The sequence below is a fragment of the Eptesicus fuscus genome, chromosome 2 (genome assembly GCF_027574615.1).
Source record: "Eptesicus fuscus isolate TK198812 chromosome 2, DD_ASM_mEF_20220401, whole genome shotgun sequence".
Taxonomy (NCBI): domain Eukaryota; kingdom Metazoa; phylum Chordata; class Mammalia; order Chiroptera; family Vespertilionidae; genus Eptesicus; species Eptesicus fuscus.
This window is the reverse complement of record NC_072474.1, coordinates 94,772,540-94,897,060: the sequence shown is the minus strand read 5'-3', so window position 1 is coordinate 94,897,060 and position 124,521 is coordinate 94,772,540. Positions and strand designations below refer to the sequence as shown.

Genomic DNA, 124,521 nt, shown 5'->3' with positions numbered 1-124,521 from the left:
TCCACCAGAGGATGTCAGAGCAAGTCGAGATCTTTAGGTTGGAAAAACATTGCAGACTTAGCTTGTGAAGGTGTGTGTTTTTTCTGGTTCTGAGGAGGAATGTAATAAAGAATTTAACAGTTATAGTCAAGAACTTGTCTGTAAGATCTCTGAGACTACTACTATCAATGATGATAGTTGAGTTTTTACAATGATCATGGGACCATGGATTTCTTACCTACAGAGCATGAGGTGGGCCCAGGGGCCATACATGTTCACCGCGTGAACAGACAGTAGGACATAGCTTGAGATTCCTTTCCTGGGTCTTGGCACCTGTAAAGCAGAAGTGATGGCTATGCCTCCCTCCGGGCTGTAATGAGACCTATGAGATACAGAGTATAAAGTGATTAGTACATACCCAGCACGAGGTAATTAATGAATGATTGGTGTCATTTTAATACCCAGTAAAAATAATTTGACATCGGACCCCTTTTTATGAGTAGCAATCATCACTTTTTAAAAAATTGTATATTCCTTTCTAACATTTTTTATTGATTGATTGATTTTTAAAGAGAGAGAGAGGGAGAGACATCAACTTGTTGTTCACTTATTGATGCATTCATTGGTTGATTCTTGTATGTGCCCTGACTGGAGATTAAACCCACAACCCTGGCATATTGGGACAACGCTCTGACCAACTGAGCTACCCGGCCAGGGCCTAACACTTCCTTTAATAACTAAATTTTTAGTGCTGTGACCACCAAAGCTCTCTGAACCACTTCTAATAACATTAATTCCTAAACTAGATAAGTGCTTTTCTGCCTACATTATTAATAATCATCTCAAGACAAAAATCTTGGGGGCACCTCAAATTTCATACATTTGAAAATTCTCGTTATTTCTTTTCATTATTTTTATGACGTAACCGTTATAGGACACAGTCATTTATGTTACAGTTTTAAGTCATACTGTGTTTGAAATGAATATTTGCGCAATCTACTTCATTTATCCTTCCTGGCCCCAGATAAGCTTTTATAAAACAAAATGCATTTCTAATGCAAGACAGAACTTTGGACTTGGCAGGGCTGGCTCGTTTCAGAGGGGTAGTTTTGTTTGATGTTTGTGTTGGTCAACATTAAGATATTCACCCATAATAAGCAAACCCATAAGTTTTGCCATTGGGTATCATGTTACAATTCCAAGAGCATTTTATCCTAGTTTCTGAGCTAGATTAATTTGCAGATAAAAAGTAATCAAGTTCCTTTAAACCCACTGAGATGGCTATACCAAGTTCACGTCTTATCGTGAGAGTGATAAGATAAACGACAGCCAGAACAAACAGAAACCTGCCCCTTACCTGGTCGATCTGGGTCCATTCCACATCCGGACAATGAGATCATTCTCTCACTTAAGGTATGTGACCCAGTAGATTACAGTCCCCATTTCTACCTGCTTCCTCCTACATTCGTCGGGGCCCATACCCCTGCCCCAGGTCCATCCTCAAACGTTAAGCAATGTGAACGTGGCAGAAACATCAAGCACCGACTCTCAAATGGCCAAACTCCCATCATTCTGTCATTTCTTTTGCTAAAGAGGGTCTGAACTTGGCCGCTCCGAGGCAGCTCACTGAATGGGCGCTGACTGTCCCCAGCCCTGGGCTTAAGTACATTACTCGCCCAAGCTCATACTCGTCACAGCCACTCTAAAAGGTACATATCACCTTCACCCTATAGTTAGAAGATTAAGATCCAAAGAATTTAGGGTCACGGGTGGCCAGCAGCATCTGAATGTCCAAAGCTGTGCACGTACAGGAGCTAGAATCACGAGCCCCATGGCAAACCAAGGAAAGACTGAGAGCGATGGAGGGAAAGACGGGTTTGCACGAGCATTTCAGAGCAGAAACCACACACGGCCAGGCGCCTGGCTGCATACAGGTCCAGGGCAGCTCTGAGCCACCTCAGCTGTGGGGCCGGCTGCCAGGGCTGCACTCCCCAGGTGGCCCTGCGATGCCTTCTGAGTCACTGCATTCGTCATGGGTTTTTGTTGTTGTTGTTGCAAGTGATAGAAACTCAACGCAAACCAGTTAAAGCAAAAGAGGAATGTCCCTGGGACACAGGGCACTCCGAAGGGCCGCTGAGCCTGAGGCCTGAAAGCAGGCAGACCGCCTCACTGCCTCTGCATGCCCCTCCTTTCTTCAGACCCGCTGCCGACCACATGGCAGGAGCCTTGGCCTCCACCAGCCTCTGAGCCTGTAGCTCTCGCCACCGGAGAAAGAAAACACTTTTTCCAGCTCCAGTTGGCAAACATCTCAAGGAGGGGCTCCACCAGGCAGGTCACCGGCGGGTCATGTGCCAGGTCACAGGCCGGTCATGTGCCCACGTCGGCCCCGTCGGCTGCAGTCGGGAAGAAAGGCCCATGGCTGGGTTCTAGAGGGAGGGAGGGTTCTCCAAAGGACGTAGGCGGCATTTGCAGAAAGGAGAGGTGCTGGGCTGGTGGCCTGTCAGCTGCCCGCTGCACGCACTGCCTCTTCATCCTTAGATATATTTCTTTTTTTACTTTTTTATTTTTTTCAATTACAGTTTACAGTCAATGTTATTTTGTATTAGTTTCAGGTGTACAGCATAGTGGTTAGACCAGTGGTCGGCAAACTGCGGCTCTTTGGCCCCTTGAGTGTGGCTCTTCCACAAAATACCACGGCCTGGGCGAGTCTATTTTGAAGAAGTGGCGTTAGAAGTTTAAGTTTAAAAAATTTGGCTCTCAAAAGAAATTTCAGCCCTAACCGGTTTGGCTCAGTGGATAGAGCATCTGCCTGTGAACTCACGGGCCCCAGGTTCGATTCCAGTCAAGGGCATGTACCTTGGTTGCGGGTACATCCCCAGTAGGGGGTGTGCAAGAGGCAGCTGATCGATGTTTCTCTCTCATTGATGTTTCTAACTCTCTATCCCTCTCTCTTCCTCTCTGTAAAAAATCAATAAAATATATTTTTTTAAAAAAAGAAAAAAAAATTTCAATCGTTGTACCTTTGATATTTGGCTCTGTTGACTAATGATTTTGCCGACCACTGGGTTAGACAATCCAATGCTTTACAAAGTGTTCCCGCTGATATTTCCAGAGATATCTGGCGCCATCCATAGGGATGGCAGTATTATTCACTATATTCCTATGCTGTGCTTTACAAGGTATTTTTTTCACCCCTCACAACATGGAGCCTCCCCTACGCCATGGACCTTCTGTGAACCTCAGGGCTCAGCTTCAGAGCAAGAAGCTGCGGACCCAGCTCCACTCCTGGATAAAGCTGTGTGTGCTGGGCCACTTCCCAGGCCGCCCGGCTCCCCGCGGTGGGGCAGATGCACACAGACCTTCTCTGAGTGCCACGCATGGCTGAGCCGGGTGGCCGTGCCGATCACCGCAGGCACCATCGCTGTGCACGCCTTTTTCTGATCTTTAAAAACCCTGTGATGGGTTTCTAACCCTTACAGATGAGGAAAGTGCGGCTCCAATAGGTAATTTTCCCAATATCACACAGCAGTGAGTGACAGAGCCACTTTCAAACCCAAAAGCAAAGGCCGGGCTACTTCTTGAAGATCATCCTGCTGCCCACGGCCACAGCACTTCTCTTGCAGGCTTCGGGGCATGGGTTTCCTCCAAAACGGAGCTCAATCATTTCCACCGGCGTCCCCAGGAACACCTGCAGGGACACAACTCCCAGGGGAGAAACGGGCTTCTTATGAAAAAGACTGAGACAAACTGCCGGGGTCAGAAAATGGGTGAGGAAAAACTCAACCTTGAATTTTTACTTCCATAAAATAGTTAAGGATAGTCTTTCATTTTTAAAGGTAGACTTTCATTTATTTACTCAGCCAATAACCATGAGTGCTTTCTGAGCTGCAGTTCAAGACACAGCAAATGGCCAAGAAGCCATGCAGTTCTTGCATTTGGCCAGCAGAGGGCGCGCCAACTCTGCAAGGCCGACGACCTCCCCGCTGACACCATCAGAATCGGGTGGAGTGGACAGCGTCCCCAGCTGGGCCGCCACAGAGTGCAGGACACAAAGAAGTCCCAGGTGTCCTTACAACTGTTTGGAGCTACAGGGAGGGAACACCCAGGGGGATCTGAGAACAGTCCTGGGAAGGTGAGGAATGAACAAAGGAAGCCCTGGGTAGAACCAGCCTGCCCCACAGGCAAAAGGGTGAAGAGGATCCAGGAACTGGCAATGACCTCGGGTCCAAAACACAGACTAACCCCTTTGACCACAGCTGAGCCCTCGGCAACGAGAGCTGGATCGTGGGACCCCACTTCCTGGCCCCGACATTCCTGCCCTCCACGTTAGGGCTGTGTTAGGGTGGAGGAAGCCTACACATCACCATGGACTGGAGAAGGAAGTGCAGGCGCATCCCCGCCGTGGGCAGTCGCCCTGGCGAATCCACCCAGGACCTGCCGGTGTTGGGCGAGCTGCATGCACTCAGGGTTCAGGCGGGCATTGCAGGGCTGGTGATCTGTCTCCACGTGGAATGAACGGCCACAGGCGCTCCGGGACCACTGCTCACTGCTCCCTCACAAGCTGAGGAAGACAGAAGAGCAGAACAGAGACCATCCCCCGCCCCCTGCAGTACACCTGTGCTGGAGATGTCAAAAGGCTGATTGAGAGTGACACCTGTCACCCCAAGTGACCCCTTTTGCTTCCTCCTCACCTGAGGACATTTTTCCATTCCTTCTCAGAGAGATTGGAAAAGAGGAAGGGAGAGGAAGAGAGGAGAGAGAGAGGAACATCGATGTGAGACAGACACATCGATTGGTTGCCTCCAGCACATGCCCCATCTGGGGCCTGGGATCGAACCTGCATCCCAGGTACGTGCCCTTGACCAGGAATTGAACCCGCTGCCCTTCAGTGAGCCGGCCAACGCTTTAGCCACTGCTCACCGGCCAGGGCTATCTCCAAATTTAGAAAATCATTATGGCGGGGGTGAGGAATGGTGTTCCCATGGAGGGGTAAATCCAATGAGGACAGCCAGCCAAATGAGACGTAAGAAATTAGGCACTGTCATATTAAGCTCCATACAGTACACGCCCGCATTGTACTCAAGGCAACAACAATCGGATCACTCAAAAACAGCACACTGTATCTAACATTTTTATTTTTAACTCTGCTTTGGTAGTACAAAAGTCGTAAAAGTACAAACCAGACAGTTAAAAATACACGTGACACTCAAAAGGGTGAAAATTTTCCTTTACAAATTTTTACATCGAGGTGGCAGCCAGCCCACTCACTCACCGGCAGTCAGCCAGCCCATCGTTAGTGTTGTGCGTGGTCAGTCTGTGCGGACCACGTCCCTCACGGGCGGAGGACAGCACAGGCCTGTAAACATCGGTCGCTTTGGGAACACTTACGAGTTCTTATGAGATCATAGAAACCAGTAAAAAGCTTATGTGTTGAAAATATTGAATGCTTAACTTTTGGCATATTTTGCAGACAGACAAAAACTGCTCAAGTATCAGAAAATATTTAAAATGTACTGTTGGTATAAATACAATCATCTTAAATATTTTTGAGTATTCTCTTGCCTGTTGTATTGCTATTACAAAAAGTGCTCTGACCTGAATAAAGTTAAAAAATAATTAAAGCTGAAGAATATCTTACATATTATCCCTCCCCATTCTGACAGCGTATTCTTTAAACAAACAAAAAATGATGCTTTTTTTTTTTCTAAAGCTAAAACTATTGGTCTAGATCGCACATTTATCATTTACACTAATTCACATCCCCCAAATTCCTATATTGCTACTTTTTGGACCTCAGTGAAATTTACTCCACACTGGCTTCCTCTCGTCCACTGTGTCGATGTATGTACACACGTATGCCTTTTAATTAGTTGTCAGTAAAAAGTCACATGGAATTCATTTAACAGGTTAGAAACTTTAGTCTGATGCCAGAAGCAGAATGGAATGAGTATATTTACAGTAAATACTTTAAATACATTTTAATGGAAATCACCTCCTGGGGGTCAAGTGAGAAATGTGCTTCTCCCTCTGAAACAGAGCAAGCAGCAAGGGCTCTGGGAACGCTCCCTGTACGTGGACCCGCCCAGCCTTTGGCCCAGACCCACCGAAAATTTACTATCACTGCCTCTGAGCTCTTCCAGGTGTTTCATAAACCCTAAGGCAAAGGAAAAAGCAGGGTTTCCAAGCCCAAGGGGGGAAAACCACCAAGACTCTGAAATAACAGGCATTAGCTACAAGATGGAAAACAGCGATGCACTAAAGAAATCGGGCCGGGGAAGGCGGCCCGTCTGGCATGAGAAGCGGAGATTTTTCGTTTTATTTTGACTTGGGTTGTCAAAACAAGAATTTTTTTGTTTTTGTGACTTTAAACCACTTTCCCCTTTATTGAATAAACTAAATAAGAACTGTTTAGCTCAAGTTAAAATAAAAACAAACACACAACTTCCCAATATTTTATAAGTGACCTAAGAGTGGCATGATGCAGCAGGAGTCAACGCTGAATTGTCGGTCTCAGCATCCAGAGTCCGCCGTCCAGTTCCCATCCGACTCCAGGGCCTCTTGGGGATCCGTTTCTCAGGGCCAAACTAGATTATCTTCTTTCACTACCAGAGTCATCTTTATCTGCTGTAACAGTTACACTGTGAGAGAATCTTCTTACAACCAGTAGTAAAACAGGAAGTAAGGGTTGGGCAAACAGAAGTACATGTGTGCACACGCGCACACACACACACACACAATGAGCGCACACACACACAGAGCATCAGCTCAGACTGTACACGCATTCTTCCACGTACAGAGTGATGATCCTGGAAAAAACTGTGGTGTGTACACTGCGGGGTGGTGGCTGGAGGCAGTTGGGGAGATAAAAAATGAGCTCTTTTCTTCCCTGGAAATGTGATAATTTTCTCATGAGACTTGTTTCAAAGCCAACTGAATCCCGTCTTCAGCAGAGCAACAATATTCCCTTTTTGGCTTTCTTCCATATGCCTGCAGACTCCACGATAGAAATCGTACAAAAGATAAAAAAACATTCCTTGGGCACAACTTCATATCGCGTAAGTTTTCAGTCTCTTAGAACTCTTCAAATAAAGTCATTCCTAAAAGAGAAATCAAGAAAGGTAAGGCTTTGTAGAAGGTAAGCGTAGTCTCACAGACTAACCTGCCTGAAGATTTAAACACACAGAGAAAGTGTAAGCCACCCTCGCCCCTTCCCACGGCATTCCTCCCGACTACACATTTCTTCTAGAATTCCGTCTGCAGAAAGGTAAGCACCGCCAGTTCAAAGGGACCTCACTATACGGGTTTCTAAATGAAGAGAGAGCGGAACTTGAGAGCCACAGTGGACGAAGGGTATCGGTCTGGTCTAGCGTGAGTTCGAAGGTGAGCCTTCTCCCTGAGCCAGGTGCCACTTCCTGGGACCCGGCTCTGTAACTCCTGGGCCACGTCTGTCACGTGATCGTGCTCAGCGCAGGGAGCCTTGGATGTCAGGCGAGGTGTCTTTCCCAGGCCTCACCACAGTTACCTGAGTCCCTCTTGAGCACCCAGGCAGCTTGGCTGGGATGGCTGGCATGAAAGAACACAATGATGAACCGCTCAACCCGACACCTCGAGGGCTCTGTATTGTATTAAGTCCTTCTAACAACTGGTCCCTGTGTGTCTACATTTACATTACAAATGCAGTCCCTAGTAAACTGGTAAAACAGTTTTCTATTTTCCAAAGTTGTTTCGTTTTTCTTACAAGTGTCTCATCTAACAGACATCTGTGCACCTTTTACTTTCCTGTGTTGAAGACAGGATAACCCGGGACAAGACTAATTCTAGAGCTACCTGTGTGCGTTGGAACACACACACCCTCAGGCCAACCTGCACCAGGTTAAGGAACAAAACATTCTCTTGCGGCCAAAAGTGTGTCTGCCTCTAAATGTCAAACAAAAACAGAGATGAAACCAACTTATAAAAGTATGGAAAAAAAACAAAAAGTTGATAGAGATGTCTTAAGTATTACTGTATACTTATTTTCTAATTTACCCTTCAAAATATAGTCTATTATTATCCATATTATCCCTTTCTGTCACTCTGCAATTTATAATATTCATAGTGGTTATGAAAGAGGGGGGAGAGGGAAAAGGAGGGAGGAAAGGAGAGAGAGAAAGAGACAAAGATACTGAGTTTAAGCTAAATAGTTTGGATAAAGGACCCTTTATCCCCTTAGCTAAAAAGGAAATAGACATTGTCCCTTTCAGCATGAGCTGAGTTATTAATTATAAATGAAATAAGTCGTTCCCTGCCCTGCACTGCTGCAACCTAGCACAGCTACACTACAGATCTGAACCTTAAAACTGAACCAAGTCAGGTCTGGGAATACTTTCAATGGAGAGTTGATTAATGTGGAAGAGGCTAGCAAGGAAAAAGGTAGAATGGCCAGAGGTGGAAAATACAAAATTGGTCCTAAAAGAAAAAAAAGAGAGAATTTCCCCAGTCAAACTTCAAACTAGGCCATTGGTAGTCAACTATTTTTATGTCTCCTTTTATCATCTGCTCTCTTAGACCTAGACTTTTTTGCATCAAGGAAAACAAGGTCAAGGGTGAGGGATGTCAGGCCTAGAATGTAATGTTTCATCACAGTAAGAGTTTTCATTCCAAAGTAGGAGAACTTCCCATTTCTAGTTCTTTGCACAGATTTGACCAACTTTAAGGGGGTGGGTGAGCAAGACGGAGGGCTGGGCTAGGAACATGGGTCTAAAGCCAGACCCCATGACTACCTGTGGAACTGGAGCAATGGGATCTGACACAGATGATAGATGTATAGTGCTTAACACAGAGCCAAGCGTCCGCACATGCCCAAGGGAGAGTTCTCGGGATCATGGCCATCATCACACTGCCTTCTGTGACGGGTTGCACTTGCACTCTGCACAGTGCCTTTGAGAGAAGGGAAAAATACGAATTGCTGCTCAACATCCTCACTACTCATACCAGGAACTGAGCAAAAAACGAGGGAGGGGGCAGTTAACCGTTTTAAAAGCTCTATTACAAGCTGCTCAGCACTGAGCTCTCTGCAAACACACACGTGTTGTCAGGCAGCACGTGACCAGCACAGCAGCTCTCAATTTCCAGCTAAATCCCTGTCTGACCGGGATGACACCCCAGGGGAAGGGGACACCGCGTGCTCTGCGGCTTATAAAGTTCCCGCTGCGGCCTCACTCCGGGGCTGTGTCACATGCAGGTCCACGTTGTGAAATTCCTTCTTGTTTCACCCTACAGTTGTGAATATATCCATATTAATAAACAAACACGGGCTTTAAGACGCTATTTCGTTACCTCAGCACATCCATGTGCAAAGGAGCCTTCCACAGGGTCCCAGAGCCGTCAGGAGCCATGGCGAGGCTGACGTAGAGGCGGGGGAGGCCGGCAGCCATGTACAGGAGGGAGGACAATCGCTCCACCCACCATGATACACATTTCCCATCACCAGGGGACTCCCCCATATTTAACAAGCCCGACCTCTCTTTCTTTTGGTGATAACAGTCTCATATGAGTGAATGCTCAAGCTGGAAGCAATTAAGCACAACTTCCTTATATTGAAACGACAATGCACAAATCCCAAGTGTGGCCATTTCCCCCATGAAGACTGATGGGCAGAAACGTAGAAGCTCAAAGAATGATCTGGCCCAGAAGGTGTGGCTCAGTGGTTGAGTGTCAACTTATGAACCAGGTCAGGATTGATTCCAGTCAGGGCCCATGCCCGGGCTGCAGGCTCCATCCCCAGTAGGGGGCGTGCAGGAGGCAGCCACTCGATGATTCTCTCTCATCATTGCTGTTTCTATCTTTCTCTCCCTCTCTCTCTCTCTCTCTGAAATCAATAAAAAATATGTATACATATATATATTTTTTTTTTCTTTAAAAAAATTTAAAGACTGATCTGGAAAGAATAAAGAGGTCACTTTTTTTCTTTAAAGCTGATTGCTTGCTGCACAAGTCTAATGATAAAGATAAAGCCATGAGCAATACGGTCCAGGACCCTCCGTGGGTGCCTGAAACCACAGAGTCCTGAGCCCTATGTACATCTACTGTTTTTCCCCCTATGCGCATCCCCATGATAGAGTTTCATCTGGAAATGGGGCACAGTAAGAGTGTAAGGTTTACCTGAACTCAAGCTCTGCGATACCGTGACAGTCCCTCTGGTAGCGGAGGTGACTGCCGAGTGACTAACGGGCGGGTGCGGTACACGCTGGGCAGAGGGATGATTCACGTCCGGGGCAGAACAGAGCAGGTCGGCATGAGATTTCATCATGCTAATGAGACAGACTCTCACTTTAAAAATAAAACTTCAGATAATGGGGAGGGAACTTCTGTATCTTTGTGATTAAGACATATATTTCCCTTGCTAAAAAGGATTCTCTAGAAAAAAGGATCTGGTCCCTTTAAAAACGACAAACATAAGGACTGAGCCCTCGAAGGGCAGGTGGAAGGAAAGGAAGGACCACCTGGTCAGTAAGCACAGGAGCTGGCATTCGCAGCTGCTCTCTGCGCTAAGCCTCCGGGGACTCAGGGACAATCTGCCCAGTGATTGCCAGTCAACGACGCTGCCATTCTCCTAGGAGGAAACTGAGGCTCACGGTTCACAGCACGCCTGAGGCCACACAACACTAATGTTACAGTCACCCCGCACCGGGCGGCCACACCGGGCACCACCGACACCCTGAGATCTGCTGGTGCCCTCACCTCTCCACTCCGGCCTGTGGGGCAACAGGAAGGAAACGCGGGACCTGGAACCGCCAGCAGGGCCCTCCCTGGGGAGCCATCGCGGCTCCACAGCAACAGGTAAATGATGCTAGAAAGCTGCACCCTACCAGGCACCCTGTTTCTGTACAGAGTGAAGAGTTACAAGCCTACAGAACCACTCAGCTGGCTGAAGAATTTTCTAGAACACTTTTAAATAAAATAAATGGGGAAGTTATTTATAGAAACAGCTAAAATTGCAGCAATATTCACGCTCAAGTCCTAGAGCTACAGGTATGTGATCTCCCACCGGTAACCTGTAACCTTCGAGATCAAACTCAGTGCCAGGCTCTGGCCAGCACTCCGGTTACGTGCTGGCCGCCGCGCGTGGAAAGCACTAACCACATGACGGGGGATCTCCCAGCAGTGCTGCCTGCACGGGCTGTCACTCTGCCGGGTGTAGGTCAACAGGAGACACCAGAAGGCACCGAGTGGGTGTCTACAGTCCTTTCAATCTTGCTCTGCTCTAAACTCTGTGGTAAATTTTATAAATTTATATTCATTCCTGTGTAGTTTGACCTCCTGGTTCATAGGTTGTTGCTCAACCACTGAACCACACCGGCCAGGCTCCATGTTTATTTAGAAAGCACAACAGATCCATGCTAACCTCAGCTAATCCGCACAGACTCTTTAAGTCAGCACTCTCAGAGTGATCAGTAGCACATACTTTAGAACTGACTCAAACATTAAAAACTGCAGATTCTGCAGGTGGCAGAATCGGTTATATCACAATGCTAGTGTTAACGTTCATCTTCCCCAACAGAAAAGCAAATGGTGGTCTCATTTCAGTTTGTATTTATTTGATTATTAATAAGGTTGGGCATTTTTCATGGTTAATGAACATTGCGTCTTCTGTGTATTGTAAGGGTTCTGCACTTAATTCCAACGTGAGTGTGTGCGCGCGCACGTGTGTGTGTGTGTGTGTGTGTGTGTGTGTGTGTGACTGGAGGTGGAGGGGGGACACACGGGAAAATTCCAACCCTCCAGTCACATGGTTACCTAGGGGCTTTACAGAGTGACCTCAGTAACACAACAAAAGACTGCTTTGGCCTTCACCACTTAGAAATGTCAAGGTTTTCCTTAGCTCTGTGCCAGAACTGGGTATGAAGACCAAATACATATTCTTATTATAAATCACATCACAGCCCCACTTCAGTTTAACAATTAAAACTTGAGTTTTTTTAAGAATCAATAGTTAGCACCTTTTTATATATGTGGGTCAATCCAGGAAAAATTAAAATGTTTATAGGTATTCCTTTCCATCCTTCCTGGAAACAGCTTTTTAAAGTAGTACAGGGCTGCCCGGCCGTGTGGCTCCGTGTGTTGGAGTATCGTCCCGTGCGCTGAAAGGTCGCAGGTTCCATTCCCAGTCAGGGCACATAGCCAGGCTGCGGATTCTATCCCCGGTTGGGGTGCATATGGGAGTCAACGGGTCAATGTTCCCCTCTCCCTCTCCCTTCCTCTCTAAAATCAATAAAAATGCATCTTTGGGAGAGGATTAAGGATAAAAAAGGAAAGTAGCATAGGGATAAAATGTATATTCCTGCAAATTATATTGCCTTCTTCACTGAGTAATGCCCGTGAGATGCTGCCCTCGTGTAGCTTTGAGTCTCCGACGTTAGATTTGGATCTCACTAGGAAGCCTGAAGGTTGATCTTTACTGAGTCAGATCCTCACAGCAACTTAAATGTGTTCATATATTTAGCAAAAATGGGTTGCCCAAGTGACAGTAAGTGAACACTGTGATTTACCAGCCCTGCGACAGTGAGAGTCAGAGCACTTTATTCCAAGTAAAACGTAATTCACATGAAAAATGGTGCTGTATCTGGAAAAACAAGGGTTTGCCTAGGAAATATTCAAATGCAGTTCTGCAGTATTAGTCTCAACACAACTATGATTTAATGCCCTTCATTCATGGTCAAGGACACATACCTGGGTTGCAGGTTCAATCCCAGGCCCCAGGCGGGGGGAGCATGCGGGAGGCAATCAATCGATGTGTCTCTCTCTACGTAGATACAGCTAGAAAAACTTATTATTCTGAATAGTACCAGGTCTTGCTAATGAGGAATGCAAACAAGTTAGACATTGGCTTGTGAGCTTGAGTTCCGCTGACCGGCTATCAGAGCCTCTATGTGAGCATCAAATGAATAGCCTACACCTTATAGGTTATGTCCAACCTGGCCTCTCTGAGTCGCAGAAAAATTAAGAAATATTTTTTTAAATTTTTATACGGTTATTTGCTAAGTATAAGTAGGGCTTGATATAATGCAGTACACTGAGTGCCAAGGCACAGCACCCCTAAGAGGTGGGCAATATTATCATCATCCCACTTTTCAGATGGAGAAGCTGAGGCACGAGAGGCTAAGTTATTGTCCGAGATTACACAGCTAAAAAGTGACAGGCCGGGACTGGGGCACAGAGAGCCTGTCCCATGGAGGCACTACAGCAAGCATGGCAAACTGGAGAAAGCAGGAGCTGCTCTTTAGTTAAACTACTTCATGTGAGTAAAGACCAAAGCCTCAAGTTACAAATTAATAAAAATAAAGATATTTCTAGTAGCACAGGATCTCACTCATCTAGGGGAAATGATGAACAACATAGACAGATGAACAAGAACAGACCCAGAAACAAGGAGGCATGGATCAGACTGTCGGGCCTCAGAGGGAGGGTAGGGGAGGGTGGGGATATAGGGGAGAGATCAACCAAAGGACTTGTGTGCATGCATATGAGCCTAACTAACCAGCGGTTAAGGACAACAGGGGGGTGGGGCATGCGTGGGGAGAGGTGTGGGATGGGAATGGGGGGATGAGGACAAATATGTGATACCTTAATCAATAAAGAAATTTTTTAAAAAAAGAGTTTGTAGAAACCTTAAAAAAATAAAAATAAAATAAAAAAATAAAGACCCTGTTTATAGCTATTAATTCCCTCTTCTTTCTCGTCCTGGGCAAAACTGTCCCCGAGAGCACTTCATTCTCTGCCTCCCCGGAGCCCCTCAGGTCCGCCTCTCGGTCCCGCAAAGTCTCCGTGAGCGTCCAGCTCTGCAGCTCCTACGGTGGAAAGGGCAGAGGCCACGGCCCCTCTTTCTTACGTTCTGGTCAGATGACAGGGCCCCTGAGGGAGGAGAGGAAAGCTCCCTTTTCCCTCAGGAATCAGGGGGTCAATCTCTGGTCAACAACAGGGAGGGCCTGCAGCCGCCGCGGGGAGGGGTGTGGAGAAGATGGCTGGCTTTGGTGGCAACTCAAACACAACAAAAGGCTCTGGTTCCCCTGCTGTCTCCGTGCTGGGATGCTGACAAATACGTTTTAGTCTCTTCTGTGCACAGAACAAGGCTGTGGGAGAATAAATGAGAATATCCGAGCGATGACAGCAAAGCATGTTTTTAGGTCCACCCAAAACTGCATTAAGTGTTTTGGAGCTATTCCCAACAACAAGGAACCAACAGGCCACAGAACTTTCCAAATGCATCCAGCATTCCCTCTTCATAACTCAAGCAATGGGGGAGAGTACAAACTCAACGGCCATCAGCTCCAACCAAAGGGGAAGTGCATCCACACAGACATGCTGTACAAGCATGTGTGTGTGCTCAGAGTAACCCCGGAAGGTACCGAGGACGCCGGCATCCGCAGGCCCCTCTTGGAAAGGGGCCGGGAGTGATGTGTGCTGAGGGAACGGGGTGGAGAATGGGTGAAGACTTACATTTTTTAAGACTTTTAATTACTGTGTGCATGTTCAACATCCAACACTTTGGAGGCAGTGAAGGGACTAACCCATCAGGAAGGCCCCGTCCAGGCTCTGGAATTAATGATCAGCATGACCTTGAACAACATACATAAACCTCCTAGGGCCTCCCTACTCTAAAACGAGGGAGTCAAGGAATAGGGAGAAAATTCTACTATTAATACCAGGACAGAAACTCCATGAGAACATGGCCCCTGTCTGTCTATCTTCCACAATGCCGCATCCCTAAGGCCAGGCACAGTGCCTGGCACATAGTAGGGACTCAATAAATACTTTTAAATATATATATATTTTATTGATCTTTTTACAGGGAGGAAGGGAGAGGGATAGAGAGTTAGAAACATCGATGAGAGAGAAACATTGATCAGCTGCCTCTTGCACACTCCCTACTGGGGATGTGCCCGCAACCACGGTACATGCCCTTGACCGGAATCAAACCTGGGACCCTTCAGTCCGCAGGCCGACGCTCGGGCCACTGAGCCAAACCGGTTAGGGCTCAATAAATACTTTTAATAGGTATAATTATGCCTGAATTGCCCTGAACCAGCAATCGTAGCTCCTTTGAGATCTCATGTCTATGATCTTAGTCTACCTGTAAGAAAAGAGAACCGTGCACAAACTGGACCTGGTCCAGGCACAGCTTGAACAGCCACACACCATCAGGAGGTCCCCACAGGAACCCAAAGGAGGCCCTGCCCGGTGACGGGTGATACCGCCAAAATGGTCACTAACGTAACCAACCGGGCTAAGCTGAGCAAGGAGCTTCCCCACTTGTTGGAGAAAACAAAGTTCCCCTGAACTTCAAAGTCCCTGAGCATGTTGGCTCCAAAGTATGGATTTCTCCCCATCCAAGCCCTCTCACTGCCTAGCCTAGGGATCTGGGAAAAGTGAATCCCTCTGAGCGCGTTCCTCATGTGTAATGTGGAGACATTATCACCCATCACTCATAAGGGTGCAGCTTCTTTTTATAAATTTATATATCATTGTCCCCTTGAAGACCACTGAATTGAATGAAGCGGCTTCCATTAAACCTGAGATCCTTTTGCTTTTTAAAAAAAATATGTATTTTACCATGAAAAAGTTATATGCGATGGAGAAGAATATTAACATATTAGCGGTATCTGAGATTTCTCACCATCCTCTCCTTCCATGGGAAGTTAACCAAAGAAGCCCGACAGCAAATAAAGCAACACAGCTTTGGGGAGGCTCCACGGGTCCCTCCACCACTCTCCCAAAGGGAGAAAGCTTGCCTTTCCCTCCCTGTTAGAGGAGAAAGTAAAGGCACCAAAGGTCAGGAGAGCTGACCTTGTGATTGGCCAGCATGCTCATGCGCGGAGGGAGCCGCAGCAGAGCGGCCCAGGTGCAGAGCCGCCCAGGTGCAGCCCAGGTGCAGAGCCGCCCAGGTGCAGAGCCGCCCAGGTGCACAGCCGCCCAGGTGCAGCCCAGGTGCAGAGCCGCCCAGGTGCAGAGCCGCCCAGGTGCAGAGCGGCCCAGGTGCAGAGCCGCCCAGGTGCAGAGCCGCCCAGGTGCAGAGCCGCCCAGGTGCAGCCCAGGTGCAGAGCGGCCCAGGTGCAGAGCCGCCCAGGTGCAGAGCGGCCCAGGTGCAGAGCCGCCCAGGTGCAGCCCAGGTGCAGAGCCGCCCAGGTGCAGAGAAGCCCAGGTGCAGAGCCGCCCAGGTGCAGCCCAGGTGCAGAGCCGCCCAGGTGCAGAGCCGCCCAGGTGCAGAGCCGCCCAGGTGCAGCCCAGGTGCAGAGCGGCCCAGGTGCAGAGCGGCCCAGGTGCAGAGCCGCCCAGGTGCAGAGAAGCCCAGGTGCAGAGCCGCCCAGGTGCAGCCCAGGTGCAGAGCCGCCCAGGTGCAGAGAAGCCCAGGTGCAGAGCGGCCCAGGTGCAGAGCCGCCCAGGTGCAGAGAAGCCCAGGTGCAGAGCCGCCCAGGTGCAGCCCAGGTGCAGAGCCGCCCAGGTGCAGAGCTGCCCAGGTGCAGAGCGGCCCAGGTGCAGGGCCGCCCAGGTGCAGGGCGGCCCAGGTGCAGAGCGGCCCAGGTGCAGAGCCGCCCAGGTGCAGAGCCGCCCAGGTGCAGCCCAGGTGCAGAGCCGCCCAGGTGCAGAGTCCTCAGGACCACCCTCTGATCTTTAAGATGGCAGAAACGTAAGTCAGCCAAACTTTTCCATTGCCTTGTAACTAATTCTCATTCCACCTCCAGGAAGAGAGGGATGGTTATTTCTAAGGCCCTCTTAACACAAGCAAGACAGTGGCCCAAATCCTAACGGACTTGCCAAATTTCTATTCTGAGATGTCGTAAGAGTCCAGTTGCTCTAATGTTTATAAGAAAAAAAAAAAGAGATTCCCAGAACCTACTGCTGATGCTTAAGGAAGTGGTTAATAACTCAGGCACCAAGAATGGGATGAAAAGTACTGATAATAGTGAATATTTAGTAAATACTAATGCTAAGGACTGATTTAAGAACTCTCCACATACATTATGACATTTAAGTCCAACAACAAACCCATTTTAAAAATGAAGAACCTGAGGCTTGGAGAGGTTAATTTGTTTAAAACCATTGGTAGTTAGTAGCAGTTAAAATTAAATCTAAGCATGGATAAAGAAGTGCAAATTGGTTGTTGCAAAATAATTATGGGAATGTAAAGTACAACATAAGGAATATAGTCAATAATGTAATAACTAGGCAGGGTGCGGGATTTATTGGGGTGATCACTAAGTTATATGATATCTGATCATGGGGTGTACCTGAAACTAAAATAATAATGTATGTCAACAGTAATTAAAAATTAAAAAATGATTTAAAATAATAACAACAAAAATGTCTAAACCTAAGAAGCTTAAAACTCAGCTTTTAATCATTAAAATAATTTAAATTAGAAAAATTTCAATATGATTTTAAATAAAGAGATGTCTACTATTATAACTTTTTGATAAAAAAAATACTATCTAAATTTTCAAAATCAATGTCTGCAATAAGATCCTACCATAAAATGGGAAAAAGAGTATACACTTCAGAAATGTGCAATACAGAATGCTTACAATAGTATCATTTTTTTCTATAAAGTCAATTTCAGCACATGCTTATATGTCTAAATGTTGTTGTTTTTAAATCCTCACCCAAGGATATGTTTTTATTTTTATCATTTTAAGAAAGGAAGGAAGAAAAAGAGAGAGGGAAACATCAATTGGTTGCCTACTGTACTCGCCCTGACAGGGGTTCGAACAGGCAACTTAGGTATGTGCCCTGACGGAGAATCGAACCTGCGACGATTCGATGCCATGGGACAACACTCAACCATCGGAGCCACCCAGCCAGGGCACGACAGTGTCACCGTTAAGAAGTGGAGACCAGTGATAATGAAGGCAAGGCAGTGGCGTCTGCAGCCTGAAAGCAATTTGATTTATGCAACTTTGAAGAACAAAAGTGTATTCTTCTAAGAAGAAATCAAAACACATTTTCTGTGGAAAAAAGAAACCACTCTAACCGCATTGCCAAAATAAACCAGGCAGGAGCAAGTCAGATCTCTGCTGCACAGGCCAAGGAGACCGGGCGGAAAGAATCAACTGATTTTGTTTTTTTAAAAGAGAAGGAAAGAGAGAGAAATCCTGCCCCAGTCTTGATAACGTTCTGTTTAGAATAATAAGTCTGGTTTCTAGTACCAGCCACCTAATTTAAAAAAATAAAGAAAGAAAGAAACCTAACCAATGAATAGACATATTTTGAATATCTGAATCAATTCTACACTAAAACAGGCACAATAGTAAAATGATTTGGCCAAAAATCCAAATTTAAACAAAAACATTTTTCAGGGAAAAGAAAAACTCTAAACACTGTATTAGACTGCACAAAAAACACGTAATACTCCTGCCCTACTGTAGTCACAGTTCAGGGCAAACCTTTCAATTCAGTCCAGAGCCAGAGATTCGGGCCCAGGAGGAAAAGTTTCAGGATGTGGCCTCTTGGAAAATGAAGTCGTTAAATATGCTAAACACTCTTTCTGGGGATGAGAAATATAAAAACCAGCAAGAAAACTTTGAATGAACACATGCATTTTTTTTTAAAGGTCAGTGAATATTCCCCTCCCTCCTTGTTCAGAGTCCACTCTCTGCTGGGTCCTCAGACACGGTCACTCACCAGGTCCCAGCCCCAGCTGAGCCGGGAAGTGTAGGGGTCCAGGCCAGGCTGCCTGGGTTGGACTCTAAACTCCCCACATGCTTGCTGGGAACTCTGATTCCATGAATCATGAGCATTCATAGTATTCTCTCTACTTTTGAGTTTGTGTGAAAACTTCCGTAACAAAATTTTTAATGTTAATTTCAAAATGAATTATCAGTTCAGGGCTAGGAAAACGCATCACATTCCCTTCTTGAATCATCCCTGTGCTGATGTGGACGGTGCAACACAATATGACTAAGGTCTACTGAGAGCCAACTGCAGGCCAGACACTCTCCTGGCACTTGCCTTAATCAGTAAATGTTGTATCCTATTCACATCAAGGGAGCAGGGAACGGGGCAGTCAAGTACAGTTTCCTAGTGGGGAAGCGAGGACGTGAGCATCTGTCTTCTGATCAGATTCAGTGCTCTCTCACAAAATCCTGGTGGATGGTTATGTGCTTTGCAGGGAACGTCACACATTTAAACCAGTTAAATGTGGCCAGGATGTCAGATGATTAGATCAAATTCCTATAGTCAGGTACAGTCAAATTCCTATAGCTGGACTAAGAAAACCAGCTGAGCAATCCTAATTCTTTTTTTTTTAAATATATTTTATTGATTTTTTACAGAGAGGAAAGGAGAAGAATAGAGAGTTAGAAACATCGATGAGAGAGAAACATCGATCAGCTACCTCCTGCACACCCCCTACTGGGGATGTGCCCGCAACCAAGGTACATGCCCTTGACCGGAATCGAACCTGGGACCTTTCAGTCCACAGGCTGATGCTCTATCCATTGAGCCAAACCGGTTTTGGCCAATCCTAATTCTTTTAATCTCCCTAAAGCTCCAGGTCCTCTCTCCAGGCAGCAGGCCAGGGCACACTGACAAGGCTCTCATCAGGCTGAGCCTCGCACTTCCTGCCTGAAGGCGAGCAGTGCCTTCTTCCGCATGGTCTGCTCCGTCTCTCCACACAATGTCATTTGCAGACGCACTAAAGCCAAGCTCACTTCACAGCTAAGCTGGCTGGGCCTTCCGCACCTAGACTTGCATGGCCAGACGCTTCTCTTCCCGGCCAGATGGGCCCCACGACTAATCAGAATGCTTCTCTACTTTACCGGAGTCACTCAGATTCCAATCCCAACATCTTAGGTGCCAGCTACCGTCCGCTGTCTGTCCAACAAAACTGTCTGCAACGATGGGCATGTTCTGCCTGCACTGCCCAATATGGCACACCCTAATTTTGTTCCAAATATGTTTTTATTGATTTTAGAGGGAAAAGAAGGTAGAGGGAGAGAAACATCGATGTGAGAGTGAAACTTTTAATTTCTAGCACTAGAAAGCCTATGCCTACAGAACTCAGGAGTGCATTCTTCCAGAGTACTCCCAGGCCATGCCCAACCCCTCGAACCTGGGAGATTATCAAAAGCCACTTCTTCCCCCAACTCAGGCACACCGACCAGAAGTGCAGGAACAAATACTAACCAGCAGCACTGACTGAGATTTAATGCGCCGGGCGCTGGGCCTCAAGTTATTTCACGGAACTCTCACTGCCACTCTCGGAGCAGGTAACACCATTTCCCTTTTCCAGTGAAGAAAGTGAGGCACGAAAAGCCAAAGAACCAAACCCTGGCAGGGTAGCTCAGCAGGTTAGAACGTCGCCCCAGTATGCCAAGGTCACGGGTTCGACACCCGCTCAGGACATATACAAGAGACAACCAGTGACTACATGAACAAGTGGAACAATAAATCGATGCCTCTCTTTCTCTCTCTCTAAAATCAATCAATCAATAAACTAATTAATTATTCTTTAAAAGCCAAAGCACCTTGCCCAGGTCCCGGTGCTGGTGAGTGGCAAACTGGGATTTGAGCCTGGCCGCCTGACCCGGGGCTCAGGTCCCACCTTGCTATTTCCCAGGGCCTTCAGAGACCCCAGCAGTCCACTGCCCCACGCCCGCCCTCCCCTCCCTTTGCCTTCATGTCCAGGCTCACATCAGAGCTCTGGGCCACGATCACTCCAGAGTCCCTTTTACGTATAAGAAACATGAAAAGGATGAATGCTATTCAAGCCAGAACAGAAAGAAAGGGGTACGATAAAAGCTAAGCCAATATCAAATTATCATGGGCTTCTTTTTTTTAAAAGTAATACTGTATCTTCCAAAATTAAAATGGCCAAACAAGGAGCTTTTACTTTTGCTTTGAAATATTTGGTAGAAAGAGTAATATTCCCACTGGGAGTATTTTAGAATGGCGGCACATTGAAGAAAACGGGGTTCCAATTCGATTAATGGAAGAAGCTTGCTCTAGCCTTTTACAAATCATGGTTTACCTGGACATGATGACAAGGTTACATTTCATTTAGCCTGCATGGTTTTTTAAAAGAAATTTTAATATGCTGCTAATGTTTAAAAACTTGTGGTGATTTCACAATTAAAAAGCCTATACTTCACTTTTTTTTTTTTTTTTTTTTGCATAAGATCTAGCAACATTAAGTGACTTCTGGTAATGCAAACCGATAAATGGCTTATGTGATTTCTGGTTTGCCACAATCCCCACCACTCCACATTGCCTCTTTATCATGTAGGCCAAGCTCCAGGAGGCACCCAAGTTTGTGGCCTCATTATAGGAAGCTCAGGCCACACGAGTAATCACATTCAGTCCTCTCCAGTCCGACCAGTTGCAGGAAAGCATTCTCATTTCCCTGCCAAGTCATTCCTATTCTCCCCCAGAGAGGCTCCCAGTACCCCATCCCCACCAAGCACCGCCCACCCCCAATGCCACCAAAACTACACTCACCTACAGGTGGACACACCAGTATCTCCCACGGGAGGATAGGGACAGGGAGGCGTGGACTCTGGCCATTGGGCTGCAGCTCCACCGCCTCCTCACCCAGCTTCCCAAAGACGGCCCCAGCGCCCAGCTCTACAGAGGACCTCAGCCCCTCCATGGACCAGCCACTCAGGGACTGCCCGGTCACCATGGAGCCTCCGGCACAAAAGACCGATGACATCCCAACATTCTAGCCAGAACCAGTCAGCAATGGCAACCCTGATTGGCCATCAGTGAGATGGTTGAGATGGGGGGAGATTTGTAAATAAAATGTCCTCATCTCCATGACTACCAAATGATCATTCTCCATCTCTACCCATATGTTTTGTATCAGTATAAATGAAAATATAGTGAAAATAGCACATAAAATAATAAAGTTAATATTTTTCCCTTTCCCTGCTCCATTTTCAGGAAGCATATCACTGAACCTAGCCCATCCCCTAGGGAATTACGCTTCACCTTCTATAGAGAGGAGTATCTAAATATACTATTGGAATTCTGTAAGGAAAATTTGTCTCTTCTATTTACTTATTTATTACACTAGAGGCCCGGTGCACAAAATTCGTGCATGAGAGGGGGGGTGTCCCTCAGCCCAGCCTGCACCCTCTCCAATCTGGGATCCCTCTCACAATCCAGGACTGCTGGCTCCCGACCGCTCGCCTGCCTGCCTGACTGGTCACCCCCAACTGCCCTCCCCTGCAGGCCTGGTTGCCCCCAACTGCCCTCCCCTGCTGGCCCAGTCACCCCTAACTTCCCTCCCTTGCCAGCCTGGTTGCCCCTAACTGCCCTCCACTGCTGGCCCAATTGCCCCTAAGTGCCCTCCCCTGCCAGACTGGTCCCCCCAACTGTCCTCCCATGCAGGCCTGGTCCCCCCCCCCCGCCAACTGCCCTCCCCTGCAGGCCTGGTCCCCCCAACTGCCTTCCCCTGCAGGCCTGGTCGCCCCCAACTACCCTCCCCTGCAGGCCTTGTCCCTCCCAACTACCCTCCCCTGCTGGCCTGGTCACCCCTAACTGCCCTCCCTTGCCAGCCTAGTCGCCCCCAACTTCCCTCCTCTGCCGGCCATCTTGTGTCCACATGGGGGCTGTCATCTTTGACCACATGGTGCCGGCCATCTTGTGTGTTGGAGTGATGGTCAATTTGCATATTACTCTTTTATTAGATAGGATTATTTATATCAGTAAAAACACAAACACACACACACAACTACAACTCACCTGCTACTCTGTGCCTCTCCGTTCTCTCTTCTGAGGGGTCACAGGCACCTCCCCATTGACACTCTCAGCCCCACTGACCGACATCAAACTTCTCCGCTCCTTCTGATTGGATTTGTGTTCCACCTTCGTAACTCTAAACCTGAGGGGCAAAGAGGATATGTTTGCTCTTCCAGGAAACAAGAATGACGAGTGAATCAAAAACCACCCACCTAGAGGATCCCAAATGAACTCAGCCAAAAGTTAGGACAGCAACAGAAGACACCTTAGTCAACAGTAAATCCCCCTGTCGCTACCCAACTTCCCGGTTCATTTTCACTCAGCACATCACAGACGATGCTGGGTACTTCACAGAGCATGGAAAATGCATTACAGATGCGGTACCCAAATACTACACAGCCTCTGAGTTGCTGTTTCTAACGACGACATGGGCTTTAACATCTGGCTGGAGAAAAACATAACCGGTTTGCAAATTAGACTAATGTAATGACATAACCAAAATGTTCACTCAGAAACTGCCTTAGTCAAAGACACATTTGTCAGACGGTCAGCTCTCTCTCTACACACACACACACACACACACACACACACACACACACACACACACAGCCATAGAAGCCCCAACTATGTATTTTATCAGTATCAGTTGGTAGTAGGGTTTTTGTGCCTAGTTTTTGTCTTTTTTTTTTTTTTAAAGCAAATTTGGATTAATTTTCACTAAGGATTATGGAAAAATTTAAGAAAATTAAAGAAGAGATTTTTCATTAAGATTAAGAGAGAAGTTAAAAGTAATTTGCTCAATTTGACTGTTTTTCCATTTCTAGCCTATCATCATGAAATCCCTATGGTCTTTCTTATAATAACTTCTATTTCTGGCCTTAAGTTCCCTTAAAAGTATCTCAAATAAATTCTTCTTTGTCCAAAATGAGATCACCCACCATCAGGAGGAGGAGGCTGAGGCAGTGACGGAGGACCAGGGGTGGGGGTGGATGGCGGGGGGTGTCACCAGAACTCTGTTCTCTCGCACTGTAACACGCTAAGTAACCCACGCTGACAGTCCTAGCATTCTGCAGCCCAGAAGGAGAGTCGCACTGGGGGCATTTAATTGAATCGGAGTTGAAATTTTCAGCAGATTTTCCTTTAAAGCAAACAACATTCACTTTGTCCAAACAAGCTACAGGTGCTCGTCGCGTCCCACATTCATAAATTCCCATGACTCTGCTTCTTAATAAGCAGCGTGGTCATGGGCTGCACTGTTTTGCTGGAAGCGGCAGACAGCCCGGCAGTCTGCCCCTCATTGCTGGTGCAACACATGATGAAACTGAATCAAATTAAACAAACAGTAATAACAGCCAACATTTCTTGAGTGCATTGTAAGTGCCAAAAACTGGCCTAAAACTTTTACATGAATCATCCTATTTAGTCTCACAGCAACCCAATGAGGTGAGTGTTACTGTCATTCCCAGTTTATTAAGGGGGAAATGAGGCACAGAGAGAAGCAAGAGTTTTTAAGTTGTGGTGCCAAGACTCAAACGAGGGAGACAGAATGCGCCCAGGCCTCTCTTCCCAGTCTGTCGGTAGGGAAAGAAGGATCCTGTAAGCCCTACTGACAGCTTTGCTCGGTGCCTTCCGGGCCTGGTCCAGCACGCACGCTCTTAACCGATGTGGCAGCAGCGCAGTTCCCGCATGAGACTCAAAACCGTAACAGCAGACACAGTGAAAATGCTCTACACATAGTCAAACTGATTCATTGCTTGAACTGCAAGATCTCCACATCACATATGAGTCACAGTAAATGGTACTTTAGGGTTCGGGTGAGGTGAGCTCAAAGAAAACAGTCTCAGGAATGCACATGGAGCTGACGTGTGGACTCCTGGCCTGGCCGTGAGGTGTGGCCGAGTGACTGAGCTCTAGACAGTGGAATGCGAGTGGAAGGAAATGTGCCATCTCCAGGCCCATCTCACCGACACCTCTTAGGAGCGGTCCTCCGGTACTTCCTCCTTCTGCTAGCAAGCCTGGCAGAGCGCCGATGGAGAAGCGGGGGGCTCTGGGTGACTGCTTGAAGAGCCACCCACTGACCTTTCCATCTCCACACAGGAAATATAAACTTCTATTTTGCAAGTAGTTCGGATTGGGCTTTTTTCCCCCATCACCATTTATCGCCTCTCACCCTCTTCCCCCTCCACCTTCCCACCTCCACCCTGCAATCACCACACTGTTTTCCATGCCCATGGGTTCTCTCTTTTTTACTACAGCAAGTGTGTGTCAACTTTATGTGACAACTTGACCGAGTAAAACCGTTATTTCGGGTGTGTCTGGGAGGGTGTTTCCGAACAGATTAGCAGTTGCATCTGCCGTCCGAGGAAGGATCACCCTCCCCAGTGTGGGTGGGCATCGACCGATCCCTTGAGGGGCTTGAATACAACACGAAGGCAGCGGAAGGCTGAATTTGCTTTTTGCTGGAGCTGGGCCAGGTGTCTCTCCTGCCCTCGACATCAGCCTACTGGTCCCCAGGCCTTCAGGCTGGGGTCGGGCCTTACTCCATCGGCTGCCCTGGTCCTCGGGCCTTTGGACTTGGACTGAACTACACCACCAGCTTTCCTGGGTCTCCAGGTCCCAGCCAGCAGATCAAGGGACTTCTCGGCCTCTATAATCACGTGAGCCAATTCCTATAATAAATCTCCACTTATTTCTATTTATATCTATCTTATTGGTTTTGCTTCTCTGAAGAACCCTAATACAGCAAGTAATTAATTTTTTACCTCAATTAATACAGCTGACATCTGATCTAGCAATAGCCGCCTCTTAGGATTCCTCTGCTGTTGGAAAAATATAGAACTCAGACCTGAAAACTCCTAAAAAGTCCAGAGATGTGACTTGATCCAGGCTAAGGAGAACAGTTCAGTAGAGATCCGCACAGCACAGCAACCATGTTACACACACATAATGAATCCACAGGAATCTTACCTGCCCACCGAGAGGACGGTGACCTCCCCTTGGCGCCTCGGGCGGCCTTCTTTGGACTTGCTGGTCGGTTTTATGAAGTGCCACCTCTTGTGTCGACACCGATTGCACACATCTCTCTCGACAGCACCGCCCACTGTGTGCAGGTGGTGACCACAGATGTGCTTCCCTGGCGTGCCTCCTGGTGACAAGGGCCCGGGGCTCACGGGCGGGCTCCCCGGGGTGCTGGGGGTCACGGGGCTAAGATGGGAAGGGAAAAAAAAAAAAGGTAGAAACGGTTACTTAAAAGAAACACCAGCTAAGGCAATCTCTCCCCCTGCTACGTAAGAAGCAGGTTTGAATCAAAAGAAAACAATGCCTCTTCCTATTAAACAAATGAGCTTTGTGTACTAGTCTCAGGCAGCAAATTCCTCTTAGGACTATGCAATGACAGCTCATTTTAAATAGCAATAATGTGATTTATCACTTCAAGAATGGAATTAAACACTGCTTCCAACGATGATGCACTGTTTGTCTTTGAAGTATTAGATTTCATTCTAAACAACTGATCTCCATTCTCATGTGATCATACTAATTTCTCACACAGAGCAAAGTGCCTGCCTAGATTTCTAAGCAAAGAGATGCCCTGGAGGATTAATAAACTTAAAATTCCAATCAAGTTACCTAATGACTTAAGATAGAATATTTGACCCAATTAACTATTGCATCAAAAAAAGAAACTTTTATCCCTGGCTAGTGTGGTTTAGTTGATGGAAGCATCGTCCCATACACCGAAGGGTCGCAGGTTCAATTCCCAGTTGGGACATATAACTAGGTTGTGGCTTCGGTCCCTGGTTGGGACACACAGGAGAGAGGCAATTGATTTTTCTCTCACATAGATGTTTCTCTCTTTCTCTCCCTCCCTTACTCTCTCTCTAAGAAAAAAATTAGAATCCTTGGGAGAAGAAAAAGAAAGCTTTTAGGTTGAGATATCCAAAGTGATGATCCAAAGAAATGCTGGAGTTGATAATAGTAATAAAAATAGCTAACATAGTAACCTAAGCATTTGATATATATTCATTTAACTCATCTTTACAGACCTTATGAAGTAGGTATCAATTTCCTCATTAAAAAATTTTGAGGCTCAGGGAAGCTTAATAAATTACCCAAGGTCACACAGCTATAAGTAATGGATCTGAGGTCCAAATCTAGGAAGTCTAATTCTAGAAACCATGATCTTAATCACCCCATAGTGCTTCAGAAACAGGGAGATCACCCAAAATATTAAAAAGCAGAGGTATTGCCCTAGCTGGTTTGGCTCAGTGGATAGAGCATAGGCCTGTAGACTGAAGGGTCCCGGTTTCGATTCCAGTCAAGGGCAAATGCCTGGGTTGCGATTAATGATTCTCTCTCATCATTGATGTTTCTCTCTCTCTCTCCCTCTCCCTTCCTCTCTAAAATTAAAAAAAAAAAGCAGAAGTATGCAGGCCGGGGATTGGCTCCTTTCAAAAGGCACATGGCAGGGCTCTGGTCCACTAGAAAAGGAGGAATTAAAACAGGACAGGCCAGCCTGACAGGGAATCAGCCCTCTGACCTGGTGTAAGTGGATACAGGTGAGGCGATCCGTCACCACAGAGCCTGACACCTCAGGCTGTGTCAGGGCCCCAAGGCACCTGGAAGTCTGCGACTGCACAAGCCAGCCTTCATGCTGCTGAAACAGCCAGCTTGCACATTTAGAACAAGTGTGGCCCTTGGTTGAAAAGATACTCTCAAATATCACAGACGACCAGTAGCTTCCTGGTGCTCTTCAGGGATGCTCTTTATGTGGTTAAAAAAATACCCACAAAAACACACAGCAGCAGCTTTCTGGGGCAAAACAATGTTAAATCAATAACATCCATTCAACAAACATTTATCAAGTACCCGCTGTGTATAAAGCCCGTGTGATGCGCACAGATAACAGAGGCAAAGATCCCATGTGCTAACCGGGTCCTACCACCAGCACAGTACCCAGCACACAGCAGGCACTCGATGAATGCTCCTTATTGGAGAATGACAAATTATATAGAAATTACACAGAAATACAGTCCTGTGACTAATTAGGAAGGACTCAGGGAAGTCTTTCAGTGCCTGAGGTATTTCGTATTCCTTATAATAACCCAATGAAGTGGGTGCAGTGGTCATCTCCATCTAATAGGAGATGGAACTTGACCTCGGAGTGGTCAGGTAACTTCCCAAGAAGATGCTCAGTAAGTCCTAGAGGTGAGACCCTACCCAGGCCCCCACCCCCACCCAAGGCTGCCACTTCCCCCCACCACCATTCTCTACCACAGCAGTTCTCCCTGGGTGCCTCTGCCTCCAGGGGACACAGACAATGTGCCCAGACATTCTGGAGGGAGGGGGACACTGGCATCCAGTGAGCGGAGGCCAAGAATGCTGTCCAACACCCCAAGGCACAGGACCTTCCTCACAGCAAATAGCTCTCTGGCCCAGTGTCAACAGTACTGAGGCTGGGAGACCTGCTCCGGCACACACTGGAGAAAACGACCCAGACCTGGGAGGAGCACTCACCTCTCAGGGTCACAGATGGTGTTATCTGCTACCATGGCCTTCAACACATCAGCATTTGCTAAGGGGAATAAATGTACAGAATTAGGATAGCAGAAGAAAGAGAGTAATCACAGAATTATCACACCAGAAAAGCTGCTGGAATAACACCTGACTGAGCTCATTCAGTTCACAGATGAGGCCCTGGGGCCCCGGAGAAGGGAGGGACTTTCCCAAGGAACCCCAGGACAGGGCACCGCCTGCCAATAGCTCTCACCAGGCGGGAACTTAGGATGAGTGATGGAGAATCGACACGGAGGAAGCAGCTCCAACAGAGAGCTGTTCCCTACACATCACCACAGAGAGACACAGAAGACACTGCCTCCTCCTCTCAAACCGGAGGGAACACGGGCATGCTCCACCGCATCCAGCTCACTGCGGAGTATGTAAGAACATGTATGTCGTAGGAGGCCTGTGTGCTAATGACTTCTATGTGCCCAAATAATAACCTCTCAACCCTGGATGCCATGTCGTTTCAAGTGTATCCCACGTAAAATCCCACACGTGATAGAATTTTCCAGGTGGGTCGTTTGGCTTGCCTCTGCATCCTTAACCACACAGGCCAGATCACTTAAAACTTCGTGTTGGTCACACATACAAGTTACCTAGCATGAATTAAGTTAAATTACACTCCTAATGTTATATTTTTCAATTACTTTTTCAGGGAGAGGGAGAGGGAGAAGGAGAGGGAGAGAAAGAGGGAGAGGGAGAGGGAGAGGGAGAGGGAGAGGGAGAGGGAGAGGGAGAGGGAGAGGGAGAAGGAGAGGGAGAGGGAGAGGTATATCATCCTCAGGTGAGGAGAAGGAAGGGAGGGAGGGAGGGAGGGAGGGAGGGAGGGAGGGAGGGAGGGAGGGAGGGAGCAAAATAGGTCATTTCCTCTCCCACCACTACTCTCTCCAGCTTTTTCCCTTACAATCAAGGCAAATTTCCTAAGTAAGAACTACTATTGCCATCAGCAAAATGAGAGTACCTGGTATGTGCCAGTCCCTGGTCAAAAGCTTTACAGACCTCACCATGTTTGACTCTCCCGACAACCCTAACAATAGATAGAATTATCACCCCATTTTACAAATACAGAGACTGAGGCCTAAAGCCTATAACTGGCTGGCCAGTCACACAGGCATAGCAACAGGCATGGACACACACTGGTCTACCTGACTCTGTTCCACCTGATGGTCTTCCTACTCGTCCAGGTCTCTACCCCAATGATTAGTAATAGTTCAATAGTTGACAGGTTTGCATAACCATTACAGCAAGTTTCAGAGACCTACAGGAGTTTGTAAAGGAATCCTTTTTGCCATAATATAAATTGCGGTAAGAATTTCACAAAGGGATCCCTCTGCCTCGTGTGAATGACCAGGGGCACCTGGAGAACAGTCACAGTACTCTTCATTGTTATTCTATCAGACCATGAAAGGGCCTGCAAGAGGAGCTCAGCTATGGAGTGGCAGGTACTTTGCAAACTCCCTAATGAAAAACACCCCCATGACCTCGCAAACACTCCTCCATTCAGCCTCACTTGAAAGAAAACTTAAAGGTAACACTCCAGCTAATCCAAGACTTGAGATTAGGAGGAAAATAAATCAGTGCTCAGGTCAGCTGAGAAATGCATCCTTCAAGAGATACTTATCTAGAGTAACCTGATTTGCAACATTCAAGCCATGATATGTGGAAGCCATAAACAAGACTGTCACCACGAGCACAGGGGAAATACTACCCCGTCAGCCAAATTAAAAATGCAAAGCAGAAGACTCATCATACATCATGATTGCAAATGGCTTAAAATGTGTAAATATAGGCAAAGTAAACCTAAATAAATGTGGGAAATGGTACTGGATGAATTGCACTTAATTGTACTCCCCTTTTTTTTTTTCAATGTTAAAGGTTAGGCTATGGTGTGCTTACAATGAAAAAGAATTATAAATGTAACACCAACAGAGAGGTGTAAACTGATAGTAAGTTCAGAATCTCTTAATGACAGAGACAAAGGAAAATAAAAATGAACTTGGTCTATAGAGGATTTAAGTCTCAAAGGCAAACTGAGAAAAGCTAGCTCATAACTGGTAAGAGACCAGAGTATGTAACTAACCACCCGGCTGTGGTTTGGGCACAGGCTGGAAGCTGGAGGGGCCACGGCAGGAGAGGGATGTCCTGGGAGCTCAGATGTCTCCTTGTGGCCAAGGAGGACCAGTGCTACACCAAGGACCAGCATCCCCACCCATTCTCACGGGTCACTGGCCACATCACAGACAGACAGAGGAAGGCATTGACAAGGGAGGAGGGTGAAGAATCAGATAGAGTCCGGCCAGTGTGGCTCAGCGGTTGAGTGTTGACCCAGGAACCAAGAGGTCGCCAGTTCGATTCCAAATCAGGGCACATGCCCGGGTTTCGGGCTTGATCCCCAGCAGGGGGTGTGCAGGAGGCAGCCGATGGATGATGTTCTATGTTTCCATCTCTCTATCCCTATCCCTTCCTCTCTCTCTTAAAAAAAAAATCAATAAAGACATATTTAAAAAAAAAGAATCAGACAGAAAACAGAGGCTTGGGTATTACCTGACATACCTACTGGGAATTAGCATAGCTGAAACAAAAAGGCTATTCTCCAAAGGACAGAACATAATTAAAAACCAAAAGGACAGACCAATTTGCCCTTGAGTGGGGAGGTAAGGAAATGATACAGAACGCCTGCTCCAGGGGCCCAGGTGCTCCTGGCTGCTGTACTCAAAAGAAGCGCCCCCTGCAGGCAAGCCTGCCACCCTGGTTGTGGGCCCTTGGGCAAGTTTCTTACCCTCTGACTCTCAGCTACCTCATCTGCAAAATGGGCCTACCTCATCGGGCAGTCCTGTGATTTCAATGCTTTAATGTTTCTAGAGTTTTACCAACTACCCCTGTGAAAGAAGGAAGTTTACCACCGCTATGTAAACCACTTGCTGTTACTGCAACCACGAAGGAGGCAGCAACAGCGAGTGGTTAAGTATAGACTCTGGAGTCAGAAGCTAGAGTTCCAACCCCAGTTCTGCCACTTCTCAGCAAGTTAGCTAAGCATTAGGAGCCTCAGTCACTCGCCTGTAAAATGGCAAGGAAGTACCTGAATCACAGAGTTACTAGTCCCTGGAAAGCCCTTAGAACAGGCCTGGCATGCAGCCAACATTCAGGGCACACTATGAAGTCACACACAAGAACTTCAGCCCCTGGCAGTTCCCACAGGTGACTGACTTCAACTGATTCAGTGCCTCATCCGGTCCTCACTGATTTAGGAGCTGCTTCCGCTCTCAGAAACCCAGGCCCAGAGGCCTCCAAGCTCCCAAAGCCACAGGCACGGGAGCAATGAAGGGCTGTCCACACCTCACCGGGCACTTCCGTGACAGCAGAAGCTTCGATGCCGAGAACATGTTTGTGTATTTCTTGTGCAAATTACAAACCACTTTTCTATGTGAAGGAAACATGCACCATTGAGTGTCAAGAATAGCATTGCCAAATACTGTTCCCTGAAGGAAGATCTCTGGAAGACAGCTCAAAATCCAAGTGTTCTGGTCTTTTTTGTTCTTGTAAAAGCCATTCTGCTAAGTCTGATTATCTGGTTTCACAGAAACTGAAAGCTACATTGAGAGAGACCCAGGTAGGACTAGGCTGCTCACTCACCACGTGAACTCAACTACCTGGAGCCTTCACTTCTTCATCTAGAAAATGGGTATGATGCTAACTTTAGAGATATTTTGAGGATTAAATGAAATTATACACATAAAGCACCTAGATCTATACCAAATACACGAAGCACACTCTGTAAAGAACAATGAAAATTATGCTGAATCCTACAGAACGGCTGTTTCTCTAAGTCAAAAGCATTGACCAACAGCCTGGGCCGGGCGGCAGCTCCTGCTGATAGAGAAGATGTGGAGGTGGAGGTTCCCCAGGGAAAGGCTGGGGCAGAAGAGCAGGCATTGACTGGGCCACACAGAGGCATTTCACTCCCGGACAAATGGCTCAGCTGCATCAGTGCACACCGTGTGAGTCAGCACTGAGGGGCAAAGACAGTGCTCACGGAGAATGTTTTCTTTTCAGTCCTCGTGAGGATCTAAAGGATGGGGATCTGCAGCTATTGGGAATGTGGGCAAGGAGTTGCACAAACCTCAAAAGTCGCCAAGGGCATGGAATCATCCTATGGTGATGGCCCCAAAGTATCTGATCCCGAATACATTAACCCTCCATGAAAGAAGATGGTGGTTTAGAATACATTTCAGAGGGGGGAAATGCTTAAATCCATAAAGGTTAAACATTTTAAAAGTTTGTACATTTAAGAATGGATCACAGAACAGACTGCATAGAGACAGAAAGCAGAGTAGCAGTGGCCAGCTTGGGGGGGGGCGGGGGAGGAGTAACTGTTTAATGGGCACAGAGCTTCAGTCTGAGGTGAAGAAGTTCTAGAACTAGAGAGTGGTGATGGTTGTACAACACTGTGAGTGTACCTAATGCCAATGAATTAGGCACTTTAACGTGGATATAATGGTAAATTTTTCGTTATGTGTATTACACATAAAGCACAAGAAGGAGTAGATAATATTTGAGTGCTTATTATACTACGTACTTAATGTGCGGTATGTCACAACAGTGCTACCAGGTAAGTGTTGTTATTGCAGAAGGGAACGGAGGTAATGAGGCTTTCCCCAAATTGAGAGGTGAGGCCAGGATGTGAAGGTAAGCCGCCACCTCCAGGCCTGACTCCGCAGCCCTCAGGCCAACTGGCTCTTAGAAAGCTCACTTATTTGAACCGTTCATGGTTGGACAATGCTGGAAGCTGAGCTCAGGTAAAAGGTGCTGCCGATAACTTCAGAAAATCGACAGGAGAGTCCATACAAATCCCGACTCTTCCAAGCAGGTTCTTAAAACATGGGAATACTGAATTGCTCCGGGACACTAAAACATACCTTCATTCTTCATGATGTAGTGGACAATTCGCCCCACGGTGTCACTATTTTCATTCATACTGTCATTCAACTCTGAAAGAGAAAGGGGAGGGAACGATGTTACCATTGGTCACCTGCATCAAGTGGATGAGACATTCCGTCTTAGAGCCCGAGACCTCACTGAACAGTCTTCAGAAGCTCAGCCGACCACCCACAGTGCCGAGAACCCAGGCTCCCTCCCTCCAGCCCCCGGCTGCCTGAGGCAGCGCGCGCAGCGACTCCCTGGTTCCATGGGACGTGAAGAGTGTCCCAGCTGTCCATCAGTCTCAAGTCCAAACACCCACTCACTTTCCAAGACAACCACTTCATGCGTTGATATCAGCCCATACCACTATTATTTCTCTCTCAACATTTTGTTAAACCCTTAGGGGAAATGGAAAAAAAGCTAATTGAAAGAAAAAAATTATTCTTGGGTTATTTTAATTGCAGTGGAACTGTAGGGTTTTAATTTGTTTTTTTTAATTGGGTAATAAAATATTCATCCATGTTTATAAGACTCTCCTTTCTTTTAAATACACTTCCAGATGATCTTAATATTGGCTATGGTTATTTGCCCACAAAAATCAGTTTACTCTGGGAGACTGTATATGTGATAGTCTTTGAAAAAAAAAAAAATCAAACCTCTACTCTGAAACTGGTCTGTATAATCTGTTTCAATAAACAAGAAGGAAGAGGAGGGTTGAAACACTCCATCGCAGTTCACAGAGCACGAATCTGGAGAAGTGCCTTCTCCAGCACAGAGGCTTCCTCCATGAGGACGCGTGTCTGCTTGGCCAGTGCAAATGCTGACTGCTAAGCCCACCTGCAGAGCGTCTAGGAAGGAGAAGTGTGGGAGGCGCCGCTGTCTGTTGACAAACACCCAGCTTTGATTTGCTCATAAGCTTGCTCATGACTCATCCTGCAGCCGTGTTCTTTCTCTGCCTCAAAGGTCAGTGGGGGTGGGAAAAACCAACAGGCCGGCAAGCTGGCAAGGAATGAGGAAGCTCCCCCCACTCCACCCTTGGGCTGGCTTGAAGGGTGACCTACTTACTGCAAATGTCACCTTCTGCAAAAACTGCCCTTTGAGAAGCTGACAGGGATATGGACAGTTATCTACAACTCCCCGAGACTCAAGTTAGGAAGCGTCCCTAACGGATGGCTAGAAAGAACATCCATGGAGTAAACACCTCTTAGGTGTTTCTAAATGCCACCCAACAACTCCTTGTTAAGAGGAAAAGGTGAGTTGCCCTAAAGTTAATGCTAAGGCACTAGTTTGCCATTCTTATACTGCACTATTCACACAATCATTAATTTAAACACCATAACCTCCAATCTCATAGATTTAACACAGAGCTCTCCTAGCCAAAGTAATACCCCCCAAATGATGAGATCTACTGAATTTTCCCATTATTTTAATTAGAATCTAATTCAATAATAGTAGAGAGAGTTAATATTAAGAGTGGCCATCTGTGTCACACATCACATCATCTTTCACAATAATCCTATGAGGTAGAGATTACTATACTCATATAAATGAAGTAAAATTTTAATTAAATTTCAGTTAAATTATACATAGCAGAGTTTCAAAGCATATGTAACTTGCCCAAGACCACAAGGCAAGTAAGAGTAATTACCTGGCAAGTATTTAATAAATGAAAGCCAGGTTTAAAACGGTAGGTATTATTATGGTGACATCTACACTGACACTTACTACACCACCTGTGGTTAGCATGCACCAGCTTGCCTCACAGGGATGGAATATATGTGTGTGTGTGTGTGTGTGTGTGTGTGTGTGTGTGTGTGTGAATCCAGAGCACTCACCTATCTTTTCAACCTTTTCCTCCTCCACATCTTGCTCAGCTTCCGTAGTACAACGATAGCCTTTCTTCTTAAGCAGGTGGCAGATGAGGACGCCAAAGAGCCCCATGATGAAGAACACGGGCACAAGCACATACGCAATGTATTCTGGGTGTCCGCTCCCAGCACTGTCAGTGGGCGACGGGGTCGTCTCTGCTTTGGAGTGCAGTGTGCGGCTGCCGCCACTGTCTGCAGGAAGAAACACGCAGGGCTGCGTTAGACGTCGGCAGGGAGCAAGGACAACCCCACGACCTTGGGAGATGTTCACATTAAATCCGAGTCTGTGCCCAAAGCCAGGGGCCATGCAGAGACTCTGGTGGGTCTGGCAGTTCAGGCGCACCGGCGAGGGCCCCGGTGTGGGCTAACGCAGTGCCATCCTGCCCCTGCTACGCATAAACTGGGTCCCACCATGGACAATGTTTCTAAAGCTTCCCCAAGCCGTCCTCTGCTTCTTCACCTATAAGAGCACCCACACAGCTGGGATAAGAGCCCAGTGAGGGGAGTGCCCAGCACAGAGCACACACACCATCACTGGGTGGTGTTACTGCCTCCGACTCAGGAGACGCGGGTTCACGTTCAGGCCCACCTCTCAGCAGCTGTGTGACCCTGATCGATGACAAAAACGATGTCTCGGCTTCACTGGGAAATGGGCACACTGATAGTCCCTACCACCCCTGTACGCCTGTTATGAAGACGAAGTAAATTAATACATGGGGGACATTTAGAACCACTTCTGCAACACAGGAAATGCTCACCACGTGCCACCATTCGAGGCACCTGGGACATATCACTGGGCAAGCAGAACAAAGAACCTTGTCTCAAGGAGCTTCCTAGGATTTACTCAACTGACAGATGTACTAGTACAGTATGAGAAGGGAGAGAACCCAGGATGGCATTAAGATGTTGGCCCAGGGGTCCAAGGATAAAAGTGAAAGCATATGCATTTGTTTATTCATTCACTGATCCAAATGAACATTTCCGGATGCCCTTTCTGTGACAAGCTCCCTGCTGGGAGCTGGATATAGAAAGTGATACACAACGTAGCTTAGCCAGTGCCACCTTGGAGCTTGCAGGGCAGCATCGGAAACGGCCATCAAACAAGTCAACACACGGGCAGATCAGGGCAGATTCGGAGAAATGCCATGGAAGACATGCCATTTTCAGAAGAAAAACATGACGGTGAGACCCTATTTTATGACTTCAACAATAGGGCGGCTGGGAAGGGAACATCTTTTGGAGAAAAGGAGAAATATGCTTTTATTTGTCAAAGTATAACATGGACTCACATCAGGGGCAGCCGGATGTCTGGGCAGGCTGGCGGGATGCCAGTTAAGCTCCTACATAGAAAAGTAAGTAACCTAAGAAATGGCCAATTAAAATAACAGAGGAAGAACAGACTATATAGAAAACCAGCCAAGTGCCAGTTCTCAGACACAAAATGCAAGAGCATTATCCAAGAAAGGGGTTCAGGTAGGATGGGGACTAAAGAAAAATGTGAGCTTTGACAGAAATGAAGTCTCACCATTTGGAATACTCCGAATATGAAGTGAAAAAGTGAGGTTTTCTACATCAAAAAGATCCATACATGTTGCTTAAGAAACCCAGAAATTGGAAAGCTGGATACATTTAATTTCAAGCTCTCTCAAGAGTATGTTGGTGAAAAAAGAACCTGTGTTGTAATGATTACACAGGGGACAGATACATTTCATCACTGCAGCAAACAGTACCAAAAGGAGCCTAATTTGCAAACCAGGGGGCAAAGAACAAAGCCACCTCTCTTTTCACATGGAAATATCCATTATCTTTGAACTTGAACATGAAAATTGCTGGTTTATTAAGTTAGTAAAAAGCTACACTCATTAGAGGCAACCTCTAGAATTTCGGGTAACCTGTATATTTTTTAACCTGTATTTTTCAACCTACTTTTTTCCCTGGTTTTTCTTCCAAGAATCAAAATAATTAATAAATGAATGAATGGGTGAATACACACACTAAACATACGCAAATATATCACCTAAATGAGGGTTTGGCCTCAAGCCTCAAATTCAGAAAAAAAACAAGAAACATTTCTTTAACTCCTTTTATAATTCTACATAAGTTTTATTTATTGATTCCTTTTTACTAATACATCCCATACACTAGGCGTGGGTGAAACAGGCAGCATGCTAAGACTGAGAGGGTGTGACTCAGAATCATACTGTTTCAGTCTGGAGGTGATACATTCTCTTTGGGGAGCAGTAGGAAACAGGGATGGAAGCAGAGGAGTTGAAAACTGGAGCCAAGCAGCGCCTTCTGAATGAGGTGGTTGAAAATGTGTCTTCATCGTTAATTTGACATCTAGCAAACCCTTGCAAATACTACATATTTACAGTGTCTGTGACTTATGAACATGTATCAGTCACAATCTGACAATTATTCTACCATGAAAAAATTGGAGAAGACATAGATCTAAATGAGTGAAACATGAATTACAGAGCGATGCAATATAGGCACTAAGGTTACAAAGTCAAGACTGCCTGGATTAAATAACAGCTTGGCCACTTACTAGGCTTGTTACGTTGGGTAAGTTATTTAAGTAACTGCAGTCAGTTTCCTTATCTGAAAAATTGAGTCAAAATGACTGTACCTTTCTATGATGATTTCAAAACTCGGCCCCAACATACTCTGTGCTTTGCCTAACCAATAGAGTATGTTGGAAGTGATCCTTTGTCAGCTTCCAAATCCTGTCTCTTGGGGCACTTGCTTCCACCATGCTGTTAGGAAGCCCAAGCTGCCCTGAGGAGAGAAACCAGTAATAGTCAGCAATTTACCAATCATGTAACTGAGTCATCTTAGAAGTAGATCCTATAGCCCCAGTTGCTGCTCTATGGAGAAAAGATGAGCTGTTTCTGATGAACTCTGCCCAAATTGTAGATTCCTAAGCAAAATAAATGATTGCTATTGTCTTAAATCACTAAGCTTGGGGATAATTCGTTCTACAGCACTAGTAACTGGAAGACTACCTCATGGAGTCATTGTGAGGATTAAATATATTAATAAGTAAAGCATGTATAAGTGTCTAAGAAGAGATAAAACACTATAGAAGTGTTTAGTCATTGTCTTGACAGGAACAGCAGTATCCAATATGGTTACCACAGCCACAAATAGCTATTTAAATTTAAGTCAATTAAAATTAGATAAAATTAAAAATTCAGTTCCTTGGTTGCCCTTACCACATTTCAAGTGTTCACATGTGGCTAATTGGCTAGCATATTGGATGGATCAGATAAAGAGAATATTTCCATCATTCCAAAAGTTCCATTCATTATAGACTATCAAGAATCACTAAAAAGGAAAATGTTGACTGGAGAATCTATTGTGACCTACCTTAGCAATTCAATGAAGAATAAATTTTAAATCCTAAGTAACTATTCACAGATAATGCCTAAATCATTTGTTAACATAGATAAGTTTAGCTTTCCTTCAATTTACACTAATAATTTGCTTAAAGACACTGTGTCTACCTTTCTCCTTCACCTCCAGCTGAAGCGTATCCGAATTATGAATAAATTATTTGAGTCCAAATTAATAGCAAAGGTGTTGCAGTATCTACATATATAAAAGCCTAAGAGACCGGAATGCTGGAACAACCGGAACGACCAGTCGCTATGACATGCACTGACCACCAGGGGCCAGACGCTCAATGCAGGAGCTGCCCCCTGGTGGGCAGTGCACTCCAACAGCCAACCTCCCTCGGTCCCTTCCTCCCTCCCCCCACTCCCACCCCGCTGTCTGGCAGGCTCCAGCCGGCAGCCGGCAGCTGACAGGAAGGAAGGCCCTGATCAGTCCTGATTGCCGGCCAGGCCTAGGGACCCCACCCATGCACGAATTCATGCACTGGGTCTATAGTTATTTATAAAAGTCAAAAATTGGCAGCATCTGTATGTTTGACAATGGGATAGTAAGAAAATATTGAAGTCAATCATAGTCTATCATTTAATGTAATGAAATGCATCATTTAAAACTATTTATGGGAAAACACTTATGATCCAATGTTGAATTTTATAAGTTAGATTCAAAAATCTTACATACAGTATGACCCAACTAGTAAAAAAAAAATGCATAAAGGCATAAAACATACAAAAAAATGATTCTGGGTAGGTGGATAATAGGATAATTTTAAATTTTATTTGTATGCTCTTCTGTAATTTTCCAAAATTTGTACATACATATTACTTTTGTACCAAGGTGGTCAATGCTTTTTAAAAAAAGATATAGAGCAGAGGTTGTCGGCCAGTTGGGAGTCACAGACCTCTTTGTAAACCTATTGGATGCTATAGTTCCTATTCCAAAATTTTGCCTCCAATTTTTGTGAGCTCTGAACCCTAGTTAATATACGAGCAAGTGACATGACACAGATGATGCCCACATTTCTGCTTAGCAACATGGTGGACACTGGTTTAATTCATTGAGATTAGAAATATCTGAAAAAAAGTTCACTTGGTGATATGGGTTGAATTTTGCCTCCCTCCCAATTCATAAGTTGAAGTCCTAACCCCAAGCATCTTGGAATGTGACCTCATTAGGAGATAAGATCTTTACAATGGTAAGTTCAAATGAGGTCATTACAGTGGACCCTAATCCCACATGACTGGAGAAATGTGTAGACAGACATTCACACAGGAAAAACACCATGTGAACAAAAAAGGCAGAAATTGGGGTGATGCTTCTACAAGCCAAAATATGCCAAAGATTGCCAGCAGACCACCAGAAGCCAGGAGAGAGGCATGAAACAGATCCCTCCTCACAGCCCTCAGAAGGAAGCGACTCTGCCAGCCTTGATCTTGGATTTCTAGCCTCCAGAACTGAGACAATACATTTCTCTATTTTAAGCCACCCACTTTGTGGTACTTTGTTACAGCTCTAGCAAACTAATATACTTGGCAAGGAGAGGACAGGATCACGAGCTCAGTTTTGAGCATGTAGAGATAGAGGCAAACAGGGGGACATTGAGATGGAAATATCTATTGAGCAATTAGATCTACTCCATGAGGAAGCAGAGGAAGAGAAGCCAGGGTGCCACCCTAGGGCACAAAGGAAGGAGTTTCCAGAAGGAATGGGAAGTCGGCGAGGTCAAATGCTGCAAGAGAGAACTAAAATAAGAAGGAAATATAAAATGGTGTAGCTGCTATGGAAAAAAAGTATGGAGGTTCCTCAAAAATTAAAAATAGAACTACCATATGATCTAACAGTCCCGTGTCTGGATATTTATCCAAAAGAACTGAAATCAGGATCTTGAAGAGATATTTGTACTTCATTGCAACATTATGCACAACAGCCACACTATGGAAACAACTTAAATGCCCATCGGTTAATAAATGGCTAAAGAAAATGGGGTGTACACCTACCATCGAATCCCAGTCAGCCTTCAAAAAGAACGAAGTCCTGTCACAGGTGACAACAGGATGAGCCTGGAGAACAGTATGCTGAGTGAAGTACACCAGTCACAGGACACAGACTGCCTGATTCCGCTTACACGAGATACTAAAATAGTTAACTTTTAGAAGCAGAGGATAGAACACTGGTTGCCAGGTCTGGGGGAGCGGGGAAGTGGGAAGTTTTTGTTCCTGTGGGTATAAAGTGTCAGTTATGCAAGCGGAGTATGTTCTAGAGACCTGCTGTCAACGTTGTCTGTAGTTAACAGCACTGTGTGTACGCTTCAACATCGGTGAAGAGGGTAAATCTCATGTTAATGTTCTCACCACACAAAAAGAAAAAGAACCTAAGAAGTATCTTTATAGACAGAGAATGTAGAACTAAGACAAATGAGGCCACATAGATGTTTCTAAGAACACGTGGGAAACCTTTAGTTTCTAATTTAGGAAGCAACTTAGAATTTATTTTTAAGTTTCTCCTTGCTATATTTTAGTCCCTGTTTGTCATTTCTTTGAAATAAACTTTAAAATCCTAACATAAATACATACATACATACATAAAATGAATAAATGCATTTTAAAAATAAAGTAGGAAGGAAAAACAATGCACGGGAGATCCTTGTGGCCTTGGAGGGAGCAGTTTTTCAATAGACTTAAGGTAAGGCGGGATTCCCTGGGTGGACAAATAGAGACTGGACTCAGTTCACTCTTTCTAGGAGCCAAGTATGAGCAAGAGGGGTAGAGGAGGAGAAGGCATTTTGATTTGGAGCTTTGTTGTTGTGGTTGTTTTTAAGTGGCTGAACCCAAGTATTTACACTGAGTGGCCAGATTATTATGATCTCTGAACGCTTAATAATCTGGCCACTCAGTGTATATGCTATATAATAAAAGGCTAATATGCAAATTGTCCTCTCGACCAGGAGTTCAACCAGCAGGCAGGCTGGCCAACCGCCCATGTCCCCTCCCCCTGGCCAGGCTGGCTGGACCCCACCCATGCATGAATTCATGCACCGGGCCTCTTATACACACACACACACACACACACACACACACACACACACACACACACTGAGTGGCCAGATTATTATGTGTTCAGAGATCATAATAATCTGGCCACTCAGTGTATATGCAGAAAGAGCAAATGGGAGAGTGAGAGGGAATAGAGAGTGATAACTAGAAGCCAGAAGGGATGATTTCCACATGAAGGAGATGGATTAAACATTTGAATAGGAAAAAAAAGACACTTGTTCCAGAAGCAGGGTGATGAGTTAGAGTCCTGTGTAGTGGGCATAAGGAAGTTGAGGGAGCAGGTGCCCAATACCCTCTATTTTCTCTTAACATATAATAAGAGATGGTGTCTGTTGCGAACTAGAGCAGTCAGGGCAGAAGAGGGCTTGTGGATTCAGTGAGGCTACCCAGAGAGATTGAAGGAATAGGAGAGGCCAGTGAAAAAAACTGTTCAAAGGCTCTGGGGCACAGCTGAACTGTGCACCCCAAATCTCCAACTGGGCTGACCCATGCAGGGAGAGCCATGGGGACTGGGAAGCCCAGGACAATAAAGGACTAAGCAGTCAGGAGCAGACAAAAGCAGGCTGAGGCAGAGTAAGGAAAGGAAGAGTTTGGTGGGGGAAGGTTCCAGAAGGGAGGGAAGTTTGGTGCAGAGTTTATTACTCTTGTTACTATTAACAACAACTACCACATGTATGGAGCATTCATGAGCCAGCACTATGCAAAGCACTGAATCTTCACATAAACCTATGACACAGTTAGTGCTATGATTCCCACGTTACCGACGGACTAGGAGGCACAGAAAGGTAAAGCAAGCTTCCCAAGGACACACTCGGGAGCAGTGCTTGGATTCAAACCAGGCAGCCTGGGTCCTGCCTGCCAGTACCCTGCTTCCTCTTCCTTCTCAAAGCCTGCGTGTCTGCATGGTGGCAAGAGAAAAATTCTGAGATGCCCTAAATTCAACTACAGCAGGAGGGTGGGAGGAAGTCAAGGGAAGCTCATCAATTAACAGAGCCATAGGCTCAAACCAACAAAAGACTGGTCACATTCCTGAATGCATGTTGAACCTCTGAATCAACCTTCAGGCAGCTATGTCAGCTCTTATCTAAAACACGCAGAGCACCAGATGCCATCACTCTTGCTTAGGCGTGAACTTTCCAGATGTTGCCCACAACCGATCCAGGAGCATCAAATACTTCTTCCTTAGGGACTTAGTCACCTATCCCAGAACTTTCTCTGCTTCTCCTCTCCCCCCTACCTCTCAGCCCCAATCTATAGCTACTCCCCTCTACCTCTCACCCCCAATCTATAGCTACTCCCCTCTACCTCTCACCCCCAATCTATAGCTACTCCCCTCTACCTCTCACCCCCAATCTATAGCTAATGTAAATTCTTCCAAAACAACCTGCATCTTTCTCCCCCCAAAGAGGCCCATCAACCCCAAGACGGTGGACATGTCTGTCCTCCATCTAGCCCGGCTGCTGGTGCTCTATGTCCCAGGACCTGGTCGTTTTTCTGGCTCAATAAACCTTTCTTTCAGAGTAACTTTCAGCCAGGAGGGTTTTTGTTTAACATTAGGTAAGGCAGGGCTTATAACAGAGCACCATCCAACTACAAATGTCTGTTTAAGGTATATTTCAAATTTTTTTCCCCAATAATATTTCAACATTTAGCTACTTTTCTGTTAAAATATTGAATACTCATTTGCTCTCATATTCTCCTTTCCCTTCAAAGCTTAAATGATCCCCAAACTTCAAAACAATGGGTTCCAATTAAGACAGTAAGAAGTAGAGTATGTTCTGAAAATGCCCAACACCAGACTCCAAAGCAGTTTATGAGATAAATTTCAAAACTTTACTCTTTGTCCGCCATCTCTGACCTCCCTTCCAACTCCCAAATCACAGCTCACCTGGGTCCCTTCAGCCTCTCCAAAAAGAAGCCCCACACCTCATCTCCAGTAGCCTCTGCATGTGATTCCCTTCCACAACACTGCAAGGACAAAAGTGTCCAACAAAGACAGCATTTATCAAAACCCATGGGGTTTTCCTTGGCCCAGACTGGCTTATTTAATTACCTACACTAGCTTTAGTGTGTTTTGAGGACTCACTATGTATGCGTCGCATGTTTTGCCAAGATCCCATGGAGAAGGTCAGAAAAAAAAAGACGTGAAATAAAAAAGACTGAAGACTGCAAGGAACTGAGGAAAAAGTATAAGGAATGGCTAAAAGTCATCCCCCCCAAACCAAAAGCCATTTTCTAGCTTGTTTCCAAGTAATATTTGTATTTACAACTGACTCCAATGGCACTGCAAGCATGTCAAACTCAAGGCCGGCGGGCCGCATGCCTTGTTTAAATAAATGAGTTTGACATGCTTGGCAGTGTAACGGGTGAAAAATGCTTAGTCTCTCTGATTCTGTCTTCCCAGTAATTCTAGTCTGCATTTTTCCTGTGGCTTTCAGGCAAGTGGCTCCTGCTATAGAAATGTTAACATTAGAGGAATTCTGCTTGAGGCTTGAGGTTTTGGAAATATAGCCAGCCCCTTGCCAGAAGGTACCACTCCTGAGGAGATAGGGGAAAATGGACAAAATAATGATTATTTATCAAACATTTTCAGGAGCCTCAAGACCAAACTCAGATCAACAGGGGTCAATGGGCCGGAAACAAAGAGATTTAGAGATTGTGCACTCTTCTTTGGATCCCACTGGTACCCACATGTCTGTGGTCCTCCAATCACCTCTTGCCCCTCCCATTTCCTTTCCCTTCACATGAAAGAAGCCTGACTTCTGCACTCCCAAAAGACAGATTTGAGGAACCTCTTAAAGCCCCCATCTTCTCAATCAATAAACCTTTTCTTACTCCAAATACTAATGTTTTTAATATTGACCTTTTGAAGCATTGGGCGCATGGACTTTGGGCCAGTAAAAAGAAGTGCTGAGATGAAATGGTGCAGAAATGGCATTCCTCAAAGCCAGTGGGCATCACTTGAGGGTTACTAAAATAATGGGGAAGACGATGGTAATACCAGAGACTCCAGATAAGGAGACCTTGTGACTTCTCCCAAGCAGCTCTGTTCCAATCAAGGTCAAGAGCATTTTGATGGTTCTGATAGCTATTCTTTCCCTTTTATCAGGAAAGGGGTTGCATTCCCAGAAGCTAGAGTTTCCCAGCAGAGTGACCAGGCAACTCTATGATGGGAAAGGGGCTTGGTTAGTAAGTTGATAACCCACACCAAGCTTATTTGGAAAAGAACTTTTAAACACACACACACACACACACACACACACACTTTTTTCCCCCACTTTTTTTCTTTAGTAAACATTCAAATCACAGTACCCAAGAGCAATCTATTTTTGGTCTAGATTACTGACTAACATCATTAGATATGCATTTCTCTAAATGTATTTTTTCCTTATCCAGCTTTGCCACCTGCTATCTCCATGAACAAGTTACTTTATCTCTCTGGGCCTTGATTTGGTTAGCTGAACAATTATGAGCTAGTACTGATGTCCTCTGTGGTTCTCAAAATTCCAAAATTTCCCCCACTGTCTACAGCCCCATCCACAATTCACTCTGGGTTGATGCTACTGGAGAGAAAAACATAAGCCCACCCTTCCATGTCCACAAGTCAAGATCCAAAACTATCTAAAAATAAACTCATTTCCTAATAAAACTGTAATAAAGTGAAATGCTCAGTCTCTCTGACTCCTTCTTGTGTGGGCTTGTGTTGTTCCCATGGACTTCAGGCTAACGGTTCCTGCTGTAAACATCTTAATCATTAGAGAAATTCTGCTTAGGGCTTCAGAGTCTTTATAAAACCAGCCCCTCCCATTTTCCCTTCCCTTGGCATAAAAGAAGCCTGAACTCTGTGCTTCCTTAAGGTGGATTAGAGGAACCACTAAGGTGCCCATCTTCTCCATTTGGCACCTTCTCTATCAATAAACCTTTTCTACTCCAGGCTCTGACATTTTCAGTTTTGGCATTTTCAAAGCATTGGGCATATATGGTCTTTGGACTGGTAACAAAACAAATCTGACAAACCCATTGGTAGCAAAGCCTATCATGATGTAATGTGAGACTATTTAGAACTTCTATTCCACTGAGTTTACTGCATAAACATTTAATATATTTGCTTAGATGCCTCAGGGTTTAGGCTATAGTCCCAATGGTTTCAGATGGTCCCAACTATGAGGTGGGTACTATTATTTTAGAGAACAGGAAACAGACGTTCAGGAGAGTAAATCATTTGCCCAAGGTCACACGGTTAACAGCTGGTAAGAACCTGGTTGAAAACTCAGGCAGATCATATTTCAGGACGGTGCTTACAACCAGATCAACTAGTTCCTGCAAAACAACCTCCTTTATTAAGTTAACTGGTTAAACACAGTTTAAATCAATTAGCTACACTAACAAAAGAAGAGAAATCAATTAGCTACACTAAAAAAGAAGAGAAAGCAAATTCTACAAAACAAAATTATCCCCAAATTATTCCTATTTTTGGCTGCAGAGATAACCAACGTCATAGAGCTTTTAAGATCATTCCCCACCGCACCAGTTATTAAGACACAGCATTTTCCCAGACAAATTCACAAAGCTAAAAATGTATGGAGAGCACAAATGGGAAAACAATGGAAGTCAGTATATAAATAAGTGCTAAATGTAGTGAAACAAAACTTCAGGCAGTGGCTGACTTCCAAACACCTCCCAGATAAGCAGCTGCCACAGCCCCACCCTCCCCCACTCCGCAGCTGTGACAAGGCAGGGAGGGGACATCCAGATGGGACCTGCCTGCTCAGAGTTTACCCACCCATGACACAAAACCCCTCCCAATGCACACAGCCAGTTACCTTTATTTTGTCAAAGTCCTTGAAATGCTACCACAATCCCGAACCACAGAACTCTGATTCTGGGTAGAAAGACCACTTTGGAAACAGATGGAGGCCTAGACAGTTTTCCCAGCAAAACAGGCGTACATCAATAATGCCTGGCCATGAACTCATGACTGACAGATGCATTTAGCTAAGACGCCCCTTGAAAAATGCAGCTGTTTGAGGTTTCTGCTAATACCTGTGTAAGCTCAGCTGCACCCTTAGGGGTGCCAAAATGGAGAGCTCGGGGCAGCAGGAGCACCCCAAGATTTCAAAATAATGCCTGTGCCCAAAACAGTTCCTTCCTCTCCCCGCCCCCCGCCCCCCACCGCCACCATACCTAGTAGCTAAATGTGCATTCAAATAGCTTTTGTTAGAACTAATGCAACCAAATGCAATCAAGTAAACCTTGATTGGAGCCTGATTGAAAATTTTAAACAATTATAAAAAATTTAAACAGCCACAAAGGATATTTTGAGAACAATTGAGGAGATTGGATTAGACAGTATTAAAGAGGTGTTTATTTTCTTAGGGATAATAATGGTATTGAGGTTGTGTACAGGAAGTCAATCCTATGAGATACACACTAGAGAGGGAAATGCAACTTGATTTCAACTAGTTCAGCAGAAAAAGTAGGTAGACAGACAGACAAGTAGGGTGAGAACTCAAATATGGCAAAATGTTGAATCTAAGTGGCTAGTATACAAGTACCCATTTTACTATTCTTTCAACTTTTCTGAAATAAATGTTCACAAAGTATTATTTTATCATTCTTTTTAAATACCCTTTGTGGGAGCCTAGTAATCATTTTTAATGGGAAAATGCATTTTAATTTCCAACCCAATTACTCAGTAAGGCATGTTTGAAGCACAAGCCATGCTTAAGCTGTGGTTTCTCTCTGTGTTCCGTGGGAGTTGAGAAGGGAAGTAAATAGTGTGATCCAGGAAAAAAAGGGACTTCAGATTAGGTTTCAAAAGAAAAACTGAATTTGGGTGGACAAAAAGGAAACAAACATTCTTGACAGGCAGGAAACTGGAGAACAACTGGAACCACTCCTGAACCCCGGAGAGCTACCGGAACAAAGGGCTGAAAGGAGGGTGATGTCAACATAAGGAAACAAAGCTACTTAAAAATAATGATGGAAACTACAAATAGTCACCATTACAGGTTTTTATTTAAACCAGAGCGGGGAAAACAGCTTGGCAGTCGGAGAAAGTTCCTAGCATTCTCTGCAACTGTCTCAGGTCCACCCTTTGAAATGACTGATTGATTGATTGATTATATTTTTTATTGGTTTCAGAGAGGAAGGGAGAGGAGTAGAGAGATAGAAACATCAATGAGAAAGAATCATTGATGGAATCAATGAAGGCCCGCCAATCGAGCCCGAAAGCCGGGCATGTGTCCTGACTGGGAATCTAACTGTGACCTCCTGCTTCATAGGTCGACACTCAACCATTGAGCCACACCGGCCAGACTGAAGTGATTTCTTAAGACCACAAAACTCCCTGACCAAACACAATTCCCCTAAGGGCACCAAAGGATTGCACATAGACAACTACTACAGCCCCACAGCTGCTCCTTGGGAGGAGACTGATTAACTTTAGGATCCCCGTGTGGTGAGAAGCCAAGGATCTCAACTTCTGGGCTCTTCCTGAACCTCCCAGAGCACCTCAAACAATGGTTTCCATTCAGAAGACAGCAGAAGGCTCATCTGACCTGGCCTCACCCCAAACCAGAGCATGGTCAGCTCACCAGTATCTGCCTGGGACACAGGCCAGGAAGCCACCAACCGGGCCTCTAAGGCAGAGAAGGCTGAGGAGCCCCTGGCAGACCCCACACAGGAAGACACATCAGAGAGGGGTGTCAGCCAGGGGCTGCAGGGACCAGGAGAGCTCGGGACCTCCCTGAATGCCCCCTATCCACTTTTCCTGTCCTCCTACCCCTTCCCTTCCCTTGCCTCTCCTCCTTCTCTTGTTATTTTTGTGATGTCTATTTGGAGAGTTTTAAAAAATCTTTACTTACTGATGGCACTGTGTATCCAGCGGAGGGCCTGGGTGGCTGGAGGACAGAGTGGAGAGAGACTTGGTGGACCTTTCTGCACCTTGCAGAGTGTAAGTGATGGCCATTCAAGAGGAAAAATGGGATTTTTTAAAAGTCATTTGGCCTGGCCGGCGTGGCTCAGTGGTTAAGCGTCAACCTAATTCCCAGTCAGGGCACATGCCTGGGTTTCAGGCTCAATCCTCAGTAGGGGGCGTGCAGGAGGCAGCTCATCAATGATTCTCTCTCATCATTGATATTTCTATCTCTTTTTCTCACTCTCTCCCTTCCTCTCTGAAATCAATAAAAATATATTTTTAAAATAAAATAAAGTCATTTGTTTGAAGTGACCATAAAGCAACAGAACTTCAGAAATCTAATGCTCACTTCAAATTCTTTTCAAAAGGTGGTGTGTTATTAGAATGAGTTGCTACATTAAAACAATTGTAAGGCAGCATTTACCGGGTATTTGCAATGTAGCAGGCACTGTTCTAGATGCTTCTTTACAGTCTCATTTCATTTCTACAACATCGGTAAGGTAGGTCTTCTCACTACCTAATGCCAGAAGTTGGGCGACATTTAACGCCCGTGGTCTTGATTTGGCATCTAGAAGGGTTCAGGAATCTGGAGAAGGGCTGTGTGTAGATTAAATAAGAGTCCAGAGACTAAAGATAATTTTGAAAGGCACTGGGGGTCAGAGGAGCCTGGCTGAAGAAAACCAAGTTCTCCTTGTCCCAGGACCCCTTGCTTTTTATTAACACAATTTGTCCTAAGGCAAGGTGGAGATACACACTTCAAAGGGTAGGGTTTCGTACAGAAGCGTTGTCAGAATGGGGAATTACCTCCGGCTGTTCAGGTGTTTCACCAACAGGAGGCAATAACATGTAGATTAAGATGCCCTGAGCTGTCTGGCAGCAAACAATCATCTTAAAGCATCCTTTTCAGGTTTGGAGAAATGGCTTTAGCCATTCCCAACAGGTAACAACATATGTGACTCAGCCCTTGTTGAGTCCCCAAGTTCTATCAACCTTTCGATGAAACTCTTACAATTATGACATGCTGGAATTGGCTTCCGGTAATTTCCCCCTTCCAAAGATGAGGAAAATGATGCACACAGGTTCAATAACAAGCCCCAATGTGCGAGGTGGGACAGGATCTAACCCAGGTAACATGACCCCAGGCCTCACATTCTCAGCCACAGTGTCTGTGACAGCAGAGGCAGCCTTCAATTCTACCTAGTGAGTGACACATGCCTCACAGTAAACAGGTGGGTTAAATCATCACCAACTAACCACCAGGCTGGGCTGGAGCCCAGGTCCACACCCACCCAGTCTAATGCCTTTAAACCCAAAAAACCTGCCTCTCTTCATCTGCCTCAATCATACACATGACCCTATTATGTATGATAAACATTGGAATGTGCATGCATTTTTAATGTAAAAATCATCTGCATGAAAAATTATAAAGTCAGCTAAAGCAAGATGAACTTTGTATTCACTTGATATTTAAAAAAAAAAAAATCTCAGCAGCATAAAATTTCCCATTATTAACTTAACTGCATAAAGCAAAAGCTCACTCTACAGAATAACTCTATTTTACCCTTCCAAAACTTTTTTGAAGGTAAAGGAAGATATTTTTCTATGAAAAAAGCATCCCGTCCATATATGTGTTTGCACTTTATTATTCACAAACTATTATACTTGGAAGCAATTCAATACTTGCCACAAACATAATTTGTTCTAAACATGTTAATTACTTGGTATCTGAAAATCTTTCAGAAGGAAGAAAAAGGAAAGGAAGAGAAAGAAGGAAGAAAATCTTCAATCACACTCAGTAGCTAGAGACACCATCTATATACATAAAAGCCTGATATGCTAATTGTCTCTCCAACTGTTTGACTGTTTGACCAGTCGCTATGACATGCTCTGAGCACCAGGGAGCAGACACCCTGACCGGTAGGTTAGTTTGCTGCTGGGGTCTGACAGATCAGGACTGGGCAAGATGGGCCAAACATGTCCTGGAGCGCCCCCCCACGGTCCCTTCCCAGCCCCTATCGTGCACCGGTGGGGTCCTTTAGCCTGGCCTGCACCCTCTCATAATCCGGGACCCCTTGGGGGATGTTGGAGAGCCAGTTTTGACCCCATACCTGCAGGCCAGGCCGAGGGACCCCACCAGTGCACAAATCTGTGCACCGGGCCTCTAGTAAAAGACATAAAGTTCCCACCCAAATGCCACTTGATATTTTGACAGTCATTGTTTTGTCTGAAACCTCTAGTCCCAAGGAAGTAGTCAAGAGGGTGGATGAGATATTATTTTGCAAATAAATCAGTGGCCTAACACGACATCGCTGAACACAGAAACAAGCCAGGCGGAACCAAAACTCAGAGCCGCTGACATCTTCCCCACCCATCTCACTACAACACACATCACTCCGGCATTCTGTGGGCAGCACTGATTTCGCAGGGAAATCCTCATTTATGTCCAGCTCGCCTGCTTCCCCAGGTAGAGGTGTCTTTGTATCTCTAATCCCTATCACAGTTCCTGGACACAGTGGGAGCACCTTAAACATCTGCTCATGGACCCTGTAGAAGCAGATCCCAACCTTCTGAAGGGCCCCTGGTAACTGATCAGGTGCCCACTCTCACTGTAACTTAGTAAGCAGTTTTAAGGTACTATTTGGTGGGACAGAATGTCCAATGTACTTAGACCCCCAAATGCCAACCGTTTTGAAAGCAGAACTGATGCATCCCATAGCTTTACAACCTTGTTGGGTAAAGCCCTTTCCGAAAGATCTACCTATACCAGGAAGCCCTGTGCTCATCGACATGAACAGAAGGTTCCAGTTAGCCAAGATTCATAAGACGACCACACATAGCAGCACATTCCTAAGACCAGCTTTGGGGACCGGCCCTCTGCTGGATTTTGGGGGAACACCATCACATTCCAAACTGCGGAGTGCTAAAGGAGCCAGGCTGACACACCCTCACCAAGCGCTCTGCCCTCCTTCCACGGGGTCGTGATCCCTAACTGACCTCCTCATGCACATTCCTCGAGCGAGGCCAAGCAGGGAGTCGGTTAGAAATTATTTAAACTATGGGAGGAAGCTAAGCGGCAAGTGCCAGAGTAAAACCACCAAATGGGAAGAGAACAGGCCCAGATGGCCTGTTTCAGGCAGAAACAACAAGACCAGATTTAGGGGGTTCCCTTAGTGACTCCCCTGGAGCATCACAGAGAGAAGCTGGCGCAGAGGACTCAGCCTCAGGGAGCTAGGTCCCTGGTTTCTGGGTACAACCTGCCCCTGCAGGGCCAGAGTGCAGCCAAGTAAATGTCCACAAGGCAGGAAGAAACACAAGCCAACCTCGTGGGACAACAACAGGGATAACAAGAGCTGGTTGGGGCTCAGCAAGGCCTTCAAAGAGGAAGATGGCCCAGCACTGGCCAGAAAGGGTTTGCCCTGCCTACACCCAAGGCCTCTGGGACATGAAACTATACCACCAACTGCTAAAGGCAGCGAATTTGCACTGAGTGCTTATTTACGTGCCTGGCACTTTTTACTGGAGACATTAAAGGACAGAGTATTGAAGCCAAGGTGGCTCATCTGGGGAACGGCCAGCATTTGAACCCAGGGCTGTTGCCATCAGGGCCCAAGCTCTGAGGCAAAGCTGTGCCCCAGGAAGGAGGCCAGAGCGGAAGCCAGCTTTCTCTTGGCTGCACTATGTTCATTCAACTTGGTTGCTAGCTGTGAGACCCCAGGCAAGTCAGTTAACTACCCTGTGCCGCAGTGTCCTCATCTCTAAAATGAAGATAAGAACGGAATTGTTCCTGAGTCTTAAGAGAGATGAACTTGGGTTTGCCTGAGTGCCTAGCACGGTCAGTGCTCAATAAAAGTTAGCTACCATTGCCATGATGATTGCTATCAGTGCTAACAACTGTAAACACGCTGTCCTCACCAAGCTTACAGCTCAGCTGATGCCCAACCAAGAGGCAGGGAAGGACGGTGAGGAGGCAGACTGGAGGAGGCAGACTGACTGGAGGAGGCAGCGGTAAATGTCGGGACAGATAACGACGTAAGCCCGGAGGTGAGGGGGCAGCCGTCACACATGCTCCTCGGCCGCCAGGCAGCAGCTCCCACACACTGTCACCAGCCCCGCAGTTTCTTTTTCTTCCAGGAACAGGAAGTGGAGACCGATTAAACAGAACACTTTAGGCAAAAGTCCTAAACACGAGGTTTTCCCGTTAGTCACAGGTGAAGTCAGGCATGTGGCCTGCCTTCTGGGAATATGGGGACAGAAAAACAAAGATGAGTAAATGTTCTGTCACGAGAAGTCCTCTGATGTGAAGTCTCCGCTAATGCTGTTAGATAAAGAGCAAAGCAAAAGAGGGACTAGGACAGAAAATACAGATCACTTCAGAAAAGGCAAGAAAAGGAAAGATTAAACAGAACTAGGAAAACCCTGGACATAGAAAATTTGATTTTAAGGGGAAGAAACAAACGTGAAAGTGACTAGCATTAAACTCAGTAAGAATTCTCGAAAACCAGTAGCAAGAAAAATACTATTAACAATCGTCACACATTGGTGAGCACATTGTACAGTTAGTTACTATCCAAAGTATTTTACAGGTATGAACTCATTTAATCCTTACAATAACCCTATGGGGTAGGCACTCTTATTTGCAGCCCCATTTTACAGATATGAAAACTAAAGCACAGAGAGATGAGTAACCTGTATCAGGCCACACAGTTAGCAAGTGGCAGAGGTGAGATTTTAATTCAGGCAGCCTGGCTGCAAAGCTCATACTCTGTGCTCTATTATCCCTAACTTGTGAGAATTAACAGTTTTGATATTCACTAAAGTTCCATGAAATGGATTTACCTGTAGCTCATCTCTAGTTGAGTTAGAGTCTTGAGTAGAAATTCAGTAAATAAATCTAGAATGACAGAATGGTTTATCCTAGTGAGTCAATTGTTGGGAAAGAAAGGTGTATTGAAGTTATATTCTCTCCAAGTCAATTTATCTTTTTTTTTTTTTTTTTTGCATCAACTACAAATTTCAAAAAATAAAATAAAATCCTGATTTTATAAAAAGCAAAATCAAAAGACCATCCTAATTTACATTTAACACTGTTGAAATTGTTCATTTCTTCTCGGAAACCCTAAACTTCCCTTTGACTTTTACAACAGAAATAATTTGTATGAAAGAATCAGATTTGCCATATATAGTTACCTTTGTCCGAAACAATCTCACTTGTTAATGAAAAATGTTAAGAGAACAAACAAATATGAAACAGTAGTTTGAGTTATTTTGTTGGAGGAAAAGATGCCAAAATGTCCACACTAGTTATCTCTGAGTGGTAAGATTATAAGTTACAGGTCAACCTAATAGTAAAATTAATGCTGTAGAGGTAAACCAGAATACCAGAAACCCCTCAGCAAGGAGACTACCTATAAGTGCAATCCATAATATTTACATACAAGGTATTTCCACTGACTAGAGGCAGAGACAATGCTATGAAACCTTTGGTCTACACCATAGAAGATAAGGGTCAAAGAAAACCACACAATAGTATAATTTCTACTTTATTACACTGTAAATACATAAACAACAAAGCACTGACTTGATAATTTTTCTTTCCCACTATATTTTTTTAATGCCTTTGAGTCTTTAAGTAGTAAACCAATGCATAATTTCCAATACCTTATTTCAGGCACATTTTAATGTTATGAGTTGTTTTTTTCCCAATAAAAATTGACTGTTCCATTTTTCCAACAACCAATTCTCCATCACCAACTGGGTGTCCTACAGTTCAGTTCAATTCTGACACTAACTACCTGTACAAACCCCACAGGTTGAAGCGCTCAGTGCCATAAGACTAGCCTACTTCAGACCCCAGCTGCAAACGGGGTCCCAGGCTAACCAACAGAAATTCAGAGCTTCCCACAATCTCCCTTAGGTTCCACACTTCGCTGTAATGACTCACAGAACTCAGCAAAGTGCTATACTTAGGACTGCTGCTTTATTATAAAAAAAAAAATACAATTAAGGAGAGGCCTTATAGGGCAAAGCCAAGCTTCCTTTCTCTCTCCAGACACACCACCCTCCCAGCACCCTCCTCACCAATCTAGAAACTCCTTTCACCTCGTTTCAGTTTTTATGAATGTGTCATTATTATAGGCATGACTGTCACTGGACATTGGTGATTAACCTCATCTCCAGCCCCTCTCCCTTTCCCAAATGCCAAGGGCTGCAAGTTCTAACCCTCTAATCCTGTAGTTGGTTCCTCCAGCAACCAGCTCCATCCTGAAGCTTCCTGAAGGTCCACCAAGAGTCAACCATTAGCATGAACTCAGCTATGGTCTAAAAGGGCTCATCCTATACAATAAAAGGCTAATATGCAAATCGACTGAACAACCAGTCGCTATGATGTGCACTGACCACCAGGGGACAGACACTCAATGCAGGAGCTGCCCCCTGGTGGTCAGTGTGCTCCCACAGGGGGAGTGCCGCTCAGCCAGAAGCCGGGCTGACAGCTGGCCAGCGCAGCAGCGGTGGCGGGAGCCTCTGCAGCAGCAGCAGCAGCAGCGCTAAGGATGTCTGACTGATGGCTTAATCATCCCCCCAGCGCTCCAGACTGCGAAAGGGTGCAGGCCGGGCTGAGGGACCCCACCCCCGACGAGTGCATGAATGTCGTGCACTGGGTCTCTAGTTATAAATAACATACACTCCTATCATTCGGGAAATTCCAAGGGTTTTAGGAGTTCTGCTCCAGGAAGCAAGGACAAAGATCGAATACATATATTTATTATACCAACACTGTCCTTATGGATGAGAAAGAGAGGGATTCTATGAAAAGTAACCTCTAGGGCAGTGATGGCGAACCTATGACACGCGTGTTAGCACTGACACGCGTAGCCATTTCTGATGACATGCGGCCGCATGCTGAGGATGAAACATTTGCTGCTCCTGAGGATGAAACATTTGCAACTAGAGTCTTGGAGTTAGTTTTTTCCTCAAAGTGACACACTACCCAAGTTATGCTCAGTTTTTTGGCGAAGTTTGACACACCAAGCTCAAAAGGTTGCCCATCACTGCTCTAGGGTGATCTGATCATAAATTCCTAACTGGGAAGGTCATGGTGAGTAGTCATGCTCCAGGTCTATAACTTTTTTACTGAAAGGTTTTAAGCCAGCCCTGTTCGTCATTTTTTTTTTTTAATCTTTTTCTTAAATATATTTTTATTGATTTCAGAGAGGAAGGGAGAAGGAGAAAGAGATAGAAACATCAATGATGAGAGAGAATCATTGATAGGCTGCCTCCTGCACGCCCCACACTGGGGATGGAGCCCGCAACCTGGGCATGTGCCCTGACTGGGAATCGAACTGTGGCCTCCTGGTTCATGGGTCCATGCTCAACCACTGAGCAACACCGACCAGACCTGTCCATCATTCTTGTGCATCTAGGTTAATGTGCCTTTGAAATACCAGAAGTACTACCCCTCGAAGGGGGTATTAACCTTCAAAAGAGTACATAATCTTATTAAACATCCTGTAATCCAATTCCCACATTGACATGTGTCCCCTCCTTGATTTCAAATGCATAAAAGGAACTGCAAAACTTATTCCACAAGAGCATTTGAGATCTTGTTCCCTGGCATAGTCCTCAGTTTGGCTCAAATAAACTCATAAAAATTCTCTATGCTTCTTACACTGACATCCTCCTCGCCAGGAGAGAAAAGAACTTAAACAGCAATAAGGCTAAGATGGAAATGCACAGCAGCCTTCTAAAAACAAATGTTTAGCACGGAATTCAGGCATCAAGGTGATTTGTACAATTTCAGAGGGTTTACTCTAATGTAAGACAAATACACAATTAGCTTGCTTTTACCACTAATGAACACTTCTTGGCCTTCACACCATCAAGATTATAACTATGCTTACTTCATGATTCCAATTTCTCAACACTTCTTAAACTTTGAAAAACTATTTCTATCAACATACTATAGTATTATATTAAACCTATATACTTATACAGGTCATACTTGTATTATTTACAAAGGGTTATATTATTTGTTTGATCCTTCAAACTCTGATGTGTATAAAAAAACAGATCTTATCTCCTCTCCTCTCTCCTTCTCCTCCTCCCCGCGCCCCCCCCCCCCCCCCCCCAGGAAAAAATAGGAACAGTACCTCAACTGCCTTGCTGAAATTATGCGGCCATGGCTCAAATAAACTCATAATAAAAAGTCTGAGCTCTTCCCGTCACATCACAAAGCCTGAGGACCCCTTCTGCTGCCCCCCACCCTCCACCCCACCCCACCCTCAGCCCCCAGACCCCTACAGTGAAGTGCATAGTATCAGGAGCTTCCCAGCCTAGCCTCCGCCTCCGCTCTGCAGTCGATACCAGGGCTGCACTGATGTACCTTTCCTACCTCCACACCTTTGCACAGGCTGTTCCCTTTCCCTACACTCCCTTCCAGGTCCATTTAAAATGCCAAGTTTTAGCCTAGTGAGGCTTTTCCATCCCTCTTATCAGAAGGAAAGTGTCTCCTCTGTGACCCCACGCAGCACCTTTGTCTGTAGTTCTCGGGTTACACCAAACGCATTCTCCCTTATTCCACAATGTATTTATAGTTTATCTTCCCTTCTCAACCCAAGTTTGTGTAGGACAGAAGCCAAAGTTTGTTCTTCATTTTACATACCTACACAACACCCAACAGTGACTCAAATAAGGCCCTCATTTTAAAATGAATCACATACACACTGTGTGTAAGAAATATCTATTAGTTTTATCTGCAAAGACTATTAAGACACCAACTTGGCAATCATGCATGGGAAATGAGTTTTACCTTCAACACCCAGCTTCTTGGCTCTCTCACCTGGCTTTAAGCAATGTCCACGGCCTCTTTTTTGCTATCAGTGGTTGCTTTGCCTTTAATAGAGGGGGCGGAGGATGGAAGGAATTAAGGAAGGCGCAAAAGCATTCAGGCCACACAAAGCATATAGCACAAACACGCAAAGAAAAGCGAAGGAATGCCTGTTCAATAGCCATCTGCCACTTCGCCAATGCCAGGAAATTCCGGCTGCTGTTTTTTATAATGTGAATAATTCACATGATTGTGTTGGAGACTTCCAGCTATGAAGAGCTGTTAGAGCATTTGAAAATTGTTGTTAAGAGTTATATTGTGAGACAGAAAGCCCAGTGAATTCTTCAAAGCTCCACCCCTGACAGGAGTCTCAGAAAATCACTTTCTGTTTGTGTATAAGCATGAGGAAGAAAGGCTGGGCATGTTATGGATACTGAAAAGAATTTGTTTGTTTTTAACCTTATCTATTACATAACATTTCATATACAAGTTTCTTTATAAGTCTTCACTTGGCTAATCTCACCTGGCCAGTCAAGAAGAGTAATAGCACAAACTGCCTTATTTGTGTCTTTTCAGGAAACTGAAATAGGTTTTCTCTTAATATCTACCTCATGCCAAAATTCTATAAAAATCATTCATAAACCTAATGACCTGTAAATTGACTTACTTCCTTCAAATATTTATTCTAAGAGCAAATAAACAATTCTTGAAGAATTCCTTGGGTAACTGCCCATTTTTTACTAAAAACAAAATCTACATTCAATTTATAAGATGCCTTGGTGTTCTCTTTAAGTAGATGGACCTACAATAAAAAAGTAAAATAAGTAGATAAGTAGAAAACCTTCCTTTTACCGGCAGTGCTGAGCACGGAGCACATGCAATTGCACATAACACACAGAACATTTGTGAACATGAACATACATCTAGCTTTGGCTTCCCCTCATCTGTGACTTGAGGGAGACATTTCACTTCTCTTCGTCTTGGCTACTCGGTCTCGGTTTCCTCATCTCTACAACACAGAGAATATGGCAATCTGTCCTTGTTGAGGTGGCAAGATCATTTACATCTGATCTGTGCTTGTCTTCTTGTGCTGCTGCCTCGAGGAGCTCTAGTCAGAGCAAACCCAGTGGAAACAACCGCATATAATTTTCTATTAAATAACATGGAATGGATGCAACATGTACTCATGGACTCCAAGGAGATAACATCAGTGCGACGACCTAGGAAAGGTTTCCTGGAAGTATCACCCTTTCTTTTTTTTTTTTTTTAAATATATTTTTATTTCAGAGAGGAAGGGAGAGGGAGAGATAGAAACATCAATGATGAGAGAGAACCATTGATCGGTTGCCTCCTGCACACCCCCTACTGGAGATCAAGCCCACGACCCAGGCATGTGCCCTTAGCCAGAATCAAACCCGGGACCCTTCAGTCCACAGGCCGACGCGCTATCCACTGCGCCAAACCGGCTAGGGCTGGATGTGTTACCCTTGATCTCAGTTTGCAGGATGGATGGAGGATAGAATATGCATAGCCCACAAGGAAGGGTGGGATCCCAGGTTAAAAGAAACACAACCCACTATTTCTGCCACCTCTGATCACCCTCACTCACATTTGATCCTTAGGCAGCATCACTTGGGAATGTGCTAGAAAAATTCCCCAGTCCCTTCCCAGACCTAATGGGGTGGGGCCCAGCCACCTGGGCTTTGACAGCCCTCTAGTTCATTCGGATACACGCTCAAGTTTAGGAACCACTGCTATAGCTTTGCTTGCTCTCACCTCCTCTCTTCCGTGACCTCTAGTGACCTTCACCTAGCTACCATTGACATTTTTACAAGCTGAAACTTCATTTCCTCCAGAAAGTCTTGCTCAGCCTTTACTGGACTCTCACCCCACCCCCAGCCGCAGGTTAGATACTCTGGCTCTGGGCCATAGTTTCCTTACGGAGGTGCCAATGATACTTTATCATGATTGCTTGTTTAATTGTCTTCCCTGATAACCTGTTAAAACTCCATAAAAGCTTAGTCTGAGTCTATTTCATTCTCATCCCTTTTCCCCAGGGCCTTGCACACACACACATACACACAGTTAGGCAGTTTAATAATATTTGCTGAATTAATAAAAGAAATCAGAAACTTAACCCATGAAACAAAGGTATAAAGGGAAGGTATAAAATATGAAATATGATAGATATACAATTAATAGGTACATTTGAAGTACTGAAGAAACACAACTGAATTTAGTTCGTCTTTGAAAAGAGCTTCATGAATGAATTCAGGTTTTGAAAACCTTTGTACTGACTCCAAACGTATCAACGTCACACCATACTCACCTGATAAAAGCAGTACCTGCTTACTTTTTATTGTCCTTTCTTTTTATCTCCATGGCCTCTAGGCTGGCTGACCACCAATTCGGGAAGTGAGCAGGAGCGGAGACTACAGCTAAGATTTGTGGGAAAGCCTGTTTGCTGTATTATAAAGAAAAAGCCTCGACAGAGTCAGAATGTAGTAGGCAGTTAGACAGGCAAGAGCAGAGCAAGGACGATGGGCCAGGTGCAGAAGGTCATCAGGGCAGAAAGCTCCGGGTGCCCAGCAACGGGCAAAACTTCAAAAACAAGGCTCTCACCCCCAGGGTGACCTTTCCTCCCCTAGCATATCTCTGGTCCGGCGGTTTGGACCCCCTGACCTTCCATATACTGGTCATGCAGTTTGGACCCTCCCCTGACCTTTCCTCCCCTGGCATGTTGCTAGTCATGAAGGTCAGACCCCTTTAGAGGGAGTACAAACAAGGGAGCCAGAGAATAAGCCGTAAGCATTAAGCCACCAGGACAATGAGGTGCTGACCCACATCAAATTACTTCTAGGCCTCAAAGATGTTTCAGGGCCAGGCCTAGAAAAGCAGCAAAACCAGACAAGCAATACCATGGCTGACTCAGGACCTGCTGCATTGACTCAGGACCCCCGGCCCTGGCACCGATGTAGACCCAGGAGCTTTGCTAGGAGCGGCACTGGCCAATCCATCAGTGGAGACCACGACTCTGAAAAGACACACCTAGAAAACCGACGAATATTCTATTGAGATCCTCCCCTGGGACCTCCCCTGAAATCCCCACCCTTAAAAGCCCTTAGGATGGAGGACCCAGCTGGCTCTCCCTCTCAGGAGCACACCCATGCCTTTCCTCTGCCCTGCCTCCCCCTCTCTCATCCTGACGTCTTACCTTACCCTTCTTTCTCCTAAGCAACAAAGGCCCCTTCTTTCACCTCTGTAACTTGTTTCCTAAGCCCATTCTTCTACCACTCACTTCTTCCATCTCTGTGACCTTCTAAATAAACTTGATCTTATAGCTTGAGTCTCAGCTCTGAATTCTTTCCTAGCCAGTACCGAGGTTGCTAAACCAAGGCCCGGTCTGACCCCACCGGCCTAGCACCTGGTGCCATTCTCGCCACTGCCAGCAAAAACACCTGCATTCCAGCTCTGGCTTCCCTCCTTCCTTTCTTCCTTCCTTCCTTCCTTCCAGTCTTTAAATGTCTGCTCTGTTCTGGGTCCTGTGCTTGGATCTGAGTCTTGGACCGTGACCAAAACTCACACACACACAGGCCCTCCCTCACCAAACCTAATGTCTGCTCCTCTGCTGCTGGCGAACCACGGCCCTCGCTGCCTTCCACAGGCCACTGAACCTCTCAGGCTCAGTTTCCCCGTCTGCAAAGAGAGGAATTCATTACAAGATGACCACCAAGTCCCCTCTGACTCCAACATTACACAACTGAAAACAACACAATTCGTCTCGGAAGTTAGTCAGCCAGTTATTCTCCTCAGGGCCGCTCACCCCAGATCCAGAGCTGAGACGCCAAGCCCTGGAGTGTGAGGACCGAGGGCTGATGTAGACCCAGGAGCTTTGCCAGGAGCGGCATTGCTGGGCCGCTTCAGTAGACGGCCGGCTCTGACACAAGGGAAGAGTCCTGGCTTTGCTAACTCAGCTTCCTCATCTACTAAACACTACTCAGTCATGAGAAAGGATGAAATAGCAACATGGATGGACCTTGAGAACATTACCCTAAGTGAAATACTAGTAAGTCATTCAGAAAAAGCTAAGAACCTTTATGATTTCACTCATATGTGGGATATAAAACTGAACCTTATGAACACAAACAGCAGTGTAGTGGTTGCCAGAGGGGAGCAGGTTGGGAGAGAAGGGGTTCCTAATATAAGGTGACAGGAGATTTGACTTTGGGTGGTGGGCACACAGTACAATATACAGATCTTGTAACATAGAAGTGCATACCTGAATGTTGACCAATGTCACCCCAATTTAATAAATAAAATCCTATCTAATTAAAGCATAATATGCAAATTGACCATCACTCCAACACACAAGATGTCTGCCCCCATGTGGTCAAAGATGGCCACCCCCATGTGGACACAAGATGGCCACCACAAGATGGCAGGCAGGGGAGGGCAGTTGTGGGCGATCAGGCCTGAAAGGGAGGGCAGTTGGGGGCGAACAGGCCTGCAAGGGAGGGCAGTTGGAGGGGATCAGGCCTGCAGGGGAGGGCAGTTGGGGTGGACGAGGCCTGCAGGGGAGGGCAGAAGCGGGCAACCAGGCCAGCAGGGGAGGGCAGTTAGGGGTGACCGGACCAGCAGGGGAGGGCAGTTAGGGGTGACCAGGTCGGCAGGGGAGGGCAGTTAGGGGCAATCAGGCTGGCAGGGGAGCAGTTAGGCGTCGATCAGGCTAGCAGGGGAGTGGTTAGGGGGTGATCAGGCTGGCAGGCAGGTGAGCAGTTGGGAGCCAGCAGTCCTGGATTGTGAGAGGGATGTCCGACTAGGATCAGGCCTAAACAGGCAGTCGGACATCCCTCAAGGGGTCCCAGATTGGAGAGGGTGCAGGCTGGGCTGAGGGACAACCCCCCCCCCATGCATGAATTTCAAGCACCGGACCTCTAGTTTAAAAATAAGCAGCTTTAGGGAGATTATCAAGGTCCCTTCCAGCCCTAGGGTCACAGGATTCTCCTCATTCTAATTTGTGTTTTTTCCAGCACCACCAAGTAATTAGTTCTGACACTATCTACAGGGAGACAGCACCAGACCCCCCAGGTAAAGGGCTCAGATCTACAACACTGCTTAGACCTACATCATGAGGCTGTACCACCCTAAGTCACTCATTAGCATAGGTTCAAAATCTGGATAATAAAAAATCATGCCAATAATTACACACAATCTTAGGGGGAAACTATCAACATTTTATGACTATACCTATAGATGGACTGGCTAGAAATAAACCAATTGGTGAATCTTCCAAAATTCTTCGCCCCAAAATGTGTCACATAAGGTAACAGTTTCTTTCCTTTTTTTCTTTCTCTCTTTCCTTGCCTAATTTTAGTAGCTAAATGGCTCAGTCCTATGTATCGCCTGCATCCCAAGAGAATTCCCTGCCAAGCCCCCTATTCCTCACCCTCCCCTGGAGCCCATTACACACCACCCTCAGCATCCAGGGCTCAAGAGCAAGGAGAGGGCACCTGAAAAGAAACTTCTGGGGCAGTTCAGAACTGTGTCCCCTCTGATAGCTGTGGCAGGTTAGAATTTAGTTAAGAACAAAATAATAATATACTTTTTGAACACTTCATACCAAACATGTTTTATCTCCCATCCAAGTACTCTCAAGGCCCGACCCTGCTTAGCTTCCGAGATCAGACAAGATCAGGCGTGTTCAGGGTGATATGACCGTAACCTATGCATATTTTATCTCAAAACAGTCCACAAGGCAACTCTGCCATATTTGTTCCATGCTATAGATGAGAAAAATGGTTTGAAGGTTTTCTCCCCTCTGTACCACAGGCACTTTATTGGTGCTCATACCCCCAGGATGTACAAACCAAAGGAGGTAGGGGAGCCAGGGAGAGCTCAGCTGTTTGGGACCCTGGCATGAGCAACGACAAGAAGATGGGGCCTTGGGGTATCTCAACGGGGGAACAGAAAACCAGTTCCCCGAGTTCAGCTAGTTTGGCAAAAGGATCCTCCAGGTGAGATGACTGGGCACAGGAACTCAGTTTGCCTGAGTATCTGCCACCCTCTACCCACCCCTCCTTCCCCAAAAAGTCCCTTGGGTGGATTCTATTCCTTTTCTCCCTCACAAAGAGAGGTATGTCAATAACTGGCAGAGGAGAAATTGGCCCAACTCCTCCATCAGTCTCCAGTATAATGGGCACCCATCCCTAAACACCTAGAATAAACAAAACTCTTGCTTTCCCCAGGTAGCTTTATCTTACTCAATTCCACACTAGAATGCCGAAATAATGCTTCTTTTCATGACATACCACTCATTTGAGGAGGAGTTATTTTCTCCATAGGATATTTTACTATTTTGAGCAGTTTTACAGTTGGTTGCCCACAGACAAGAACCGATGAGTCTGTCAAAGAGGAAACTGCAGGACCATGATCCCTTATCTGAAAACCTGGGGGTCAGATGTGCCTCGAAAGTCTGACTGTGATTCCAAAAGAGTACTGTAATGCATTTAGCACACATTATGTAACACTCAGAAATCAAACTCACTAACATAACTGCAGCAAAACTTAGCAGTATTCACACTGAGTGGGATAAATATATACTATAGAATCTCACACTGGTTCAGATTAGGGTTTACCACCAACCGGGTATGCAAAAGCCTCAAAAAAACCTTTTGATTTTCAGAGATTTTCAGATTTCAGAATTGTCCATAAAAGATTACAGACACATGCAAATGGCTCAAATACTAGAAAAAATAGTCAATATACTAGTCATCGAGAACATACAAATTCAAACAATCAAGGTACCAATTTTCACCTTACAAGCTAGCAAGTACATTTTTCAGAGAAAATGTCAATGGTGTGAAAAGTGAGTCCTTTGACTATTGCTATGAGAATGTAAAGTGGGACAACGTTCAGGTCACTGATATTGATGTCATCAAGGCCTCAAAAACATGAATACCTTTGGACCCCATCTCCCCCCAAATGCCTTTTCAGTAATGCATTTCCTGGGAAGTCATCAATATGACTGAAACAATGAGTTTTAAAATTCATCTATATAATAAAAGCCTAAGCAACCGTTAAGGCGGAACAACCAGAACGACCAGCCGCTATGATGCACACTGACCACCAGGGGGCAGACGCTCAATGCAGGAGCTGCCCCCTGGTGGTCAGTGTGCTCCCACAGGAGTAGTGCCACTCAGCCAGAAACTGGGCTCACGGCTGGCGAGCGCAGCGGTGGTGGCGGGAGCCTCTCCCGCCTCCACAGCAGCACTAAGTAGCAGTGAGTCAAGTGGTAAGGAGCAAGGGGTCCCGACTGCAAGAGGGCACAGGCCGGGCTGAGGGACTCCCCGCTCCAGTGCATGAATTTCATGCACCAGGACTCTAGTTTGAAAATAATTAGCAACAACTAAAATAGCCTAATGCCCTGGCCAGTTTGGCTCAGTGAATAGCGTGTCAGCCTGCAGACCAAAGGGTCCGGGTTCGATTCTGGTCAAGGACATGTACGTACCTTGGTTGTAGGCTCTTCCCCGGCCCAGGCCCTGGTTGTGGCTTGTGCAGGAGGCACCCAATCAATGTGTTTCTCTCACATCGATGTTTCTCTGTCTTTTCCTCTCTTTTCCACTCTCCCTAAAAATCAATGGAAAAATATCCTCGAGTGAGGATTGACAAAAAAATAAAGTAAAATATCCTCAAATGGAGGCACAATGAGGTAAAATGCAGTGAATCCTTATAATAGATTATGATGCAGCCATTTTTTAAATGTAGGGAAATGGAGAACCTTCATGTATAACAAACATTAAGTGAAAAACGTAGGACACAAAATTATATTTGCATTATGATCCTATCCAAGTAAAAATATATAGACAGACCAGAGTAACGTAGACTAACAGTGGCCAGTTCCTTGAAGTAATGAGACCCCTTTTCCCCCAAACTTTAAGTCTTGTGGGGAACTTTCCCAAAATACCCAGAGCACTGTATTTTAGCAGAGGGAACGTGGGGAAAGAAGACTTGCTCCCAGTCAGTGGCAGCAAACTCATGAATCTGAAGCGTCACTTTGGGCTTTTATATATTTCCAATGAACCCATCATTGCAAAAGCATCACCACTTAAAGAATGAAAGCCTTACAGTATGAGTGGTATACATTTATTAGATAGTTTGATTAACATTGTAATATAAGTCCAACCTGATGGGCACTTTGTGGAAGAAATACAGAAAAGAAAATACACAGGATAAAAGGTATATGCCACTTTGGCATTTGCTAAGACCTTTCAGAGACAATAGCTCATTTGATCCCTACTGGCGACCAATAAGGCAGATAAAAATAGGAGTTGGCACACGTCCATTTTACAGGTAAGAAAATGGAGGCAGAGAGCCACACTCCTGAACGTGGTAGGGGCTCTTCTTGACTTTTGACTTCAAGTCTAGGTCTCTGACTTAGAGCTTGATGCTCTTTCCACTGTATCCTGCCATTACCCTTAGTGATTCTTTTATAAATATCTTAGAATAAAAATAAATTTCTCACTTGAAAAGAAAAACAAAATGATTTAGTAATATATTAAGAACAGGCTTCAGAATCGAATAGATCTGACAAGATCAAAACCCAACATACATTTGAGTGACTTTTCTTTTCTTTTTTAAAAATCTTTATTATTGAAAGTATCACAGATGTCCCTTTTTTCCCCCATTGACCCCCTCCACCCTTTCCCCAGGCCTTCACCACACTATTGTCAGTGTCTGTAGGATGGATATATATATATATATATATATATTCTTTGGTTAATCTCTCCCCACCCCCACCCCTTACCTCTGAAATATGTCAGTCTGTTGCATGATTCAATGTCTCTGGGTCTATTTTGTTTGTTAGTTTATTTTGTTCATTAGATTCCACATATGAGTGAGCTCATGTGATATTTGTCTTTCTCTGACTGGCTTATTTCACTTAGCATAATTGAGTGACTTTTTCTTTTCGTTTTCATTTTTATTTTACTTTTCAAGTACAGTTTACATTCAATATTATTGTGTATTAGTTTCAGGTGTATAGAATAGTGGTTAGACAATCATATACTTTATTAAGTGACATTTTTAAGCTAACTTAGAGATGAAATTTCTTCATCTATAAAAAAATATATATATTTAAATTATTCTAGTACTTAAAGGATCAACCAATGAATGCATGAATAAGTGAAACAACAAACTGATGTTTCTCTCTCTGAAATCAATAAATCTAAAAAAATTATTCTAGTATTTAGTATAGGACAGGGTGTTCTAAGAATTAAATAACCTGAGTACACAGACCAGAACCTGTCATAAAACAGAAATAATAAACATGCCATTCATTTCTCTAAAAGGAGTGCCAACAATGAATTAACCCCATACTCCAATTTTAGTCTTTGATAGCCACACCACACTCCTTATTCCACCTGCTTTCAGCAGCCTATCAAATCTTTACCAACTGCCGAAGTGCCCTAAAATAATTAGAAACCACTCAACATAATAGTTTTAACCAATGACAATTTAAATCACGGTTGTAAGTTTTAAATAACTTCTCAATATATAATTAAACTTCAATATCCGAGCCAAACAATTTGAAGTAACGTGGACTTCCCATTTGAAGTACCAATGAAAATTTTTGCTTCTATCACCTAGAGCCGTGGTCGGCAAACCGCGGCTCGCAAGCCACATGCGGCTCTTTGGCCCCTTGAGTGTGGCTCTTCCACAAAATACCACGGCCTGGGCAAGTCTATTTTGAAGAAGTGGTGTTAGAAGAAGTTTAAGTTTAAAAAATTTGGCTCTCCAAAGAAATTTCAATCGTTGTACTGTTGATATTTGGCTCTGTTGACTAATGAGTTTGCCGACCACTGACCTAGAGCTTTGACCTCTCTCATTCAAATTCAATTACTCCCAAACAGATGGATGGATTTATCTGGTGGGCCAGGGTGAAAACAGGAGAAGAGAGGGAATAACAAGCACTTCTCTAATTTTTCATTTCCTCTTTCAATAAAATTTGGACTTGGAAAGCCCAAACTCCAAGGGGTGCTTTTTCAAAATATTCTGTCTACTGATGTTTATGTACATCCGGGTAGCTACCTGGCCAAAGGAGAAACAGAATTTAATAAAGCTTATCTTCAGCATCTCAATGAGGAGTGAGGAGGCTGGATGGCAGCCCTCAGAGCCCAGGGAGAGGGCACTTCTCATTCACCAGCCCCTGGACCTCCGCCACTCCCACTCTCTCCTTACTAGGAGGCTGTGCCCACTGTCTGGTAGAGAAACAAATAAGCCCAAAGGTTGAGTAACCAGAGAACTGAAGGACATAAATAAGCCAAAGTGTGGAAAATCGTCCCTTCTGCTGCTTGTGGTATATAGTTTCAAATGCTGCTACTGAGAAGACAGAAATCTAATGAGATTCACCTACTAGGCAGGAAGTGAAAGACTGCCACTGCCCACTGGGAAGTTATCTGTTCTCCTTTCCTCTGCTTCCCACCTTCTGATAAGCCCCTGCCTACAATTTTAAAATGTCCTAAACTCCCTGTCTTACCATCTCAACAAGATTCCTGCTCTATTTTCTCTCTGGGGACCAGTGGGTACAGTGGAAAGAGAATGAATGAACTTTGGAATTAAGCTGGCTAGGTTTATCAACGATAAAGATACATAGAGAGGAACACTCACCTCCTAGTGATTCTGCTTCTCTGATTAAATGCTGACTGATATTCTTAGCTATGTGACGCTGGCCCAATTGTCTAACTGCTCTGGGCCTCCGTTGCCTCCCTGGAAACTACCACTTCCTAGGATGATGAGCAATTAGTGCAAAAATGCATATGAAGTGCACAACTCGAAGCCTGGCACGTCGCAGGTACTCAACATTACTTCCCACTTGTTTCTCCCTACTTCCCAACATTCCCAACCAACACCAACACTGTCTTAGATGCCAACGGGTGGCCAGCTGTTGACCGGTCAGGCCTCAGGGCACCCTGACAAATCTGTACTCTGTTCCCTTTCCTTTTTAGGTACCTTATGCTTCTCAAGTGTTCCCTTTCATCAAAAAGGTGACTGTGCAATTTCGAGGAGAGTTTTTCTTACGTTCCTGGGTGCAGCTCAAGAGATCCATGGAAACACAAACTTCCTCCAGGGGGGGGTGGATTTCTCGTGTGGATGGAGGATTACATGCATCGGGTGCTGAATGTTACTCCCAGGTTAAACTCTTCAAATTCTGGAGCAGCTGGCTCTGTCTCTCTCAGGGCTGGCTACACAACCCCGGGGTCCCATTTGAACCTGGTAACGCACCTACCTGTCTCAGCAACGAAACGCAGGCTTACACACCAAAATCTCCCAGCCAATCAATAATGCATGTCACTAGCTGCCATGTCCCCCCGGGAAGGATGGCTGAAGGAAACACAGGTCTGCTAATAAAGACTCGGGAGATAGATTATCCACGCTGCTTCCTTCCTAACGTGTTCTGGTTTCTATGAAAAAGTCAAGGCCCGAGTGACAAGCCAGTTTAAAAGCTGTCATTGCAATCTTCTCCGGGGTGAGGAGCAGCGTATGTGTTTTTATGGCGGAGACAGTCCCAGTTGGGAGGCTTCCAGATGCTCATTACCGGGACCTGGAGAGGAGCTGCTCAAGCTGAGAAGAGCCTGCTGACGTCAGGTTCCAGGTCGTGGTAACCCCAATTGGCCCAGAAGGTATCCGTTTATTATTATTTTTAAAACCCTCAGCGAGGTGGCAATTAAGAAGGGGAATGAATGGTGGTGAGGAATCCCTGGTGCCTACAGTTACATAAAAACAAGAGTTTGAAGACAGGACAAGTTACATATCCTCTTAGGTTTCAATTAAGACAGTCCTGCTCTTAAGCTCATCACTGGCCACCACACTTTTTATCAACTCCCGCGGGTGGCTTCCTGCTCTGACCACAGAAGGTTCCTTTTGTGGTGACAGGGATCCTCTCAAGAAAAAGCAAACAAAAAACTGTTAAGTTCACGGACGCGCCTTCCCTTTTTCCAAGCCTGATTTCTACAGGACGGGTGAGAAGACATCTGACATCCCCAACCTGTTACAAAGAAGGCATCAACCACTAAAACACATTAGAACTTGGAAAGTGAAGAAATTGAAACTCGGCCCAAGGTTTTAAACCCTAAAAGGACGGGGGAGGCGGGGCGGGGATAGCGCCCCCGGTCTCCGGTGTCACGATCTTCCGCTTGCGGAGCCTTTGAGGACAAGCGGGGCTCCGGGGTGCCTGCCTGGAGGAGGCGCCCCAGGGGAATGCAAGACCAGGCCGGGTCCCTACACCGGGGACAGCTCAGAGGTGGGGACGGGGGTAACAGGTCCTCAGAGGAGCCGGCGAGAGGAGTGGAGGCGGGAGCCCCGCCGGCGGGAAGGGAGGGATCGAGCCAGCGCCACGGCCGCCCGGGCCGCCCGGGACAGCCCGAAGTTCAGCGCCGGCCCCGGGGGCTGAGCCCGGACTAGAGCCGCGCGGGGCGCAGCGGGGCAGCGGTCTTGATCCCTCGCCTCCTCCCGCGAGCCCCAACCCCGGCGAGAAACTCACCCGGGGCCACGAGCGGCGAGCTCACGGTGCCTGCCACAAAGACAGCAGCGGCGAGGACGGCGAAATCCGGGAATCCCCGCGAAGCCATCGCCGCGTCCCTTCGCCCTCTCCCCGGGGGCGCCGCGTCCCGGGATCTGGCAGAGCGCGCAGCTCCGGAGCTGGCGGGCGCGCGGACTGGCAGAGCTCGGCCCCCGCGCGCGGCGAACCCCGCCCTGGACCCGCCCCTCCAGCCCCACCCACCTGGGCTCCGCCCTGCGTCTCCGCGCCCAGCCGCGGGCTCCGCCCCCTCCTCGTGACCCCGCCCCCGAGCCCGCCCACCGCAGCCTGGCCCCGCCTCTCGCTTGCTTGTTTTCCGTGTGGTCACCGCTTCAACGGCCCGATTCGGAAAGGCCCCGCCCCCTCTTCCCCGCCCACGGCGTCCCGGCCCCGCCCCCTCTCGCCTCGCCCGCTTCCTTTCCGAGCCGGGTTTTACCGCAACTGCGAGGATTGCGCGGGAGCCCAGGGCAGGGGCTGAGTCAGCTTACCCTCCCCGGCTCTGGTACCAGGCGGGCGTGGGAAAAGGAAAACAGAGGGTCGGGAAGCTCTGGATGCAGACATTGCCAGCATTGGCGTGGGCACGATCTTTTTTCTCTGGTGGCATCTCTATTCAGCTGGCATACCCCTCAAATTCCACTGTTTGAAAATTGAGAGAAGGCAAATCATTTAAATTTCTTTCTATCTCTGCTTCCATTTAAGCTACTCCTATTGCGGGGGGGGGGGGGGGTGACCTGTACATACCTCCAGGAATAAATCGCCTTTTAAAAAAATTGTGTGCTACACTACACCTTGCAAATATGTCCACAAAGTATTTCTTCTAGTGCTTAGTCACTTATTATCTCCTTATATCCTCACTAGAGGCCCGGGGTACAAATCCATGCACGGGGAGGGGGGTCCCTCCGCCCTACCTGCAACCTCTTGCAATTGGGGACCCCTTGGGGGATGTCCGACTGCTGGTTTAAGCCCGATCCTAAAGGGATCCCTGTGGGATCAGGCCTAATCTGGCAGTCGGACATTCCTCTCACAACCCGGGACCTCTGGCTCCTAAGCACTCGCCTGCCTGCCTGATCGCCCCTAACCGCCTCTGCCTCGGCCCCTGCTGCAGCGGATTCATCCAGAAGGATGTCCGGAATGACATCCAGAAGGTTGTTCGGCTATCCGGTCTAATAAAAGCATATTACGCTTTTATTATTATAGAAGATATCAGCTCTATGATAGTATCCCCATTTCACAGGCTGGGAGTGAACCCATCATGGCCGGGCCACGGGGACAAATTGGAATTAGCTCATCTTCATTATGTTTGCTTCCTGCTGGGCCCTCAGCCCCTGGCTTACGGACAGCACACACTAAGGGGTCAGAAGTGATTTTTCAAGTTGAATCATCATCCCAAGCACTGGTCTCAGATCCTTTCTCTGAGTAGTTACTTCTTATTTCACTTTAGAGACTTCTGAAGCAGGGTGGTCAGGCCCTGAGAAAATACTAAGAACATCAATAAGGCCATGGAGTGAGGACTGGGGGTGTTTACAGAATGGAGCCCTTCCTTGGCCTGACGGACAGCCTTTAATTTTCAAAGGACTTCTTATCTTCTCTCTGAGTCCTCCATGCAGTCTACCAGACCCTTGCAAACATTTGCACTAATGTGGGAATTGCCGCTGACAGAGCCTCTACCCCTGCAGATGGCTGGGCTGAGTGATGGAGCCTCTGCCCTTTGAAGTCAAAGGCAGGCACTGTGTGTTCTGTGCACAGTTGTCCTCACATCCTGCAGCCTGGCTGGTGAAGCAGTTTTATACCAACATAAAAACTGAGAATGGCTGCAGAGGAAAGAGGTCAGTGTAGGCTTCTCACCAAAAAAGGAGAGAGTCCCGTGCTTAGAATTTACACTGTAAATTGTAAGTTGTAGTCAGACCAGCTATATAATTTGTAGAGCCCAGTGTAAAACCAAAACACAGGGCCTTTTGTTCAAACATGAAAAATGTCAAGACGGCAGTAGTGGAGCATCAAATCAATCATGGAGCCCTTCTAAGTGTAGAGTCCTGTGCAACTGCACCCATAAAGCCAGCCCTGGCTTGGGAACTAAAGGGGCAAAATGCTTGGACCAAAAGATCTACTTCAAATGTAAAATATAATTTTAAAACTGAATGATATTTCACTCTTTTCTCAGAGATTGAACTTTCTATTAAAAAGACAAGATCAGCCCGGCCAGTGGGGCTCAATGGTTGAGCATGGACCCATGAACCAGGAGGTCCAGGTTTAATTCCAGTCAGGGCACATGTCTGGGTTGCTGCAGGCTCAATCCCCAGTAGGAGGCGTGCAGGAGGCAGCCAACTGATGATTCTCTTTCGTCGTTGATGTTTCTATCTCTCCTTCTCACTTCCTCTCTCTGATATCAATTTTTAAAAAAAAATTTAAGACAAAATCATTGTTAACAACATATTTGAATTGGATGTGTGCTGTGACTTTCCAAAAATAAAAATGCAATCCAGTATCTAAAACTGGAGGAAATCTCAGTAATCATCCACCAAGCCCCTTATTTTATAGATGAGACATAGTTAAGTGGCTTGCCTGACATCTCATACCTAGTAAGAGCCGGGCTGGAAACCAAGTTGCTGAAATTTCCCTTCTCAGACTTTTCCGTAGCACTTGATGCTTGACACTCTCTCTATAGTTATCTTATACTGTCACACAACCCCAAATACTTGCATTTGCACATCTTGCTAAAGGGAGGGAGAAAGGAACGACTGAGGAAGGAAAGAAAAGATAGAAAGAAAGAAGGAAGGAAGGAAGGAAGAAAGAAAGCAAGCAAGCAAGGAAAGATAAATTAATTAATTAATTAATTAATTAAGGAGCTCAAGCTTAAATTAAGTCTGTACTTGCAACTACAGACCTGTTTACACAATTTAAAAGCCCCACATATGCATATCTAAAAGCTTTTGCTTATTGTTTTACTAGAGGCCCGGCGCACAAAATTTGTGCACTCAGGGGGGGGGGTGTGTCCCCTCAGCTCGGCCTGCACCCTTTCACAGTCCAAGAGCCCTCGGTGATGTCTGACTGATGGCTTAGGCCCGCTCCCCAAGGGGAGAGTGCATCCTTAGTGCTACCTTGGAGGTGGGAGAGGCTCCCGCCACCGCTGCTGCACTCGCCAGCCATGAGCCTGGCTTCTGGCTGAGTGGCGTTCCCTCTGTGGGAGTGCACTGACTACCAGGGGGCAATTCCTATATTGAGTGTCTGCCCCCTGGTGGTCAATGTGCATCATAGCGATGGGTCATTCCACCGTTCGGTTGATTAGCATGTTAGCCTTTTATTATATAGGATTTTAAACTAGAGGCCTGGTGCATGAAATTTGTGCATGGGGGGAAGGGGTCCACTCAGCCCAGCCTGCACCCTTTCCAATCCAGGACCCCTGGGAGGATGTCCGACTGCCAGTTTCGGCCCGATCCCAGGGATTGGGCCAAAACCATCAGTCAGACATCCCTCTCACAATCCAGGACTGCTGGCTCGTAACTGCTCACCTGCCTGCCTGCCTGATTGCCCCTAACTGCCCCCTGCCTAACCCCTGCCTGCCAGCCTGATTGCCCCTAAGTGCCCCCCCCCACCAGCCTGGTCACCCCCAACTGCCCCCCCTGCCGACCTGGTCGCCCCCAACTGCCCCCTCTACTGGCCTGGTTGCCCCTCACTGACCCCCTCTGCCAACCTGGTCGCCCCACACAGCATGCTGGCCAGTCATTTGGTCATCCCTCACTACCCCCCCAGCCAGCCTGGTCACCCCATGCAGCCTGCTGTTCGGTTGTTACTGTGAGGGCATCATGACCAATTTGCATATTACCCTTTTGTTAGTATAGATTGGCCAACAATTCCTATACCATGGAAGTTATTTTCTGTATTATGAAGGAGTTCTCTTATTTCTTCTAAGGAAGTAAAAATTTACATCACAAGACTAAATGATCTTTCCATTATTTCAGAAATAAATGTAAAGGATAGTAGGTAGAAATCATTGCAACAATACTAGTAGCTGTCATTTACTGACAGCGTGAATTTAGCCTAATCCTGTGGTGAGCACTTTTCCTGTGTTTCTTCATCACATCCTCACAAGTTTATAGTTTGGGAAGTATTGTTACAGATCCTCACTTCAAAGCTGTGAAGACCAGGATCTGGACACCAGGATTTGAGGGATTCAGGCACTTAAACAATGTCACACAGCTGCTCCGCAGCACTGCCAAGACTCCAGTCCAGGATCAGTTTGCTCCAGGCCTTCACTTCATCTGCTTATACTGTTCTGCCTCTAAAATGAGACTACTGGTCAGTCAGCCCTCCTTTTCCAATATAAAGTCTTGTTCTGTCATTGCATGCTTAACCTAGCCTTTTTGAATTCTGTCAACAATTGCTTACGCATTTTTTTCTCCAAGGAGAAAAATGTATTTATGGGAATGGGTGATGAATAAGGTTCCGTACTTTATTGATTTTTTTTGTTTGTTTCTTTGGGGGCTATTTTCCAGTTGTCTCTAAGAATTTAGTTAATTATTCCCCTTAGTATAAACCTTTCCTGTTTTGCTCTGTGCTGCTAAGGTGGTAATTTTCATCACCATCATTTAAATGTGTAAGACTCAGTCAACTGCTATTTACTCTAATGTTGAAAACACTTCCGTAGAAGGTCTCTGTAGAATTTCTTTTTCCTGTGATTTACATGTAGTCATCTTTATTTTTGAGAGGTTATACCCAGGAGAAAAGCTTGCAGTTCTTTAAGAAAATACATTTGCATGGGGAATAAAATGATATTATTTTGACCTGACACGTATGTACTGTGTTCTTAGTACTAGGCTGAGGGTAGGAGGTTGGAGGGGAGAGTCACTGCACATTCAACTAAAGACCCTACCCTTGCTTGCAGAAACTTCTTCAACCTTCCTGGAGAAAGAAAACAACAGCAGAATGAAATGGAACTAGTCAAAGGACAGGGGTCAGGGAATAAAGCCCTGCCAATGGCACTCCCTGTGCCTTTCAGCAGCTTCTCTTCAGTCCGTCTTCGTACCCACAAAATTCATGGGGGCAAATGGCTGGTTTCTTCAAGTTCCCATCCAGCCCTTAGAGTTCACACCGTAGTGAGTAACCAAATGATAAGGTTGATGGTGCCAAAGTCAGGCCAGACTGTAGGGCTTCTTAACATTATTGATATTGTTCGGTGGCTCTTCTGTGGGTTGTAGGACATTTAGCAACATCCTTGGCCTCTACCAACTAAATGCCAGTAGCCCTGTCCCTCCAGTTGTGACAACCAAAAATATCTCCAGACATTACCAAATGTCCCTGAGGGGCAAAACTGGTCCCAGTTGAGTACCCGCTGGACTAAAGGAATTCCAAGAAGTTTATAAGGATTGCAACTGGAGGCTCTGAGCAAGGCTTCATGGAAAAGGTGAGATTTGAGCTGAGCCTAAAGGAAGTACAGGGATGAGTGGAGAGGGGAGGGAGTGTGTGAGCACAGAGTGAAAGAATTTGCACAGTGATGATTATGCATGAGGGAAAGGAGAGAATGGGTCGGCAATGACTGTGGGTCATAGCTGAACATCATAGTTTCGGAGAAGTGAGCATTTCACATGCCCATGAATTATCATAAGTATAATAAAGGGTTCTATCACCAACATAGATTGTTTTAAGGATAGTTAGAAAAAAATGTTCATTATTCAACTAGCTATTTCTCTTCATACATCAGGAAGCTACAAATAGAGCAGTCTGAATTTAGCTGACATGTTCAGTAGACGTCAGAGGAATTTGATCCTTAGGTTAGTGATGGTGTCCATCACCTCGGCCTCATTTCCTGGACCGCCATGTTGGGTTTTGTTTCATGAGCATATGTTCTTCTGAAAATTTCGCTTAAGGAACTCAGAACATTTGCTGGTAGGGCCTCAAAATCAGGTGTATGCACATTGATACAATTGTTCTCAGGAAAGAGCAAAAGAGAATCACAGTATGGAATCTTGTGGTTCCGGCCCAATAAAACCCACAATGTACATTTAAGAGGACAAATTACAAAGTTCCAGTTGTCTGTCCTAGACAAGCTTCCTTTGGATTATAATTAACAGAAACCTAAACATTAGCTCAATAAACAGTACATTTATTATAGGGGTAAAGCGCTCTCATGGATATGAAAAGGGCCAGGCCTCAAGTCCTCAAACAATTCAGAACTGGGAACAGTAAACAGTAAATACAGAAAGAGAGGCTTCCCCATCCATCTCTCTGGGCTGACACATTATTCCCACCCCTACCTCTTAGCAAGTACATGCTTCATCTCTGTCTCTCTATCTCCATCTCTCTCTGTCTATCTCTGAGCCTGTTTCTCTGTCTCTCTTCCTCTTTGTCTCTGTCCCTGTGTCTGTTTCTCTCTCTTTCTCTCTGTCTCTGTGTCTCTCTCTCTCTCTGCCATCTTCTGTGTATTTATTGCTTATTTGTCTTGGCCAGGGCTCCCCATGGCAGCTTTCCACTCAGGCCCTGCTCAGCATGACCTCCACAGATTGGCTGTGGGTAGGTTTTCTGTGTCTCAGAACATGGGGCTGCCCATCAGACAGGGACGTTGGGCTGATAAGTTCTGTATGGAAAGGTATCATGGAAGCCCATAGAGTCAGAGTTTCCTGCAGAAACAATGTCAAATGTGCAGAGTAGTCCCGTAAAATAAGGACTGAAAAGCTACCCAGCAAATCATGCAAGATGAAGGCTATGGAGGACCCTTGTGAATGAACATTACAGGGAGTGATAGAGGAGGAGGCCAGAGTGTAGCAGGTGAAGAAATGAAAATGATTGTAGAGAGTTCTCTTCTCAGAAGCTCGCTGAGAGAGAAGCAAGAGTAGTAGACGGGACCTTTGTAGTCAAGAGAAAGCTTATATGGAATGGAATTGATGTTATAGGTAACTGGAAAGAAAGATTGAAGAAGGAATAACTAATGCAGCAAAGTCCAGAGGAAATCTCTGATGGGATCAAGAGCATAGGAGGTGTTGGCTTTGCAGAAAAAGCAGATAGCTCATGCTCTGAAATTGGTGGGCAAAGACAGAAGAAAGGCACAAATATTTGCTGGTGGGAAATAGAAAGTTGAGGAAGTTCACATTAATGGAGGCAAAGCCATCCCCTGACAATGGAAGGGATGGGAATGATACGAGGACGTTGAAGAGACCATGGTCCGAGTCATCAGTACAGGGCTGTGTACTGCACAAGGACGTCATATACTAATTTATCCCAGGATGTGAAGGCAAGAGATTCCAACCTCTTGATTCAATCTTGGAAAAGCAGAGGAGAGCCTCTAGCTGCATAAAAACCCACACTGCACACAAGGCCATGCACATTCGGAAGCGTATACACGTGCACTCTCACTGCTGCTCATGCACACATATGCCTGTGTCCTATGTCCATCATGCTCTGAGCATCCCTTGAGATTTCTTCTCTCACCCACAGAAGCCTGATTCATGCTGACCAGACTCCACCCCTGCTTCTCTTTCCCTGGGGATGGGGACAGAGAAAGCATACAATGTGCAGAGGGGACCCAAAGTCAGGGAAGGGAGGGTTCACAGATCAAAAGAATTTGGGCACAAATATGTGTGCAGCCAGGGATGCTTCCCCTTGGGACTGTGACAATCCTGTTTCCCTCACCCTCAGGGCAGAGGTCTCCAGATTGTGCAATAACATCAGAACAAACTAGCTGGAGGAAGGGACACTTTTGCTGATTCTCAGAGATTCTGAGAGTGACCAAAGGGAACTGGAGAGCTGCCCATCACGAGGCTAGAGCTGTGCATCACGAGGATAGAGCTGGGGTTGGAGCCATGAATTTTTGATGGGCCAATCTGCACGATTGAACGATGCTCTTGAACTGTGCCTAGCAGCCCAGGGGTAGAAATGAAGAAGGCAGCTTAGGGGATGGATCCAGGTTTAGGGTGCTTACATCTTTATCTTCTGTAATCTTGAAGTGGAATTTAGCATTTCATTCAACTATGAATGTAGGCAACAGCCCACCATGCCAACAACACCAATAAAAATCAAAGATACTTTCATAGTAATTATAGTTATGCAGGTACTCAAAATATTATTTATGCCCATTATTATTTTGAAATTACTTTGAAACTTAAAATTACACATTAAATGATGAGATTTTTACTGAAAATCTTGTCATTTAATGTGTGATGCAGCACACATATTACAATTTTTTTAATATCTCAAGAAAAACTATTTTAAATATGATAATGTTACATGCAATAAACACCAATTATTCAAGAAAAATGATCTTACATGTAATAATAGTACATGCAATTAATATTTCAAGAATAAAAGGATTTTAAGTATAATAATATTACCAAAACTATACTAACATAGTATGATATCACCATATCACAATTTTTTAAAAATTGATTTTCCTTGTAATAGTATTCTGTTTTATGTATTTGAAAATATGACTCTGAGAAGAGCTTCCATAGAACTAGGCCAGGCTGCCAGAGTGCCAAAGGGATCCACGACCCATATGCACATGTACACACACACACACACACACACACACACACGTGGAAGCACTGCGCCAGGGCCTGCCTTTGCATGACCACACTCACTGAGGAATGTTCCTATGCAAAGATTATCTCCCCTGATGCTGCTTCTCTAGAAACAGCTGCAGTTATAACCAAGGCTTGGGGGGGGTATAAGCAAGCTTATCTAGCTAGTTATCTATGTACACGTTTCTGTACATTCCTTCTGTGGGGGTATTTCTTTCCTTGCCCATGGATGAAAAATAGAGCAAGCCCCATGATTTTCCTGCTACCTTCAAGGTAATAAAGCTACTGTAGACATGAATTAAAAGTCCAATTGTCTGCAATATTACAAACTCCTCCTTCTCCCTGTTCATGCCCCTGCAGGCAGGATGCCTGCCCTGGAAAGGTGGTGTCATCAGTGAAGTGACACTGTGAGGAGTCGCCCAGGGGCATGCCTCAGTTTCCCCCTGCTGCTGGAAGAATGGCCCTCAAGGTCCTCAGCCCAGGGCTCTCTGGAAATTGCCCTCAGCAAAAAGGGAGCTGCCTCCAGACCATTTTTATTGATTTTTAGAGAGAAAGGGAGAGGGAGAGAAAGAGAGAGAAACATTGATGTGAGAGCAAAACATCAATCTGCTGTCCCTGAGGATCGAGCTGGCAACCCAGCATGTGCTATGACCAGGAATCGAACCTGCAACCCTTTGGTGTACAGGATCCTGCCCAACCAACTGAGCCAACCTGGCCAGTGCAGAAGGGGACTTGTAAGTGGAAGAGGCCAGCCAAACAATAACAGTATACTATCAGAGACATATGTGACTAATCAGAGAGAAGAAAGACACAGAGAAGTGCAATGTTGCTGGCTTTGAAGACAGGGGCTTGAGGCCAGGAGCCAAAGAATGTGGGAAGCCTCTACACACTAGAAAGGGCAATGGATCACATTCGCTCCTGGAGCCCCCAGGAAGAAAAGGAGCCTTGTTCATGCTTCCATTTAACCCCTGGGAGACCCACTTCCTATTTCTACCATACAAAACTGTAAGATACTAAATTTGTTCTGGGTAAGTTGCTAAATTTGAGGTAACTTGTCACAGCAGCAATAAGAAACTAATACAACTAGGTAACTCAACCTCTACGATGGTTCTTGGAGGGTTAGTGGACAGAGATGAGACTGAAAACTTCTTAAACCCAGCTCCATGGGTCTTACTCTGAAAAGAACGTCTGGGTGTGTCAGCACGGATTGAAAGCTCTTGCCTTTGAACACCAACGTAGTGCTGGGGTCTAGACCAGCAAGGGCTCACAGTGTTTGGAAAAGGATCCAATACTTTCAAAGAGTCCAGTCATCATCAATACTGATGCAGGGACCAAAACAAAGATATCGATGCACTAACCAGACCCTCTCTTTTCCCCATTCTCTCCCCAAGAAATTAGAAGATGGTCCCCATATTGTGTCACCCAATTTATGGGAAAAACAGCATCAGGTAACAAATGCTGAAGCAGGTTTTATCTGTCATTGCAGTCCTGGTATTGAGCCAGTGCCATGGACCCACCGAGCACCCCATACAAATGTGTTGCCATAGTGTCTCAGACTTCCTTTGTGATGTGAATAAATTCAGCAGATCCGCGATGAGCCGTGTGAATTTAAATGACAACCTAAGCCCAGATCATGATGCCAAGTTCCAGGAAACTCACGAAGAGATGAATAATGATGTTTTTCTCTGCTAAATCTTATCATAATTTCTGAGTTGGAAGCATAAAGAAAAAAAAATTAGTTCTAATATTCCTGACACCTGCATTCCACTGATTAAAGCTTTATACTCAAAATTGCCATTTGCAAATGCAGTGCAGCTTGTTTTTTCATTCCTTCTCTTAGAGTTGAGGACTGTCAGAAGTGATGAGCAATCTGGTCATGGCCATGAAGGAGCAAAATGCTGCTTGGAGAAGTCTGTTCGTGGACTCTTCTTAAGCAGTTAAGGTGGAGGTGGTGATGGTAGGTGAGTGAGGGATTGGAATGTTGTTTAGTTGCAAAATATTGCGAAATGGAACAAACATCTCCACAATGAGATTAAAATGAGAACTTTAAATTATTCGATCATCCAATGACCTGAAGGTGACTTGGCAGGCTCTGCATTGATGGGAAAAGTCCTTTGTCTGGATGATGGCATACTCCAAGCAGGCAGACATGCAGCGCCAAGGTGAGATGACTTTTAGGATCACGGCAGGAAATTGCACTCGTCATGGTTTGGAGGAACACTGCAAAATGGAGGAAATGTGCTTTTAGGGTCTTCGCAAATTGCTTGATTCACTCTCTTCTAATCATTCCGCTTCCTGTCCTCAAGAAGTGTCTCCAGCCTAAGATGATGCCTTTTCCCGCTCATAACTCAAAAGCCAGTGCTACTGGTCAGAGCCAGATGAAAGGGGATTCAATAGCTGACTGTTGGTTCTCCCAATAGGTATTCTTATTTTCACTAGGAATTTAACCTTTAAACAAGTCACCTCATTAATAATGTTTGCAACTGGTTACATGTTTACATTCTCTAAATAACTCCAAAATGTCCATATATGTGGTACAGTCATTGAAAAGGAAAGGTTGAGCAAAATTATATATAGTTTGATTTATAATAGCATGCATTAAAGTACTTAGACTGTACATGTTCCATTTGTCTTTATAGAAATCATATACATGTGTATGTATGTTATAAATATATCTAAAATGTGGAGTGTGTGAGATCCATCATAAAGCTGCTAAGATTTCAACAAGGCTGAATCATCTGTGAAGTGACAGCTAAGAACTGCCTGAGCATTGAGAACGGGCTTGCTAAGCTGATTGTATCAAAATTACCTGTAAAAAAAGTTAAGATGTAAATCTTGAAATCGTCAAAATTAGGTAAAGAAAATGATTTTTTTAAGTGACTTGATTATTTTTATTTTATTTTTTTTAGGCCTCCAAAAATTGGATAAGAACTCCCAGCTTGTCCAGAGCAGACACAGAGCATGACTTGATTATTTTTAGTTCAATAAAGGTGAGCTTTTGGACTACGTTGCTTTTTATGCTGTGACACTTTGATTTCTCTGTTTGAAACCATTTTCTTCTTCTGGTCTACAGATGCCTGGCACATTGCTATTTGCTTTAATGTCACCTTCTGCAGTGCTGCCAGCCCACAAACCTGTTATCTGAATCACACTTATTAGATCCCTGATGGGTAACAAGAATGAACTCAGCCTGAAGACAGATCCTAGACCTGGAGATTGCTATCAAAACGCTTTTAATGTCAGCAACCTTTCCATTACTCACTGAAACAAAAATAGGAATTCATCCATAGTTTGTTTTGCGCTTTAGATTTTATTCACTACCTGCTCCAAACCTCAAATATTTGTACTTCTAAAAGATATTTTTTCCTCTAGCAACGTAATAGTTCATGCTCATTGAAAACAAATATGGAAAAGTATAAGAAGCACCATTAGCTAATGGCCAAGAAGTTACCATGTTGCGTACATTTGGGTATCATAATGTATTGAGAGGGTTTGTGTGTTTTTTAAACTAATATCATTAGCATATTCTCATGTCATTAAATAGTCTCTCAAAACATGATGTCAGTAACCATAAACCATTATCTCCTACTGTGGACTTCCACATTAATTCCTATAACAATGCCATGAGAAATACTCTTGTTCATTAACCATTAGCTGCATCCCTATGTTTTTAAGGATATATTTCTAGAAGTAACTTGAAAAATTCCTCATGTTCTTCTCAAGACAGAAGTAAAGAAAACCCCATTTCATACAGGATGCTTCTTAATTCTTCTTACCCACTAGCCTACGGCAATGATATCCAGAAGAACTTCTGGTGATAACAAGAATATTCCATTTCCGTACTGTATAATAGGTAGCCACTATCACATGTGGCTATTGAACACTTGGAATGTGGCTAGGATTATGAGGAACTGAATGTTAAATTATATTTTGTTTTAATTAATTTAAATTGAACTTCAATGGCTAGTGAGGACCACATCAGACAGCACAATAGAAAAAAATAGAACATATTTATTGTACCCGGAGTTTACCAAATAATACCTTTTAAATTTTGCTTCAGGTGCAAAATTCACATTCTCTGTAATCACTAGCATTTGAAACCCTAATTTTTAAGCTACGGCACCTCTCCCCTTCTCTTATTTAGTTTAATAACAGGCTGCAGTGGGTGGTCATAGACAAATAACAGGTAACAACCTAGTCAACCTGTATCTTTACAGAAGTTGAGGTGATTTTAATTGCCACAAAGCACCTAAAGACGCTTAAGAAATAATGTTTGACAAAGACCAATTATGTCATCCAGATTTTCAGAAGTAGCTTGAGATGCAATAAAACATGACATGACTCAGAACACTGGAGAGATTTGAAAGACAAATTACCCCAAGTATTGTTAAATATTCCACGTTCTGGGAAAAAATGATGCACAGAAATCAGCTCAATTTTAGTTGTTAGTTCACACCTAAAAAGAAATTAAATACAATTTTTGGCTCTTGTTTGTTTGGGAGAAATTTTACCAAGTTATATGTTTTCAGGAAAACACTGTCTCTGAAACATGCTCTTACCGAATTCAGTTACTTCAGTCCTGTCGCCAACTCCTTCACTGTTGAGTCAGCCAGCACCAATGAGGAAGGACCTCAGCATCATCTTATTTTTTCCCACTCTGAACACTCGTCCTGCCTCCTAGTACCTTTGATTTAAAGATGACTTCTACTCATCATCCAACCCTATGACGTTGGAAGTGAGTAACATTCATTGCACTCCTTACTAGTCAAGTCTATCTTCACCTCTACGCTAGAAACTCATTGAGGGTGTTGTCTTCTTCATCACTTATCTGCAGTGCCTCTTATCCATAATGTAGCTGCTCCATAAATATTTGATGAATGCATGAATGCATTTAATCTTCACAACCACCACGTGAGAAGCGGGTTTTCATCCCTACAATGGATGGGGAAAGTGAGGTTCAGAAACAGCTAAGAAGTGGGAGCAGTGAGATTTGAAGTCAGGTCCCTGACTCCAAGTCCACAGTTCTTTTGATTCCATGAGAGCCGCCCTCCCGTTTTTCTTCTCTAGGATGGCATTGAACATTCATCTCTCTTTCCTTAGCCTAAGAGATCCTCGAGCAATGAAAGCAATTCCAGTAAGAACAGGACTGCAATGAAAACAGCTTTGGCTACAGAAGAGATAAATGCAAAAACAGAGCTATCTCTAGAGCCAAATGCTCTTCTCATTCAGAGTGGATTACCACGCTCTCCAATCTGAAAAAATAGGACCCACAGACTGCAGCTTCCTTTCTTTGTAATGTAACAGCTCAATTTAACCACCATAAAAAAAATAATCCATGTAGACTCCTGTGAAACTTTAGTAATTACCATTGACTTACTACTATTCCATGGATTCTGCTTTAGTTAACCCCATGGTCGGCAAACTGCGGCTCACAAGCCACATGCGGCTCTTTGGCCCCTTGAGTGTGGCTCTTCCACAAAATACCACGGCCTGGGCGAGTCTATTTTGAAGAAGTGGCGTTAGAAGAAGTTTAAGTTTAAAAAATTTGGCTCTCAAAAGAAATTTCAATCGTTGTACAGTTGACATTTGGCTCTGTTGACTAATGAGTTTGCCGACCACTGAGTTAACCCAATTATATAAGCTCTTTATATAACAACACATGTCACCCAATTAGAATGACGATGGACTTTAGAGGTACTCCCTTTTCCTGCCATATCTTTTTTCAGATGTAGGAAGTGAGATTCAGAGAAGTGAGAAGGTTTGCCTAAGCCACACAGCATTGGGGTGAAAACAAGGCAATCATGCTTCTCTGCCCGGTGGCCTGTCCACTCTACCAAGGACCTCCAGACACCAGGCTGCAGAGGGGTGCCATCTATGACCTGGTCCATACCAGTCCAAGGAAGTGAGAATGCTATCAGTTCAGCGAGCTCCACATTGTAACTATTAAAGTGTGTAATTTATTACTTGTTCACTTGTTCACTACCAGTCTCCCTCAATAAAATACTAGCTTTGCCTATCAGGAGCTGGCAGTCTGGTGACAATTCTTCCGTTTGCACCTGGCAAACTTCTACCGAGCCTTCAAAATTTGGCTCAAGCATCAGCCCCCAGGGAAGCCTTCACTGATCTCAGCAGCCAGAGTAAGGGCTGCCTCCTTGCAGCATCTCCGGTAACTTCTATCTGATGAAGAATGAGTCATATATGCTTTATTCTTCTTAATTCTAAGGACTTTTTCACAATATACATTTTGGGTTGCTAGGGCTGCTGCAACAAAGTACCAACAGAACTGGATTGGCTCGTGGTTCTGGAGGCCGGAAGACGGAGATGAAGGTGTTGCAGGGCCCTGTTCCCTCTGAAGTCTCTAGGGAAGGGCCCTTCCTAGCCTCTTCCAGCTCCCGGGAGCCCCAGACCTTCCTTGGTCTGTGGCAGCATAACTCCAACCTCTGCTTTCGTCTTCACATGGTTGGATTCCCTGGGTGTCTGTTTCCCTTCTTCCAGGACGCCAGCCCTATTGGACCAAGTTCTCAGTCTACTGTGACCTCATCTTAACTAATTACATCTGCAATGACTGTATTTCCAAACAACGTCACATGCTGATGTAGCAGGGCTTGAGCATATCTTTTTGAGGTAGACAATTCAATTATAAACAATATATGTATCCGAACATGTATACTTCTGTTCCCGGTTCTAGCTCAAAGTGAACCGAGCTGTGGAACCAATAGCCAGGTCAAGAAACAGAACATGATCAGCACCCCAAAGTTCTGTCATGCTCTTCTCCAGTCACTTGCCCCCACCATTACCAGTGACTATTATTCTGCCTAACAGAATGGATTCATTTTTCCTTTTAGTCCAAATTCGTGTAAATTAAATTTACCTTTTAACGTATAAATTTCAGTCATTTTTGCTATATCCAAAAAATTGTGCAACCATCACTATATCTAATTCCAGAACATCATCACATCGAAAAGAAACCTATACCCATTAGTGGTCATTTCTATCACCCCTGGTTATGCCAGCCCCTGATAACCACTAATCTACTCTCTGTCTCTCTTGATTTGCTGGATATTCAGTTCATATCAATGCAATCATATGTGTCTGACTTCTTTCATGTTGTATAATGTTTTCAAGGTTCACCCATGTTGTAGCATGTCACTGTTCTTTATTTGGCTTTATGACTGTATGATATTACACTGTATGCATATGCCACTCATTGTTTATCCATTCTTCATTTGCTGTACACTTGGATTATTTCCACTTTTGAACAATTATGAATAATGCAGCTATGAACATTTTTGTAAGTTTTGTGTGGATATATATTTTCAATTCTCTGGGGTCTGTATTTATATGTTTTTGCACCCTAATCATCCAGCACAGATATCAATTGGTAGATATCAGTTGATTGATTGAAAATTAAATGTAATCCTGGCCTCTGAAAAGGCTAGCCTCTCCTCCATCCGGGAGTAATTGGAACATGTAGAGCACTGTAGCTCTCCTGTGTCTGAATCACATTGTTTCTTACGTTCATCCTCCCTAATAATCCTCCCTAATAATCCTTCCTAATCACCGGCTTTTCCCCATCAGCAGGAAGTAACACTCCACTCACATGCCCAGAGAGCGTCATCTGGAATCACAATGGAAGGCCACGTGCTTAACATAACAGAACGAAACATTTGGGAAAGCCCTTTATAAGATAAAGGTAAATTACTTTCCAAAAGAATTATACCCTTTTTATCACTAGTGTGTTAGGAGTTCCTTTGTTTATATTCTTCCAGTTTCTACCCTTCTTTTTGCTACTTTTCATTACTAGAATCAATTAATTATTATTTTGTGGTTTTGGTGTATGTGTATGCTTTTGTATATTTCCTTTAAGACATCTTTTCATATTTCAAATCACTAGGATACTTTTTATATTCTCTTTACTATTTTCAAAGTTTTGCTTGTGACATTTTTGTGTATGAACTATCAGGAATGGATTTTTGCATCTGATATGAAAGGGAGATTCAACTTTCACTTTTTTTCCATATGGGAAAACACCATATCCTGGCATCATTTATGGGATGCATTCCCCTCTGCCCACTGATTGGACTTGCTACAGTGGTCACCTCTCACTTTTCACCTTTGTTTGACTGTACAAGGGCTTTCTATTCTGTTCTTCTGATCTCTTGTCAATCCCTGTGCCAGCAATACGCTCTCAAAACTGTAGTTTTATAATAAGTTTTAATATCTATTTTAGCAAGTTTCCCTACTTTGTTCTTCTTTGGAAGTATCTTGACTATTCCTGGCAATTTGGAGGCTGTGGGTTTTGGTGTTGTTTTGGCAATTTGTTTCTTTATTTAAGTTTTAGGGTCAGGTTGATAAGGTTCATGAAAAACCTATTGCAATTTGGAGTTTTCAATAGATCAAATTTGGGGAAATCTAGACATATTGCGTTTTCCTTGCCATTAACATGGTATATCTCTACCTTTATGTAGGCCTTACTTTATGTTTTTCAATAAATTTTTATAATGTCTTTCTAAAGGTTTTGTCCAACTTTGTGAGATTTATTCACCGTTATCTTAATTTTTCTTCTTCTGGTTTCCACCAGACACAGACTCTGAGACAACTGGTTTAATTAGGAGCTCATTCCAGGAAACTCTGATGAGGAAATAGGGACGGGAAGTCAATAAATGACGTGTTTCCAAGCAACTTTCTACTGTGTGTTATTGGCGCTCAGTCCCACTGGAGACTCTGGGGACAATGGAGAGCATATCTGAGTCTCCTGCTGAGAGAGGAGGGAGTTGGGCTCCTTATCTGCCATCTCCCATCCGCCACTGGTTGGGGCACTGTGTGTGTGGGAGTGGTGATGGGTGTTGGTGATGGTGATGGTTAATTCTCCAGCACCTCTGGATACGCAAGAAAGCCCTTAGGGCTTAGACAAAGAGTTGCTAGTTCTGACAGTTGAAAGTGGTAAGAAATAAGTGCTGGAAGGAAATAGGAGTGGAGCTACATATGCATCCACTACAACTAACATACTGTCTAGTTCTGACGCTCATTCCAAGTTTTCCATGTTCAGAGGAACATTTCACCAGTTTGTGGTTGCAGTCTTGCCTTCATTCCCCTTTAAACACCATGGTGCTACATCATTGGCTGACCCCTGTAGGAGTTCATTGCCACGCAGGTACCAGCTTGCTTGCCTTGGAGTGGGAACATACTGCCTCACCTGTAATGTTGTGTGTAGAACTTCTCTCCGTCTCCGTGTTGCAGCGTCTTCTCTGACAAGGTCTAAGGAGGATTGTTTTCCTCCGATGAACTCTGTCTGACAGGCCTGCACCATTACCGTTTTGCCCACAGTCATTTTCCTATAGTTGCTCTTGGATGGCCTCAAGAACAAAGTTACTACACCCATCCTGGTTTAGGGGAGAGAGAGGGCAGCTCTGGGATTGGGTAAGATTTGGAGTTAGCTCTTCCCTCTTTTGAGAAGTGATTGATTCTCAGACTCACTTGGGCACTACAAAGCACCCATCTTCCCCTGCTATAAAACCAGAGGGGTTTTCCTGTTTAATTGCTTCAGGCTATCAGCCACAAGTAAGCTGTGTCTAGGTTGATATTTTTAAACATCAGTGTTAACATTTAATTCTATATTGTATAGAAAAGTGGTATAACATAAGATTCTGAGAGCAGACTGGCATCCAACCCCAGTTCCACACCTCATTTTCCATATCTGTAGGATACAGGAAATAATCGTATCTCACAGAGCAATCATGGGAACTGAATGGGTTAACCCTGTGAGGCACTTAGAAAACTGCCTGGCACATAGCTAGCACTCAATAAATACTAGCCATTTTCCCATGTGGTTCTGATTAGAGCTTACATTTTATTTTGATGTCAGGATTTTTTTTTTTTACTGCTATTTAGCAACTAGAGAGTAAATGTAATAATTATATTATGCTGTCACTTTAAGTAAAGCCAGAAGTTAAAAGAAATAGACAGCTTACTTATGGCCCTAGCTGGTTTGGCTTGGTGGTGGTTAGAGCCTCAGCAGGAGGACTGAAGTGTCCTGGGTTCGAGACTGGTCAAGGGCATGTACCTTGGTCACAGGCTCGATCTCCTGACCCGGTTAGGGCACTTGTGGGAGGCTACCAATCGATGTGTCTCTCTCATATTGATGTTTCTCTCTCCTGTCTCTCCCCCTCCCTTCCACTTTTCTCTCTAAAAAAATCAATGGAAAAAAAAATAATCCTCAGGTGAGGATTAACAACACCGAAAAGAAGGGAGTTATTTGCTTTGTCACAGGCCATCACTAATTCAGGACTGAAATGGTTCTGAATTGGCAAAGGATGATTATCTTGTAAAGCATCACCCCACTTCTCACCTCTCGCCTTTACCAGTACGAACAGGAAAACTGCCGAATGAACTAGCACAGTCCTGAGTGGCCTCTTCCCTCTGCCAGTGAGTCACGTTCGTGCCAGGAGATGAACCACTGCGAAAAGTTGGCAGGCTTCCAGACGCCTGGGAATACAGCTGCAATTAGAATACAGGTGTTTATGTTTGAAGACATTACTAGGATGGCAAAGTTTCCCTAAAACGTGCTCTGGCACGTGAATGGCTTTGTTCTCCACGCTTGCCCCTAGGCAGGGATTTTCGGCTTCTAGTCTGAGTGAAGAAGCATTATGGTCACTGCTCTGAGAGCTGACTTCTGTCCATTGGCTCATCTGATACAACAATCTGGTGGAGCACAGGAAACAGGTAGTTGCATTCTCATCTCATACCTGACATACCTGTTCACTGTTAGGCTTGAGATTATACAGCTATTTATGTTCAATCCCCAAAATAGGACCCACTGTTAGGGCCATTAGGACTAGAACCATGCAGTTCACCTAAACCAAACCAAGCAACAATAATAACAGCAAAAATACAGAACAAGGCAAAAGCCCTTTGAGTTTGCACCTGCTTTCAGTCTGATGTAGCCAAGAAGCTGCCTTCTCCTTTATGACTTCTTACAGGATCATCCAGGAACTTGAGAGCGTTTGCCTTCCCAGGACAGCTTGTCCCCGGGGCGTGGAAGGGCCATGCAGATAAGCAGAACAGGCCTCCAGAGGAAGAGTCAGCTCTGAGATGATCCCGGGATAACCGGCCGGATCCGAATAGGTTTAGCAGGAATAGGGGATCGCTCTAGGTGTCAGGGTGCCAAGAATATCAGGGTGAGAGACATAATCATGAACTTCGGACTCAGGCCTTGCGCAAGAGTTTAACTCTCTGTGCTTATATTCTCTTGTGTAAAAACCGAGGCCCATAACATCATGAGCACCTGCCTTATATGATAGTGAAGAGGAATAAGTACAACCATGTAACTTTAAAATAGGCAAAACTTTCTTAACCACCACACACAAAGAACTAGCCTAGGAGAAAAGATTGACACGTTGGACTTCATTAAAATGAAGAGCTGAAAAACTTTTATTAACTGCTACGTTACCATTAACAGGTTAAAAAAAAAATTAAAAAGCATGCCAGATTGCATTTTCCAGAAATGTCTGTGATATTTCCCACCTCCTATGCTCATTCAGAACCTTGCCACTGTCCCATCAAGGTTTGCGCCCCAGGTATATGGCCCTCCCTCCCTTGAACCTGAGTGGCCCTTTGGGACTATTTGACTAATACAATATGGCAGAAGCAATGCTAAGAGGCTTCCTAGGCTAGGTCATACAAACCCATACGGTTTCCCCCACTCTTGGGACATTCACCGTTGGAACTCCACCACCATATTGTGAGGAAAGGTAAGCCATATAGAGAAGCCCATATAGATGGCAACCAAGACAAACCGTCCACATGAACTTGCCAGCCATGTGAGTGAGCCAGCGTGGGAGCAAATGCTTCTGCCCACACTTGAGCTGCCCCAGCTCAGGCCGTGTAGACAGAGAAAAGCCTTCCCTATGAGCCTTGTGCAAACCATGAGAGCACATAATTAGGATGATAACTCAACACCGTGACGCTTCCATGACGCCTGATTAGTGGTTGTGTTGCTGTCTGTGGATTTGCGGAGTTACTCTGGGGTAGACAGGCTCAGTAGGTCTCAGTGCCTCCAGGTGCCCAAGCTCTTTTCCCTGATGCTCCATTCTAAGAGCGCACGCTCTTTAAAAAGTATTTAAAACGTTACCAAGGGGACCTCTGGTGCCTCTGGTGGTGTAGTAGCTCCTGGTACCAGTGTCTGTAACTATGTCATAAAATTGGTAGAACAGGACCATCCATTTACCCTACATCGATCTCACCCCTCTCTAGATTAATTATTAATGGGAAGCTCTTGGGAGCCAGGTCACACTGCTAGAACACAGTCAATAATGATGGGGAAATGCTGAGCTACTGAATTTACTGTACTTGAATCAGAAAAATACACATGATTCAAAATGGCACTTGGCAAGCCTCCAAAATGCTTGATTCTGGGCATTTTTCAGTGTTATTAATAAGAATATTCTTACGTGCTCTAAAAACATGCGTTATTTGAGGGTAGGAACAAAATCAGGTTCCCACTGAAATCTGTATGCACTATGATCATAACATATATTTCATTTTCTAGAAATGCTGTGATGAAGTAAGAATATTATGGCCAAGGATTCAAATGAATAATTCCTAGTTGCCTTGTTATATCATACATGGAAGTCAAGTGCATAGCTATTTTTTAAATATTAAGATCATAGGAAGCTTTAAAAATTTCAATATAAGATATCTCTTTTAGAGTTACTGATTTAATAATATATTATAACCTAGATACAATGGGGATCTTTGATTGTCCTATGCTAATCACAAATAAATTGGTGGGTTTTCCAATAATTAAATGTAATCATATATTAGAAGCCAGAAAAACATACTTTTGAACAACTCTTTCCACTTGTGAAAAGAGTTCCAACCATTTCCCTGTAAAAAGTCACACCTTATACTGCAAATGTATCAATATTTGTTGACTGGCTGTTTATGAGTAATCACTTTTTAAAAAAAAGAATTTCCCTTTAAAAAATTATTGATTGATTTCATTTTTATTGATTGATTGATTTAGAGGGAGAGGAAGGGGGAGAGAGAAACATCTATTTGTTGTTCCACTTATTTATGCATTCATTGGTTGACTCTTGTATGTGCCCTGACCAGAGATCAAACCCACAGCCTTGGTGTATAGAGACAACACTCTAACCAACTGAGCTACCCAGCCAGAGCTGAGCAATCACTTTACCCTGAAGTGGCCATCTGGACACCATGTCTAGCCATCTGCTTAGTCAACTAGAACTTGGGCTTCTTGGGATTGGCCCCAGCTCTCGTTCTCTCTGCTTAGCCCTGGATGAATCACTGCCAATCCCCAGAGCCACATTTTTCAGTCTATCAAGTAGGATGAAAACCTGCCAGCCTTTCCATCTTCTGTTCCACACAGCACTCAGTGCTGGGCAAAAATCTCATCGCCAAGGACTCTTATAAAGCCTAATAGATGATATCGAAGCTCCTCAGAAGAAAGATGCTGTGTCAATAGATGTTAGGCACTTATTATGATGTAATTGAACCTTATAGAAGTATTACAAATAAGACAATATATAACTGTCAAAATAAAGGTTGAATGTTTAGTGTAGCATCACTTTTCTCATTGCAAAATTAATACATGTTGGATTTGGAAAAAAAAAATATAAAGAAGATAACAAAAACTCATGCCCGTAATATCTCACACAAAGATAGCTGAAAATATAACAAAAAATTAAGATTGATTGCCCCCACTTCCCCTATGAGAATAATACTCAAAATAATACACTGGTTGTCAAAAGAACATCTTTGTTAAATTAAATGAATTAATATAAGTATTCATAGTGTTTTTTCTTCCTTAAGTCTCCTAAGAAATGCATTATATAAAAATTACATCACACCTTCCACTAAGCTTAATCACACTCCTCCATTAACTCTCTGATCTTACTCCAGACTTTTTCTTCTGTGTCTTCCCAACCAGGTCTCTGTTCTCTATTTTCACTGCCTGTTAATCGTCTATTCCCACTCCAGTATAAGCAGCTTCTGAAAATCCCCCAGCAATTCCGTTTTTGTCCTCAGCCTGCATAGTCCACTCAGCAGAACAAATCTCCATACTTAATAGAACAGTAATCAAACCTTGCTCCTCAGTCGTGCCCCTTAGATGCATTAGCTCCCCTATCGTGTTCCATTTAGGGAGATGACCTAAAATGGTTTCATTCTGACTCACTGTGTGGTTTCCAGAGAAATTCCAAAACAACTTCTGAAGTAAAAAATGAATGTGGGTGAAGCTCCTAAACCTAACCTCAAACAGAGACACCATGTCCAAAAGCCTACAAAATTGAAGGAGATTTTATGAAGCTTGATTATAATTGCCATGAATAAATTACCAAGTATAAATAGAAGGCTCTAAGTGCAGGTGCTTAACAAGCTCAAGGGCAAGATCAATGGGTGCCAAGAGAACACAAAAAGGCAAAGCTAAGGAAAAGGTTCCCATTGAATTCTAGGCACATCACTGCCAATTATCTTCTGACCATAGATGCTGGTTACAGAGGGGCTGAGTTGTCCTCAGATGTGGTGATGGTTTGCACAGACACGCCCAATCAATTTCCTGATTCTCCTGACTAAACCATAAGTAGTCACCTGTAAAAGAGCCAGGCTTACCCAGGAGTGCCCAGGTGACCAGGAGGCAGCAGTGTCAAATGCCTGTGACCTTGTCCCAGGGTCCTCTCCTTACACTGAGTTCAGTAAACAGAGAGGGAAATACCTTAACTCTTTGAAGCTATTGAATCTTTTAATAAACCACAACAGAAATGCCCTTCCACAGTTAACTAGCTAGCAGTATATGCCAGTGATGCCTGCCAGAGAGAAGAAAAATAATAGCGTGAATGGCATTCTTCTTAAAGGACCCTTATGAAGGTATGTGAGTGTACATAGGCAAAGTGATAACACTACTTTTAAAGTCTTCAGTGTCTTCAAGCTCTTTTTGTTTCAAGAAAAAATATACACAATCTTGCTTAGTGCTAACCTTAGAGTAAAGGTTATAGCAATTTCTACTCACATCATCATTCTTTGCACTGCACACAAATCTCTAGCTCATCGTGTTTCCTGGCCTCCCATCATTGTGGCCTCAGAAGAAAGCAGACGGCCTGGACTGAAGGCAGAGAAGGAGTCAGACCCGTAGCCAAGAAGGCTTTCCGATCAGGAAACTTCTGATGGAAGGGGCAGGAAGAGGTTGGAACAGACGTACCCAAGCATCACTATGAGCCAAGGATAATTAGGGACCCAGATCTAAATCTTTAAATCCCAAGGTTTTACATTGCCCAACTCAAGAAATTCTAATAATTTATTCAATTACACCTCCTCCTACTGCATTACTCATGTACTAAATGGCAGATTTTTGGAGGTTTTATGGTATTCGTACATTCCTTTCTTCAAAGATTCATCAGAGATTTTTTTGATAGGAGTATCTGAAATTTGGGGCCATGTTTTGAAACTGTCACAGTAGCTTTTGCTAACAGCTCTGAGCTACCAGTGACGAGTTTGACTAACCTGAGGTTGCCATGCACTAAGGAAGCCCAAAGCACATGAAGAGGTCTTATGTAAACACCAGGGAACAATCTTAGCTGGATTCAGTCTATATATTACTTAATTTTTTCTACTCCCCAAAATTTGCAAGTCATCCTCCTGCACACTTCATCATAGCACAAAAAAAGTGACTATGGAGCCCAGCCAGTGTGGCTCAATGGTTGAGCATCAACCTATGAACCAGGAGGTCACAGTGCGATTCCCAGTCAGGGCACATGCTTGGGTTTCAGGCTCGATTCCCAGTGTAGGGCATGCAGGAGGCAGCTGATCAATGATTCTCTCTCATCACTGATGTTTCTATCTCCCTCTCCCTTCCTCTCTGAAATCAATAAAAATATTTTTTAAAGTGACGAGGGAAAGAATAATTGTTCCTGTTAAACACCTCTATGCAAATGGACAAACATTTTAAACAAACATATATATGCATATATTTAAAGTTTGTAATGGGAAAAATCAGCTGCCTCTTTCTTGTTAGTTTAGCTAATCTAAGTTAGATTAGTGACAGCACTACTTACTAAGGATAAGTCTAAACTGCTTCTATATTTTGTCTTACTAACACTCACAGCAGACAAACCAGTGTCTGGGTATGTTGACAAAAATGGACTAGAACAGCCTTAGCATACTCAGGATATTTATTAACTCTTATCCCAAATAATTCACCTTCAATCCTCCATTAACAGCCAGTTGTAACAACTTCTTCTGTCAACTTTAGCTAAATTTATATTGTCTCTGGGTAAGAGAAATAGATTCTAGATCCCAGAATTTCCTATATGTGAAAAATAAAATTCAAAAATTTCTATCAAATTCCTAAATTATCTGATGATACGTTTCACAGATGTGAAACATCTGGCTCACCACCTACTTCACTGATAATTAGTATTAAGAGAAATGTCATAACAATTTATAAAAACTCTGTTTTTCCAAGTTTCTAACTTGGATCTATACTATGCCTCTATCTGAAGATCTAAAAATGCTGTATTTTGAGTATCTCATTCATCTTTGTAATACAGATATGCATTTTCTGCACATTCATAATCATCCACCAAGACAACAGAACAATTCATTTTCTTTGCAACCAACCACCAGAGTCACACTGAGTAAAAATCCTCTTATTGACATTGCATGCAGATAGGACCTACAGACTCTTGGGGTTAATTCACCATCTCAGCTCAGGTCAACACAGATTCATTGTCCTCCTACTAAGTGCTAGGTGTTGCATTAGATACTGGGGACACAAAAGCAAAATGAACAAATACAGTGTCTACTGTGAAGATGGAAAATTCTGGCTGTGTTTGAGAACGGAGGCCTAGTTCAGGCAGAATGCCAAGGTTCTGACTAACATGTGAGAGCCCCCGAAATGGGAGATGTTGGAGATTTACTTGGTGGAGGGTTTTGCAGGACTGGCAGTGCTTCTATCTGGGTGTTGCCCTGGTGACGGACTACAATACACTCTTATAATTTTCAACTGTGGCTTCACAATGGAGATCATTATTAATGTGCTTCCAATGTTTAAGCCTTGAAATTATACGTCTAACTTCAGAGGCAGATGTTAGAATTGGGTTTTAAAAACTTACTTTATAGAAGCTTTTCTGATAGCTGAATCCCCCAGTGCCAAAGAAAGCACACAGGAAGTCGCCGACAGATGGCAATAACAGAAGCTCTAGGGAGCACATAATGGTATTCCATATGGCATACGGCATGGGGCTCATCAAACCCATTCTAATGTCCAGAAATGAATTCACCACCAGCCGCAGAGGAATTAAATCTTCTCTTGTGACCTTTATTGCAGCGCAGGACCCCCTTTCAAAACAGCACACAATGCAGCAAGAGTACGTGTGGCAGAGGAGGAGAGAAGAAGCACAAAGGTAAACCAAATGAAATGCAAATCAAGCAATCAGCAACAGAACCAGAAAGCTTCAGTGGGCCTGCAGCAGTAGCTCACAGTGCCAGCTACGGTTCAGAGGGGTGTTGAGATTTCCCATGAACAGAGTTGGCGTCTTAACATGAGACCAATCTTCCAACTTTGGAGTGAGCAGACCGCAGCCCTGCAGGTGAAATAGGGCCTATTTCTGTATAGCCTGCAAGTTAAAGGGGTTGGAGAAAAATCCAAGGAAGAATAATATTTTATGATACATGTAAATTATATGACAGTCAAAGTTCTATTGCACCCTACAATGGACTTGCAAAACGCCCAGTTGTTTTATGGGACCACAGCCATGCTCATTTGCTTAGGGACTGGCTATGGCTGCTCTGAGCTACAACAGAGTTGTGACAGAGACCGGCTGGCCTGCAAAGCCTGAAACGTTTACTGTCTGCCCTTCGCAGAAAAAGTCTGTGCACCTCTGTTGTAGCTCAGCACCAACAATCTAAAAATGAGAAACTGAGGGCTGCTATGTAAGTGTTTTGCCACAAAAATAACTTCTTTGCACTAAGGACTATGTACTCAGAGCAAGGATTGGTTGTCTTAGTTAGGGCTCCAGAGCCCACGTGGTTACCGAAACACTTGCTTAATTGCCCTTTCTCTCTCTCTCTTTTTTTAAATCCACATCTGAGAATATTTCTCCATTGATTTTTAGAGAGTGGAAGAGAGAGAGAAAGATAGAGAGAAATATCCATGTGAGGAAAACACATGGATTGGTTGCCTTCTGCATGAGCCCTGACCTGGGCCCAGGCCGGGGAGGAGCCTGCAACCGAGGTACGTGCCGTTGACCAGAATCGAACCCAGGACTCTTCGGTCCTCTGGCTGGTGCGCTATCCACTGAGCCAAACCAGGTAGGGCTGTCCTCTCTTATATTGTAAACTCTGTCCAGGTAGGGGAAGAGTTTGCCACATTATGTCAGGGTACCGTGCTATGCTGAAGCTCATATATATCTGTTGAATTAAATGATCTTCAACATTTTCTTTATTACTGCCAGTGTTATCTTCCTAACATTAATATTGGATTTCTCAGGATGCTAAATGTTTTTGCATTAATAAGTAATAGTTTGACATGGTGCCAACTTAGAAATGCACAAAAATTGACTTTCCCTCTTACTCATTCCCTAACCACCCAACTGGTCTTCCCAAAGACAAGTGATGCCATTGGTTCCTTGTGTCTCCTTCCAGATTCTAGAGGAACTCTAAGCAGAAACAGCATACAAATTTATTTTACCCAATGTCCGCATATTGTATATGCTATTTTAGACCTTGTTTTTTTCATTTAGAGCACATTTTGGAGTTTCTGTTATACCAAAATATAGGTGGCCATCGAGTCTAGAAACATAAGGAATATATAGTTTTAAATATAGCGTATTGATTAAGAAAAATGATAACAAAATAATGTTTTCAGATTTGATAGCCCGACAGAATATATGTGTTGGGATAAAAATCTTCATATGCTCTATTAAATTGCCTCAGCGACTTGTTCTGTCCCTCCTGGTCAGTCCTTCCCCTGCACCTGGTTACCCCTTCACTCAGGGTCCCGGATGGAACTCCACCCTGCAAGCCATCAGTCACAGCTTCCTGTGTGCAATTGAGGCCAGATGACATAACCAGGAAGTGTGAACCTCCACCAACTGGAAAGCAGAGACAGGAGGGCCACGCAGTTGACTTCCCCCTCCGTTTTCTCCTCTGTGGACTACTCTGAGGGTGCAACGTGTCTGCCTAGTGAAACACTATCTCTTTGCAATTTGTTGATCTCGTCAGCATCATAATACATTGCATTGCATCGCATCACACTGCCCTTGACTCACTTCTCCTTTGCCTCATCCTCACCATCCTGGCTTGTACCTCCCAAGTAAATTATTAGTTTTCCTTCCTAGAGAACCTGGTCTAGGACACTATAAATCTGCCTCATTCTTTTTTAATATCCCCACAATTGTTCATTTATGTGCGAGTGTCCCATGTCCCGCGTGGTTCAGGGTTCAGGTTCAGGGTTCGGGTTCGGGCTCTGGAGGAGGCCGCGCACAAATGAAAGAGACAAGAAATAATGATTTGGAAATTGGGGGACAGGCGGAAGCCCAAGGAAGGACTCCACTTTGCTCTGGCCTTGCCATCCCTTTTATTCAGGTTTGGGATCCACCTATAGCCCTTAGGCAGGCAATTCCAGTAACAGCTCGGTGATAGCCTATCAGCAAGGATTTACATAAGAATAAAAGGTGGAAGTTGCTTCAGCTCCCTTTGTCTCGACTAAACAGTGGGTGCATAGCTCTGACCTTTGCCAGAGCTCAAGGTCTCCAGCCTTCCGGGTTCCTTGTCCACACCTCTCTGCTAGTGAAGACAATGGGCGGTTTCCCACATTTGTGTGCATACAAAATTTATGTAACCAATCCTCTATTGGTGGACATTTAGGTCCAATCTTTTGCAGGCATGAATATGTAAGATGTTAATTGTTTTAGGATCTCTATGCTTTCATATCATCTCTTCTTGGTTGACATGACATTGCTACATAATTAGTATTTTTATCAGAAAGGAAGAGAGAGAGAGAGGGAGAGAGAAAGGGAAAGGAAGGAAGGAAGGAAGGAAGGAAAGAAGGAAGGGAAGGAAGGAAGAAAGAAAGAAAGAAAGAAAGAAAGAAAGAAAGAAAGAAAGAAAGAAAGAAGGAAGGAAGGAAGGAAGGAAGGAAGGAAGGAAGGAAGGAAGGAAGGAAGGAAGAAAGAAAGAAAGAAAGAAAGAAAGAAAGAAAGAAAGAAAGAAAGAAAGAAAGAAAGAAAGAAAGGCACTTGCATTCCCCTAGGAATTCATTTTCTGCCACTCTTATCTTTAAATGCCATATGCCATCAACACTGAACTACTTGCAATTCCCAGAGCTCTCTTAAACTTCCCTGCCTTTTCCCAGACTGCCCTCTGCCTGGAATGCCCTCCTGCAGGCTATCTGCCTGGCAAACTCTTATTTGTCCTTAAGCCAACATCTTGTGCCAAAATTATATCCAATCCTCTTTCTCTAATCCCCTTCCAGGTAGGGACTTCTTTTTCCATGATCTACCTTTATTTTGAATATGACCATTGTAGCAGTCATCATGTGAATTCTAATCTTTTTTGTTCATTTCTGCTTCTCTGCGACTCTGTAAGTTCTCTGAGGACTGTAATCACATTTTTACTTTTGTAACGCCAAGGCTGTAAATAGTCAACAATAGTTATCCAGAAAAAGCGACACCATATTTGTCCCTAGGGACATCAACAGCAATCCAGTTTAAGTAGATGGGTTGTTTTTTTTATAAACAGCTGAAGCTTTTATCCATATACCAAATATTTTGCCCTATGAATCTAATTTAAAAAGCATGTTTTCTTAAAGCATGACTCAGTTGAGACAGATCTGAGTTAGATTTGCTGCTCACTAATTTGTTATCTTGCACAAGTTACTCCAACTTTCTGGGTTTGCATTTCCTCGATGATCAAGTGGCTGCAACAATACTTACCACGTGGGGTTGGTTGTAAGGATTACATGTGATAACACATGCATTCACATTGTCTTTCCTGCACCTGGAATAGATAGGATGATCGACAAATGTTAGTTCTCTTACCGTTCCCTTCCCTTCCCTTCCCTTCCCTTCCCTTCCCTTCCCTTCCCTTCCCTTCCCTTCCCTTCCCTTCCCTTCCCTTCCCTCCACCGCTCTCTCTTTGGCATCCTATCTTTGTGTAAATTGTGTGATCTTCATGTCAAGAGTTTTGAGATCTATGACAATGAACACTTTATATAGAGCTCAGTATGTGTCATAAATGTTATGTGTGCTTTGCATTTGTTGACTTAGCTACTGAAGTTGATTAGAGCCTTGCTTTGACAATGTGACCCTTTGATGGTTTGAATTAACTCTCAAAGTGCTGTAATGCTAAACTATTTTCTATATTTCCTTGAGTTCAAGGGATGACATAGAAGTCTAGATAACTCCCATGAGCAATGCTTTTTTATCCAAAATAGAGAGTAAGCATATACTTGATCCAAAATAGAGGGTACCAGAAAAGTTGCAATCACACACACACACACACACACACACACACACACACACACACAACAAGCACAAAGTTTAAACAAAACCATTGAAGTGGGAGGTAGTCACTGGGGAAACTTTGAGTTTATCTCTAATTACTTGGGGTGGGTGAGAGGGAGAAAGAAGAGCCCCAAATCTGTTCAGTGCTTAGAACTTGTGGTTTTAACTGCCATTTAGCCTTGACAGGAATTTCTCAAGTGACATTTGAAGATAAAGAGTTGAGAGTGAATCCCAGGTAAGGCCTTCAACCCAGAATCTGGAAGATTCCTTCAGAATACAGGAAAAATACATTTCTGATGTGGTTCCATCAGCCTCAGCCAGAACTGCTGTAGCAGGCATAGCTTGATCTGCTTTCTTGCAAAACAAAGACCTATGTGGTTTCCTACGTCCTATTTCTCTTCTTCTTCCTCCTTTCAGCCATATCATGGCTTGCTTGTTGCAGACAATGTGTTGTCTACCTAACAACCAGTCACCCCACTTCTTCCCGGCTAACGAAACATCAGCTAGTGGAAATCTATTCATCTCAGCAAGGGAGGCATCTATTCCAGTCACAGCCAAACAACTGTGTTCGGTCTAACCACGTTGCCCATTCCCCTTTGGTAGAGTTGGGTTAGAAGTGGCCATGTGAGCCTGTTCCGGCCAGAGAGATATAGAGGGAAGTTGGCATCTTAGATAAAATGACAGGAACTCAGAGGGATAAAACTTTAATGTACTGCCTCCACCTTCATTCTACCTTGGGAAGGTGATGTGAAGCCAAACTAGCTCATGCTGCAGCACCATCTTGTGACCATGCGGTAAGGGAAACAAGAATGAGAAGCCAATAGCTGAGAATGTCCTTTGGGCAGGGGTGCTTGATGCCATCGTGAAGGCTCAGAACAAACCCTGGAGTAACCAGACTTCTTCTTTTTTATATATATATATATTTTTAAAATATATTTTATTGATTTTTTACAGAGAGGAAGGGAGAGGGATAGAGAGCTAGAAACATCGATGAGAGAGAGACATCGACCAGCTGCCTCCTGTACACGCCCCACCGGGGGATGTGCCCGCAACCAATGTACATGCCCTTGACCAGAATCGAACCTGGGACCTTCCAGTCCGCAGACCAACGCTCTATCCACTGAGCCAAACCAGTTTCGGCTACCAGACTTCTTCTTAAATGAAATTAAATGTCCTTACCCTAACCGGTTTGGCTCAGTGGATAGAGTGTTGGCCCGTGGATTGAAGGGTCCCAGGTTCAATTCTGGTCAAGGGCACATACATTGGTTGCAGGCTTGATTTCCCAGTAGGGGGCATGCAGGAGGCAGCTGATCTACATTTCTCTCTCATCGATGTTTCTAACTCTCTATCCCTCTCCCTTCCTCTCTGTAAAATCAATAAAAATATATTTTAAAAACTTAATTAAATTAAATGTCCTTTGAGTTCAGCTGCTATAAACTGGTTCTGCTGCTAATTTTTACAAAAATATTTCTAACTGATGTACTTGCTCTCACTATGGAGTTTTCTATGTTGTTATTTATAAAACATGAAAGATCAGGAACATTAGTTTTAAGATTATCTTTTCTTTTCTTTCTCTATTTTCCCTGTTACATAGGTAAGAGGAAACTCTGATGACTTTATACAAATCTTTAGAACTAATTTAATTCTCTTTGTTGTCACAAGTTCTAGTCTTAATACTTCTGGAAAACATTATTTCCCAAAATACAGCCAGAGCTATGGGAGCAGGAATTTTCTAAAAACTGAAGCATTTCCCTTTTGGGAGCTGAAAAATCTTGCATCTCGGTTCCTCTCTGTGCATGTGCTCAGTCTTCTGCAGACCATCTTCCTCTCATGGGCCTGGCTCTTCCTCTCCTCCAACTCAGATGTGCATGTGACACTAAATTACTACAATGCCAATTCCAGTTCTCATTCTACACTCCTTTTTGGCTCCAAGTGCAACATGAACTATGCCCCTTACCTCGATTTCTTAAGAAAAACTGTAATGAGGTGCTGATAAGGTCACGGGGCCATGCCTGATCACATCTGCTGTGGCTGTGCACAGGGACCATGTGAGACAAACTTGGGTGCCCATGCCTGGCCCTTCAACAGGGAAGGGACCTCTTTGTAGGACAAAGAGTGAATCAAGGCCTGCAATAGGTATCCTTTAGTTGGCATCATGTTAACAAAACATCAACAGATTCTCATGTATTTATAGGACATAAACTGACATAAACCTACAATTACATTTTGTATCCTGGTCAGAGGGACAGGCTATTGAGGGTATGGTAGACAAAACAATAGCCTCCAAAAGACATCCCTGTTTTAATGCGCAAAACCTGTGAATATGTTACATTACATGGCAAAGGAAAATGAAGATTCTAAACAGCTACCCTAATATATAAAAACCCAGGGTCCGTAACAACCGACCGAAGGCTCGACCGAACACCGGAAGTCAGTCCTGCAGTCAGTGTTGGGTTGCCGTGGCACTGACTGCCACTGGTGCGGGCGCAGCGACCCAGCACTGACAGCCGAGGGGGCTGCGGATCAGGCCCGGAGAGAGGCCCAAAAAGAAAGGCAGGGTCTGATCTGCAGCCTCTGGGGCAGCTGTTGATCAGCCGTTGCCTCTCTCTTTCTCTACAGGCTTTGCCAGTAGTCCTGCCTCTACTTCTCTTCGGGTCTCCTCGGGAGCTGCTGATCAGCCCCACCTCTCTGATCAGGCCCGGAGATAGGCCTGGAGATGCTGACTGGCATAGAAACTGACCAATCAGAACCAAATCTGGGTGAACTGTGAGGAGCCAATGGCTGCCTAGGAGGCGGAGCTTTTGACGCTGACTGGCATAGAAACCGACCAATCAGAACCAAACTGGCTGGCAGGGGAGGGCAGTTGGGGGTGAGATCAGGCCAGCAGGGGAGGGCAGTTGGAGGCGAGATCAGGCCGGCAAGGGAGGGCAGTTGGGGGTGAGATCAGTCTGGCAGGGGAGGGCAGTTAGGCGTGATCAGGCAGGCAGAGGCAGTTGGGGCGAGATCAGGTCAGCAGGGAAGGGCAGTTAGGGGTGATCAGGCAGGCAGGCAGAGGCAGTTAGGAGTGATCAGGCAGGTAGGCAGAGAGGTTAGGGGCAATCAGGCAGAGGCAGTTAGGGGCGATCAAGCAGGCAGGCAGGTGAGCGGTTAGGAGCCAGCGATCCCAGATTGCGAGGGGGATGTCCGACTGCCGGTTTAGGCCCACAGGGATCAGGCCTAAACCAGCAGTTGGACATCCCCCAAGGGGTCCCAGATTGGAGTGGGTGCAGGTTTGGCTGAGGGAAACCCCCCTCCCCATGCACGAATTTCATGCACCGGACCACTAGTCTATATAATAAAAGCCTAAGCGACCATTACAGTGGAATGACCAGAATGACTGGTCACTATGATGTGCACTGACCACCAGGGGGCAGATACTCAATGTAGGAGCTACCTCCTGGTGGTCAATACGCTCCCGCAGGGGGAGTGCCACTCAGCCAGAAGCCGGGCTCACGGCTGGCGAGTGCAGTGGTGGTGGCAGGAGAGGCTCCTTAGTGCTTAGCGACAGCACTAAGGAGCAGTGAGCTGAGCGGTAAGGAGCAGCGAGCAGGCAGGTGATAAGCAGCAAGGGGTCCAGGACTGTGAGAGGGTGCAGGTTGGGCTGAGGGACCTCCCCCACCCTCCTAGTGCACAAATGTCATGCACCGGGCCTCTAGTTTGCAATAAGATTATCTGGGGTTATCTCAGTGTAATCACAGGGCTATTAAATGTGGAAGAGAGAGGTAGGAGAGTCAGAATAATGCAATGTGAGAAGAATACTAGCCATTGCTGGCCTTGAAGAAGGAAAGGGACATGAGCCATGGAATGCAGGTGCCTCTAGAAGCCGGAAAGGGCAAGAACACAGGCGCTCCTCTAGAGCCTCCAGAGAGGAATGCAGCATGACCAACATGTTGCCTTTAGCTCCGTGAGACCCTTTGGGACTTCTGGCTACCAGAACTGTAAGGTAATAAGCTTGTGTTGTTCTAAGCCACTAAATTTGTGATAATTTGGTACAGTAGCCACAGAAGACTAATACAAGGGTTATGATGGGTACTTACTTTTATGTGCTAGCTCATGTGTTCTCCTTCAATCCAGACAACAAAACTGTGGCTGGCATTATTAGCCCTGTTCTCCTAATAAGGACATTTAGACTAAGAGATTACACTGGTAGCTAGCAGAACTGCTTCATTCCCGCGTCCATGTTCTTTCAAACAAACCACAGCTGCCTCTTTGGAAGAGTCAGTGGTTCCAAACCTTCGCTGTAAAATGGAATCACCTGGCATCTTTAAAAAGTCTGGTGTCTGGTTCCCATGCCCAGACATTCCCATTTAATTGGTATTGGTTGTAACCTGGCCATTCGTTTTAAACTCTCCCCAGATGGTGCTAAAGTGCAGCAAAGTTAGAGCAGGCGCTCAACTTCATTTCATTCAACGTTGATGAAATACTGTAGAAACTTCATTGTTTGTATCAGCTGGCCTTTGGTCAACTTGCCTTCGTTATATGTCATTTTGCCACAGTTCAAAAAACCTGTCGCTGACATTTCGTGAGGACTTTACTGTAGTGTCTTGATGTAAAATGGTGACATTACAATTCCTTTTCCTCTTCCAAGTGACTTTGTCAGTGAGTCCCACTTGGGTTGCCCAAGAGACCCACCCGGGAAGCTTCTAGAATATACTGCTTGGCCTCACCCTCATCGTGTCTGATCCAAATGGTCTGGACGAGACTGACCAGGTGTAGTTTAAAGCTCCCCGGATGATCTGAATGTGTTATGAGGGTTGAACACACTGACGTGCTTGCTGGCTGGAAACCTGCCTATATGGTGAATCACTCTGCAAACTCCGGGTGCTGGTGGAGAAAAGGAGGTTTTCAGAGCCGAGCGGGCTCCCCCACCACCCAGTGGGATGTGCAGGGGCGGATGTTTCCAGCTGTCCCTCCCAGGAAGTGTTTGCGGAACTTCTCGACCAGCATTGAGCAAGAACTCCCTGGTTTTGAAGAACAGCCAAGTGAACACTTGTAACCTAGGATTTATAAGGAATACAAAAAAGGAAAAAAAGTCTGTGAAGGTACTTTAGAGATGGCGCTATGAAGCTGACACGAGTTGCTCTCAAGCAGGCAGAATGGATAAGGCTGTTGTCTTTCAGGACTAAACCCGTGGTCGGCAAACTGCGGCTCGCGAGCCACATGTGGTTCTTTGGCCCCTTGAGTGTGGCTCTTCCACAAAATACCACGGCCTGGGCGAGTCTATTTTGAAGAAGTGGCGTTAGAAGAAGTTTAAGTTTAAAAAATTTGGCTCTCAAAAGAAATTTCAATTGTTGTACTATTGATATTTGGCTCTGTTGACTAATGAGTTTGCCAACCACTGAACTAAACCATTTGGTGAAAGATTGCTGCTGACAGGCCAGCTCCGGGTGCCACGTCAACTCCTCATGGTTCCTAATTGTAGAAGAGAAAAATAGCATTTCAATGGAAAGTTCTAGCGGTTAACATTCTAACCTAGTTGTCACCTGTAGTGAGATGCAGTGTGAAGTCCACAGGGTCATCTACCCGGTATTCATGCTAAAGATGTGTCACCTGGATCTTGTCACAGCTCCGGGCCTACCTTCCAGCTGCCAGGAAACACCTGGGAGAAAAGAGCGAGGTAAATGCCCCCACGAGACAGCAAGCAGGTGAATCCAGGCTGTGGGACATTCTATAAGACAGCCGGCAGGTTCTCTTCAAAAGGACAATTTTTTTTTTTAAGTGTGCTATTTTTTGCAATATATGTAGGTATAGACATACAAACACACACTCATACAAAGCAAAATGTCAAAATGTTACCAGTTGTTGAATAAAGGTGGTGGGTACACATTATCCTCTTCTTTACACTTTTTGGGAATGTTTTCAGTGGCTTCCATAACATTTGGGGAAATATTTCTATTCCTAATGTCTCCGTGCTAGAAAATGCCTCTTCGAGATTTGGTCTCTAGGAGTGTTAGAGGTGGACATCATTCCTGCCACGTTTTCTCAGTTGCTTCTGTAAGACCCCTGGGAGTGTTCACCGAGTACAGGCCACAGCCATGGGCAATTTCCTTCTCAATCTTGACCTTATGTTTCTGGAGTAAGTCTTTCCCAGGCTCCTCTCCAGAGCTGACTCACCTTCCAGACACCAGCTAGAGTTACCAGATTCCCTATGGCAAAGGCCTTGATGCCTTGCCTCTGTTAGCTCCACACTAAAAGAAAAAATAATAAGGTGGGAGCATAATGCGATGTGATTGACTTTTCAAAACCAGTGTACTGTCTTTTACGTATTTAAGAGCCCTCTTCAAAAGCAGACCTTGCACAAAACAGGTTTGGGGGTTTGCCTTTCAGGATCCCCGTCAGAGCCCACTTTGCATTCTCATTGGTCACATATCTCTGTCCCTTAAGGGTGGATTTAACTTGTGTGAATAGCTAAATATCCTTGAGAGTCACAAGTAGTAAATAAAGTAATTAAGCATATGCAGGAATGCCCTTCTGGTCAAACGCAGCGCGTGATTGTGGGCAGTGATATTTATTTTCTGAAATAAACCGGCTCTAATAATACTCCTTCTTAAATGCAGTCCCAAAAATGTTTTAGGTATGTTAGCATTATTTGAAAAGCATTACAAGCTAAGCTTTCTGGATGGCCCATTGCTCCCTTGAATCCTGACTCTGAAATCACTAGCCAAGAAACCTTTCTGGGAAACCTCAGTTTGATGAGATTTTAAGATCATCTTTTCTTTTCTTTCTCCATGTTCCCTGTTACTTGGGTAAGAGGAAAGAAACCCTGATGACTTTATAAAAATCTTCAGAACTAATTTAATTCTCTTTGCTGTCACAAGTTCTAGTCTTAATACTTCTGCAAAACATTATTTCCCAAAACACAGCCAAAGCAAACAAGTCCTTTTGATTCCCTCTCAGACAAGCAGACCCGGTCTCTGCCTGACCGAAGCATCATCGATGTTCTAAGACAACTGTAAAATGTAGGCAAGATGTATTCAAGGGGGTGGGAACAGCCCTAGCCGGTTTGGCTCAGTGGATAGAGCGTCGGCCTGTGGACTGAAGGGTCCTGGGTTCAATTCCATCAAGGGCACATGCCTGGATTGCAGGCTCCATCCCCAAGCCCTGGTGGGGCATGTGCGGGAGGCAACCAATCAATGTGTCTCTCCCCTTCCCTTCCACTCTCCCTAAAATAACAATGGAGAAAATAACCCCCGGTGAGGATTAACAACAACAACGAAAGAGTGTGGGAACAGCTAGCTACTCGTTAATCTCAACATAGAAAACCAGACTTGGCTAAAGCCACCTGGGTGGTCACTGCTGGCTGCCCACCCAACAAGGACTCCCCTTTTCCCAGCTATGGGAGCCCTGAAGGTCTGTGATGCTGAGCACTCGTATGTCACACGGGTCTCTCCCCAGCCCCAGGGGGTAGATAATGATTAATCTAAGATGACTATTACAGTTTGGGTGCCTTCCAGAGTAAGGAACAAGAATTTGGGGAAGTGATCCCAGAAACTGCTTAGAAACACAGTTTAAGAGATTAAAGAAAATGTATGTAGAGACAAATCCCCAAGCCCAGATCATAGTTGGCACCGATGATACATGTTCGTCATCATTATTACCTTGATATTAGCTCCTTCCTGGATTAACACAGAGGTCTGAACAACCAAACGGGATCTGAGTGATATGTGTGCTAAAATTATGGCTGTAATCATTCAATGCTGGGCTCATTTTCAACATGTGCTGGAATATGCTGAGCCTGCGGCCAACCAGCATGTTTGAAACCCATAGCAACGATGTTTGATTCTTGGCAACAATGAATCAGTGCGCCATAGAAGAGAGGCATTAATGACAGGATTGGACTTGCTCTGTAAGTAGTGGGGCAACCTCCCCTTTTGGGTGAAGGGGAAGCATGGAGATTCTGCTCTGAGTGGGCCGTCTCACTGTGCTTAAAGCAAGGTGACCAGACGTCCCGCTTTTGGCGGGGCAGTCCCAATTTTTAACAATTTGTCCCGTGTCCCGCGGCGTTCTAAAAAAGTCCCGATTTTTGGAAAGAATGCACGACAAGCTAGGGAACAGCGGGAGAACGGGAAGGGAATATACGGTTTTCGGCGGCCATGTGGCTATTTAGCCAGTATATGAGTTTTATATTATTTTTGTTAATTTTATAATGTTAAACTTTAATAATAACAAATAATTGTTGAGAACTGATTATCGAGAATTGCTTATCAAAGTTCGCATTGTTGATCAGTTGTTAGAATGCGACCACCATTGTTTGGACTTAATGAACAATGGCATTTTTTTTGGGATTGGCAACGACGAAAACATTTTGTAACTGTCTCTCAGACGATACACATCGTACTGCGTGCTAGTAAGCTAGTTAAACAAGTGATGTCATTACAAATCAGCTATTCAGATAATTTAGGTAAGTAATTTATTTATTTATTTCATAAATACATAAATTTTCTTGAATTTAGCAGACAGTACTCATATTATTTATATTTTATAGTGGCGGCAAAAAGTCTAGCGCTGGCCTTGAAAGTGACACTTATGACTTACGTTACGACAAATTCAGAGGAAAAATAATACAAGTTAGTATTGTTATTATTTAGAAAGAAATATAGGATTAAAATTAAAATAATTTTTAAAATATAGTTACTTTATAACAATCAAATTAATTTAATTTATAAACTAACAATAAAATATGTTCATGTAATTATGTACCTACTTACTGTGTTTTTAAGCAATATGTATATAATAATTTATAATATAACTAGAGGCCCAGTGCATGAAATTCATGCACGGGTAGGGTCCCTAGGCCTGGCGGGCGATCAGGGCCGATTGGGGCTTTCCTTCCAGCAGCTGCTGGCCGGGGCCTTCCTTCATTCAGCACTGCCCCCTAGTGGTCAGTGCACACCATAGCAAGCTGTCGAACTCCTGATCGGTTGAACTCCCAAAGGGACAATTTGCATATTAGCCTTTTATTATATAGGATTTTAAATTATTTTTTTTAGATTTTTAACATAATGAGTAAGAAAAGAGGATGCAAATTCAACGATGATCTAAGAAGTGAATTTCCTTTTATTAAAAAAACTAAAAGCGATTACAATATAGACCAAATTTTTAATCAAGAAACCCCCCCCCACCACCACCACCACCACCACCGGTCAATGGTGTCCCGCTTTATCAATGTTAAAATCTGGTCACCTTAGCTTAAAGGAAACTTTAAAACATAACTATATCCCTAAAGAGTGGGGAAAATGAGAAAGGAGTTTGGTGGAGCACTAAAATTCCACGCCAAAGTGAGTAACTGCTCCACCAAAATCTTTTCTCACGTTCTCAAATCATGTAATAAAATTTCAGCTCCAACCTAGGGCTACCAGTTAGACTACATTCCCCAGCATCCTTTGCAGCTTGGTATGGCCCGGTGATCATGTTCTCATCAATGCAGGGTGAATAGACATAATCCACCTATTTTTTTCTTTTAGAAGAAATTACTGTCTTGGACTATTTCTTTTCCCTTTCTGGAAGCTGAAACTTCTCTTGACTCAGCTTTGACCATACAGAAGTGGGCTGATTTACTCTATTAATTTAGAAAAAGCATGCCCCTCCTAAGGTAAAACCCAGAAGTTCGGGGGTGTAGAAGAATAGACAATATCAAAGAAAAACGACTGGTCTCTCTCTCTCCCTCACACACACACACACACACACACACACACACACACACAGAGAGAGAGAGAGAGAGAGAGAGAGAGAGAGAGAGAGAGAGATAATGCCACATTTACATTTATTTACTTCAACAAGGCAAGCAAGGAGAGGGTTAGTAGGGGTGGGTGATAGGCATGCGCAACTTCTTCAGTCTGATCAGTCTCTCCCTGCCTCCTCTTCTGCTGACCCCCAAGTAGTGCATCAGTGACCTTGTGACCTTGGCTAGCAAGATTTCTTTCTCTTGTCTCAGGATGAGCTCTTCCAAACTGCATGCCACAGTCTATGAAACCCAGTTCAGCATTCTCCAAAGAGATGCATGAGATGGATGCTCAATGTTCAGTGTGGGACAGGCAGGCTGGGCTTTTATGTGAAAACCTTCCACTAGGACAGTGGTCGGCAAACTGCGGCTCGAGAGCCACATGCGGCTCTTTGACCCCTTGAGTTTTTACCAAAGGCCAGCTTAGGAGTACCCTAATTAAGTTAATAACAATGTACCTACCTATATAGTTCAATTTTCTAGAATTTGGCTCTCAAAAGAAATTTCAATTGTTGTACTGTTGATATTTGGCTCTGTTGACTAATGAGTTTGCCGACCACTGGGCTAGGAGATTAGAGGTTAGAGCCCGAGGAGTATTAGCTTCAATACTCACCAGTGCCCACACAGGCTTTCTGTCCAATGAAACAACTAGTTTATACTGCTTGCTTTGGAGGCATAAACATGTTTTCCTTTGTTTTATAAACTCTTCCCCCCAAAAAGCCACATGCAATAACAAATTTTATATAAACATTATTATGACATCTCTTCATTTCAACATGTTTATAATTTGTCCAAGTGGGGTATAAGCACTATCAAAACAGGTTCCCTTTTGTAGAAAGGGTGAGTGAGGCAGCCTTTTAAATATTTATATACACAAACCACACACATGGCGGGGACAGAGTCTGGGGGATGGAGGAGCAACATGGTCGCTGAGTGACCATCTGCAGCCTCACTGTCCTGTCAACCTGGCCACCTGACTGTGACCGTGACGAGCAAAAGCTTCTTTCTTAAGCCACTGCATTTCCTGTCTTTGTTATAGCTGCTTACCCTTTATCCTGGTAAATACACCAAGTAAGACAGTAAGCAGACAATCAGCATTTACTGAACAAATGAATGCATGCATGAGGAAGTACAAGAGAGCACACGTAGCCCTAACCGGTTTGGCTCAGTGGATAGAGCGTCGGCCTGTGGACTGAAGGGTCCAAGGTTTGATTCCAGCCAAGGTCATGTACCTTGGTTGCAGGCACATCCCCAGTAGGGGGCGTGCAAGAGGCAGCCGATCAATGATTCTCTCTCATCATTGATGTTTCTATCTCCCTCTCCCTTCCTCTCTGAAATCAATAAAGAAATACATTAAAAAAAATAATAATAAATTTTTAAAAAAGAGTACACACATTTCCTCATACATCTACAATAATGCAGCATTCTGTGTTATTCTGTTTTCTTTCTTTCTGGGACAGTGTGTCTCAAACAGCTCCAGCCCAAAGAAGGTCACACCGAGTCACACGGTGTCTGGACGGGAGTGCCCATTGCAGAGCGGGAGACGGGCCCACCTCGGCATCATGGAGCTGCCGGGGAGCCGCTGAGGCACCGGGGCAGGCACTCTGACCTCCAGGTGCTCTGGGGAAAGAACACAACAGCATCACCAGCCCCCCACCCCAGGCAGAAATGCGCATTGTCGGAGATTTTTGAGTGAAAAATGAAAGAACAGATGGCAAAATAAAGACTCTCTACAAATGTGAAGTCTATGCTTTCTCTGTATGCACATGACACTTTTTGTGTGCGCGATCAACATTTGTGCCACTTTTTATAGATAATGAGCTCATTTGCCAGCTCCATTTACAGCTAATAACAATCAACAATCACAATTATTGACATTCTCTTCACTGCCACCTCCTACCGCCTGAGCATTTATCATCAACTCTAATACACAGAAAAGAAAACTGTTGCAGAGAGCTACCAAGGCAGGCCTCGGAATAAAGATAGTCTGTGTGTGTGTGTGTGTGTGTGTGTGTGTGTGTGTGTGTAAGCACTTTGGTTGAACCACTGCAAGAAAAATATCGAAGTGGTGGGTTTCTAGGAAGAATATACTGTTAAGATGAAGCGGAACGTGAAGCCGCAGCAGGTGGGATATACCAGCGAGAACTGTGTGCAGGCTCTAGATTCCTTAGAGCCCAGACTATGTCTAAACCTTACCCATTTCCTGTGCATGATTAAGTGCCTGGCTCCTGACTACTTAACAATAGAAAGGACAGGCTACCGTAGTGGGAAGATAGTCTGAGAGCGGAGATTCCACTCATCTCTTCCAAAACAGTGACTGGTGGTCATTCTCAAGTGTAAACGTCTATCTTCTTCAAACCACTACAGTGTTAGGTTTCTTTGTTTCAACAGCTTAGCTTTTATCTTAACAAATACACTCAGCAAGACAGATTAAGATCTTCATCAACTATGTGTGAAGCACGCATGCAGGCAAACTTGGTGCCTAGATGGATTTTCTGGGGTCATCAGGGCATCAATGAGGGTGACGTGTCAGAGAAGGTATTTCTAGAATGGCAGAGGGAAGGGGTGGGGGTAATAAGAGGCCCCAGGGCCTGGGATTAGAAGGAGAGAAAGAGAGAACTGGGGACCCTGTTTCTTCCAGGTAACTGGGTGTGCAGCTCTAGTAATAATAACACTAATTCACACTCATACTATGTCTAGGAACCATTCTAACTTGAATGTGTGATAAATTATTGGATCTTGCCCTCGCTGGTTTGGCTCAGTGGATAGAGCGTCGGTCTTCGGACTGAAGGGTCCCGGGTTCAATTCCAGTCAAGGGAACATGCTCGGGTTGCGGGCTCAATCCCAGTATGGGGCATGCAGGAGGCAGGTGATCAATGATTCTCTCTCATCATTGATGTTTCTATCTCTCTCTACCTCTCCCTTCCTCTCTGAAATCAATAAAAATATATTTTAAAAAAATAAATTATTACATCTTTATGAGAACATTTGAAATGGGGATAGTTATTTTTTTCCAATTTGTAGATAATGAACCCAAGTCACAGAGAGGGTAAGTCAGTTTCCTAAGGTCACACAGCAGTTAAATGGTGGACCTATGGTCCAAACCCAGATGCTATGATCTCACCCATCCTGCCCTGGTGCCAAGGTCCAGGGGCAGACGGGGATTGAAATGCAAGCATTTCTGCCCTGGCATGGAACATGCCTATGCACAGAAAGGGGTGCCTTTTTCTAATTGGCTCAAAGAGACTTCTGATGGCCAAGGTTGCATCTGTCCAGAGAGGACACTTTTTTTCTATTGTCCTATAGGTGAGGGATAGCCTGGCAGCCACCTGTGCACCGCCTGTCATTGTACAGCAGAAACGAACTACAGCAAGCAAGCTCAGCACTGTGGGCGGACCACCCGCCAGCCCCTCTGGTGTCGCCTGTTACGCTGGATGTGGCAGGAACAGGGCGGCTCCTTGCGAATGGTTGTGGGCACTCAGAGCAAAATCAGGGGCCTCACCAAAGTTCAAAGCTCCGCCTCAGAAGGTTTGTGCTGTATTATGAAAGAAGGAAGGAAGGAAGGAAGGAAGGAAGGAAGGAAGGAAGGAAGGAAGGAAGGAAGGAAGGAAGGAAATGTTCTGTTTTACTTTTGAAAATAAGTAGCAAGAAATTAGAATTTTAATCTACCAACAATGAAGTGCACTGTGGTTCTATGCCACAGGCAGGTGTGGAGTCGGAAGACACAGGCCGGAGCCACAGCTCAGTCACCTCCTACTGCATGGACTTGGTAAACGGCCCCCGCTCTCTGGATCTCACTGTGCCCACCTGTGACCTAATAAGAAATATATATTTAGCCTCTGGCCCTGGTTCCTGACATGGAGTTCCTAGCACCGGAGTGGTGGGGTTACTAGAAGCATCTTTTGTTCTAATATTAGGGCTTTGACTCTGGCTCTTTAAAAAAAATTTTTTTTTAAATTGATTTCAGGGGGAACAAAGGAGAGGGAGAAAGAGATAGAAACATCAACGATGAGAGAGAATCATTGACCGGCTGCCTCCTGTACTTCCCCTCCTGGGGATCAAGCCTGCAACCTGGGCATGTGTCCTGACCGGGAATTGAACTGTAACCTCCCTGGTTCATAGGTCGACGCTCAACCACTGAACCACGCCGCCTGGGCTTGACCCTGGTTCTTGACATAGAGCTCCTAAATTCTTTGTAATTTCTTGAGCGATGGATGTGATGGGAATATCTTACACAGAGCTCCTAAATCTCTTTAAATTTCCTTTCTTTTGTGTAATGAGGTGACTCTTGGTGGACTCAATAGCTTCAGGATGGTCATCAAAAAGACCAAGCCATGATTAAAAGCTTAGAATTTTCAGTTCCACCCACTAACCTCCAGGGAGGGGAGAGAGGCTGGAGACTGGGATAATAAATCAATCATGCCTGTGGGATGGAGCCTCCATTAAAATCTATGGGGTTCGGGGAGCTTCTGAGTTGGTAACCACATCTATGTGCTGGGAGGGTGGGGCACCCCAACTCCACAGGGACAGAAGCTCTTGTGCTCAGGATCCTTCCGGACCTCACCCTATGTACCTCCTCATCTGTTTGTTCATCTGTATCCTTTATTTTTATCTGCATGCATTGGCCATTGGTTCCCACAAATGTCCTATTGCTTGTCTATGGACTCACTGAGCCAAGATTCAACCCACGTATGTCTAACCTCACAACCCACACTCTCAACTGAAACTCTCAACTACTTCTTCATAGTATACACTCAATATCTCATTTGATCCTTATGGGAAGCCTTTAAGGGGGGTATTTTTAAAATTGTTCTTCATTTATAGATGAGGAGGTCGAGGCTCAAAGACTTTAAGTGATTTTACCGTGATCGTTCATTCAGTAAGCGTTCATTCGATGCGAAGCCAGCCCTCAAAGAGATCAACTCTTTCATTCCCCCTGACCCATTCATGAGAAAGAATCGCTCCTCCCTCGAGCCCCATACCACTTTGTAAATACCACTGTCACCACAACGCACTCCAGTTATGTGTGGATGTAATGTGAGCCTTAAGCATGCCAAACCCTTGTGGTTCAGTCTGGCTATGAGGTCATGATTATAGATGCACAGGCAGCCAAAGACATCCAAAAAGGAAACCTTTATTCTTTAACTTATCTCTCAAAAATAAAGGAGGGAGATGGTCCAATTCAAAATATCCAGTTATGTTTGTATACCCCCTCCTCCCTTCTCCCCAATTCTTACCCCATAGCTCCAGAGCCTCTCACTCATCACCACCCTCCTATTCCTCCTCCTTCCCAGCCTCATGAGTCATGTTTCTTTCACTTCTTATCTCCTCTCTCTCTGAATTCCCCCTTACTAGATCTACTTAGCCTCTCCTCCAAGCCTTTCACCTCTTCTTATCAGCTACTTTTATTCCTGCATCACCATCTTTTGCTTCACCTCAGAGAGTGTTTCACACCTGAAGCCACTGGCAAGGAGCCCAAGAAAACAATCTCCTCATCTAGAGCAGGGCAGGGGTGGGGTGGGGTGTGGAGGGACAGCCTGGAGACATTTCCACTCATAATCGTACACCCTGTCACATCAGTAATGACAGCCAGCCATCCTGTGAGTACCACTTTTGTTCCAGACGCTCTTCAGGTCAAGTTATCGATGCTATTTCTAATTTTCCCAACAACCCTGCGAAGTAGGTATTTCATTTGAAGAAACCAATTCAGAGGTTATGTGGTTTACCCAAGGTTCCACAGGACACCCCCAAAGCCATCTTCCTTTCCCCATCCCACCCTACTGCTTAACAAATCTTCTAACTAAACCATAAGTTCCTCAAGGTTGGTACCACATCTTTTAAAAAAATATTTTTATTGAGTTTTTTAGAGTGAGAGGAAGGGAGAGGGGGAGAGAGACACATCGATGCGAGAGCAAAGCCTCGATTGGCTGCCTCCTGCATGCCACCTACTGGGGATCCAAACCTGGGCATGTACCCTGACCGGGAATCGAACCAGCAAACTTTGAGTGCATGGGACAATGCTCAACCAACTGAGCCACACCGGCCAGGGCACCATGTCTTACTTGTCATTTTATTCCCAAAGCCTAGTACGGAGCTGGGCACAGAACAAGTATTTGAACAAAATGCAATGCTCTCATCACACCTTTAGTACAACTCTAAAGGAAGCCACCCCTGGCGCCACCCCACCCTCACCCACAGAAGTAGTCAGTTTCCTTGTCCTCCATTCCTGAAGCCACGATGCTCACACCTATCTGGGGCCTGAATCCTCACACATAGGGTTGGGTGGGCTTTTGCATACATTGAGTCCAAATTTCTCATTTTGTCCACAAGGAAACTGTACTCAGGGAGGTTGCTCATCTGGTTAATGACCTTACCCAGTGGCTTCTCCTTGCTGAAGGGGAGCTGCAAGTACAAGGCATGAATTTGGCTCTGGCATCCTTCAGGTGGTTTCTAGGTACCAGCCTGGACCTGTTCCTAGTGAGCTACGGCGAACAGGTTATCTTTTTACATGATTATCCAGGAAGTTTTATGCTCTAATTTCAGATTAGGTGGAACAAAAATTATCCTTCAATTCTGGGAAAGCCATTTGCTCATCTAAAAAAAAAAAAAAAAAAAAAGGAAAGAGTGCTGACTTGAGAATAAGGGAGATTTGGGTTCTAGTCCTGGTTCTGACGGTTGGCCAATTTCCCAAACATCTGACAGCCGACTGTGACCCAAGAGTTCCCTGCTGGCTTTTCATAGACTGCCTGGCATTCTAGGGTACTTCTCCTAACCTGCTTTTCTGCTTTTCTCTCTCCTTTACTCATGGTCTGATGACTCTCCTACCTTTCCCGGATCCCTCTCCAATTTGTCTCAGGTGCTTCCCTTGATAAAATCCTTGCACATTTAATTCAGTCTTGTCATCTGCTTCTTGGAGGACTCAAATTAACATAAGGCTCTGGCCTACCTTTCCAAACACATTTGTTCATTATGCAAATTGGCCTTATTAGAGTCCCACAATCATGCATCTACCTCCCCTTCCAGATGCAGAATTCATTTTCATTTCACCAATATTTACAGACTGCCCATCGTGTACCAGGGACCGTGCTGGGTGCTGGTGGTAACAGTCATGGACAAGCCAGACACGGTCTCCTGGAGCCTAATTTCTGGAGCCATGTCCCTCTGCCTTTATCTCTCTTTACTAAAATCCTACTCATTCTTCAACCTCAACCACCTCCTTCTCTCATCCTCTGGACCACTACCCACCTGGCCTAATCATCCCAAATCCAGGTACCAGACAACTACAGACAGCCCCTATTCCCCAGAGTCCCCTGAAATCCCTCAAACTAGCCAATTCCTAAGACGGCTTATTCCTCCCCACTTATTTGCTCCTGCAGAAACCACAGTAAAGACTCTGCTCACAGTTCCCCCACCCCCTCTGCCTGCTGACCGACCTTGGTGGCCCCGCCCTCGTGGCATGACATGCCCTCTCCTCTTGGGAACTGTGAGTAATGAACTCTCTTTTCAATGGCTATAGACTCCTGATGTGTTGGCCTTATCGTACCTCGAATTTCCTACTAATACATTGTAGTTTAAAGTATTAGGAAGGTATCAGATTGTTTTCCCCAGGGGAAAGCTGTATGGAAAAAAGTGAATAATGTCATTTCACATTTGGTAAAAATACCCAATTGTTCTGGAACTCCAAATAGAGTAAAACCTGACTTCATTTTCCTGGCGGGTGGAAACATCCAGAATCTGCAGTGGTTTTCCACCAGAGTTAGAGGGAATCTGTGAGGGGGAGGAGAGAGACCTCCATGTTTGTCTGAATGGAGCTATATTCACTAGGGTAGGACTAGGATGTTGTAACAAAAAAGAACAATTAACCAGGGGAGTAAAGACAATAGAAGTAGATTGTTTTCCCATGGAATAGTGTGAGGTGAGGAGTCAAGGCTGTTAGAAGCTTTGTTCCATACACTCATTCAGGGCCCTGCGGCCTTGGTCTCACCCACGTGGTCAAGGCTGGGCCTCCGCTGGTTCTAGCCAGGGTAGAGGCATAGAGGGGGCACACTGCAGGGGGCTCTTAGCCCATAGCCTAGAGTGGCCTATTTGGTGTTCATTCATATTCTATTGGTGAGGACTTAGTCACATGACCATACTTACCTGCTTTCAGGCTGGAAAATAGAGTGACTGAGCAGTCACATATCCAGCTAGCATTTAATTACATGAAAGGAGAAGGAACTGATTTGGGGCAAGAGTGGCTGACTCTGCTGCAGTACCATAGCCTGGGAAAGCTTGAGAAATACAGCCTTGCAGGCATCTTATGAGGTCTTGTTTGTACTGAACGGTCAGGAACACTTGAGCTCAGAGTGGTAAACTAATTAATCAGTCCAAGGTCACAGCCCATTGAAAGTGGAACTGAAATTTGAAGTTAGGGTTACTGGATTTGAAAGCTTCTTTTCCTTCTTTTATTTTTAATTTTTTAAAATTGATTTTTAAAGAGTGAGAGGAAGGGAGAGAGAGAGAGAGAGAGAGAGAGAGAGAGAGAGAGAAATTTGTTGTTTCACTTATTTATGCATTCAGTAGTTGCTTTTTGTATGTGCCCCAAGATGCAAACTACGACCTTGGCACAGCGGGACAATGCTCTAACCAACTGAGTTACCCAGCCAGGGCCTCTTTTCCCTCCCAGCTTTATTGAGGTATAATTGGCAAATAGAATTGCACTATTCATTTGTCAAAATATTTAAAGTGTACAACAAAATAATTTGATATATGTGTATATTGTGAAAATATCCCATCCATTGAATTAACTAACACATCCATCACCTCACATATTTACCGTTTTGTTTTCTTGGTGAGAACATATAAGTTCTACTCTATTAGGAAATTTCAATTATACAATCAATTGTTATCACTATACTCATCATGTTGTACATCAGATCCTCAGAACTTATTCATCTTATAACTGAAAGTTTGTATCCTTTTACCAGCCTCTCCCTATTTTCCTCCATCTCAGCCCCAGGAAACCACTTTTCACTCTCTGTTTCTATGAGTTTGACATGTGTTTTCTCCCTGCCCACCCCCCACGTAAGTGAGGCCCTACAGTATTTGTCTTTCTGTATCTGATTTATTTCACTTAGCATAATGTTCTCCAGGTTCATCTATTTTGTCACAAATGACAGAATTTCCTTCTTTTTCTTTTTTTTTTTTCATGTTTTTTTATTATTATTACTAGAGGCCCGGTGCACGAAATTCATGCACGGAGGGGGGTTGTCCCTCAGCCCAGCCTGTACCCTCTCCAATCTGGGACCCCTCAAGGGATGTCCGACTGCCCGTCAGTCGGACATCCCTCTCACAATCCAGGACTGCTGGCTCCCAACTGCTTGCCTGCCTGCCTTCCTGATTGCCCCTAACCACTCTGCTGCCAGCCTGTTTGCCCCCAACTTCCCTCCTCTGCCAGCCTGGTTACCCCTAACTGCCCTCTCCTGCAGGGTTGATCACCTCCAACTTCCCTCCCTTGCAGGCCGGGTGCCTCTCAACTGCCCTCCCTTGCAGGCCGGGTGCCTTCCAACTGCCCTCCCTGCTGGCCATCTTATAGTGGCCATCTTGTGTCCACATGGGGGCAGGATCTTTGACCACAGGGGGGCAGCTATATTGTGTGTTGCAGTGATGATCAATCTGCATATTACTCTTTTATTAGATAGGATAGAGGCCTGGTACAGGGGTGGGGGCCAGCTGGTTTGCCCTGAAGGGCGTCCCGGATCAGGTGGGGGTTCCTTGGGGTGTGGGGCGGCCTGAGCGAGGGGCCTGTGGTGGTTTGCAGGCGGGCCACGCCCCCTGGCAACGCAAGCGGAGGCCCTGGTATCTGGAATTTATTTTCCTTCTATAATTGAAACTTTGTAGCCTGGAGCAGAGCCAAGCCTGGGGATCCCTCCGAGGCCGAGGCTGGCAGCCATTTGTGTTGGGGTTATAATTGAAACTTTGTTGCCTTAAGCGGGTGGGCCTGGTCAGGGTGTGCGGAAAGCTTTGCTTCCCCTGTTGCCGGCGGCAACCCTGGCCTGCTCTCTCAAGCTCCATTCTGCCGCCATTTGTTTGAATTTGTTTACCTTCTATAATTGAAACTTTGTAGCTTGAGTGGAGGCTTAGGCCTGGCAACGGCTGGCAGAAAGCTTGGCTTCCTCTGTTACCTAGGAAACCTTGCTCTCTGTGGCTGTAGCCATCTTGGTTTGGGTTAATTTCCATACTCGCTCTGATTGGATGGTGGGCATGGCTTGTGGGCGTGGCTTGTGGATGTGTCGGAGGTGTGGTCAATTTGCATATTTGTCTATTATTAGATAGGATAATTGATTTAAGAGAGAGGAAGGGAGAAAGAGAGAGGGCTAGAAACATCAATGATGATAGAGAATCATTGATCGGCTGCCTCCTAAGAGCAAGCCCCCTACTGGGGATTGAGCCCACAACCTGGGCATGTGCCCTGACCAGGAATCGAACTGTGACCTCCTGGTTCCTGGGTTGATGGTCAACCACTGAGCCACACTGGCCAGGCTTTTTCTTAAACATTTAGTACACTTTATATTTCTTCTTTTCTTATTAACATTCTCCAGTTAAAAGTATTTCTTCTCTCTTTAATTTGAGGGAACTTTTTATTTTAGTCTCCCTTTTTCTTTCTTAAGCCTATAATTTATAAAATGCGTCTATCTGTATTGATTTTTTTTTCCAGCTCATACATCCCTTGATTTCCCTCATGTTTATTTCTTGCATGCAATCACCCTTATTTCATATCTAAATTACCATAATACAAGCATTGCTTTTCTGTTCTATTCACTGTTTATATTATGTTTTTTCCTACCTCATCTTTTTTTCAACAACTCATTCCTGCAGAAGTAGAAATATTCTTTGTCTGAGTTAGCCTGTCTAGATTTCAATCAGTCAATAAAGTCCATGAAATAATAAAAATGGTATTTTAAGTTTCCAAAGTATGCTCGTGTATTAAATATCAAGTCATTTTATTAAATAAACTTGAGTTGTAGTACTGACTCTTTTTGAGTTCCACGTGCAATACAAAATGCATACAGTAAGGTCACTGGAATCACACAGCGGTTTCCTGGAAACAGAGTCTAAGTACCAACACCACTGTTCACAGGGAGAAAGGTGAACGGGAAAGCATAGCAGCCAACTGATAAGCTGCAACTTCATCGCCTGGTTCTTACCATGTAGCCTCTCAATATACTTGGGCTTTAGCTAGGACAATCCTATACAATAAAGAGCTAATATGCTAATTAGACTGAACAGCAGAACAACTGTCTGGACGACCTTCTGGATGAAACTGGGGCTGCGAGGGCCAAGCACCTTGCACAAATTTCATGCATCGGGCCTCTAGTGTTTACATAAGTTAATTATATTAGATTAGTAAGGGGAAATCAATTAGATTTTGAGCTTACTAATTTCAAGACATTTAACTAAGAGAATTTTTTTTAATAAGAGAAATTTTAAATTACTTTTCTGTTACAAGTAGATCTATGTAGACATGTCCTAAAACTTCAATGATGTATGTAGTAAAAAGAAAAAGAATACTTTTCAATACCCCTCAATATAATAAATACCTTCTTATATCTTTTGTGTTCTAGTAGTCATAATATATTATGCTTTTTGCTTAAAACAATAAAGAAAACTAACAAAAGTAGCCTGGCCAGTGTGGCTCAGTTTTTGAGCATCGACCCATGCACTTGGAGGTCAATAGTTCGATTCCCAGTCAGGGCACATGCTCAGGGATATGGGCTCGATCCCCAGTAGGGAGCATACAGGAAGCAGCTGACCAATGATTCTCTCTCATCATTGATGTTTCTATTTCTCTCTCTTTCCCCCTTCCACTCTGAAATAAATAAAAATATATTTTTTCAAAAGTAACAAAAGTAACAGTAATAAATAGATTACTGATACTTATCTAAGCATCTATTAGGAAGCACAATTAGGATGAGCTCTGTGGCCATGGACAGTGAGAACTCCACCCGTACTAGTCAGGGGAGGCTAACTGCTGTAACAAGTAATCCCAGCATGTTAGTGCTTGACGCAAAAAGTTGACTTTCACTCATGAAATAATCCAATGTGGATGCTCCTGGTCAGGCAGCCCACCTGGGTGGCTCTCTTCCAAACAATGACTCAGGACCCAGGCTCCTTCAACCTTGTCTCTCCACCAACCCCTAAGGCATTTTCAACTTCCCAGAAAAGGAGAAACCTAAGAATGGATTGTGTGGGAGGGTAGTTACCAGACCATGCACGGTACACAAGGGTGAGTCTGGGAAGTGTAGTCTGCCTCTATGCCCTGGAGGAAAAGGAAATAGAGTCAGGTGAACACATAGGATCCCAGCTATACTGCTTATCAGCCTTACTCTCTTCCTCCCTTTCCATGGCTGTACAATGGAGATACTAGCACCCGTCTCATCAAGTTGTGAGTATGAGCTTTGTTTGCTCCAATAGGATGTAAGAACATAAGGTGCAGAGTGTGTATGTGTGTATGTATGCATTTTACTCTCCTATTCACTTGCATGCTCCTGGGGACAGCAGCCATGCCCTCTGCCTCTTTGTGTAGGTCTATAGTGGCTGGCACCAGGCCCAGAAAATGGTGAGCATTTATTAAATATTCATTCCTCCCCCTCCTTCCCCTGAGTATATACACACAGCATGCCAGCACCTCTTTGCTCCCATGATGACAAGCACCATGCTGGGCTCAATGGTAAATGTGCATAGAGTGGTTGGCTGCACTGTAATTGATTGCTTCCTGCAGTTGTGTCCTTCAGAAGTGCCTCAGCCCAGGATGGAGGTTCACTGACCCATCCAACAGGGTTTCAACAATCTGGGTTGCCATCCTGCCTGTAGACAGCAGTGTTGATGGGCTCTGCCAAAACAGGAAAGCACAGGCTCACACTAGCAATTTTAAATCACTCTCTAGTCTCAGAGGCAAAAAGCAAGAATTATAGTGAAATACAATGCTTATAAAGAAAATTATGAATTCCATTTAAAATGTGTCTTGTCTAGGAAGGGTTAATGGGGGGGGGGGGGGAGGAGAACCTATGTAATACTTTCAACAATAAAGATTAAAAGAAAAAGAAAAAAAATAGAGAATAACAACAACAAAAATTTGTCTTACATTAAAAGATACGTAAAGGTCCATGAACCTGAATGAATACAACGATTCTAAAGAATGGCCCTATCTGGTTTGGCTCAATGGATAGAGCGTCAGTCTGCGGACTGAAGGGTCCCAGGTTTGATTCCAGCCAATGGCACATGCCTGGGTTGCGGGCTCGATCCCCAGTAGGGGGTGTGCAGGAGGCAGCCAGTCAATGATTCTCTCTCATCATTGATGTTTCTATCTCTCTCTTCCTCTCCCTTCCTCTCTAAAATCAATAAAATATAATAATATATATGTATATATTTTAAAAATGAACTAGCCCTGGCCAGTGTGGCTCAGTTGGTTTAGCATCGCCCCATGCACTGAAGGGTTGCTGGTTCGATTCCCGGTCAATGAACATGCCCAGGTTGTGGGCTCAGTCCTTGATGGAATGTGTATAGGAGGCAGCAGATCAATGTTTCTCCCTCACATCAATGTTTCTCTATCCCCCTCCCCCTTTCTGTCTCTCCAAAATATAAATTTAAAAAGCATAATTTTTTTAAAAAGAGTGAACTAAACAATTACCATTAACCAGAAAAGGAAAGGCTGCCCTGAGAAGTACCTTCTGTTCCACCTTTTCTTGAAGTATATTTCCCAGAAGCTTAATGACGGATGAAAGCCTCATAGAAACCTGGTTAGGGGATTCAGGTATGGGAGGGGGGTTGTTTCGCGCCATGGCAGGATGTGTGGTCCTTCGTGACCTTCATTTGTAACCCCTTAAAGTATGTTACCTGTATCATCTACTGGGTCCACAAGGACTGCTTTGTCCTTGGTGGACGCTTTTACGAAAATGGAGCGGCAAGCTCTAGCTCAGAGAAAACATTTGCACTCTGCAAATGGGATTTCACTCACGAAGGGCAGACAATTCATCAGGTGGACGAAAACCAAACCAAACCTTGCACTGAAGCTCAGATATGTAGACACTGAAACCAACTCTACAGCTTTGTGGTCTCTTCGAAGTGTCTACCATCCCTTCCATACCTGAATCGTCCAGTTTGCTTCTATTTTCCTCTGAAAGAGAACAGTAGTAACAACCTCAATCCCTCCCCCGTTTTGTATCTAGATGGATCTTAAGGTGATGAGCTTTTGCTTCTCCCCACAAAATTGCTCCTGGGGAGAAAGAGCCAGGGAAAAAAGGCAAAGGCAAAGAAGGATACAAAAATAAACGACCTGCTTTTTACTCTGTCCCCTTTCTCAGTGGACTCTGCAAACTTCCTGCATAGGTCCTTTTGTGGCTGCTTCTAGACGTTCAAAGCTGTCTAAACTGAGCCACAGGTCAAGAGCAGAAAGGGGCTGGGCTGAAAACCACAGCAATTTCCGGGGGAGAGAGAGCGGCCCTAGGTGGCCCATTGATCTTCATTATTTCCTGCTGGACAAACAGACTTCTCAGCCTCAAATAAAACTTAGCCCAGCGAAGGTGTGTTTGGGAGGATGCCCTGAATATATTTCTCTCTCCTTTTAAAAACATGGCCTGCAGTTTCTGAGCCTATGCACCAAGATGAAAGGGCTTTGCAAGCACAGGGCAAGGGCAGCCCGGCTCTGCACCCAGAAGGTCCGGGAAATGGACTCTGAAAAAAATCTGAGAATGCAAAACACATTTGCATACTAGCTGAACAGCACAGAGTGGCTGAGCTGGCTGCGTTTCTACATATTTTTAAAGAGACAGCATTACTAATTTGTCCTGTGAAATTCTCAGCATGATAAATCTAAACCAAATTCTCATATTGTGCAAAGTACTTCTCTTAAGAATCCATTACTAAACATGGGGGAATTTGGAATTC

General features: G+C 44.7%; 1 protein-coding gene across 1 annotated transcript; it reads right to left on the bottom strand.

Annotated features, from left to right (window-relative positions):
- Positions 1 to 5,094: 5,094 nt before the first annotated feature.
- RELL1 (RELT like 1) lies at positions 5,095 to 69,957 on the bottom strand. The gene is made up of 7 exons (XM_008140209.3): positions 69,770 to 69,957; positions 35,010 to 35,234; positions 33,171 to 33,242; positions 28,210 to 28,267; positions 25,663 to 25,899; positions 22,699 to 22,837; positions 5,095 to 7,076 (listed from the first exon to the last, which is right to left on the bottom strand). Exons 1-6 carry the CDS (start codon positions 69,855 to 69,857, stop codon positions 22,702 to 22,704), a joined length of 816 nt encoding a protein of 271 aa, XP_008138431.1. The 5' UTR covers positions 69,858 to 69,957; the 3' UTR covers positions 5,095 to 7,076; positions 22,699 to 22,701.
- Positions 69,958 to 124,521: the final 54,564 nt, after the last annotated feature.

Coding starts and splice junctions, on each gene's coding strand:
- RELL1 (XM_008140209.3), bottom strand. CDS start 69,857: ATGGCTTCGCGGGGATTCCCGGATTTCGCCGTCCTCGCCGCTGCTGTC. Junction 28,268..33,170: donor CTACATCATGAAGAATGAAG/GTATGTTTTAGT, acceptor TATTCCCCTTAG/CAAATGCTGATGTGTTGAAG. Junction 22,838..25,662: donor ACCGTCCTCTCGGTGGGCAG/GTAAGATTCCTG, acceptor TTTGCCCCTCAG/GTTTAGAGTTACGAAGGTGG.